Source organism: Pleurodeles waltl, chromosome 12 (genome assembly GCF_031143425.1).
Source record: "Pleurodeles waltl isolate 20211129_DDA chromosome 12, aPleWal1.hap1.20221129, whole genome shotgun sequence".
In the NCBI taxonomy this organism is placed as follows: Eukaryota; Metazoa; Chordata; class Amphibia; order Caudata; family Salamandridae; genus Pleurodeles; species Pleurodeles waltl.
The window spans coordinates 432,993,802-433,137,980 of NC_090451.1; the positions used below are offsets into that span (position 1 = coordinate 432,993,802).

The following is a 144,179-nucleotide window of genomic DNA, read 5'->3' on the forward strand; positions in this document are numbered from 1 at the left end:
TCGGCGGGCCACCATGAGTCGTTCCAGGCCGAAGGAGAGCGCCCGAGGATTTCCGTATTGTCGGAGTTGAGTTTCAGGCGACTGTTGTTCATCCATTCGGCGATGGATTTTAGTCCTTCGTGGAGGTTTGTTTTGGCGGTGAGTGGGTCTTTGGTCAGGGAGAGGACGAGCTGGGTGTCGTCGGCATAGGAGATGATGCTGAGGTGATGCTGGCGGGCCAGTTTTGCGAGGGGGGCCATGTAGACGTTGAACAAAGTAGGGCTGAGGGAGGATCCTTGGGGGACGCCGCAGATGAGGTTGGTGGCTTTGGAGCGAAAGGGGGAGAGTCGGACTCTCTGAGTTCTGTCGGAGAGAAAGGATGAGATCCAGTGGAGGGCTTTGTCTTGGATGCCGGCTTCCTGGAGGCGGGTCAGTAGGGTGCGGTGGCAGACTGTGTCAAAAGCGGCTGATAGGTTGAGGAGGATGAGGGCCGAGGTTTCGCCGTTGTCCATTTGATGTCTGATGTCATCTGTGGCGGCGAGGAGAGCAGTCTCTGTGCTGTGGTTTCGTCTGAATCCGGATTGTGAGGGGTCCAGGATGGAGTTGTCTTCGAGGAAGTGGGTGAGTTGTGTGTTGACGATCTTCTCGATGACTTTTGCTGGAAAAGGGAGGAGAGAGATCGGACGGAAGTTTTTGAGATCGTTGGGGTCGGCCTTGGGTTTCTTGAGGAGGGGTTGGATTTCAGCGTGTTTCCAGCTGTCCGGGAAGGTGGCGGAAGTGAAGGAGAGGTTGATGATCTTGCGGAGTTTGGGGGCGATGGTGGCGTTGGCTGTGTTGAAAACATGATGAGGGCATGGGTCCGTGGGGGAGCCTGAGTGGATGGTGTTCATGGTTGCCATGGTTTCTGCGTCGTCCACGTGGGTCCAGGCGGTGAGGCGGCAGTCGCGGTTGGAGACGTCGGGGGGGGGATCTGGCGGTGGGTTGGTGTTGAAGCTGTTGTGGATGGTAGCGATTTTCTGGTGGAAGAAGGTGGAGAGGTCGTCGCAGAGTTTCTGGGAGGGCGGGATGTCGTTGGCGTTGGCTTTTGGATTTGAGAGTTCTTTCACGATGCCGAAGAGTTCTTTGCAGTCGTGGGCGTTGTTGTTGATGCGTTCGGTGAAGTGGGCGCGCTTGGCGACACAAATGTAATATTACAAAAACTAGCAGTAGTAACATCTAAGCAATGTGCAGTTAGTATTTCATTTATTAAAACTAAAATTTTGAAATCCTCAAGTCAGGAGAAGGTTAAGCATTGTAAGCTACACAAGACATGATTGTTACACTTTCGGTGTTAGTTTACTCTGGTGGTGTACGTTTACAACTAATATACTTTCCATCAGTAATTTTAAGAGTAGTACCTTTGTGAATAGTAAGTAATCCCTATCACTTTAAAAGGAGTTACTATTGCTTAGTACTAGTTAGGTACTACTAAGGTTACATACTACTCAAAATGTTGTTGGTAGTACAGGTAAACTGAAAAAGGGAACTTACACTAAAAGTTTAACTTACCTTTGTGAATCAGGCTACATAGTGTACACTAGCACTACCCATCATGGGGACAAACATTGTTCAACCAAGACTCTGCCCAATGATGATGTTGTTGTCCCTTCCATGTGTGGGTGGGTAAGTGGGGCTGGCGTGGGCAATTGTATTGTTCAGGTAAGAAGATCCTGCAATGATTTGGTATCACTTTCACAACGTAAGTCATATATATCACACAACCTGTGTAAAGAGGGTTAGGTGTTTGATGAATGGATAGGAAAGGGAAATTAGGCAAAGGTGTGTCAAAGACAAACAAACAACAATATTCGCCAGGTCAATGAGCGGCAAATCAGCAAATCTGTTGTGGGAGGAAATGAAGGAATGACACAGTTCAGCTAATGAATACATTGGCAACAGCCCTTCAGCCCCAGACACCCAAGTTATCATCTAATTGTTCTGTCACCTAAGTTTGAAAAACTCTAGCTCAGGAGGAGGGGACCCACACAGGTCTAAAAATTATGATTAAGAAAAGAAAACTGATAGTGTAGATAAATTAAGAAATGAGCTGTGCATTTGCATTTTTTTTATCAGAATATTCGTCTTGGGTGCATGGCTGAACAGGTCCGGTAAGGAAAGCAGTAGTGTTATGAGGCTTTTGTGCAGAAGAAGAGAAGGCCTGTGGATTGCAAAACAGTAAGGGCCAGATGTAGGAATCCTTTTGCGCGTCGCAACCTGCGAAAAACGCAGTTTGCGACGCGCAAAAGGCTTAACGCGATGCACAACCTCAAATTGCGAGTCGGTACAGACTCGCAATTTGAGGCTGCGACTCGCAAACAGGAAGGGGTGTTCCCTTCCTATTTGCGACCACATCGCCATGCTGAGTTGGTTTGTGACCGCGAATGCGGTCGCAAACCAACTCGCAGTTACCATCCACTTGTAGTGGATGGTAACACATTCGCAAAAGAGAAGGGGTCCCCATGGGACCCCTTCCCCTTTGTGAATGCCCCCCAAAAATATTTTTCAGAGCAGGCAGTGGTCCTATGGACCACTGACTACTCTGAAAAAAACGAAACTAAATGGTTTCGGAAGTTTTTCGTTTTGCAGCTTGTTTTCCTTTAAGGAAAACGGGCTGCAAAAAGAAAAGAAAAAAAACTGCTTTATTTAAAAGCAGTCACAGACATGGTGGTCTGCTGTCTCCAGCAGGCCACCATCCCTGTAAGTGCTTTGACTCGCTATGGGGTCGCAAACTGTGACCCACCTCATTAATATTCATGAGGTGGGTCTTTGCGACCCCATAGCGAGTCGCAGAAGGTGTCTGAGACACCTTTCTGCATAATATTTTGCGAGTTGCAAATTGCGAGTGTAGGAGGCTGGACTGGCTTGTAGTGAGTACCAAGGGGTACTTGCACCTTGCACCAGGCCCAGTTATCCCTTATTAGTGTATAGGGTGTCTAGCAGCATAGGCTGATAGATATTGGTAGCTTAGCAGAGCAGCTTAGGCTGAACTAGGAGACGAGTGAAGCTCCTACAGTACCACTTAGTGTCATATGCACAATATCATAAGAAAACACAATACACAGATATACTAAAAATAAAGGTACTTTATTTTTATGACAATATGCCAAAGTATCTCAGAGTGTACCCTCAGTATGATGATAGCAAATATACACAAGATATATATACACAACACCAAAATATGCAGTAATAGTATTAGAAAACAGTGCAAACAATGTATAGTTACAATAGGATGCAATGGAGACACATAGGGATAGGGGCAACACAAACCATATACTCCAAAAGTGGAATGCGAACCACCAATGGACCCCAAACCTATGTGACCTTGTAGAGGGTCGCTGGGACTAATAGAAAATAGTAAGGGTTAGAAAAATAGCCCACCCCAAGACCCTGAAAAGTGAGTGCAAAGTGCACTAAAGTTCCCCAAAGGACATAGAAGTCGTGATAGGGGAATTCTGCAGGAAAGACACAAACCAGCAATGCAACAACGATGGATTTCCAGTCGAGGGTACCTGTGGAACAAGGGGACCAAGTCCAAAAGTCACAAGCAAGTCGGAGATGGGCAGATGCCCAGGAAATGCCAGCTGCGGGTGCAAAGAAGCTGCTACTGGACTGTAGAAGCTTAGGTTTCTGCAGGAACGACAAGGGCTAGAGACTTCCCCTTTGGAGGACGGATCCCTCACGCCGTGGAGAGTCGTGCAGAAGTATTTTCCCGCCGAAAGACCGCCAACAAGCCTTGCTAGCTGCAAATCGTGCAGTAAGGGTTTTTGGACGCTGCTGTGGCTCAGGAGGGACCAGGATGTTGCAAATTGCGTCAGGAGACAGAGGGGACGTCGAGCAAGACAAGGAGCCCTCTCAGCAGCAGGTAGCACCCGGAGAAGTGCCAGAAACAGGCACTACGAGGATGCGTGAAACGGTGCTCACCCGAAGTCGCACAAAGGAGTCCCACGTCGCCGGAGGACAACTTAGGAGGTCGTGCAATGCAGGTTAGAGTGCCGTGGACCCAGGCTGGACTGCACACAAAGGATTTCCGCCGGAAGTGCACGGAGGCCGGAGTAGCTGCAAAAGTCGCAGTTCCCAGCAATGCAGTCTGGCGTGGGGAGGCAAGGACTTACCTCCACCAAACTTGGACTGAAGAGTCACTGGACTGTGGGAGTCACTTGGACAGAGTTGCTGGATTCAAGGGACCTCGCTCGTCATGCTGAAAGGAGACCCAGGGTACTGGTGATGCAGTTCTTTGGTGCCTGCGGTTGCAGGGGGACGATTCCGTCGACCCACAGGAGATTTCTTCGGAGCTTCTAGTGCAGAGAGGAGGCAGACTACCCCCACAGCATGCACCACCAGGAAAGCAGTCGAGAAGGCGGCTGGATCAGCGTTACAGAGTTGCAGTAGTCGTCTTTGCTACTATGTTGCAGTTTTGCAGGCTTCCAGCGCGGTCAGCAGTCGATTCCTTGGCAGAAGGTGAAGAGAGAGATGCAGAGGAACTCGGATGATCTCTTGCATTCGTTATCTAAGGAATCCCAAGAGACAGAGACCCTAAATAGCCAGAAAAGAGGGTTTGGCTACCTAGGAGAGAGGATAGGCTAGCAACACCTGAAGGAGCCTATCAGAAGGAGTCTCTGACGTCACCTGGTGGCACTGGCCACTCAGAGCAGTCCAGTGTGCCAGCAGCACCTCTGTTTCCAAGATGGCAGAGGTCTGGAGCACACTGGAGGAGCTCTGGACACCTCCCAGGGGAGGTGCAGGTCAGGGGAGTGGTCACTCCCCTTTCCTTTGTCCAGTTTCACGCCAGAGCAGGGCTAAGGGGTCCCTGAACCGGTGTAGACTGGCTTATGCAGAAATGGGCACCAAATGTGCCCATGAAAGCATTTCCAGAGGCTGGGGGAGGCTACTCCTCCCCTGCCTTCACACCATTTTCCAAAGGGAGAGGGTGTAACACCCTCTCTCAGAGGAAGTCCTTTGTTCTGCCATCCTGGGCCAGGCCTGGCTGGACCCCAGGAGGGCAGAAGCCTGTCTGAGGGGTTGGCAGCAGCTGCAGTGAAACCCCGGGAAAGGCAGTTTGGCAGTACCAGGGTCTGTGCTACAGACCACTGGGATCATGGGATTGTGCCAACTATGCCAGGATGGTATAGAGGGGGCAATTCCATGATCATAGACATATTACATGGCCATATTCGGAGTTACCATTGTGAAGCTACATATAGGTAGTGACCTATATGTAGTGCACGCGTGTAATGGTGTCCCCGCACTCACAAAGTCCGGGGAATTGGCCCTGAACAATGTGGGGGCACCTTGGCTAGTGCCAGGGTGCCCTCACACTAAGTAACTTTGCACCTAACCTTTACCAGGTAAAGGTTAGACATATAGGTGACTTATAAGTTACTTAAGTGCAGTGTAAAATGGCTGTGAAATAACGTGGACGTTATTTCACTCAGGCTCCAGTGGCAGGCCTGTGTAAGAATTGTCAGAGCTCCCTATGGGTGGCAAAAGAAATGCTGCAGCCCATAGGGATCTCCTGGAACCCCAATACCCTGGGTACTTCAGTACCATATACTAGGGAATTATAAGGGTGTTCCAGTAAGCCAATGTAAATTGGTAAAATTGGTCACTAGCCTGTTAGTGACAATTTGGAAAGAAATGAGAGAGCATAACCACTGAGGTTCTGATTAGCAGAGCCTCAGTGAGACAGTTAGTCACTACACAGGTAACACATTCAGGCACACATATGAGCACTGGGGCCCTGGATGACAGGGTCCCAGTGACACATACAACTAAAACAACATATATACAGTGAAAAATGGGGGTAACATGCCAGGCAAGATGGTACTTTCCTACAGCGAGTCGCTGTGACTCGCAATTTGCAACTCGCAAAATATTTTTTTGCTACATCTGGCCCTAAATGTTTATATTGTAGAATCAAGAAGGTACATTTCTTGGCGGCTGAGGGCCAACAGGCAAAGAAAGAGCAAGTGCTGGTGAAGTCATGACTCGTGCGCGACTAACTGAGACGTGAGAACAATTTTATAACCAATACTAAACAAGTAGCTACATGTACCTGGCTGATTGATCTCTCAACCATCATAACATTTACCTTAATGCATCCATCATGTGACATGTCTCCAGTTACAGTCCCCCCAACCGCAGCCACTTAATTAGAGGAGTTTAACATTTCACAAAACTCAGCATTTCCCAAATAAATGGACCTCTCCAATCCACAGGGCTAAGTAGGCCTCTCTGAGTCATGTTGGTTTCCCTTTGAAGTAGAGAGACATTGTTCATAACTTCCTTCTTCTGTCTGTTGAGGTAGTCCTGCCACGAGTCCTACTCCAAATCCTGGCTCCCAACCCATAGGAGATTGAGAGTGATAGACCTGTAGTGCACTCTTATTGATGAGCAAGAATAGCAAAAGAATTTGAGCATTTTAAGTAGTTTTGTTAAATAAAATGACTGGTCTGGACTCTGAAGAAGCCGAAAAAAAGTCCAGCAAGAAGTGGACCATGTAAATCAATTTAGCTAAGCATGAAAGGTGAAATCAAATTCAGGGACACCCATCAGGCTCCAAACATTGCAAACTGAAGTCAAGTTTACAAATGAGTTGAACAATACCCTCACTGCCTGCCGGGACATGAATCATCATCACTCACTCACACTAACTCAATATATATCACTCATTGGTGCAATAGTTACCTGTTCCAAGCATAGAGGTACACATTTGTCTATTGTATGTCCTCTTTTACTATGGAAGCAACAAACAATGGCAGTCTTGTAAATTAATTATCTTTATTGGGGCTGCCCAGCTAGGAATTGAAAAAAAGGATAGGAATGGGAGGCATTGTCTTCATGTCCTTTAAGCTTATGGGGAGGCTTCTTCTGTGCACAAACATCCAACTGCAATCAAGTCCATACATGTGAATAAATGGTGGGGCTGTATAAGTCATACAACAAATATATAAATGTTTTTCAAGGGAATTCGACAATAATGTAAATTTTATTTTTTGGCCTACTCAGGGAAGTAGAGTTCATCCTCAAACGTAGGGGGTTCACCCATAAGTTGGTCATCTAACGCACACTTCGCTCTGACTAATCACCCTCATCCTCCTGTGCTGTTTCAGAATAGGTGTAATCTTGTGGTATGAAGTGTTGGTTCACTTTAATCATGGTGAATTTCTCCACATTTTGAGGCAAGAGACTATTCTTTCTGACTGTGACAACGGTGTCAGAGGCACTGAACACATGCTCAGAAAAAGCCAGAGATGCAGTACCTTTGGAAATCCATGAAACAAAGTTGTTGCATGGAGTCGGAGACGTGAGGCGTTGCTGGAGCCAGTGTGGGGTTGGTTCTTTATTGCTACCGGGGAGGTGAGGCGTTGGTTCCTTACTGCTATATAGGGGACATGAGGTTATGGTTGCAGGGGAGAAGATCCGGAGTCAGTGGCGAGGCATTGGTTCCTTATGATCCGGCAGGGTCGATGAATCCAGCAGGTCAGGACACAAGGCATCTACTTTGTGGTGTTGCGATCACACCACGGAGCCACAGGTGCTGCAGCGGAGTCAGGTGTCACTGACGTCCGTGACACGGTACTCGGGACTCACCTTGTGGCAAGACATCAGAGGCGCTGGGGCAGTATCGAGCCTGCGCTGTCAGTCACAATCATTGCACTTAGCAAAGTCCAGCCCTTTCACTCCCAGGACAGAAGCAGCAAGCAGCAGGCAAGCACAACAAAGCAACATGAAACGTGGCAGTCCCTGCTACAGCATCTAGCTCTTCTTCCTGGCAGAATATTCGCAGTCCAGAGTGTTCTAAAGTTGTGGTCTCAGAGGTCCAGTACATATGCTTATTTCTGCCTTGGAAGTATACAAACTTCAAAGGAAAGTCTTTGTAGTGCACAAGACCCTGCCTTTCATGTTCTGGTCCCAGACACACTCCAAGGGGTTGGAGACTACTTTGTGTAAGGACAGGCACAACCCTATTCAGGTGCAAGTGTCAGCTCCTCTCACCACTCTAGCTCAGGACGGTCCATTAGGATATGCAGGGCACACCTCAGCTGTCATCCTGACCCAGACATGTATTCAACAGACAGGCAGAGGCACAGAATGGTTCAGCAAGAAAATATCCACTTTCTGAAAGTGGCATATTCAAATTTACAATTTAAAAAAAAACTTCACCAAAAGATGTATTTTTAAATTGTGAGCTCAGAGATCCCAAACTCCATATATCTTTGAGCTCCCAATGGGAAATTACACTTGAAAGATAATTCAAGGCAATCCCCTTGTTACTCTATGGGAGAGAGTCCTTGCAATAGTGAAAATGGAATTTAGCAGTATTTCACTATCAGGACATGTAAAACACACCAGTAGATGCCCTACCTTTTGAATACACTGCACCCTACCCATAGGCTGCTATGGGCCTACCGTAGGGGTGACTTACATGTAGTAAAAGGGAAGGTTTGGGCCTGGCAAGTGGGTTTAGAACTGCATACACAGACACTGTAATGGAAGGTCTGAGACATGTTCACAGGGTTACTCATGTGGGTGGCTCAATCAGTGCTGCAGGCCGACTAGTAGCATTTGATGCACAGGCCCAGGGCACACCTCGTGAACTATACTAGGGACTTACTGATAAATCAAATATGCCAATGATGGATAAACCAATTACCAGTACCATTTAGACAGAGAGCACTTTTACTTTTATACTGGTCAGCAGTGGTAAAGTGCCTAAAGTCCTAAAACCAGCAAAACAAAATGCAGCACACAGTCAAATATACGTTTTGGGATAACCCTGCAAATGGGCCATTTCTATCAATGACCTTACCAACGCTTATAGGCCTATTGTCCTCTGCTTCAATCCCAATGTCTTAACCCAATCTGTCTATGTCTGCAAGACAACAGTAACAATTTGGCTCCAGGGGCACCTGGGCACATCCAGTCGTTCCACTTCACCACCCTGTCTTTCCTTAATTTCACCAATCAATTGTGATGTACTAGGCTGTGGGGCGTCTTCACCTTTTCCGCTACTTCCTGTTATGCCCTGTTCCGGCATTGTAGCCACCTTACAAAAGAGCCTAAGCAAGGGGGTTATCTTTACTTGCAGGTTAATAGGTGCCTAGTTTTTAGGTCTCCCTATCTTCTTGTATACTGGGTCTGAAGTTCCAAGCTCCACACCAGCTGATTGTTCTGAAGAAAATACTTCATTACGAGGTTCAGCAATGCCTTTTTTCCTTCCCTTGAAAGCCTTTACTTGAGAATTGTTATAATTGTTAGACACCGTGCATTTATCTAGGGAAGCCTTATTGCAGTACTGACTGGTTTCATAGCAAGGCTGGGGAAGTGCACCCCGTTAGTACCTTTAAGACTAGCTCTTGGGTTAAATAAGATTGTAGACAATGTAAACCTGAAACCACTTTTATACTCTATCCGCCTTTGGAAGATGTAGGAACTGGAGCCTTTTAGGGAGGGAATTAGAGATTTGCTTAGGAGCTTGAGTTGCCTAGATAGGGTCAAATAGCTGCGGGAAATGAAATCGGATTGGACCGATTTAAATTTCCCCTAGTTTTGGGGGGACCCTGAGTCAATCTCAGCTAACACAGCCACGCTTATTAAACAAAGTTACTGGACGAGGGTAAACGATCAGATCTCTCAGAGCAGCATGTTGGGTCGCGTGATCTGAACTTTTTATCTGTCAAACAGGAGCTATTGGCTGAACATTTCTTTGACCTGACCATATCTGCCCATGTCTGTTCCCTATTTCTTCAGTTCAGATACGCCACCCTGCCAGTTAATGCTTTTACTGCTTGATGGTCGACAAACAGCCCTGACGATAACAAATGCAAACTGTGCCAGTCAATTGAACATTTCCTCTTTTTTGACCCAAATATAAGATTCCCAGGAAAAAATTGATTATTCCTCTCTGCAAAACGTTGCTTTTACATGACCGTGCTAATGCATATAGAATTTGCAAAAGTGATACATCCGTAGTGGTAGTAAGTACAGTTTCAAAGTATCTGTTGGCTGCCTGGTCTACCCGCTGCAGAGCCCTTAAAGCACTTGGATGGGATAGCTCAAACAAGAACCCCTTGGCCGCGATGGATTAGAGCCCCTATAATACTTGGTGGGGGCGGCAAAGAAAAAAGGGCTCATATGGCATATTTTACACAAAGCATTCAGCCTAGCTTTAAAGTGTGGAATATTAAAGTATATGGCAGAGGTGATTCCTAACATTACGAACTGTTGTATTCGCAAAGTTTTGCGCATGGTTATTAGTCCAGCTTTGAATAGGGATGTTTTTTATTTGGTTCCTGATTAAATTGTATTTTTAGATCTTAATATTTATAGCATACACTAAATGCTGAGTATTTAAATGTATATTGATTTTATAGGGTTGCGTACTATAGCTTTTTTGCTTTTATTACTGTAGTTTTTAACTTATTAGGATCTTAAACCTGAGAAGCTACTAAAGGAGCATGTATAATATTTTTAAGATGTATTTCATGTTGGGACCCTTTCAATGTTGTCTTTTCTTGTTATGATTCTTCCTTGATTATGAGATTTTATGTTTTGATACATCAATAAACAATACAATACAATACAATAATAATGACTGGTTTCACTACTTACTCCCATCATGCTCCTCAGTGCATATCTGTTTGAGTTACGTGCTTTCCCCTTCATTAGCCAAACCCAGCCTGCCCACAGACCTCCTACCTTCACCAGGGAGCATATTACCCTGTTCTTCCTCACCTGCAGCTTTCGTTCCTGTCAACACTCTCGCCATTTCCCCTTCAGCACTCTGTCATGCTCTCTCAGTCCTCAGAAGTGCTTCCCAATGTTGCTTTCTGCCCCACACTGTGAAAGCTTGAGAGACGTTCTTCTCTGAAGCTCGGCAGTTGCTGTCTATGCTGTAGATACTCCTCCCACTTAGCACGACCTTGGAAGTGTGCACACAGGCTCTCCTCACTTCCTGAGCAGTTCTATACCAATGCTCTCCCTCCACGGCTTTGGCAACTGATCGCCACTTGCCTCTGTCGCCGACCGCACTAGACTGTTGTCTGTCAGCCGGACTGCCACACTCCACTTCCACAGCACCTCCCAGGCTCACATGCAGGCTCATCGCCCTCCAGCCACATCCATGGCCCTGTCCGGAGCCACAGTGAGTTAAGCCTTTCGTCTCCTTCCTCTGTGTACTTTTCAGTTCTCTGGGCCACCTCACCCATTGCTAGATTCCTTCACACTCCTCCATAATCCCCCTACTCCTGGTGCCTCCGCGACCCACCATTAGCTGGCCACCATGTTCACTTTTACCATAGGCTTGCATGTGTTCTTTGTTTTCCATGCCTCCTTGCTCGCTGTTGTTTTTTGACCATGTGGCTAGCGGGCATTTTGTGCAGCCATCCAGTGTGCTTTTTCCATAGGCTTGCACATGGTCTTTGTTCTCTATGCTTCCTTCCTTGCTGTTGTAAGTTTGACCATGTAGCTGGAGACCATTTTGTATAGCCAGCCACTGTGCTTTTGCCATAGGCTACCATGTGTTCTTTGCTCTCTAAGCCTCCTTGCTCACTGTTGATATTTGACCATGTGTCCGGCAGCCATTTTGTGCAGCCAGCCAGTTCTTCAGGTATTGGCACTGGCACACTAAGAAAGTTCTCCTTCCCAATTTTTGACCTTTTTTCGATAAGAAGCAAGAAGGAAGATATCATTGCAATATGTTTCATTTTCCACAAGAGTGTTCAACAAGGTACGCCTGGTTCACACTATCGTACTGGAGGCCAAATGATAAATACGAACATCATCACACAAGCTGGTGGGTAGAGCACCTTAACACAATTGCTGTGCATGATGGTGGTGAAGATGAGGATAGCGAGGAATCATCAGCTCCAATCACAGTGGGAGGTCATGAGGAAGAAGATGGTGACATCTTTACGGAAAGCAAACTTGTCCCCAGCAGTGCACCAGCACCACCCACCTCAGCAACATCGAAATGGCATGAGTCGGATGGAGACACCACAGCATACAGTGACTGCCTCAAGAAGCACAATGCGTCTACTATCTCCTACTTCGTAGAAGTCAGCTACGTCAGTGGCCCCAGAAAAAAAGAAAATCCAGGCTACTATTACAGGATTGTTTAGGCAGGACGAATCATATGACTGCGAACACCCAATGGCACGTTTGTACAATGGGAAGCTGACAAATGTTAGTGCTGGCCTTCTCCCTTTTTTGGGGGGGGGGGAGACTGTGATTTTTAGAATTTGTGGCAGCCAGCTGCCTGAAATGGAAGGTTCCAAGTCAGACCTACTTTGCCAGAGTTGCTGTTTCAGCGCTCCATCATGATGTGCTTCAATTGGCTGGAGAAGCTTTGCAGCAAAGTACTGTTTACACTATCCACCTAATGACAGACATGTTGACTAGTTGTCAAGCAACTGATGACATGTGTATCACTGCACACTGAATCTCTTTTGGAGGGGGCTAGGCAAAAGCTATCTACAGGTCTTAGCACTGAGGATACTTTTAAGACCATTCAGCGGCATGCAACAGTAACCATGTTTGCCATGGAGAAATCCCATACAGCTGCCAACAGCTTGGAAGACTCTAATAGCAATGTGTTTAAATGGTTGTGGCCTAGAGGTCTCTAAATTTGTTTTTTTGTCACAGACAATGGCAATAATGTAGTCAAGGCCATGTCGGATGGTGGCTATTTCAGGATCCTGTGTTTGGCGCATTGCATCAACCTGGTTGTGCAGAACTTTCTCAAAAAAGAAGGCATAGTCAGCAACATACTGATTACCTTCAGAAGAATCTGCACTCATTTCAGCCATTTGTTTAAAATCTGGAAGCAGTTGGGGATTATTTAGTGTGCTATCAGAGTACCACTTAAAGTCCTCATACATGCGGTGTCAACATGATGGAACTCGAATTGTTAGATGTTGCAACATCTGTTTGAGCAGTACAGACAGATCAATGACCATAGAACAATTATTACCATGGATTCTGACAAATGGGGCCTAGTCAAATGCCTGACGCAGATGCTACTCCCTTTTGAGGTTTTCACACAGGACGTTAGCAAGGAGGACAGTACAATGGGCCAAGCTCAGTTAAAATAGGTGTCTGAAAGGTTCGGCATTGCAGATGTGAATGAAAACGCAGATGTTCATGCCTTTCTTGAAAGCTTAATTCTTCACTTGGCTGTTAATACAAGGCTGCAAAATGACATCATGTTGTCCAAAGGGTACATCTGTGGCACATTTCTTGATCCATGGAACAAAAAAAATTCTTCCCATTTTCAATTCTTTTTCTGAAGGGTATGTTTCAAAATAAAAGAGGTAGATTGTTAAGCAAGCCAGAGACCTTGAAGGAGAATGGCTGGAAATGATTAAGCTCCCACTCACAGACAGACGTTATGGGGTGCCACATTCAACTTCCAAAGAGAACAGTCTGGTCTCACAGCAGCCAACACCAGCAAGAAGAACATAGACAACAACCACAAGTACAGGCACAGAAGAATTGGCACCAGCCTCTGCATTGGCTTGGTTCCAAGTCATAGGTATTAAGTCCAGTGCAGAGGCAAAGACATAAGAGGTTTAGTAACTGGCAGCAATAATTACCATTGAGTGGATGTTCCAGGAGTATCTAGATGACCAAAAAGAGGTCAATGTGGATCAATCCCCATTGGTATATTGATGTGCAAAAATGCGCCAATGGCTAGTGCTTAGCAGGCTGACAATTAACTATCTGGCATGTCCAATAGCCAGTGTGTCTGCTGAGCATGGGTTCAGTGGAGCTGGTGCACTTGTCACAGTGAAAAGTACCAGCTTCTCGCCTCACAACATGGAGAGATTGACTATGACCAAAATGAACCAACATTTCATACTACACAATTACAGTGTTCCTGAAACCGCATAGGATGAGGAAGAGGATGATTGGTCAGAATCAAATGTGTTAGCTAACCAGCATCTGGGTGAGCCACCTGAGTTTGAGGACAAACTCTACTTCCTTGACTGAGTATGCCACGATAGTACTTTTTAATTATTTATTGTAGATTTTTTTTTTTTGCCAAAAAACATAAACAAATATATTTAGCTAGTGGAAAATACTTTGTGTCTGATTTATGTTGCCCCACCATTTTTAGTCACATGTATGGCCGGATTGGAGGTGGACCAGTGTTCAGTGAAGAAGCCTCCCCTTTCCCCTAAGGACATTAGAGACAATGCCTGCCTCCCTATGATGCCTATCCTTTTTTTTATCACCCAGCAGGGCTGCCCCAGAAAATCATTGATTAAAAAGACTGCCAAATTCAGATGTGTTGCTTGCATGAAAGAGGAGCTACAATTGTGGACCTACCATCATGCTTGATTGGAAAAGGTAGCTACTAACTATTGTACCAATAAGAGATGACATATTTTTGAGTGATTATGAGTGATAGTTGATGATTTATGTGGTGGCAGACAGTGAGGCAGGATGTTCAACTAATTAGAAAACTTGATTTTGATGATTTGCAATGTTTGGGTCTGATGGGTGATCATTTTTCCTGAAGTTGATTGACCCATTGAAACTTAGCAAAATTTACCTGCAGGGTCCAAAACGTTTTTTCTGGTTCTTCAGAGACCAGGCCATTCACTTTAGTTATCAAACACAAATCTACACAAAGTACTCCAATTCTGTTTCTCTACTTGTTCAACAACAGCAGTGTACTAGAGGTCTATGTCGCTTGGGTAAGGGCTGGACAGAGTTACTCAGAGGCAGGAGGAGGATGAAAGGACTTATGGCAGGACTACCACGAAAGCCAGAAGAAGGAAATTATCAACTTCGAAGGGAAAACATGATGATGATGATGGCGAGGCTTAGTACTCAGCTCTGTGGAATGGAGAAAGGTGTGTTGATTTAAGAAATGCTGCTGAATGTGTGTGCTGCACTGCTGGCAAACGTGAAACTCCTCTTGTTTTTGCTCTGCCTCTGAGTCTTCTTGGTACACTCCTCATGAAGCTTAACTTCCTTCTGTCCTTCTCCTTGTCTCTACAATACAGTTTCTGTTTTACAATCTACAGGCCTTCTCTTCTCTTGCATGAACAAAAGACAAAAGCTGAGTTCAACAGTCCTGCTTACCTACTGGACCGCTTCAGCCAGGAACCCAAGAGTGATGGACATTCCAAAAAGAATGCTGATGCACCACCCAATTTGGCAATACAGTATCATTTTTCTTTTAACAATCCTATGTTTTAGAACTGGGTGGGTTAACTTCACTCCTCCATAGTTTGTATTTTTCAAAACTAGATGACAGTACATTTAGTGCCTGATTTAGAGTTTGGTGGAGGAGGCTACTGTGTCACAAACGTGATGGATATCCTGCCTGCCGTATTATGATTCCATTATAGCCTATGGAAATTGTAATACGGTGGACAGGATATCCGTCACCTTTGTGACGGAGTAACTCCTCGACCAAAATGTAAATCAGGCCCTTAGATATCTAATAGTAACTTGGGTTTTGGGGCAGAAGGACTGTTTGCAATGTATTTACCTGAACTGTGTCATGCTCATTCCTTCATTTCCTTCCAGAACACATTGATGAGGATGTGCTGCCTATTGTCCCAATGAATATTGTTGTTGTAGTATGTACTGTTTGTCTTTGTCACACCTTTCCCTAAATCCCCTTTCCTATCCATTCATCAAACCCCTAACCCTGTTCCCCTTGGGCTCCGTGATTTATTGAGGTATGAGTTAATTTACACCAAATTAATCACACACTTGGTAGGGTGTACGTCGTTAAATGTGACATCAACTCACTGTGGGATCTTCTATTACCTGGGAAATAGCCCACACCAGCCCCACTTACCCAACACACATGAAAGAACATAATTCATAAACCTCAACATCATCATTCAGACCTTTGTTATGCGTAAACACTTAATCTTGTTCTCTCCAGACTTTGAGTACACTTTTCCTGACTCCAGGATTTCATAACTTGTTCTGCATTAAATGTAATGCTCCCATTGCTCAGAATAATATACTATTAACAGTTTTTTTTATAATATCTAGTATTCTTTATTGTGTTGTGCTAGTAGTAGTCTGGTCTCTGTCTTCCTAAAGCTATGATATAAATGTATAACCCACTAATTCTGTGTTTTCTTTCAATTTAGTTGCCTGTGATGGATAATCTTTTGATTAATCCTACAGCTGGAGCTCATCTAGGTGGGAGTGGGACCTCGCTTTTGATTCTTTCCCTGTTAGCACTCTACCACTACCATTAAGAAGGCACCTTGGGAAACCTTAGAGCAAGGTTTTGGAAGACTGAGAGAGGTAGTAGTCAGAACTATGGAGTGAACTGAAGTAGTTTATGTAGTATGTAACTAACTTCTACTCCAAATAAGTAATTGTTTATCTAGGTTGCTGTAGGCAATATAGGAAATGGCAGCATACTCCCCTAATTGTCAGAGGGTAGTAGGAGAAGGGTATAACTAACTGTAACTAAGTGGACTACACTTTGAGATGTGGTTTAAAAAACAGGCTGCACAGAAAGGCATCAGTACGAAATTCAAGGAAAACACTAAAACACTACTTCAGGCACACAGTATAATAGAAAATTGTCCTTTTGCTTAAAAACATTCCAACAAAAGTAAACCCACCATCTCCACCCACAATAGGCCCACCCCCTACCAAAATAATCTCCACAACAAGTGTCCAAATGTAAATGTTGAAGTAAAAGTCCAAAACAAAATCCAAAAGAAATTGACCTGCCCATTTCCCACCCTCTCCACCCACAACCCTTCCTCCCACCAAAACAAAAAGGGGGCGTTCTCTAGGAGGGTCTGCCGTTCTTGAAGCTGGGCCTCAAGGCATGCCATCCGATGGTTCAAGTGCGCCAGCTCACGCAACACACAACAATGTAATAGGCAGTCCAAGGTAGGGCAACAATGGTGGTATAGGCACAGGTGGCTGCCAGCTGGCAGCAGTGCTAGTATTGATGTGGCCTGGAGGCTAGAGGTACAGGCGGCTGACTGGAGGAACTGGGGTCAAGTGCAAGGGCATGTGCACCCCATCCTCCTCCACCAGCCGTTGATACTCCACGTTGGTGGCCTCCAACCTCTTCCACTGCAGCTGGGCTGCTATCCCCTACTGGGTCGGTGGTGGTGGTAGACAAGCAAGAGTAGATATATCCAGAAAGAAAGAAAAGGTAAATTGTAAACAATGCTCTGTGCAAATGTGTTTAAAAGTATATAGTGGCACATTAGCAGTACATTGTTGGTCCCCTAGAGGCACTGGAATTTTTTATGTGATTAGGAGAGTCACAGGGACATCATTTTAACCACACATGCCTCACATAAAAACACTGACTGGCTGAAAGGAATTAAGGCAAAATAACCCTTGATTAAAACAACAGAGTGATATTTTTCCTGCACACGGACACTTTGGGTAGAAAAATAAAACTAACTGTTATTAATGAGTAAGGCATCGTCCACTATGGAGTACAAATATTCTATTATTGTGGTGCTAAATGAATGGAGGCATGCTAGCTGGTGTATCAGTTACTCTCTGCAGTATGCAGCCGGGGCAGCCGAAATGGGCAATTACCATACCTTGATTCCAATGGCCCTGCTCTTCTCCAAATGCCTTTAAATTCTACCCTGACTCTAAAGAGGCACATGAATAATATATGTCCCAAGCATCATGTATAAAATCCTGGGTCATGATACGGTCTGTGGCGGTCTACTTGCATGGCGCTGCTGCTGGCAGCAGTGCCACATTACCGCCATCTGCCGGCAGGACCACAGCTGGATTTCTGCCATCCTTCTAGTGGAAATCCAGCTATGGTCATAATCTGGCTGACAGCTGGTAGCCACGGCGACGGTCTTTTGGTGGCTGTCGCCGCAGCAGTAGGCGGTATATACCGCCAATGTTATAATGAGGGCCTATATTTGAAAACTGTCCTTAAAGGCAAACCAGCTTTGTTCTATTTAAAGACGTTAGGGGGCATATTTATAAGTCCCTAGTGCCACCATGCGCCACATTAGCATTATTGTTCTTGACGCTAATGTGGCACAACAAAGCCAAAATCCTTGTTCCATATTTACAAAGTGGCGCAATGCATGCATGCGCCAGGCATAATGTATGCATAGGGGAGTTCCCCCATTAGGGGGGGCGAAAACAAGGCGCACGGAAATCTAACAGATTTCCTTGCGTTATTTTTTACGGCACTTTTAACACCTGCTCAGAGTGGGCGTTAAAAGGGGGCTTCCATCATTTATAATGGGCCCCTATGTACTCTGCAGGAGTAGCATGAATATTTTGGTGCTACTCCTGCAGAGTACAACAATAGCATCATGAAAAATGACAATATTGCCCCCTAACCTGCGCCATGGAGCGCTGTATCTAAGATACTGCGCATACATGGTGGCAGTAGGGGGCGCAAGGAAAGTGCAGCTGCACTGCCCCTAGGTTCCCCAAGCTTCTAACAATTATCTATAAGACATTATAAATACTTGCTTTTTAATCTGGCTTTGTTGCTATACACTCAAGATTGTGCTTCTTTGACCAATTCATTTGTATTTTTATTTCTATCTGTCTTTTCCATAGTAGAACAGTGTTGCCATTGTTGTACTTTTATGACTTTGTTTTTAATAATCCAATAAAGATTTGTCTGTCAGTCTCTCTACTGTGTTCTGACATCTAGGGACAGTATTTATCAAAATGTTGACAAACTAAACAAAAATACAAATACATTGCTTCGGTGAGATTCTATTTGTGGGTTTTGGATGCACTCTGTGCTATAAACCAGTGATTTAAATAAAAACAATAATGGCTGCAAGTTCACAATTTGAGTAATTCATTCTTTGTCAATCAGAGGGGTGACAATCTTCTACTAGAAATCAGTTGGGACATTTATGCCTTTCATCAAGGATTTACTAAAATAGTCTGTGATGTCAGAGTGGTTGGTCATTTATTAATGAGACAAAATGTAAGCTTTGAGAAAAAAGATTGTGAAGCTCCCAGATGCAACATGGCTTTATATGCTCCATCAGTTGTCGCTGGCTAGAACTTTGAGACCATGTCTACAGAACGATATACCCTTTGGATGGTTGGTGAGACTCTAATGAGAGGAAACTGTACTTGGAAAATGGTTACTACTCTGAGTAAAGTGAGTGAGCAGTGTCTGGCACTAGGCACTACTGTGCATCCTAAGTGTGTTCTCGAAGTGTTTTTTCATGAGGTAGTCAACTGCTCAACCTGCCTTGGTGAAGTGTTAATCTTGACCATTATAAATGCCCTTTCTAGGCTCTTTACTGTATGCTAATCTATTCATCTCCATTCTGAAGGTCATATATTATTTTATATTAAGCAGCTGTTTCTTACATAAATGATGTGTTGCCTATTTCTTATATGAACCTACCCACATGTTAATATAGTTATCAAAATATGAATAACCCAACATTCAAAACCCTCTGTCGTTTCCTCAGAATCATCTTTCTTTTTTGAATCACTGATATGCAATGGGCCAGGGACCACCCCATAGTGAACGAACCAGACCAGTATCATTTTCAGACTCTTTGAGGAGTTAATGAATTTAAATAAAATACCATTTTGCTTCCTGCTTTCTACAATGCACACTTTAGCAGAATATATGATATTATTTCTTCTAATTTGAAATCACAAAAATTAGACATTTTTGGATAAGGTGCATCTTCATGAAGTTAAAAAAGAGCCTCTAAGAAGCAATAGTCTCTTCAATGTTACTGTTCAGTGTATGAGCAGGATATTTGTATCCATGATAGTCTGTAGGTCAATTAGACTATGCAAATACATTTCTACAGAATAAACTTTGTTCTACTCTTTTAATGATGATGTCTTCAAAGTATAATCACCTTTTCTGTCTGTTTGGGCTTTGTGCAACTTCTCCAATTGAATATATCCTAAAGTCTAAGACATTTGTGATGTTTTCAAATGGCAAATGCATTGCTAAACACTCAACTTAACATTAGATTTCTTCCATACCTGGAAACAAACTAAAACCATAACAAATTGGCATTGGTTATTGAGCTCATGTTCTAAAACCCAACAAAAGTTCACTAAGACTAACATGAATTTGTCAAAAGTTCTCAATTCTGTGCATTGTTCTTCATTTTCCAGATGTACAATTAATCACAAAGTCAACTTTTTAAGTCCATACCTTTAGAACTATCTCTGACTGGCTCTTACTCCTATCATACATTTGAACAATTGAAGTGAACGGAGCTTGTTAGGATATGTCTGCATGGTGTATACTTGTGACCACTACAATGCATGTCCGGCTAAAAGTATCTGGAAGTCTGGTAAAATATTTAAATGTTTGCACCTGCTTCACACTAATTTAGTGTGGGTTCAAAGGCTTATGCCTACCCTTGACTTACGACTGGTCCTTGACCTGTCCTGGACCTAGGGGGGCATTCCAAGTAGAACCTCTGCAGTGACAACAGGGCTTCTGTTCCTATCATACATTCATGCATGTAGTATGGTGGTGGCAGCATACCATGTATTATAGTGATTAAAGTGTTGCAATGCCTTGTGAAAGAGACCCCCAGTCACTGCTGACAAGAAACCAGGGATCCTAGCTCTGAGATTCTGTGTGCCAGGATGAGTTAATGTACGCTAGTGAAGCTTGGTATGCATTGTATAAGAACCTGCGTAAACAAGAGTGGCAGAGACCTGCCAAATCCATTTTGGAAGTGCTTGGCTCCTTCATGTGCAGAAGATGGAGGTGAGGTGGCTGTGCCAGGCAGTGGATTCCTTAGAATGGAATGAGGGAAAGAAGAGACATGCAGACAGGCTCCCCCATAGAAATTAGAGTACGTTCTTTCTGAGACAGAGGACTACTAATTAGTCTCCCTGAGCAAGCCAAATAGTACATGGTTTGAGAAAGGGGTGTGACTGCAGCTTCTGTTGGCAGGGTGTGAATATCCCTTAGAGGGGGAGCAGCCATTTCTCTCTCTTCCTAATCACTATCAAGTCTGGCTGTTGATAGGTGAAGACTACTCACACTTCTTTGCATGTCTTTTCTGGGTCCTTTAATCTGGAGATGTCCCTGCTGTGAAGAGCATCACGCACAACAAAAGCTGAGGCTGGAGGACAGCTTGAAAAGGAAAGATGAAAGGGGAACCAACCAAAATCAGGTCTGCAATGAGAGAGAGTACACATCCCCGGTCTGCCACCTCTGTATAAATGTGGGAGCTGCTGACCAGTTGTTGTTCCGATTCCAAGTTCTCTTTAACCAAGAAGGAGGTACTCCACTGAGTCTCAGAGGGCTACTGCGCCAACCGGTTTTGTGTCTACTTAGCAGCCAGCTTCCCAGAGGTGAGGGGACATGATCTGTAATCCTATCTGGAGGAACAACTGCCTCACTTATCCTTGGTAAACAAGGAGTCCTGCATAAGTGAAGAGAGAGTTAAGCTTGCAGTAGCAGCTGACCATTGTAAGGGGCTAGAAGCTGTTGACCCAGGTGAAGGGGTTTATCCACCAGAAACTCACAGACAGGGAGAATGACATAACTGAAGTTGCCAACCAGTACAGGGCATCCTTGGCAGAACTTCAGCAACTATAAGTATGCCGCAGTGGAACCATGTGTCATCACCATGGTTGCCACTTTGACACTTGAGGAAGTGTACCAAAACGGTCAGCCCAACTGAAACCCGAATAGACAATTTCCCTGTGGCACCCTCACTATGACTCCAGACGTTGTGACCACAGCACTGCTAACTCTCAGAAACTGAAGACTACAAACCTGAGCTGCCCACCCAGATTACTCCCGTTTGTGAGTAACTCAGCACTGACTATGTAGGGTGCCAAGTGGACCACATTGCTCTGAAGAACAAGGTTATCACTTTGAGGTACATCATGCAGAATTACAGTCTGGCAACTGAGGTGTGTAAGCCCCCCACCAGACAGAGCTGCTGCCATTGTCCCCAAACAGAAATTAGAAGTATGTGTTGTCATTGGAGTCCACATCTGGAGAAGAGGACTGCTGAACAACTTCCTCTCATGAGGCTCCAGTGCTACTGACACTGCACTCACCTGAGAATTTTGGTCTGCTAAGCCTGCGAGGCCCGTCTTTGCTGACAGTCCATAGGATCCTGGAAGAGGAACACCACCAGAAGCTGCCACTTCCCTGCTGCCCTTTGAAGAATCGCAACAGAGAATGCAGCCAACCTAACCCACCTAAGCAGAACTAATAATGGCCATGCACTTGGTCCTGTGCAGTGCTGATGAACCCACCTGCAAGAGGCCTATTGCAGTTTTATACCACCAAAAGAGGGACTGATGAGAGATCACATAGATTGTCTAGCCCAATGAAGTGCCTGTTTCCTAAGAAAGGGGAGGAAGTGCTCTACCTGATCTCTAAGCTATTCCACTGGAACCCCACACCCAGAGAGTGGAGGGGATGGTAAAACGCCTAGGAAGGGCCCCATCTTAATGGCAACTGGACTCACACCCAAACACTGGGTCTCTAACAGATTGTTGTAGTGTGTAGCATGGTGTCTTGGTGTAAAATAATGTACTAATCTTTTTCAAGAGAGAACCCCTGGGCTGAACAATATTATTGAGCTACTGGATGTGGTGTTGAATGTAGAACCTAGGTACCCACACTAATCTCCCAGAGAAGCCTGTGACTGCTCGCTATTGCTACCACTAAGATTCAAGTGCTGAAAGGGTTGTACTTCAGTCTGTTTGTCGCCCTTAATAGGACTGACCTGGTACAGTGGATGCAAATGATCACAGCTCTCATGAATATGGTGCACTAGACTCTGCCTAACCTATGCCCACCCGATCAGAGTCTTACAGGGTTTGACAAATTTCATAAATCAGTAGGTCACAAGCTAGAACTCCTTTGTTATCTGCATATGTATATTCTGAAAGTTACTTTTGATCTCATAATAAGAGACAAAGCTGATAAATTGGCTTCCACCTGACCAAGAAAAATAAGCCTGTGAACATAGATCAATGGCGCAGTATGAAAATGACCAAAATGGCATTCAATGCTCTAGCCGGGAATGGAAGTGCGAGTCCTCACTGTTAAAAGTAGATAAGGCTAGATATAAGAATCAGAGATGATAACACAAGACAAAAGAATACAGAGGAGATCTCCTCCTCACAGTTAAAATCAGAAATCAGCCTTTATTCTCCTGAACCGCTCAATCTGTAACAGGTGTGTGAGGAATGGGCAGCAGTCTCAGGTTCAGGACATTGATTAGATCTCATCATTTCTCCATAATCAGAGTCAGCAAATGTGGTTAATATTTTCTGATTCGTTGTCTTGCAAAGTACTTTGGAGTGCACCATAGGCCTCCCTCTTCTCCACACTTTTCTTCAATATCTACATGCTCCCCCCAACACAACTAGTAGATCAACCTCAGGTACAAATCCCATTGCACCCAATGGATCCACATTTATGTCTTCAGAGCAGCACTGTGGAGCACATGGACATAGTGGCTTGCCTAGATCAAAACAATCACAAGCTGAAGAAGAGCTTACTATGGTTAAATAGAACAAAGACTGAAGTCTTAATAGCAGGAGGTGTCACCCTTAACTTGCCTCCATTAGACTGTCCTTTCTAGAATGATTGCTTAGTCTTAGCCCCAAGTATCTCCATATAACTTACAAGAGATAGAAACCTGGTGATCATTTTCAATTCAGAGATCAACTTCATATCTGAAATCAATTGAGTTATCAAGGGAATTAACTTTCAACCATCTCTCCTCTAAAAAAATCATCTTGCTTTTCCCTACAAATAATTGAATTGAGCTTACTGGAGCTCTGATATTGGCACACTAGTGTGCAATGTAGTCTACATCTGCTTTTGCTAAAACTCATCACTAGGCTTCAATGAGTGAAAAATCAGGCAGCCAGAATGTGTGTACACTGTAATACATGCAACCATATCAAGCTAAACTTGAAAACACACTACTGAACTATGGTGGAATTCAGACTAAAGTAACACTAAATCACGCACAGAGTATACTGGGGCCTAGGGCTGGGCTGATACTTCGTACCAGCCAGGAACTTGTTGTCATTTGACTCTCATATGACCCAGCAATGCTCCTTCATGAGATTTAAACTCAGCGAAAGAACCTTGGGAAACCAAGACCTAGAACATTACAAAATGCTCATCTGGTGTTTCTGACCTAAATGCAACTACCTTCAATTGACCAAAGTTTTTTAACCTTGTTCAGATTGAACCAAAAGCATAAATGGGTGCACTTGAAGAATATCAGGTCTAGTCTTTCATGTAGATAGATTTTAAGGGGCCCGAGTGGAATTATAATTCCACTCACAGAATTGTTGGGATTTGGTAATTCTGAGTTATGCTTGTAACACAGAGTTCCTGCTATATTGCACCAGTTGGTGTGTGGCGAAATTATTCTACTGCTCAAGCAGTGTGATGTTCATGGGAACAACTCAAGGCTCCATCATCGATCACAAGTGAGATTTGTTGACCCTGGTGCTATTTCTGGTCACTACAGAACCTTTCATTGCCATTTTGTAAAGTCAATGGTCGCGAGCTGTCAGGGCTGTTTTTAGAGTAGATTTTCTACTTGACAAGCAGCTATATCAACTCAAAAATATAATTTTGAGTGACTATTCTGCTCAAATGAATCGTTTAGGTAGTTTTTATGTGCAAAGTGCACTTTTTAAAAAATGTCCTTAACTCTTTTAGCAGGAAGGAAGTGCCACAGCAACTCCAACTTCCTCTTCCAGTCCAGAAGGCTCCTCACAGTGCTTTCTCCATCTCCTGGTCACATTCTATTTGGAATTTGAGGTGAAAGGATCACTCTCTTGGTCTGCAATTCCTGCTGCATATTCCATTGGATTTTAAGGATAATGATTTAAATTGTGACATCACAATAAGTAAGTTAAAAATCCTTGGGATAAGGGTGTTGTTTGATACAGGATCATGCATCAGTATGTATGTATACTTTTTATTCAATTTTTACATTTGATTGAGGTTGTGGCGAGTGGCCTTGAGTTTCAGCATGGCCATTTTTTTAGTCAACTTTTTACCTTTCATAAGGAAAAAAGTTTGCACAGTTAAGTACTTCTTCTCCATGTTTGTGAAATTTGTACTGTGTATTTATTTTACAATGCAACCTTATCTGCCCATGGCCAATACAGCCACTACTACGTATAATGAAACAACTGTTTCTGTGGTATATGTTGTTTTAAACCATCTATGATTGAAGAATGGCGTTGGTTTAAATACGAAATGTGTGTTTTCTTTGTATTTCATGTTTTTTTCTGCAAAACGTGCATTTTGGTGGGGTAATATTTTGGTGCCTTGGGAGGATGTGTGTTATTTAAAGCTGACTTAATTTTTGTTTTTGGCATTGCTGAATCAATCGTAGTGTTTTCTTCTTTGTTTTGTTTTTGCTCTTTATACCATGTGGCCAATGGTCATTTTGTGTAGTCAGTGTCCATAGGACTCCAAGCATTCTTTGTTGTCAATGCCTCGTTGCTTGCTGTCCATGCCTCCTTGCTTGTTATTGTTTGAACTTGTGGCCAGCGGTCATTTTGTGTAGTAGTCAGTGTGATTTTGCCATATGCCTGCATGTGTTCTTTGTGGTCCATGCCTTCTTGATTGTTGTTGTTTGAACATGTAGCTGGCACCCTTTTTTTTTATAGTAGTCAGTGTGCTTTTGCCATAAGTCTGCATGTGTTCGTTGTTGTCCATACCTTCTTGTTTGTTATTGTTTGAACATGTGGCCATTTTGTGTAGCCAGCAGTGTGCTTCTACCATATGCCTGCATGTGGTTACTTTGTTGTCCATGCCTTCTTGCTTATAGTTGTTTGAACATGTGGCTGGTGTCCATTTTGTGTAGTCAGCCAGTGTACCCTTTGCCTGCATGTGTTATTTGTTGACCATGCCTTCTTGCTTGCTGCTTGAACATGTGGCCGATGGCCAATTTTTGTAGCCAGCCAGTGTGCTTTTGCCATAAGCCTGCATGTGTTCTTTGTTGCCCATATCTCCTTGCTTGTTGTTGTTTAAACACGTGGGAGGAGGCCATTTTCTGTAGCCAGCCAGTGTGTTAAAACCTTTTTTCCAGTTTTCAAAGACATTTTGTAGAGAATTTGCTAGCAGATGGCTATGCCTTTTTGTTTTTTTGTTCACTTTTCACTTTTATCCTCAGTTTTCAGTTTAACGTGCTTGAGAATGATTGTAGTATGCATGTACTATGTTTATATGATATAATATGCTTTGTTCCATTTTCCCCTGCACCTACTTTCCTCCCAAAAGATATCTCATAGTCCCTAGTGAGACACCTACAACTATTTTGTAGTAGTCAGTGTGCTTTTGCCATTAGTCTGCATGTGTTCGTTGTTGTCCATGCCTTCTTGTTTGTTATTGTTTGAACATGTGGCCATTTTGTGTAGCCAGCCAGTGTGCTTTTGCCATAAGCATGCATGTGTTCTTTGTTGCCCATATCTCCTTGCTTGTTGTTGTTTGAACACGTGGGTGGAGGCCATTTTCTGTAGCCAGCCAATGTGTTAAAACCTTTTTTTCCAGTTTTCAAATACATTTTGTAGAGAATTTGCTAGCAGATGGCTATGCCTTTTTGTTTTTTTGTTCACTTTTCACTTTTATCCTCTGCTTTCAGTTTAACATGCTTGAGAACGATTGTAGTATGCATGTACAGTGTTTATATAATATTATATGCTTTGTTCCATTTTCCCCTGCACCTACTTCCTTCCCAAAAGATTTCTCATAGTCCCTAGTGAGACACCTACAACTATTCTGTTTTACATTATTTGATTTTCCCTCCACCTCCTGCATGCCATAGGTCTCTTAGGCTATAGGCTCACAACAGCATTCATTGTTTAAGGATTATTAAATTTTTTCCTGCACCCCCATGTCTGCCTTAGGTGCACACCAGCATCCACTTTTTAAGGATTATTCTATTTCCACTGCCCCCTGCCTGCCACTGGTGTCTCAAAGGCCGTATAGGCACATAAAGTAAACGTTTAAATCTGTATATTGTTATTGAAATATTATGTCATAGTTTGGATTACAATGAATAGACTTATTTGGGATAACTTAATTAAATTATATTCTCTAGATGAATAATTCAGACTGCAAAAATGCCATGTTTCACTGAATGTGTTCTTGTTTACTTGCATTTAGGTGCACAAGAGACATCACCCACAGTACTGCCAGACAGAAGGCTGGCACAAAGTGGCACAACACAACTTGAGCCCTCCTCTGCTTCTGCCTGTGCAGCTGAGTGCCAAATAATACAGCTTGACAATGATCCCAAAGAAAGGTGTTCCTGCCAAGAAAGTAGCCAGTCAGGATGAAAAGAAGAAGAAGCAGATTGCCTACACTGGTGTGCTTCCCTCTACCCTCTTCAGGAAATGTGGTGTGCTGGCCACACCATCCTTCAGGCAGCAAAAGGCTTGGAGCAGCACTCCTGCTTCAACAACACCACTCGAACTTAAGCCCAAGCCCATGTCTCTCAGTGAGGTAGCCACTGCAGTCATGGCGATGAGCAGTGAGTGTAAAATGGATTTGTCTCAGCCACAAAGTACCCAATTGTCACAGGAAACTGAGCAAACATGTGTGCTAGCCAGCAATATTTCAACCTAATGTATGAGCAGAATAGGAGTTTGAACTTCCTACTGAGCAAGATGTAGCTCTTGAACCATTGGATCAGAATAACCAGCAGGAAAAAGAAAGGTTACTATACCATCTCTCCAAGCCCTACTGCTGATGTTTTGGGCATGGACTGGAACCCAGTGGAGTCTGAGACCCCTATGAGTGTCAAGGGAAAAGGAAAATTCCTGACAGCCTTAGATTTATGCACAGTCACAGTGATGAGGATGAGCAAGTGATTGTCAGTATAGAGAGCGGCTCAGAGGACACCTAGATGACCCCTCCTATTCAATCTGCTCAGAATGATGTCACACTTGTTCCACCACCACCAGTTTCTTTGTTTGTGAGGCCCTCACTGAGAACTACATCCACCACTACCTCAATCGAAGTATGCACTGCAGAGAGGCAAGCAACACAGCCACCTACCTACAGTTATTTAGGCATTGGCAATGGCAAATAAAAAATGCTCTCCTTCCTAGTTTGGGACTTCTTTATGATTAGCAAACAGGAGGATAAAATTGCAATATGCTCCACTTGCCCACGCTGAGGTAAGCCTGACTTACACTTTGGGGCTGGAGGCCAAAAGTCCCATATGAAAAAACATCATGCCATCTGGTGGGAGGAGCACCTTAAAAGGTATCTGCTGGTGGTAGGAGTGATGAGAGAGCAGAAGCAGCTTTGATCAAGGTGAAAGAAGGAGTTGATGAGGAAGAAGAGGATGACAGCTTTACAAAAAGCAGTCCTGTACCCTGCAGCCTGCAGTGTGCCAGCATCACTTGCATCAGTAACCTCCAAATGGCACAATACTCTTATGCAGACACCACTGCTTTTCAGTGATTCCCCTAAGTCACACATTGAGTCTACCACCTCCTGGTTCCCTCAAGAAGTTGGCTGTGTCAGTGGCAGCTCAAAAGAAAAAAAATCCAAGCTACTACTACGGACACGTTTAGGCATGACGGGCAATATGAACACAACCACCTATTGGCATTGTTTATACAATGGAAAGCTGGCTAAAATGTTAGCACAGGACCTCCTCCCTTTTTGGTTTGAGGAAGGCCTGGGAGTTTTAGAAGTTGTGGCAGCCATCTGCCTCAAATGTAACGTTCCCAGCCAGACCTATTTTGCCGGAGTTTCTGTTCAAGTGCTTTGTCATGATGTGCTGCATTAGGTTGGCCAAGCTATGCAGCACAGTGCTGTTCACACTATCCACCTGGTGACAGGCACTGGACCTCTTTTGTGGGGATTCGGCAACAGCTATCTGCAGGTCTCAGCACTGAAGAAAGTTTTAAGGGCATTCGGCAGCATGCAGCAGTAACAATGTTCACGATGGAAAACAGCAAGGTGTTTGAGTGGCTTTGACCCAGAGCACTCAGAATTGCATTTGGTGAGATGTACAATGGAAGTAAAATACTCAAGGCAGATGGTGGATATTTCAGGGCCCTGTGCTTGGTCCATTTCATCAACCTGACTGTGCAGGGCTTTCTCAAAAAAGAAGACATCGGCAGCAACATACTGGCCACCTGCAGAAGAGTCTGCACTAATTTCAATCATTCTTTTAAAGCCTATAAGCAGTCGAGGATGATTCAGCGTGCTAATAGAGTACTAGTTAAAGCACTCATACAGAAGGTGCCAAAACATTGGAGCTCGACCTACTACATGTTGTTTGAGCAGTACAGACCCATAATGACTATGTCCTTCAAAGAGGAGGGAATGCAACCGAGAAAAGCATGACCATGGGGATAGACAAATAGGGGCTAGACAAATGTCTGGCACAAATGCTACTTCGTTTTGAGGTTTTCACATGGGAAGTCAGCCAGGAAGACAGTATGGTGAGCCAAGCAATCCCTTTGTTCAATCTGCTACAGGACTAGTTTAAAATGTGTTGCAAAGGTTCACCTGTGTAAATGAAGACGCATATGAGTTGGTTCACAACTGAATCCTTTGCTTGGCTATTAATACAAGGCTACAAAGAGAGATTTTGTCCTCCAAAGACTACATCTGTGACACAATACTTAATCCATTGTACAAATAAATACTGCCCACTTCCGTTCCTTTCTTAGAAGTGGATGTTTCACAATACAAGAGTTGGATTGTTGACCAAGCAAGAGACCTGGAAGAATAACGGATGGAAGTTCCAGTCCCAGGCAGAAGTTCTGTCATGCAGCCTTCAATCTCCAGAGAGGGTAGTGCTGCTGTCTCACAGCAGCCAACACCAGCAACAACACCAGCCACGGAAGAATCAGACCCGACTTCTCCAATGGCTTGGTTTCAAGTGTCAGGTTTTAAGTCAAGTGCATAGGCAACAGAGGTTGAGGAACTGGCAGCTCCCATGACCATTCAGAAGATGGTGCAAGACTATCTGGTCAAAACCCGTATGTCTATTGATATGGGAAGATGCACCAATGCACAGAGCTCAGGATCTGGCAATAAAGTATGGGGTCTTTGCAACTCCATGACCAGCCTGTACTCCCTCGGAAGTAGTGTCAAACTGTTGGGAACGACTCCGTCAAGATGTCATGATACCCTAGTTGGAGCTATTGTGTTTCTAAGCGTTTTACTGAAATTTAGTCTTTAAAAATAATTGCTTGTGAATGTTGTTTGTTTGTCATTTTGGTCATGTTTTACTCAGTTCCATATTGGCTATTTTTCTAAACTGACGTGGAGTACCTTTGTGATGTCTTCACTTCACTGTGATACTGTGTGTGTGTACCTGTGTACAAATACTTTACACATTGCCTCTGAGATAAGCATGACTGCTTGTGCCAAGGAGGGGAGAAGGGGTTATCTTAGATGTGTGAATCTTTTACACAGATTAAGTGTGACAGTCCCTACTTGGACATGGTGCAAACCAGTGCCAACTAGAGACCCCATACATGAACGGTATTTTGCTTCTACAGAAGAGAAGAATCCCCCGGCACAAGCACTAGCTAATTTTGATACCCCGCTCCCCCCACACCTATGCATGATTTCATTAGAAGATTTATTGAAGTTTCTAGCCAATGAGATCAGAAACGGGCTCTCTAGCTCTCAAGACCAGAGACATACAGGGTATCTGTGACAGGTTGACTGAAAAGCTAGACTTGCTGTCACAGAGAACACAAGTGTTGGAAGAGTCGGTGTCCGTTAAAAGAGAGTGCTGCTGTAGATTGACAAGAAATGAACAAGATGAATACAAGGTTGAAGGAGAGTCAAGAGAAGCTGGAAGCGTAGGCAAATAGTGCAAGAAGAGACAACTTAAGGTTGATAAATGTTCCAGAAGGAAGTGAAGGAGAGGACAGTAAGGCTGTTGTAGGGTCACTGCTGAGATTCTGCAGTGCTTGGGAAGGCTCGGAGGAAACTCTATTGAAGGATAATCAGAGGGTCCACCTAGACCCCTTTAAAAAGATGATAGGTAAAACGAGGCCACACAAAAGTATGATTAATTTCCTCACATATTCCGTTAAGGAAAGTATTTTGACTAGGGAGTTGAAAGACTTCTCTTTTTAAATTAAGTTCGACATCTCCTAAAAGACTCTAAATAAACAGTGGGAACAGAGAAAAAGAATGGAAGAATTCAGACATTTGTGAGCTACGGCTCAGCTAAGATTCCTGGCCACTCTTAGGGTGATGTTTAAAATTAAGATGTACTATGTCAATGATAATGAGGAGGTTCACAACTTGCTGGGGAAGATTAGAGTCCAAGATAGTTAGAGTTGTGCAGGCTTGCTGCAGTGCTTGAAACAGCAAAAGGGTTTTTTCTTTTCTATGGCTCATGTTTCTCCTTTTTCTTTTTTTCTCCATCTTTAAGGTTTTTTATCAATTTTGATTTGGTAATGTAATTCATTCCTTCACTCATTTTGTTCTTTTTAAGATTATTCACCCCTACTACAGGGTGCATATCCAAAATGGCTACTTTTCCCAAGCAAATTCAGGGGTTGGTTCTCCTGGGAGGGGTAGCGGTGAGTGGTAGGGTTAGGGTGCACAAGGTGGGGAGCATAGTGGGAAACAATAAAATAAAATTAGGTCCTCAAAAACTACGGGATCTCCAGAGAAGTGAAGGGTGTAGTGCAAAGTCAGCATGTAGAGATAAAAATGGGAGTAGAAGGTAAAAGTGGGATAATTTTATCCTAGAAAGTTAACAGGCTCTGGGGGAGGAATATAAGAGCAAGAATTTGGCAATATGTTAGAGGATTTTGCAAGAGACACAAAAGACTAGATCCAAGTGCTTGGAAATTAAACAAAGATCTCAAGAAAGTTGTGTCTGAATTGGAGCAGGAATTGGTTTCCTTCCAAAGGAATCTTAGGGCTCAGTATCACACAGAGGGCTCAGAGGAAGCATATCTAGAAGAGATTCAGGAGTGGAAGTCCTGATTGTCCACAGCACTCAAATCTAGTGTGAGGGCCCGCTGGGAGACAAGTAAGATAGCACATTTTTATTACAGTGAGAGAGTAAGAAAATTAAATTGGCCTGGAAAGCTACATCTAACGTGGTGTGGAACAAGGTGGAGGAGATAAAATACAGATGTACTGGTAAAATCCTGAGGGAAACCAGAGAGTTTGAATTGTTTTGGTTCCCTTTATACAGAAAATTTGAGGGTGTTGGAAGGTTTGGTTAAGGAGTGGTTGAAGGAAGTCCAACAAGTGCTAATCAAAAGCAAGAGAGGAAAAGTGGCCGGATCTGATGGGCTCATGAATATATTTTATGTGGTGCTGGGGGATGCAATAACTCCTTTAATGACCCATTTGTTTAGGGGGATTCTGGAAGAAGGGGCCTGTTTATGAATGATTTGAACCATGTGGTAATAGGCTCAATTGATCTGGGTCTTGCAAATAAGGTTTCCCTGGCTACCATAAATTTGTATGCTATTAAGGCATTTGATAGGGTAAACTGGTAATACTTGAATACCTTGGCTTGGATACTACAACCTGGGTAGTGAATTGTGTACAGTTACACAGGAGATTTATAAAACACCCCCTGCAAGGATCCTGTTAAATAACAGTCTAACAGCAAATTTTAACATCACAGGCCTGGCCCACTTTCTCCAATATTATTTAAATTATAAAATAAGCTCTTTGCAAGTAAGATTAGAAAGGAGAGGGAAATGAAACCCTTTAAGTAGGGCACATGGGAAAAAAGATAGCTATGTGCACCAATGATGTGATGATCTACAGAGTGAATTTAGACCCCACATTATGCATCCTAGATCGCCAGATAGCAGAGGTTGGGAAAGTGCCTGGATACAAACCTAATCCATCTAAAACAGAAATAATGGTGTGGAATATGGAGGAGAGCAACAGCCTGATTGGGGAGAAATAAAATCCTTGAGTGTTAGAATAAGCAGATCATTGGAAAAGATTATGAAGATAAACTTTACTAAGATTTTAGCAGAGACGAATCGACTACTAATGAATTACCTTTCACAACCCATGGGAGATCTAATCTAGTAAAGGTGTCCATCTTTCTGAAATTCACTTTCCTATTTAATGCCCTCCAATTGCACTTCAAGAGCATCTGCTTCTAAATAATTCATGGAATAAGTAACTCTTTTATATGGGCCTCCAAGGGTGTTAGAATAGAGAAGAAAATATTATTTAGGAAATATTATAAGGGAGTTATAGTGTTGACCAATTTTCAGTTGTGTGCAAGGGCCTTTCAGCTTAAAAACTTCAGGTCTTTATTGATGGACAGGAGTGGTATAGGGAGAAATCACTAATCAACACGATGTTAAAAGAGGTGGCAGGTGGAGGAACTAAGTTTATGTACAAGTACGGTGACACAACGTACAGTTATGGATACAGAGGAGATCAAAAATCTCTCGTATTACAGCAGGTACACCCCAGTTCAGGATTCCCCAGGTATCCCAGAGCAGTTAAAAGACAGGTTGGCCACTGGATTGAGGAAAGTAGGAATTGAGGAATAGGGACAGGAGCTCCAGGACTGGAAACTTTCTTCTTGAGAGGAGTTCCAAGAAATGATGAAGGAGACCATTTCACACTTTAAAAACTAACAGATACACAGTTGGGTTCGGCCTCTGGGAAACGAGAACAGCAGCAGGAATGATTTAGAAGAGGGATTGTTTAAGGGGACACCATGGAAGAAGGAGGTATCAGTTTGGTATGGGTTATTGATGTATATTCTGGATGGACAATTGTGCTTTCCTGAAACACTGTAGGAAGACCTGTTTCTGAAGCCACAGATAAATCAGTTATGGCAAGTGTATTTGCACATTTTATATTCAGTGGTAAAACCAGCCTATCTGAGAGGAAACCATCTATTCTCCCTCCACAGAACGTTCTGGTCACTCAGGTCAAATATTACCCCCCATATCCACTTTTTGCAGAAAAAACACGTGAAATACAAATAATAACCAAAATTTTTTATTTAGTCCAATGCCATCCCTGCCCTAAAAGTTTTTTAATGAAAACAACATATACCACAGAAACAGTTCTTTCATGCACTGATGACTACTACTGGGCCTACTGGCTGGATGGCCCACTGACAGACTAGACCGCATAGAAAACTAAATGAATATTGCAAATGAGCAAACATGGAGAAAATTTACTGAACAGTGCAACATTTTTCCTTTACAAAAGGTGAAAAATGAAATGCCAAAAATAACCAGGCCCCTATTGAAACTCCAGACCACCTACCAAAATGAAAGTTAAAAATTAAATAAAAGTACAAAGAAATACTGGTGCATGTCCTATCAAACAAACAACACACTCATACAATATATTTTAACTTACTTGTGTGACATCACAAAAACAAAGTGCTTAAATCCAAAGGTATATAGTCAGCAAACAAAGAGAGTGATCCTTCCACCTCGAAATCCAAGTGAAAAGTGACAAGGAGATGGACAAAGCACTGGGAGGAGGCTGATGGACAGGAACAGGAAGTTGGAGTCTCTGTGGCACTTCCTTCCTGTTGGAAAAAAAGTAAAAGAAAGGCTTCTCGCACTAAAAAACAACTTGAACGGTTTGTTGGAGTAGAAAATCCCACTGAAAACTCCTTTTTGAGTAGATTTAGCTGCTTTTCGAGTGCAAAATCTGTGTGAGGTGCACCCGTGGTCACTTGTGAGGAGCACTATAATGGTGCCATTGTGGCCAGAAGCTGCAGTAGAATGTGCAAAGTCTCAGACATGTTCGCAAGCCACCTGAGACTATTGTGGCACTCACAAGGGCACGCCAAAAACAATCTTCACGTGGGCTAACGGAAAAAAAAATTCCACCACACACTGGATGGCATAATTTGGGAACTCCACATTACCCCGCAAAGCGCGGAGTGCCTGAATTCCACAAACTCCATGAGTGGAGTGAATCTTCCTGCCCAGGCCTCGTTAATAGATTTCCAGCAAGGAATCAACATTTTTTCCCCAGGTTGTGTTTGTAAATTGCACAAGCAAGCAAATGATTGTTAGGATTTCTGGTGGTAGATCCCGGTGTTTGTTTTCCATAAATAACTACTATAAAAACACCTACATATGGAAAATTAAAAACCTTGACAAGGGAATTATTCTCAATACAAAAGGTAAGCAGATTTGAGCGCTCTGGACCAAATGACATAACCTGCAACTTAGCAAAATCTATTTTTTGGGTCCAATCTAGACATAAATTCAGTGAAAGAAGCAACTAAATTGCGTAAACCCTTTGTGTACATGCCAGTAGCACAAAGTCGCCACTTTATAGCATATAGCGCGATGGGGACGGGGGTACCCCTAGTCATAGGTATATCAAGGCAATAATTCAATAAATAGGAATTAGCATTGTTGATATATAAAATGAACAATAAGGGGGCTAGGATACAGCCTTGACACACTCCGCTTTGAAGCTGGAAAGCTGTAACTTCCCTGTTAGGCTCAAATCACACTTTGGCAGCAAGATTGCTTTGCGCATTTGCCAGAAAAGTGAGTGCTACCTCAATCCCCATGTCCAATAGTAGGTGCCAAAGTATGGAGCGATTATCCCAATCAAAGGTCCTTAAAAGCTCAAAACAGAGCACTGTGTTTTGCTACAGTACTTACCAACTATGAGATTTACAAAATACAGTACTATCGTTAAAAATAACATCCTCGTTAAAACTGTACATAGATTGAAAAATCTAAACATGAGATACCCAAACTGTTTCCTGTATATGTGCATACATAGCAGTTAGACCTTTGGCACAAGTTTTCATGTCATCCCAAAAAATGTAGATGCACAATTAGTCACAGCCTCAAGACGTTTATCCCACTGTGCAGTTAATATCTCACCTTTTCTCTTGTTCACGATGTACTTATGCCATTTTCTACATCCTCATCGGCTAAGCGTGGTGACATGGCCACAGCTTTTCCTAGCGCCTGTTAGCTAATGAACAAGGTGAATCAAAACAGTGTGACAATAATTCAGACGTATTTGTAATGGGCTTTAGTAAGGAGCTGTAGATACCATTACAAAGATTGTCCAAATACTCTAAAATAGTTCAGGTGCAAAGACTTTCTGACAATTATGCCATACAACATTCCGGTTCGTTTTGATCATAGAGGTCATAAATTGAGGGGCACTGGCTAAATGCCATGCCAATCTCAAATGTTTACTTGGATAATCGGCAGTAAGGCATATAGGTCATGGTTACAACCTGAAGAGTGAGTAGGCATTATAGGCTAGGTTAATGGAGTGTGATCTCCGAAATTTGCAGTCATAACATTGTTGCATGGAAGATACTTAAAAAAACTCTGTGTCATAAAAAGATAATCGATGGTTGAAGTACAAGCACATTCTATAAAAGCAGGCGGTAAATTAAGGGTCAGAGACTCGTACCTGTGCTTTTAACAGGTCATATTTAAAAATAAGGCCGCCTAAATTTTTTCTCCTTAGGTCCTCACGCATACTAGATACTAGATAGAGTACCCTGAGGATGCCCATGGAGGATGCTTAAATCAAAAGAACTATTAGTTAGTTTAGCATTGAAATTTCTGCATACACCAGATGGGGGAGAATCCCTTTGATTTTAGCAGATTTCACAGACATGTGGCTGCCCTTTATGCCAGACACTCCAGGCAGCTCGCAGATCACCACCCCTGGTGACTTCAAGCATGGATAGGCCAGAGTTATCGAGGTGGAGGATGTTTGATCATGCTCTGAGAGCGGCATGGCGCTGTTCCTCTCCTGGACATATGAAGTCTTTAGTAAGCTCTCCACAGTGGACTTAGCACACATATAACAATGCATTACCTATAGTTCGAGTTCTCCATCATGTTTTTCTTCTTTTAGTTCAGAAATACTGAATGTCTCTACTTATGTGTAGAATTCCAGACCACTGAACAAGGGAGATTAACTCTTTAACCTCAGAATGGTTAAAGTTATAGACGCTTTCCTTCTTTCTTATTAAGACAATGGTCTGTTGAAAGTCATTGTTTGAAAATAAATAAGCAATTGATAAACTTCCTTATCATCACCCTTTCACAGAAATAAAGGAAAAAGAGGAGATGAAAAAACTGAATAGATAGTTATGTCTACGTCTTAGTGAGAGTGAATACTACACAGTCCCCCTAAGGTAGCCAAGGAGTCTGGCAAGCCTCAAATCCCATTCAAGAATCCTTAGAGATAATTTATTTTTTGTTAGCTCACCCCCTATAAGATACCTTAATTATTACTCTTTGATCACATTGAATTCCTTAGGGCATGAGGGAGTTGTTTATAATTTTAAACAAAACACTCATCATGTAGCACTAGGACTACAAGTAAATAACATTTATTTTTCTGGATATGACCTTCTTTGATATTCATAAACACTGAATGGAATAGCAAGAATATCCCCTGCTCACAAAGTGTAATTGCTTCTATTCATAAAATGTAAATACAGACGAAAAAAGTATAGAAGTGCCTGAAGAACATAACATAAGCCCAAAAAACTACTTTACATCTCAACCAGTACAATCTGGGGAATATATATGAGCTTCTTGCACCACTGGAGCATCACTTTTTGTGCTGTTCCGGAGGCACATACTACAAAATCATTTCTATGAGGCCACACAAAACCACTTTGTGTGGCTTTGGATGGCCTCATAGATATGGAGTAAGGCAAAGCAGAGCAAATCGCTGCGTTGTCTTACTCTGCATTCTGGAAGCATTCTATGGGCATTGCAATGGCTGTTCACGTGCAACACCCATGGATTTTGACGCTTCCCCAGATTAAAAAAACCCTGTAAATCTGGGGATGCTTCAAAACCTTACGCCTCTCGAGGTGAGGCGGATTGAGGAGAATTCACTTTATTTCTCCTTTTCGTCCTTGTTTTTCCTCTTTCCATATGTGCTGCATTCTGCAGCACACATAGATAGAGCAAAACACCTCTCAGGATTGTTTTTGTGCAACAAGGTGACCCTTCCTGCACAAAACCAATTCTTCCGACAACACAGACAACCTTGCACTATGGTGTAAGGGTGCCTGCATTGGCGCTAGGCTGCCGAAATGGCCCCAGTGCAGCAGGGGGAAAGGACAGGAATGCACTGTATTGCATCATCAATACAGTGCAATCCTGCACTTTGGCATAGGGCAGCGCAGCAAGGTGGCTTTCCTTTCGCCGTAATGAGGACCTGAGTTTACTGAGGGGATACTGTGCATCATGAATCATACATAGCACACCGATCCTCATAGCATTGATTCTTGCCCCCAAACCAGGGGGAGAAAACCTGAGTCGATCTGGGGGTTCTAGTGTGGAGCATAAAACACGTTCGATTTTTGGATGGGAAAGGACTCTATGTGACTGTATGAATAGTACCACAAATTTACAACTCAACTTGCTTGTTATTGAAGTTCAATATGCACATATTTTCCGAATAAAAGTTACAGTACCTTTGTCTACGGCCTTATAGAAATATAATGAGAATTTATTCATCAAAGATTTTGCTGTAAGTAAGTCTTTCTTGGACTGAAGGCAGGTCTTAACACATGCAGAACGAAAAGGGTTAACTTCTATTTCCAGAGAGGATCTTGATGCAGAAGAAAATATATCAAAGTGTGATCATACCCTATATCTTTAGGTCCACTCTGTCAACTGAAGCAGTCAAGTTGTTTGAAGAAAGAATGTCATCTGAAAGCTTCTTATTTTCGAATCACCATAAAAATTGATAAATTTTGAGGGATGGCTGAGATCCATAAAATTATTCTTGTACACATCTAAGCTTAGACTATGTATAAGGCAGTTAATTGTGGATGGTGATTCTCTGTTTCTTGAAACAATGCTTTGTTTTGTTTCTGCCTATACTTATGAGATAGTGTAGAACATTTAAGTGCTTCTAAGTTATCTAATTATGCCTTGAAAATATCTACTTTTCACAAGAAATACCTGTTTTCAATCTGGTAAACTTACTAAATAGAGTTGGAAAAATCATTTCTCAAGTTAAATAAGGTTGGATGGGAAAATTGGTTTCTCCCTAATACTGCACCCACCTATAGAATGTTTATATGTCAGTGGTTGTTCCCACAAACATCGTTTATTAGTCTCCAGTTTACTGGGGACTTTATCTGGTCATCCTTTCTTCTGGAAGCTTGAAGAAGCATCAATCAATCAATCAATTTTTGTAAAGTGCGGCTACTCACCCGTGAGGATCTCAAAGCGCTTGGGGGGAGGGGCCTCATCCGAAGAGCCACGTCTTGAGGTTCTTCCTGAAGATGGTGTGTGGCGGGCTTTGTCGGAGGTGCAGGGGGAGGTTGTGCCAGCTCTTTGCTGCAGTGTAGGTGAAGGATCGTCCGCCGGCGGTGGTTTTGTGGATGCGAGGGATGGTGGCATCCATCATGATGTTAAGCTTGAGAGCTATTCACTATGATTACTTACTGTCCTTTCAAAAAGAATGAAAAGCAAAAACAATTACAATGATTTTGGTGGTCTGGTACAACCATATCATAACCAAAATATTGTCTGAGAGAAACAAAGGGCCTGATTTAGATCTTGGCAGCAGGGATACTGCATCACAAACGTGACGTTATCCTGCCTGACGTATTACGATCCCACAATATGCTATGGAGATCGTAATACGGTGGACAGCATACCTGTCACATTTGTGATGGAGTAATCCCACTTTCAGTATCTAAATCAGGCCCTTAGTGTCCAAACATATTATTCTATTAGAATTAATAATAAAATATTTACACCTAAAGGGACAACCTTTTCATAAACAATTTGTAGGACACAATATTTCTATCAGAAAATAGCTTTTCTTACTATATTCTGAGATACAACCCTTCTAGTGAATGGAAGAAAGAAATACTTGCAGAGAAAATGATATATCGCTTAAAATAAATAAAAACTTGGCCTTGCCAGATGCTTGACAGACTTGAAAACTTCTTAAATCATCTACACCTTAATAAGAAACACTTCAACTTGCATTTAATGCTATTCCATCAACCTCACTGCATAGGAAAAACTGTTTTACAGTGTGAGGTTTACTTCTTTGTATCATGATTGACATGACTACTATTATTACACTACGGTTGTTCAGTCCTAGGTAATGGATCCCTACTCTCCCTGAAGCAGCAAAGATATCTATGATGAAAACATGCAAGTCTGCATTTGGTGTGATGCATTTTACTTCAGATTGCTCTGGCAGTACATGTCTAAGTACATGCTTTAAACAAATTTCACTCTACATAGAGGTCAAAATGACTCATTTGACTTAGTTAAACACGTGTCACTGACGCCTGTGTTGATCTTTTTTATTACCTGTGATGACGCAACCTTAGGGCTTGATTTAGAGTTGGGATATTCCATCACAATGTGGCATATATCCTGTCAGCTGTATCACAAGTGAATAGGATATAATGCATTTGTCATAAGAAGGATGGGATATGTGTCACATTTATGACAGAGTATCCCATCTGCCAAACTCTAAATCATTAACATAGTCTTTGCTGGAGATGGTCACCCCCAGTTTTTGTGAACTGATGCTGCTGTTTTATTTATTTTATGCACTGGGACAATGTTAACTAGACCCCAGTGAATGAGGTCTGACCCATAAAACAAGTTGAATTTGCTAAAACCGAATTGGCATATTTAGCTTTCATGTAGCATTTGGTATCCAAAGTACAACCATGGCATGGAAAATTATATATCACCTATGAACTAAAGCACTAATGTGCCATCCACTAGTAGACTAGTTTGCCAGGCAAACCTGACTTCTAAACAGTCACAGCAGCCTGACAGCTGCAGTTTAAAACAAATGAATCTCTTTCAACAGGAGGAATCATTCCTTTTAAATACTAATAAATCACCCTTGTGTAGGCCCTGCAGCCCACAAAGCAGAGGGTATTGTATTTAAAAGAAAGACGTGTAAAAGCTTAAAAATTACATGTATTTGCAATGACTAGCACCTAAAAGCTTTTTCCACTGTAGCAAGGCTATCAGTTCCATAAATAAACACTAGAGTGCACTATTAAATTTAACAAGGCTATCTGTTTTTAGGGAACACCTAGAAATACCATTGTTCGGCTTGTTGTAATATTTAATAAAATCTCAATTCACCAATGAAGTTGGATTTTTAATAAATATTAGGAGAAGGTATTTAAAAAAGGTATATTGTCACTGCCTAAATCCTCTTGATGCCAATTTGCACTGGCCTCCAGCCACCACCCTCTAAGTGCTCAAGCCCTGAATGATGTGTGGAAAGTGTTCCCAGAGCAGAGGCAAAGGCCTGGTTGTTGAGGGGCTGTTTCTGTTCTTCTTGCAAGATGACCAACAGGGCAGTGCCCAGGAACTTGATTAACTTCAAAGGGGCCTCCTCTGTCACAGACATATGTCAAATCACACCTGCACTGGTCCCTTCTTTGTTCCTCCAGTCAAGCAGGCTCCAATCCCAGCAGAGAGTAAACTGCTCCTAGAACTGGTTTAAATTAACCACAGAGGAGGGGTTGAATATTTACCAGGCCGCACCCTCAGGGGTGGACACACAGACTCAGCATAAAGGGATAAGAATTTTATCATTTTGGACTTAGGCAGAGGGGAGCACTGGGGGAACTTTTACAGTAGGGCACACAGAAATGTTTATGTGCATAATGGGCATGATTATTCCTGGGAACATTTTCCCTGTTGGTTAGTAAGGGACCAGGAGTCACCCCCGCGCACAAGCTAGTGCCAGGGTTAAATGTGGCATCCCCAAGCACCCTCCTCAGAACGCTTTGGACCTGTGGAAGAACAAAATTACTGTACCTGTTGTTTAAGGCCTGTGAGGAGAGCAGGACCTGCTACCACTTGTCCCTGGGACAAAGAAGTAAACTACAAGTGTTAGCTGACCTCCTGTGTAAGCTATAGGGTCACAACAAGCTGCTACAGGCCTTTTCCCTGAAGAGCCCAGATTCCCAGGACCAACCTGACGTGACATGGAATTTATGGCCTCTGCTGGAGCATATCTGGACCCTAAAGTGCTGTTTTTTATGGCCTGGGATCCTTGGCAGTGTTAAAGTGTGTTCCTCCTAACTTCTCCAAAAACCCTGGGGCTTACAACATTTTTTGACTAAAGACCTCTAGAGATCTGGGACAAACCTGCCAAACTGACCCACCTGAGGTGTGCTGCTGTTGGGCTGAAGAAAAAGATTTGCCATGCTCAGAGCTTCTGAGCCGTAAATTCAATTCAGTGAGACCGTACTGAGAAGGTAGCCAGCATCGTGGAGCCATCTTTAGATAGCGCCCATAGCATTGCCGCAATGGAGGATTCCAAGCTCTGAAAAAGAAACTAAGGACCTGATTTAGATTCTGGCAGAGGGGTTACTCTGTCACAACGGCAGCAGATATCCCGTCGTCTGAACTCTAAATCCATTGTTTCCTATGGGATTTAGATTTCAGCGGACGGAATCTCTGCCACTGTTGTGTCAGAGTAACCCCTCCACCATAATCTAAATCAGGCCCTAAGTCCGAAGGTATAAATGTATACTGGGTCAAGACACCAAAAGTATTCAGCTAATGAGAACACTTGCCTGGTTGCAAAATTTAAATTTCTCCTGTTATTAACCTTTCCCACCAAAACCAACAGCTTTACTGGGACCTCCTCCGACCCCATGTGACATTCTGGAGCCCTCTTCGGATACTGCTGATTTGCCCCACTGAAGGTTTTTGACTACAGAAAAAAGACTAAGGGCCTGATTACAACCTTGGTGGAGGGTATTACTCTGTCACATACATTACGGATAGCCTGCACGCTGTATTACAAGTTCCACTATGGAACTTGTAATACAGCAGATGGCATATCCTTCACATTTGCGACAGAGTAATCCCCTCCTCCAAGGTCATAATCAGGCCCTAAGTCACAAGGTACGGCCTCCGACCGGGTCAAACCTGGTTGGTGTATCCAATTCACCCTCCATCGCTGTTTGGCTGAAATCGCACCTAGGTCCTCATCCTTTGTGGCCATTACTATCATTGGCGTTTTTCTTTTCTTGGTGCTATTTTTACTTAACAATTTCAAAATTCATATTTCTTATTGTATTTTTGTTGTTTTCGTGTCATTTTGTTCTTTAAAGTATTCTCTATTTTTGTAAAGTAAAGTGGGGTATTTATTGTTATGGGCTTTTAACTTTTTAACTTTTTTGATACTTCTAAATTCTGTGCACATTTTCTTAAGTCAAGTCAGTCTGTTCTGTGCCATTTCTATCAGGACTTAAGCTCAGGTTTAAATTACTTACAACTTTAACTACACCTAACAAGATAGTGACCTTATCACTTGTTGTGGATTACCGTCCACCCCAATTAGTAATTCATTTTCTCACAGGCCATTACATTTTTCTCATGTAAATAAACAGTTTTGATGCTGCTGGATTCAACTGCACGTTAGAAGTCAGTATCAGTATATTTGAGGATAGATGAATTCTGATTCACAAAATTGATAATTGGTACATCTATAATTTCTGTTTCCATGGCCAAAACCTGAATGTAAATAATTATTTCATTAAAGGGGAACAACCTGTTTGGTGAGGCGAGTGGAGCAATTTTGTCATGTGAGTGAACCACTTCCTTTTATTGAAGCATTGTGACTTTCAGTGTACCTACTTGTCAGTTCAGGAATCTAAAGTAGTTCATAAAAAAGCTTTTAGCAACTTTGAGGGACTAGCGGCTTGCATATTCTTCCCACAAACACTCAATTTTTGTTGGTGATTGGTGTCTTGCATTTGACAATGAAACAATGATGGTTCTCTCACTGACATCCTCCACCAAAGTTCTCTATGATGCTTAAATGTTTTTGTTGTAAATGTATATTTGAAGGTCTCTTATTTCTTTGAAGATGATGCATCTTTCATGTCACGCCTTCAGCATTGTTGGATCTTTTGATGTTTCTGGCTTTGAGACTGATTGATCTTTTGGCATAGAACATCTACAGAACATATTGTTGAAATGTTCACTGAAGATTACTTGGCAGTGGCGTGCTTGCCGATCATTAAACACCTTTAGACAGGAATACATGTATTCACATTAAGGAGTTATCTAGCATTGGAAATGCTTCCAGTCTTCAAGGTATAAATTGTAGGGTTAGTAGAGAGGCAATCAGCTCTGTAGAGGACTTTGAAATTAATATTTGTAGAAACGTCTGTGATGTGAGTGCTTCTCTTTACGTCTCTACTGTAGGAAAGTGAAACATTATGCAGGGATGGTGGTTAAGCTTCACTATGTAACACTCTCACAAAACCCCAAAGATGGATCTTTGGATTCACAATAATAAATACTTAGCACAATCCTGGTATGTGGCAAAGAGCAGTTAGGCTTTACTAAAGGAACATGTGTTCAGCATTTCAAAGAACCATCATGGATGATCAGAATATAAAACAACGCCCTCAAATGGATCGCCTCCTTCCTGACAGGATGCACCCAGAGTGTCTGAATACCCCCTGTCACCTCCGCACCCAAGAGCATCATTTGTGGGGTACCTCAGGGTTCATCCCTCAGCCCCACATTGTTCAACACCTACATGACCTGCCTGGCTGATATCGTCAGATCCAATGGACTCAACATCATCTCCTACACAGACTATACTCAACTCATCCTCTCGCTTACTGAAGACCCCTCCACCTCCAGAACAAACATCTGCAACACCATGACCAACAGGCCCAACTGGATGAAAACAAACTGCCTCAAGCTCAACTCAGACAAGACAGAAATTCTGATTTTTGGAAAAAACACTCAAGACCTCGTTCATTGACAGAGACATCGCACCCCAGTGCCCAGATACCCTGAGGGGTGACAGCACCGCACTCTATAAATTACTGATTGATTCATTGACAATAAGTAATTGACACAACTCAAAAGAAATCCGATAATCATTTATAAAAATAAAGCAGATTTTATATTAACTTAGACACCAAAACAAAGTAAATCAGATATGTATAGCCAGAGTTATGGATTTTCAAAGAAAAAAATGTTCAATGCAATTTAAACCGTCAAACTTTCACGATTGAGTTCAATGGGGAAAGTCAGTAGTGACACTCAGTCACTTGTGGGGTGAGTTCAAAGGAACCCACTTGTATTTAAGGTTGTGTGGCTCCCAAGATAAAGCTGCTCCAGCCAGGCTAATTTTACCTGGTACATGGGCCCGGGTGCAGAGGTCTCCTGGCTGTCCTTGGTGCTGAACGCAGGAGCTGCGGTTGCTGAAAAGGTCATTTGCAGGTCGAGTGCAGGGAGCCCACTTGGGTTTAGGCTTGTGTGCACCCTGGACCAGGATTCACTAGGCAAGACAACTCCACCTAACTTGGGCATCTTGGGTACAGAGGTGTGTTTAGCTATCCGTGGCACTGAACAAGAGCTGTGATTGCTGGTTTTATCACTGTGACGGGTCAGGCGAGGAACCAGATGCAAAAACTCGACAACGTAGCCACTGGTGATGACAGATGCAGGTGTTGCGGTGTGCCCTCGGGTTGCAGCATCGAGTAAAGGTGGTGGTGACTAGATAGCCACCAACAAGCCTTGGCAGTAGTAAGGTGGAGGAGAAGCTGTCTCCCCTTCTGGAGGTCCTGGAGAAAACAATAGGTGACTCTAACTTGGTGGAGAGTTGGACTACACTTCCCACAATGCACTGGACTGCCTGCTTTTGGGTGATTCTTTGGAAGGCCAGCTAGTTAGTACTTTCTCTGTTCCGGTAGGTGCTTTTTACCTGCTCTGGGCAGAGGACTAGGTCCACTAGTCCAAGGGAGTCTGGTTTTGCCTTTAGCTCACAAAGGGTTCCCGCTTGCTGGGGATATTGGTCTTTGGTTCAGGACAAGCCGTAATCAAGCAGTTCCAGGAAGGTTGCCACAGGTTCAAGGTGTCACGCCTTTGGTTTGTGCACGTTCCTGTGGTCGTCAATAAGGGGCTTCTCTTGTCCTTTCTTCATAAGTTGTTGCAGATCTGATGTTCTGGTGCTAAGGGTGCCACTTAAATCCAAGATTTAGGGTGTGGGTGCAAGTAGCCAATGGGCTACTAGTTCCTGCAGCTAATCTGCCCCTGATGTGACCATTTCCAGAGGGTTGTGGCTCCTTTTCTACCCAGAACACTTTATTTTGCCACTTTTCAAGATAGCAGGTACAAATGTGCCTAGAGCAGGGGAGTGGCTTTGTCCTCCACTGGGAGACAGCCTCCTTGCATATCAGAGGCATGGTGCCCTTTGAAGCTCACTGCCTTGATGTGCCACTTCACTAGCCTTCCTGGGAGGGTGGGAGGTTTGACTTCCTTTCCCTCCAGGCCTTTGTCCTGACTCCTGAGAGTGTTCACACTTCTGCATAGGGGGTCCGAATCCTGTCTTGGTGGCAGAAGCTGTGAGCTGGCAGCCAGAACACAGGAAAACTGGAAGAACTCGATGGGCAAACTAAGGTTGCTCTCTGGGTCCATGGCACATCACCCTCGACACAAGATCCATGTCAGGGGTGAGAAGGCACGCTGTTTGATACCAAACATGATCCATTTCAGCAGTACCATATTGTAACTTGTGACCTCTGGATTTGCCAGGGTGCCAGCCCATGTTATCCTACAGACTATGATTTATTTATTGTAGTCTTTAATGGAAAATGCAACCATAGGGACTGAAGGAGGCTGGCTCTCTATGTAGGGTGCAAAGCTGAGCACACTGTGCAGAGAGTCCAGGCAGCCACATGTTGGTTTTCAGAGGTAAAACTAGCTCACCTAATCCTCTAATTTTTATGGTAGCTTGGTCAAGCAGTTAGGCCAATGTTGGAGAAGTGCAAAGCATGTGTTGTACTGACAGTATCAATAAAGTACAACACAAACTCAAAGGAACAACTTGAGACCAATTTACAAAAATACTTCAGGTTTATATAAAAATGTTAATACCAAGATCATCGAAATTGGGAAAGTACTTTTTAAGTTATGTTGAAGTTAAGCAAAAATAGTCGCACCATAGAAATCAAAGGGAGAAAACTTTAAAAATGCATATAAAACGAGGCAATGCATTTACCAGTGTGACCTTTTGGTTTTAGGTCAAGAAGTCCTGTGGACCAGCCTGAGGAGTTGGGGGCAGTTCCTGATTTTGGTGGCAAGAGCTGATGAAAAGTCTTTGGAGCTGGTGCAGGACCTCTGGGGGGACCACTTGGAAAAACAATGCACAGATGAACTTCAAGGTGCGTCCGGTGGGTCCCCTTGGAATGTAGTGGTCACAAGAGGTGGGGATCCTTAGAGCACAGCTGGTTCTCTGGTGCAGGGCCCAGGGAGGCCGGATATAGAGTAGATAGATGAGCTAGGAGCTGTGCACAAAAGTACCTTTGGAAGCAGGAGGTAGGTCACTTTGAGGGTTGCCTGCAGGCCAGCGGGGCCAATCTGGCTTGTGGTTTTGGTGGTTTTTGAAGTCCCTCAACTTGGGCTTCCCCCTGGTCCTTTTAAAGTCTGGAGTGGACTTTCCTTTCTGGTGTCCGACATTGAGTGACCAGTACCTTGGGCTGTTGCATGGCTACACCCACTATGTGACCACTTCCTGTGGGCAGAGATCACTTCCCTATCCCTGATAGGCTGATAGGTTAATCTCCTACCATGCAAGATGGAGGTAATGAAATGGAGGGGGTCACCTGGCATGCAACACCTCAGGGATGGTGCAAGCTGGGGATAGCCACTCCTCCTGTCCTTTGTGTGTCTTCCTGTTGTTGCTCCCCAAATGTGGGGATTTGCAATGGGGTGGCCATCTCTGGCCAGCAGCAGAGCTGGAGGTTGAGTTTCAAGGGCGGTAATCCGTTTGAAGCTCATAGACAGGGCTGTGCACATTCATGGGGGAGGAGGTGTAACACCCCTGCCCAGAAAGGAATTTGTTCTTTCGACTCAGAGACCCCAGGCTCTCTCCCCAGGGTTCCAGAATGCAGTCTGGATGTGACAGGCCAGTTGTAACTGGCCAGCAACCATGCCAGGGTAGTTAGCTTTTTCGGGGGGCAATTCTAAGGTGACCCCTGGGTAAATTTTGCAATAATTTCAATAATGGTACCAGTTTGGATTTAGCAATCTGAGGTGTTTGATACCAAACAAACCAGGGCGCAGAGTGGCCATTGTGTAGTTGTGAAACTCGTACTGACCAGAGTCCAGCACATGCATGTAAAATGGCTGCTCTGTTCACTTACTACGCTCCAGGTTTGGCAAGGACGTAGTAGGGGTGTGTTGCTCATGCACCTATGCCCACACATGCAGTATAGTGCACCCTGCCTTAGGGTTGGAAGGCCTGCCAGAGGGTGCCTATATTGCATGCAGTGTATAGTGGACGGGGAACACAGGCTATGTGCCATGTCAATTTTGAATTTTAGGATTGCACCAGGCCACTAAGCCTGCAATAGCAGTGCTGTGTGACTTGGATGCATGGTCCTTGTGGGTGCCACTACCTATGCTTCTGCCCTCAGGGGCCTACCCTTAGTACCTAATGCCATGGGTACCTTAGTACCATTTACTAGGGACTTAAAGGGGCACCTAAAGGTGTTTCGAATTGTGCCAATGCATCACAACAGTTTTGGGAAAGATCTGGCCCAGGGACCCTGGTTAGCAGGGGCCCGAGCACTAACAATTATGAAACCACATCAAATATCAGGCAAAAAGTAGGGCCTAACCATGTCAAAAGAGGCCCTTTCGCACACTACCCTCACCCAAATGAAAGAGGATGAGATTACCCTTTCCCTAGTGAGTCTTCATCATCTAAGTAGAAGAACCTGGAAAGGCCATCTACATTGGCATGGTCAGTCCCAGGTCTGTGTTCCACGTGAAAGTCCATGCCCTGTAGGGATATAGACCACCTAAGCAGCTTGGGGTTTTCACCTTTCATTTATTGAAACCATCTTAGAAGCCTGTGGTCTGTTTGAACAATGAAGTGAGAGTCAAACAGGTACTGCCTCAGCTTCTTCAAGGCCCAGACCACAGGAAAGGCTTCCCTCTTTTTGGCACTCCATTTTTGTTCCCTAGGGAGAAGTCTTCTGCTTATAAAAGCAGCAGGCTGGTCATGTCCCACATCATTTTCCTGGGCTAGGACCACTCGTACCCCCAGTTCTGAGACATCTGTTTAGACAATAAACTGCCTGGAGTAGTCTGGAGCTTGTAGGACTGGAGCAGAGCAGTGTCAAAGACCTCTGGCAACTCACTGCCTAGTTAACCTTTTTGGGCATTTTCTTGGAGGTCCATTCTCTGAGGAGGCCAATATGGTAACATAATCATTCACAAATCTCCTATACTATCCAGTCAAGCCAAGGAATGCCCTGACCCGTGTCTGGGTTGTATGAGCTTCCCAAGCCAGAATAGTCCGGATCTTGAGTTGGAGGGGTTGGACTTGGTCTCCCTCCAACTACCAGGTGGCCCAAGTAAACAACTTTAACCTGCCCTATCTGGCACTTACTGGCCTTGATAGTGAGGCCTGCCTTTTACAGAGTCTCAAGGACCTTTCCAAAGTGGATCAGGTAACCCAGCCAGGTGGAGCTGCAGACATCTATGTCATCCCAATAAGCTGCACTAAAGGAGTCCAGCCCAGCAAGGACTTGGTTTACCATCCTTTAGAATGTGTCACGTGTATTCTTCAATCCAAAAGGCATAATAGTGAACTGATAATGCCCACTTAGAGTGGAAAATGCAGACCTCTCTTTTGCTCCTGGGGTCAGGCTAATCTGCCATTACCCGGATGTTAAAAGAAAAGTACTCATATATCTGACTATCCCTAGTCTGTCAATGAGCTCATCAGCTCTTGAGATTGCATGTGCATCAGTTTTGGTTACAGAACTGAGGCCCGTGTAATCCACACAGAACCTTATTTCCTTTTTCTGTCCTTTGGGGTGAGGTTTGGGGACTAAAACTGCTGGGCTAGCCCAGGGACTTTCTGAGGGTTCAATGACACCCAAATCCAACATATTTTTGACTTCTTCTTGTATACTCTCCCTGACATGGTCTGACTGTCTGTAAATGTTTGTTTTGGACAAGCATGCTGTCACCAGTGTCCACATTATGGGTACACCAATCAGTCATCCCAGGGGTCAGGGAGAATATCTCAGCATATAACGCAGCACACTGGTCGAGGACTTGCCTGCAATCAGCCTGCTGTTGCTCTGTGAGGGTGTCTGACAAGTCCACTTCATCCACAGAGCCATCTTGTAGGTTGCTGGAGAGGAGATCAGAGAGAGGCTTACTCTCTTCTTCCTGTCCCTCATCTGTAACCATGAGCATGACCACATCAGCTCTGTCATAATAGGGTTTTAGGCGGTTGACATGGATAATTCTCTTGGGGTTTTGCAATTGCCTAAGTCAACCAAGTAGGTGATTTACCCTTTCTTTTAAAGAATGGGATAGGTCCCAGACCACGTGTCTTGGAGAGTCCTTGGAGCTATAGGCTCCAACACCCAAACTTTCTGCTCTGATTAGAACTCCCCCATAGCGGCTTTTTGTTCAGACCAATGCTTTTGCAGCTCCTGGCTGGCCTGAAGGTTTTGGCTTGCTTTCTCCATGTACTCTGCCATCCTTGAACATACGCCTTGTACACAGTCCACTATGTCTTGGTTGGGCTCTTTAAGAGGTCTCTCCCAGCCTTCCCTTACAAGGGTTAGTAGTCCACTAACAGGATGCCCAAGCAAAAGTTCAAATGGAGAGAATCATACTCCCTTTTGTGGCACTTTCCTGTAGGCAAAAAGCAGACATGAAAGTAAGACATCCCATCTCCTTTTGAGTTTTTCAGGGAGTCCTCAAATCATGTTTTTAGGCAGTGTGTGTCACTGCATTTTGAGTAACTTTTGAACCGTTTGAACCGAGCTAGAAACAATTTTATTTTGTTAAAATTTGCAGATTATGTGGCATGCGGATTATGTAGCAAATGTGACAAATCTATAAGCATGTGAAAATCACTACAGCCTCACAATTGCATAATTCCAGGGGCCCTGAATATAATGCACCATGCCTTCTGGGCTCAGGAGGCTTACCTTAGGGTTGATTGACATATATTAAAGATAGTGTTTGGACTCTGCCACACATGGTGTGGGCACAGTAAAATTTGAGCAGGTTACACTGCTCCTGCAGTCTGCAATGACAGGCCTGATGTCAGTAGTTTACATAGGTCACTCAGGGTGGCACATACAGTGCTTCAGGCCCTGGCGACCCCTTTAACATTCATGCCTTGGGTACCACTGGTACCATATACTAAGAACTTGTAAGGGAGGGTTAAAGTACTTGCCAATTGGGGATACCAATTCATAATTACCAATTTAGTGAGAAAGCACTAGCAGGCACCAGTGCATTTTCAGAGTCATAGAGTCATAACCAACAGCACCTAGAGCAAAACATATAGGGGTGACCATCCAAAAAGGCACTTTCCTATATGACCTCTCCCTCACAAGTGAAAAAGGATGAGCAGCTAACCTCCCTCTTGGTAGTTCTCATCATCTAAGTTGAAGAAGCTGAAAAGGTCATATGCACTGGTATGGTCAGAACCAGGTCTGTGTTCCTCTGTAAAGTCCATACCCTGTAGGGAAATATATCACCATAACAGTTTGGGGTTCTCTCCTCTCATCTACATCAGCCACCTGAAAGGCCTGTGGTCAGTTTGAAATGGGTCCACAACAGGTAAGGTCTCAGCATCTTCAGGGACTAAATCACAGCAAATGATTCCCTCTCAATGGCACTCCAACACTGCTCTCTAGGGAGAAGTCGCCTGCTGATATAGGCAACTGATTGATCCTGGTCCTCATTATTTGTTTGTCACAACTCTGCCCCAACCCCCATGTTCAGAAGCATCTGTTTGAACCATTACCTCTTTCCCATAATCTGGTGTTTTAAGGCAGGTGCATAGCACATGGCTGTTTTTAGGGTGTCAAAGACCTTTTGACATCCAGTGGTCCAAATGACATTCTTAGGCTGCTTCTTGAAGGTGAGGTCAGTGAGGGGGGGGGGCACAGTGGTACCATACCCCTTCACAAACCTCCTGCAGTACCCAGACAAGCCAAGGAATGTCCTGACTTGAGTATGACACCTAGGAACCTCTCAATCCAGAATGGTCTAGTTTTTGGGTATGGGTGTGACTATTCAAAATGGGCACTTTCCTACATCTACCTACTCTTGCAATAAGAGTCAGAGTGGTTCAGCACTAGCTCTAAGGTGATGTACAGACCCCCATCTAAATGATTCATGGAGTTGCAACCCCAATTGTGTCTTATTCTCCAAGAATAAAACGTCCCATTCATTCCAATGCATTCCATGACTATGCATTTGTCATTGCATTACTATAGGCCAGGGTTGCCTGTAAAAACAAGGATAGCGTTTGCTAAAGACCGCAAAACCTCTGAGTGCAGTGTAATGTTGTGAAATAAAACTGTTGTTGTGAAATCAACTCTTTGCAGGACATCCTTCCATGTTTGTGGACTTCCTTGGTTGTTAAATACTAGCATTGCAGTTTTTTTTCGCTAGTACGTGGGCCAGCCTGTCTAATTATCTGAAGGTGTGGCAGTGAGATGGCTTTACGCTCTCCAAGCCATTTTAACTCTGCGACTGAGGAGGGTGTTAATGTAAAAGTGAAGCACAAACTCAGAATTTACATTTGTCGAGACCCCAAAATCGCTCCTTGTATCAAGTCCTCAAGTTGTCCCTAATTAGAGTACCATGTCGGTAGACTATTAAATTGAACTTAATGGCTTCTATAATCAAAAGCAACAGCTAGAACCGGAACAACCAGACAAAAGAGCTTCTTTTGTAACTAGTTACTAGGAGTATCTTATCTATCTTGAATAGTAGCAAGGTGTCCATCTGGGACAGTAGAAGGAAAGGTGCATGTCTAGGTGGCACCAACATTAGGAAGGTGAGTGAGTGAGAAGGAGTGAGTATTTTTAGTCTTTACACTTGTATAGAAATTCTAATTAGCTAAATAGATGCTGGCGAAGTATAAGGTACCCTGGCATAATTCCATAATTTGGGGAATTTCACTTTACAAAATTCTAAAACGATTTAGTGCTAAAACAGCGCTAAGTGACGAGTTTGCATTTCACTTAATTACACATAATTCTCCATAATTTTCTGATTTTTCATGTAGTTACACCAAAACAATTTAAGTGATTTTCATAAACCCCTATGTAGCCTTCTTTATGTTGCCTTCTAAATTGTAACAAATTAATGCTGGTAATGCTAAAAGCTGGTAAATAGCCCGGGGTTTGAGATACTCTGCATATTGTTTTTAATGGCGATCTTTACATGAGAAAGGAATCTGCTGAGCGTGGTAATAAAAGCTAGACCACTCTCATTCACATCACAGGCATAAGCAACATATGTTCAGGAGCAGAAGGACGGTCTTAAGCCAAACTGAAATGAAGCCATTACTGTTTCTGGGATTCTGCGCGAGCAAGGCTAGTTCCCTGCTGAACTGGTTTGATCTGATTGTGAAGCCTGGCCTGGCCTGGCTTGGCCTGGTGTTTCGTCTGGGTTTTAGTCGCCAACTGAAAAGACGGTGGTAGGGATTGACAAGTTCTTAGTGTTGTCTTTGCAGTTGTCGGGAAGTGTGCTTTGACGTGCTCTATTCACGTCCGCAAGGAAATATTTAACAACGTTTGTGATTAGAACTAACATCACCTGGTACCTTCAGATAAGATTCATTGATATTTAGTCACCTGTCTTGTCCTTAGCTCGTCCTATCAGTTAATTGTGCAACTGCTTACAGATGAACCGAGTTCCCTACATTCGTGTGAAAATGTCCTCCTTACCCCACCTACTCAACTAACCTTTCAACTGTTTCATCCAATCAGAACCGTAAAACACAGATACAATTTTCCTCTAGGAGGCAAAGTGCAAATTCATATGACTTATATCACTTTGTATATTCTAGCAAGAATGATTAGCACACAAACCATTAGTGCATTACATTCTAGGTTCATATAACCTTAGAAGTGGAGTAACCACATGGACTTAACCAGTCACTAAGTTAATTTCAGTTTCTACAACCCATAACATATCCAAACACTGAATGTGGTTACATCCACTGAAAACATCTATATTGCATAAAAGTTCCAATAGAAATCATTATCAAGTCAACTTTATTCAAATTTCTATCACCCTGCAGCAATCATAATTTGCATTTAACAAGTTACTGCAGTTAAATTAAAAGACTGGCCGAATAATCGACTAAACGTTTCGATATTTCTTTAGCTCAAAACTACTACAAATGAATTATAATGTCCTTAGCTAATCAAATGAAGTTGTGTTAAAAAATAGTTTTTGACCGCAAAAGAAGAATAACTTTCTCATAAAATAGCAACGAAATAACACAAAATTATTTTTAGCTGAGGGTGTCACCAATCGCAGGACTTTTCTAATTCCTTAACTACCCATCAGATTTGAAAAATTGGTATTGCTCTTATAAACCCAGGCATTAACTAGTTGTCAAATTTGTCTCTTTCAACTAATTAATGCATCCATAAACCCTCTAGGACTGGGGAAAATGTGAATGGGATATTACTGGGTGGCAGTGTCTCTTTTGGTTTGATTTTCCCACCGAGAGATGTCTATTGCTGTTATGGCATGACAATTTTGCATTTAGTGTTTTCTTCTAAATGGACATTTGTACCTAAAAGTGTCTCCAAAATGTTATTGCTCTTGCAGCACAATGATCTTGAACCTTAATGTAGATTTTGCACTGCTTTTGATGCTGCATATAAGCAAGTGTGCACCTAAACGGAGTTTTTCTCTCTAAATGGGGCTGGGCTTTTAAATGAGTTTTTGCACTCCTGTTGCTTCTGTACCAAGGGGGATTTTAGCACGTGAACTTCTGTTTTTCTCCTAAATGTGATAAATGCTTCTCAAAGTGTTTCAGCTCTTGTGCTGATAATGCAGCAAGGGATATTTTGCACTATGGTGTGCATTTGCACCTAGTGAGATACCACAGTGCTGCTTACTTTTAACTAAGGGTGACTGTGCCTTTAAAGTGGTTTTGCACAAAATGAGATAGGTGCTCATGCTCATACTGTTGTTGAATCAAGGGTGATTTTGCACTGCAATGTGTTGTCAAATGAATGTGGTATCATATCAATGTGCACTAATGTAACATCTTACTATCACATTCTTTTCTATGTACAGAGTGATTTTGCACTTTAATTTGACCCCGCACTCCAAGGTACTTTGCACCGAGTATGATTTTCCATCTACATGTGCTTTTACTTCTAAGTGTGTTTTGTGCTATAGCAATTAACCTCATAGAGAGAGAACTCACTAAGCCAGGAGCATCAAAAAGTCCAGAGAGCCCGTCCCTTCTGCTAACGCAGGGCCCAAAAACCGTGAATTAAATCGCTACACCTCCCCATGCCAAAATCTCCCTCCGTAGAGACAATGCAATAATAATTTATTAGAATGATCAATGCTAAAAATGATTGATGCCACTGAGTTGCACATACCTCTCCTGCGCTGCAGCATATCCCTCCCCCAGACACTCAAATAAACAAAGGGTTGCCTCATACGGTCGAAAAAAAACATGGCATGAGTTTTAATAGTGGAGGTTAGCAAATATCTCTCTCCCTCAGCTTTCGGTAGCCGCAAAACTCCCAATCACCCCAGCCACCCCTCACGGATAAGGTGCCCCACGTTTACAAAACAAATCTTTTGAATTGAACATTAGCAAATATAGCCAGAGTTCTTATCTCCAAGCGCGGTGCATTTAGGGACGAGGTGAAAGAAACGCTGAGCCCTAAGATGTGGTAAATACGGCCATCGTTGAGGGTGCAGTGCCAGGTGACGTACACTCACATTAAGTAGGTAAAAATGTTTTTTACCAGTTAGAAAACGGACAACTCCAGCACAGTGGCTCTACAACAGCAGGCAAACGCAAAGAACAAACCTTAGCAAGTGCAATGCCCCCAAAGTTGCTCATATCATGTTTCTGCCTGTGAACAAAATGTCAGTACAATAAGCTATTGTGCCTGGGATAGCCTGTGAAGGTAGTGTTCAATGCAGAGATGTGGCATAGCAGTGTAGGCTGGAGATGCACCACTAGTCTTGCAGTAGAGACTGAGGAAGGCTTCTTGTAGCAATGTGGCATCACAAGAGGATATGCACGGTCACGAGCCACCTTTCTAGCCACATGTTTGAAGTAATACACTGTAATGCCATTGTAATAAGGCAGATGGGATATACGTCACGTTTGTGCTACAGTACCAATCTGCTAAACACTAAATCAGACTCTAAGTGTGGTGACAAGGAATAATGGATAACATCTTTTGGTAAAACTACATTATGGCAAGACAAGACACACAGGATATAAATACAAACGCACAATGGCAGCCGCCAATATTTTGAGCAGGTGCAGCACGGAGGCTGAGATTACAAAGCTCCTGTATACGTACATTCAAACCTTTACGGAAAGCTTGACTGCTTTTCAATATGTGAAAAACAAAAGAATCAACACAAACAACAAGTTTTCAAGTGACAGCAATAGGTCTTTCAGGATACTGATGTGAAATAGAATGCTGTAAAAACTTACATTTTCACTCCCTCGTCCACCTATACATTCTTCTGAATTAATCACCGGTTCTAGAGATCTGTCTCTAGAGCTTAACTTGAGCCAGTGGTTGCATGAGGGACCCAGTGGCATTCATTTTTGGGGACTGGCAATTATCAATCCTCATCAAACTTTCCCTGCAGCAAGAACGTGCAAACATACAAGGAAGAAGAAAGGAAGAAGACAAAGATAGGAAAATCATGACAAAGGAAGAATGCAGGAGCCTTGAAGTGAGCCAAATGGTCAGGAAGTGTCTGGTGAGTGGATCAAACATGCATGAGGTGGGTCCAAGACTACACAGCCTTGGTATTTGTCCCTTTCAATGAATATTGACAGTCTCGGGCTTCAGAGCAAAACTTTGGGCACCTGCACTCATTCTTATACAAATTAAGCTATATTTGTAAACTACGTCACACACAACTAAAATTCAGTATTTTCTGTGAGCAATGAAAGCTTGCACTAGACTGCTCTGCTGAATATGTTTCACAGGGAATGTAACTTTGCGCTGGCTGCCTTCTGTGACAGAAGGAAGCGCTTGCATCGCTGCTGTCTGATTTTACATGTACTGTGACGGGGAAAGGTTGTGCTGCTGCGTCCCTAGATTTACCAGGGATGTATGATGGAATCCTGAATGCATTACATCAAATGGCTTTATAATGTAAGGGTTATAACGAAAATACCTTTCCAACGAAAGGCTTTTCCAATTAAATTTATTACAACAATTCTGCCTTTACAATGAACGCCTTTACCACGGAAATGTAAGAATTTAAGAAGTAAGGATAAACCCTTTTTACATATCCAATATAAATGCATATTAATTTTTAATTTTAATATATAATATATATATATATATATATATATATAAAACCTAGGTAGTTTAGTTAGGACTGAGATTCCATAGGAAGAGCTATTTTTTGTTATCTCTACCACTTCATCGCCACTTGATAAATCTTCACGAAATTTTCAAAACCTATACTTTGCTCAGTTCAGCTTCTGTCTAAGAAGTTTTGGGATGATTCATCAAGCAGGGCTGAGAATCAATGGAGTCCAAAACGCGTTATCCCAATTCATTTTTCCATAGGCCTTTAGACATGCCTCCAGTCCAAACCACTGAAAGGAATTACACCAAATTTGACATAAAGATAGATTCTGTTGCACAGATAATGCTTTTTGTGGTGTGGTGCAAATCTGTTTAGTAATTTAAAGCCAAATAATACAGATATATAGGGACGCCGATCCTCTGCAGATTCACCACGGATAGATCTGTGGATCCACGGACAACAAGAAGAATCTGATTTGCGGCCCACAACCTTAAAAAATGTTGCATCCGCCATTTTCTTTTGTTGGTAAACTGTCCCAGGAGCTGAAATGTGGGGAGCAGTGGAGCTGATGGGGCCAGAGCAAGCATTCATATGGATGTGTGTTTCTTAATATGATAAAAAAATAATTTCTGAAATACCCCATGGATCCCCAGATCCACCCGTGAATTTACACTCTGGGCGCCACAGTGGATCCTCAAAACACCTACCATATTGGCTAACTTTTGAGAAGTACTGCTAAGGTTTAGCTACAGAAACTAGTCAGAAGTTGTAGAACATAATTTTAACATGAAAGGGGAAGCTTGTAATTGGTTTAGTGATTGATTAACCTTGAAACCAAAGTTGAAGAGGTTGTCATTTCTGGTTGCGGATCCGAACTGTAGATTCATTCTGATCACATGATCGGAACGTAAACCACAGAGCTTCGCCCTTCTACATTTGGTGGAACCACCGATGGCATAGTGGATCTGAAATTAATTAAAACAAATATTATATAACACTACCACTTGACACGTATTTAAATACTCAGTAAACTATAAAACAGTATCACCAACACCATTTTAAAAATAAATGGGCCTTTTCCATTCTACTTTCAATGAACAGTGTTGGTATATTTATCGGACACAGCTTAGAGATATTTTAAGTAACTATAACCTGCACCCTCACCATGCACAGCTAATTGCTCCACATATTATATCATTGATAACATCTTCTATGGCATCTTTGCTATTATCACTGCAACATTTGCAATAAAATTACTGATAAGAAAACTGTGCATGGTGAGGGTGCAAGTTATGGTTACCTTAGGGCGTGAGTTATAGTTACTTGAAATAACTAACTATAACTGCAGAATTTCTATGGTTTTGTACGAGTATATTCAGAACCAGCTATAACGTCCGTGTAACCTTTGTTTTTTCCAGTGAAAAAAAAAATATATATATATATCCACACACCTTTTAACCAAGAACCTCTGAACCCTAAACAAAAAAAATCCTTCCCACCCACCCTAAAAATGTTCTTACACCCTTAAACCCATACCCACCCTAAAACCCCAAAATTCCTTTACCACCCAAGAACCCATACCTACCTTAAACCCTAAAAATTCCCTTACCACCTTAAACCTATATCCACCCTAAATCCTAAAAAAAAACCTTACCACCCAAAAACCCATACCCACCCTAAACCCTAAAAATTCCCTTAACACCCCAAAACTCATGCCAACCCTAAAACCTAAAAATTCTACTACCATCCCATACCCCCTACCCACCCTAAATCCTAAAAAATCCCTTACCACCCAAACCCATACCCACCCTAAAATCTAAAAAATCCCTTACCAGGCAAAAACCTGTAACCACTCTAAATCCTAAAAAATCTCTTACGAGACAAAAACCTATACCCACCATAAAACCTAAAAAGTCCCTCACCAGCCAAAACCCCACTCTAAACCCTGAAAATGTCCTTACCAGCCAAAATCCATACACCCTTACTACCCAAAAACCCATACCCAACAAGGCATTTTCATTATAAGGCCTTCATTGTAAAGGCCTCCCATTGTTCGGTGATCGTTATAAATGCTGTTTCCCATTTACCAGTCCTCTGAGGGAGGGCGGTTTAAAAGGTTTCTGCCCAAGGTGTATCTGTTCTGTGAGTAAGGGGTGTTTCCATTGCTTTTGTACCATCTTATGAGAAAGCAAAGCATATATTGAATGCATTTGCGTTACATGCTCTATGACTCAGAAAATGTTTCACAACATTTTGTGAGAGATGCAGATGTCTATAATCCTGTGGACGGCGCCTGACCCATTGGCAGTGTTCGTGAACCAAAACATGTCAAAGGAACAGGGAAGCACAGTCCATTGCTCAACACTTCTGTTTTTTCTTGTAAACACACTGGTAAAAAAGGCATTTTTAGCTCACCCACAAATAATTTGTGTCCATATTTTGTATCTTTTTTCTGTTGTTTTACATCGGAAACATTAAAAAAAAACATAGTAACCCCACAGTCCCGTTCCTCCCTGAAAGCGAGAGAAGCTTCTGCACTCATCTTTCTAATTCATGAGACCGTTAACTCCCCTTCTGAATGCAAAGGGTCTCGGATTCTTCCCTCTTTCTTCTCGCTGGACAGTCTCACTCACTATATTTTACAAGCGTGTTAGTGTTCTTGGGCATGTAAAATACGTAGAGGTGACCATATTTCTGTGAATTGTCTCTGCGCACTCTCTCTATGGTGTGTGGTTTTATCCACTGTGAGTACACACCAGAGATTTTGGGACTTGTCCATGATCGCTGGGGGAGGGGGTCTACGTAGCTCCATTTTGACAAAACTGTTTGTTTATCCTGTAAGGAAAGAGTCAATGCCAGGCTAGTGGTCCCTTTTCTCCTTCCCTCTTTGTCATCAGGCAGAATCTCAAAAGTATGCTCACTGGTTCCTTGGGGAACAGGTTATCCATGATTCGACATATATGTCCTTAAGGACTGTAGACTAGAATTTCTCAGTCTTGGAACAATGCCATAAGATAAGATGCCAATGAAGGTCCTCCAATGTTGACTGCCTCTAGCACATGTCCCGTCTTCTTGGACTGAATGTGTTAGCTGTAACTGGGTTATAGTGTCACTTACATAAGATTTTTCAGTTTTTCCTATCTCTTTCATTATGTGTCCCTGTTCCTAGGGTGAAATTGTTAAACCTGGCTTTTTTTCCCCACGCTATCAGTGTGTTTTTTCCTTTGCTCGTCTTTTCATCTGAGGTGTACTTTAGATGTGTGCGTCATTATCAGATTTCTGTAATAACTTTTCAAACTCAATAGGAGTTCTTGTTGCCCCTGTCTTCATACGATTATGCGGGTATATCTAAATGTCTCTCCCTCCTCCAGCCTAAATTCGGATTTAGCACCGCCTTAGTGTTTTTTCCCCCGCCAAATTTACAAAGTGTCGCAATACATGCATTGCACCCCGTTGTAACCCTTTGCACAACATTCCAGGACTAGGAGGCCCGCATAAGTGGAGCAGTGAAATTTAACAGATTTATTTGCACAATTTGTGGCATAATGTTTGATGCCTGCTCAGAACAGGCGCTAAAATGAAGCAATTAGAGAAACCTATGGGCCTGATTGCACTTTGCTACACTAGAGTCAAAGTTTTTGATGTTAGTGTAGTAAAGCGTCACAATAGCGTAAACAATGTTGACTCTATTGGATTAACGACCACCATGGTGTGCCATATTATAAATACAACGCAACCATGGTGTTATTAGGTGCCTAATGGGGGTGCAGAAAAAGTGGTGCATCAGCACTGATGCACCACTTTTTCATTAGTATGGGCCTTCATTTTTAGGAAGGATTTTACTTTCAAACTTCTCAAAGAGGTGTGTTACACCAACTGTCTTCCCAATTGTTAAAGGTTTCTTTGATTCATCATGGGCCAAAATCTGAGTTGCCCAAAAACAGGGTGAACAGAGAGCGGAAGCTCCACAGGCCTTTTGTGCTCATTACAGTGTTCCACATTTGTGGCGTGGCAATCACCGCCATAGAGGCCTGATCCTTCAGGCTCCTATCGTTTTTACTAATCCTGGGCTATTCACAAAGAGACCATCTTGCATGCGTGTAATCCAATGCGCACCAACACGCTTTGGTATTGATTCCACTCCAGTGCCATATAAAGTGGCTGTGAGGCCATGTTATAAAATAGCAGGATCTTTAACTATTTTGTGCTTTTTAGGATTGAATCCGAGAGTGCATGCACTAGTGCATGCATCTCGCTTGCAAGACTCTCTTGTTTACGAAAAAAGGGCTCGGAGCCTGCCCTTGCTAACAGTTTGTTGGCATTAGTACCCTTCTTCTTTACAGCCTTCAATTTGACAAGTGCACTGCAATCATCATATCAATTCTGTACATTAGAGCAGGGACCAAGCACAGGTGAATTCAACTTAATCTGTGCCCATCCGCTGCTCCTGACGTGAATGAGGTACTATTTCTTTCCCCCTACCACTCCCCTACCTGCTACTTCCTCCAAAGCGCTTGCACTTAGAACTTCAAATAACAGTGGCGTCATACAGGCTCTATCACACATGCGGTTGATAAATCTCTCCCTCTACATAATGTTCACCACAATTCATCTCCTACAGGAGAATGAGGCAAAATTACATACTTTGCTGGCAGCCTGCGAATCGATGCATTAATTGGGAGGTCATTAAAAATTGATAATGTGATTTGTTTTTTGATATTATATAGTGGTAACTTGATGGTATTGGAGTGCTGTACATGAGCACCACTTACATTTCACATGACAATTTAATTTTCATGTTTTTTTGTCACAGGGAGATTAAGTGATGTGCCCAGAATCACAGGCATGTTGTAGGAAAATGGCTCCCTGTTGCAATTACCCCCCACATTTTGCTTGATATTGATGCTGACTTGACTGAGAAGTGTGCTGGGACCCTACTAACCAGGCCCCAGCACAAGTCTTCTTTCACTAAAAATGTACCATTGTTTCCACAAATGGCACACCCCTGGCACACAGATAAGTCCCTTGTAAAAGGTACTAGTGGTACCAAGGGCCCTGTGACCTGTGACGCCATTGCAGATTGTGTGTGTTGGTGGGGAGAAAAAGGCAAAGTCCACATGGCATCCCCGTAGCAGTGAGCCTCAAAGGCTCAGGCTTCGTGTTACAATGCCCCAGGGCACTCCAGCTAGTGGAGATGCCCGCCCCCTGGACACAGCCCCCACTTTTGACAGCAAGTCCAGGGGAGATAATGAGAAAAACAAGGTGGAGTCACCCACCAGTCAGGACAGCCCCTAAGGTGCCCTGAGGTGAGGTGACCCCTGTCTTTAGAGATCCTCCATCTTAGTTTTGGAGGATTCCCCCAATAGGATTAGGGATGTGCCCCCCTCTCCACAGGAAGGAGGCACAAAGAGGGTGTAGCCACCCTCCAGGACAGTAGCCATTGGCTACTGCCCTCTCAGACCTAAAAGCACCCCTAAATATAGTATTTAGGGCACCCCAGAACCCAGGAAATCAGATACCTGCAACCTGAACTAAAAAGAAGGACTGCTGTCCTACAAGCCTGTAGGGATGACAGAAGACAACAACTGCCTTGGGCCCAGCCCTACCGGCCTGTCTCCTGACCCGAAAAACCTGCAACCAGCGACGCATCCAACAGGGACCAGTGGCCTCAGAGGACTGCCCTGAATCCCAGGGCCAAGAAACTCCCGTGAGCAGCAGCTCTGCTCAACAACCAGCAACAAACTTGCAACTTTTCTACAACTTCAAAGACCTCACTCTTCCCGCCGGAAGCGTGAGACTTCACACTCTGCACCCAACGCCCCCGGCTCGAGATCCAGAGAACCAACACCACAGGGAGGACTCCCCGGCAACTGTGACACTGTGAGTAGCCCGAAAGGACAATCCTGGGCCCCCACAGCGACGCCTGGAGAGAGAATCCAGAGGCTTCCCCTAACTCCGACTGCCTGTAACAAGGCAGCCCCTAGGACCAGAAGGAACCGAACTTCAGTGCAGAAGTGACACCCAGGCGACCCTCTGCCTAGCCCAGGTGGTGGCTGGCCCGAGAAGCCCCCCTGTGCCCCTCCTGCACCACTAGAGTGACCCCCTCGGTTCCCTCCATTGAAACCAATACAAAACCCGACGCACCTGCTTTGCACACTGCACCCGGCCACCCCTGTGCAGCTTAGGGTGTGTTTTGTGTGCCTACTTGTCCCTCCCCAGTGCTCTACAAACATCCCCGTCTACCCCCCCCCCGAGGACGCGGGTACTTATCTGCTGGCAGACTGGAACCAAAGCACCCCTGTTTTCCATAGGCACCTATGTGTTTTGGGCACCTTTTTGACCTCTGCACCTGACCGGCCCTGAGCTGCTGGTGTGGTAACTTTGGGGTTGCCTTGAACCCCCAACGGTGGGCTGCTAATGCCCAGGAACTGAGACTTGGAAGTGTCTTACTTATCTCACAATCTAACCAAACTTACCTCCCCCAGGAACTGTTGATTGTTGCACTGTGTCTACTTTTAAAATATCTTATTGCCATTTTAACAAAAACTGTATATGTTATTGCTCTAATTCAAAGTTCCTAACTTACCTGTGTACAGATAATAAGATCCAAAGTAGACTCTACAGAAAGACTACGGCTTGTAACTCAATTTTACATGCGGGGAGCGCACACCCACGACATCAAATCGCGTCTATTCCTTATGGTGAAATGGTAAGGGCACGATGAAACTGTAGTGTTGACAATGAATTTTTGTTTCAGATTAATGACATGGGTAAAAGATTTAGAGCACGGGGTTACTCCAATAAAGTGATTAAAAAGGCACAATTAAGAAGCAAAAAAATCAATAGGGAAGACACCCTAAAAACTAAAGACTCCAAGAAATTGGCAGATGAATCTAACAAGGTGCGTTTAATAACAGATTTCAATGATGCATCTCTAATTATGGAAAAAATTGTTGCCAAACACTGGCACTTGTTAACACATGATGAATCAATCAGTAAACTAGTACCAGCAAGAGTGCCCACCACTTATCGAAGAGGTATTACTTTACGGAACATATTGAGTCCTAGCTTCACTACTGTGTCTCCTGTTAAAACCTGGCTATCTGCAAAGATCAGTGGTTTCTTTAAATGCGGCTACTGTGGAGTTTGTCGGTGGGCTCGCCATAAGATCAAAGAATTCTCCTTTGAAGGGAAAGTCTACAAAATTTGTACTATGATAAATTGTAACACTACTCATGTCATTTACGTAATACAATGCAAATGTGCTGACATCTATGTGGGGAGTACAATACGCCCACTAAAGGCAAGGATTGGAGAACATATTCGTTCGCTCAAAAACGGGGATGTAAGATATCCATTAGTTGCTCATATTTTATCATGCAATTCGCAATCAATGTAGAAGAACTTTGAATTTTTTGGACTGGAACATGTTCCCCGTGACCCAAGGGGGGGTAATCGTGAACTAATGCTACGTAGAAAAGAGGCAATGTGGATAATGAGGCTAAAAGCTGTTGAAACAGGCCTCAACTCTGAAAGAGAGTTAGAGTTCTTCTTGGGAGATCACTGAAAAATGAACATGTCAACCATTGATGAAACTCAAGACACGTAGATTTGTGTATAGTTCTAAATCCATTGATGTCTAGCTTGTCACTATAAACCATGTTTCCCACACCATTATTTCTCCATTAGATAAGTTATGGTACATTTTAGGATTATAATGTCAAAGATATTTTTGGGTTCTTTTCACTGTTTCAAAATTTTTTCATGTTTAATTATGTCATTTCAAACCAAAATTCTCATACCATTGTTTCTATAGTGTGGAAGTTTTGATAAACCTCTGGTTAAATTCAATTCGTTAAATTAATAATTTTTCTTTTCTTTATGTCTTATACATCATCAGAATATCTTTATCATTTCTCCTCTATATTTGGACAGGCATTTCAAAAATAAGTTCCATTCACTAACCTGGACGCGTGCTTAATAGTGCAACGTTATTAGCAAATTAAGTGATGTTTGTGATTTAGCCTGTATATGCATGAATTGGTTGTGTGGCCCCTGCGATTTGTTTAAATCTCTGATTTATGTAGTTTGTGACGCTTGGAATTGTTTGATATACTCGTTTGCTAACATCGTTATTGTTTTCCACGTAGTTTCAAACATTAGCTTTTAGTCCGTTTTCTATGTTAACATGCGCGTTGAACTCGCGCTCCGGAAACACTTCGCATCACTGCGGACATGAGACGCGTATTCACGTACTCATGCCGTAACATGCTCTATTGTTTACAACGTTTCAGGTTCGTTCGTCAACAAGAACGCCGGTAATGTATTTATACGACTGTTGAAGCGAGACGCGTCCTCGCGCACTCGCTGGAAAGCGTTCCCTTAATATGGGAACACCTTGTTTGATTCGTGTACAATTGTAGAAGGTAAGGGCTCTGCAGAGATTTTATTTGGACTATTTAAATTGGAAATCATGAACTTGGATTAATGGTTGTTTTTGGGGACCACAATAAATAAATACCTATATTTCTTTTTAGCCTTGAAATATACGGACATCAAAAAATTCATGAACTATTAAGATTCGAGGTCAGTAAATGTAAGACTCAAGTTTGGAACTAAATTTGGACTTTTAATTCGGGCGTTGGTTTACTTATATAGTCATGTTGGGTGTTATTTATTGATTCATTAGGTATACCGATCTGATGTACTTCATAGTCAAAATAAGGACACTTTAAAATAACTCAAGATTATTTGAGATAGTAAGTATATATGGTCTAATTAACTTTACTATACATAGACTATTAGGTTATACCTTTGTTAAATACCCATAAATATCTTGCTTGTAGATTTTTAATCATACTGCACCTACTTAGATTATCCTGTGTGGGGAATTGGAAGTGGTTGTTGTCATCATATACATAGGTTCTCCGTTTGTTTCTATTGTAGGTTCTGACTCTTTCTGGTGATTGGAAGCACTGTGACCACTGGTACGGGTTAAACTGGTAGAGCACCAATGAGGGTGTGCGTTAGGTGATGGTTTTTTAGGTTTTTGGTTATTTGGCATGGGGTTATAAGGCTTGATAATTAGGTGAATCACTATTCCTCTCACACCATTTGGTGTACACTGTCCTTTTTTTCTCTAAAGGACATTTTAAATTTGACACTAAGTATTATATGGTTTGAGCATTTTGGTTTCTAATACAAACTATGTATTCATAATTTAGAGCCCTGAAGAAGTCGTTGGGGACAAAAGGATTATCCCAAGACGAAACACGTGTTGGCTCAATGTGTATGGCTCAAGATGTATCTTCATGAAATTTATTGATTATCAGAAGATGTGATCCAATAAATCCTGGATGGAATTGGACTTTATAAAGACTGGCGTGATATCTATGATTGCGTTCACTTGAACTTTACTCACTTGAATTTTGACCTGATTGACCGCTAAAATTGATAAACTGTGTTAAAATTGTTATATAAGAAAGAAGAACGAGGGGGGACCTCACATTGTGTTTACCTGTGTGGAGTACCTTGCATTTTATGTATTTACTTCAAATCTTGAACTTGTGGTTCTAAAAATAAATTAAGAAAATATATTTTTCTATATAAAAACTATTGACCTGGAGTTAAGTTTTTTGAGTGTGTGTTCCTCATTTATTGCCTGTGTGTGTACAACAAATGCTTAACACTACCCTCTGATAAGCCTACTGCGTGACCACATTACCACAAAATAGAGCATTAGAGTTGTCTAATTTTGCCACTATCTTACCTCTAAGGGGAACCCTTGGACTCTGTGCACACTATCTCTTACTTTGAGATAGTATATACAGAGCCAACTTCCTACACATGTTGAGGCGATGCCAAGACTCGAACCCGATTCCGCTCTTTCAGAGACTGCAGCTCTGGCCAATAGCCCAAATCCTCTCTCCTGTTGTTATGAATGTGTTTTAAGTGCATCATGTGCGATCACAGAGGCCAGTGTGCTGTCTGCGTCTCATTGCAAACACAATGAAACCTGTGTTCTCAAGGCCAACTTGACAGAAAGTTCTCCCTCCAGGAGCATGAAGTGTCCAGTCTGAAGGCAGTCTGGCTGTAGTCATGCAAAAAAACACTTTCAAGCTATCCAAATTTTTTTTTTTTTATTAGCACACTTTTTTTTATTTACTGATCCAAATTGTCTCTGCCGTTTTCTTTTTCTCAGCTGAGACTTTCGGCCAAATTCCAGCTCTTGACGCTCTGTGCCATAACTACAATGGGAAATTACTGTAAAGATGGTTATATTTTATGAAGTATTGTTTTGTTTGAGATTGTTTTATTGATTTTTTTTCTTTCACAAGTATAAGCATGAGTTTATATCTAAACGGCTGTCAGATTAGTCATTATGACGTTGAGACATGCAGTTCTCAGTGGTCTTGAGTAGAATCCCTCTGCAATATACAGTAGGCATTAAGGAGTGATGTCACACATACAAATACCATCTACTACATGAACTCCATAGTATTTCAGACAGGTTCACCTGTACCATCTTGTGTGCTTACATTGTTATACATTTCTCTCCATTTCAGCTCCCAATCTGGGTCAGTTCATATCTCAGTCATGCATATTTGTTCTTCCAGCATGCACTCAATTATACCTTTAGACCATAGTTCTAATATTGAGCCAATTATATGTTTCCAGTGGATTGCTATATGTCGTTTGGACAGATGTGCCCCAGTGCTGTCGGTGGGATTGCTCTTCTTTGGACAAGGGTGTACATTTTTTTGCACAATAATGTAACTATCCTACACAATCTATCATATGAAGTAAGTCAGCTTCATCAGAGTTCCATGTAGACATAGCTGGTTGTATTTTGCAGCATGACAGGAGTTAATCTATACAATGGAGGTATTTAAAATATATGAGGCAGAATTGGGGATTTTTTACATCATTTGAACGTATGACATTAACCTATTCCAGCTGGCATCCATTAGCAGTGCTCTACAGTCTCAGGCCCATTAGAGTTGATCTATAACTCTTGCCTCTCCACATGATGGCTTGTATAAAGTGTAGAAGGGTCAATCCCTCTGAATCAACAGTGGTAGGTCTAGTAGGGTGCTTGATTCTGGCAACCTTTCTGAGAAACCTTCCCACGTGGTGGGCATCGATCTAGACACTCTGGCTATCGTAGTAAATGTCCTGCCTGTAAAAGTGTAGAAGTGTGACACTTGTCAGGAAGTGGAATTTAGGAGACTTATCGAGAGAGGGACAATCCCTTCTCCTCAGAGACCCCTCAATGAAAGGGCCAGATGGAGAAATGCCTCCACCTTGGAACCTCATTCTAAAACATCTAACAGTCTCTTAGTGCGAAGGTGCCTCATATGCTGTTTAAGATAGGTTTGCATGTGCATATTTATGTTGTTTATTCAATGGATGTCATGCTTCAAATTCACAGCCTACCAGACAGCTGTGTTGCTAAAGACATCTTCGGGACATTCAGAAAGCTGACCTATGAATGTATTATGCCAGTTGCTTACCATTGGCTTTGTAGTTTGTTACATTTTCTGGCTTTCTATTTGCTGGCTTTATTTGTTTCAGGCTGCCCAGCTCCAATTTGTCCATACCGTTGCCCAAACCTTATTTACAGTATCCTTCTGAGTGCTCCTCTTCCATAAACAGGCCTTTAACTTTAGTTCTTCTCTTGTCACATTTGTTGTACATTCAAAGACAGAGGCCAATTGTGAGGCTCAGCCTTCAAGGGAGCTTGGTGTTTACCTTTCTTTCTCTGACTTCAAAGTGAGAGGATCTATGTGACAATCATGCTGGCTAGGGGGGGGGTAATTCTGAAGTGCGGTGGAAAGATATTTTTAAACCATCAAAACAAATCAATACACTAGGTGATTACACTTCCACACATTATACTTTGTATGCTGCATACTTTTATGTCTGTACAAATGTAATGGTCATTACAATTCAAGATGTGTTGTCTATAATGGCAGTGTGCTACCACACCATGCTTACTCAACTTTACCCCACTCCACACTACTTTGCACCACTCCACACCACTGCTCTTTACTCTGCACTACTAACCCACTCCACTCCTTGCCACTCCACATGGCATCACTGCACTCTAAACCATTCCACTCCATGGCACTTCAGTCTACACCTCTCAACTCTACACCACTCTGCATCAATGCACTGTACCCCACTTTACTGTACTATGCACCCCTGCACCCTCTAGTACTAAATTCTACACTACTCCACTCTATGCCCCTCTTCTATGCCACTACACTCTATGCCGCCACTCTGTAACCATGCACTCTATGCCACTGCACTCTATGGTAATGTACTCTACTCTGTATCACTTCACTCTAGGCCAGTGCACTCTATGCCATCTGCACTATGCCACTCAAATTTACTCTGCACAACTGCACTCTACACCACTGTACTATATGTCATGCACTCTACCATGCACCACTCCATTCTACCATGCACCATTCCACTATACACCACTTCACTCTACTCTACAACAAACTACTCAGCTTCACTCCACTCTACACCACTGCAAACTACATTGCACCACTCCACTGTTCCACTCTACTCTATGCCAGTGCACTCTACTCTAACCACTGCACTCTATGCCAATGCATTCTACATCATTTTACTCAAAAGCAATACACTCTGTTGTACTGACCTCAACACCATTTTACTCTACACCACTGCATTCTATACTACTGTGCCCCAATGTACTCTACGCCACTGCTCTCTTCACCACTCTACTCTACACCATTACACTCTGTGCCAATGTACTCTACGCCAATCTAATATACACCACTGCACTCTTTGACAGTCTACTCTGCAACAGGGCACTTTCTACCATTAAACTTTACTCCACTCTATGACACTGCACTCTATGCCACTGCAGCCTACACTGCACCACTCTATGCCAAAGCACTCTATGCCACTACATTCTATACCACTCTATTCTGCATCACTCCACTGTACGCAACTGCACTCTACCCTGCACCACTCCACTCCGCACTGCTCCATTTATTTCCCATATACTCTTCGTCAATCCACTCTAAGCCACTCTTACCTACTCTGCACTCTATGATACTGCACTGTAATCTATGCTACTACATTCTACACTGCTTTACTCTACTCTGAAACAATCTACTCTATGCCACTGCACTCTACTCTACTGTAGTTCACTCTGCACTTATCCACTCTGTGCTACACCTCTCCATGCCACTGCACTCTACACCACTGCACACAAAACCAATATACTCTATGCCACTGTACGCCACTATATACTACTCAGCAACACTCTATGCCATTGCAATTTACACTATTGCACTCTATGCCACTTCACTCTAAGCCACTGCACTCTAAGTCACTGAAATCTATGTCCCTCTATTCTACTCTGCACCACTGTACTCTATGCCACTACTCTCAATGCCACTTTACTCAGCACCACCATATCACACACCACCACATTCTGTGCCACTGCACTCTAAGCCACTCTACTCTACGCCATCACACTCTACTACACTCTACTCTGCAACACTGCACTCTCTGCCACTGAACTCTGTGCCACTCTACTCTGCACCACTCTACACCACTTTATGCCTCACTTATCTACTGTGCACCACTGCACTCTATGTCACAGCACTCTACACCGTTCCAGTCTAGGCCACTCCACTACACTCTGCACCATTCCACTCTACACCAGTGCATTCTACACCACTTTTTCTATATCACTCCACTCTACCCTGCAGCACTCCAGTCTACGCAACTGCTACAATATGCTGCACCATTCTATACTACTCTACTCTACACCAGTGTGCTCTACTCCATTCTACTCTAAAGCACTGCACTTTACCTAACATGGTCTATACCACTTTACTCAAAACCAGTGCACTCTACACCACTGTACTCTACGCCAACTACTCTGCATCACTGCACTTAATGCACTATACTTTACTCTGCAACCCTCTATGCCACTGCAATGTTCATCACACTATTCTACTCAGCACCATTATACTCCATGCCTCTGCTCTCTACAGTACTTTACTGTGCAACACACTACTCTATGCCACTACAGTCATCTCCAATGCACTCTACACCACTGCACAATAAGACACTACTCTGCAGGATTTCACTCTACACCACTGAACTCTACGCTACTGCATGCTTCTCCACTCTACACCATTGCACTCCATGCCACTGTATTCTATTCTGCACCGCTGTTCCTTTATGGCACAGGGGTCTAAAGCAATCTACGCCAATGCACTCTACACCATTGCACTCTAAGACACTCTACTCTGCAAGACTGTACTCTCCACCACTGAACTCTATGCTACTCTGCACCACTGCACTCTACTCTGCACTACTCATCTCTGTGCCAATGCACTCTATGCCACTACACTCTACACACTCCAATCTACTCTGCACCACTGCACTCCATGCCACTACACTCTATGCAGCTACCCCAATGCAATCTGTGTGACTCTACTCTACACCTTTGAACTCTATCCTGCACCATTCCACTTTACCCTGTACCACTTCACTCTACTCTGAAACAATCTAGACTATGCCACAGCACTACGCTGCTGCACTTTACACCACTCTACTCCACCTTGTGCCACTCCACTCTATGCAATTGCACTCTACACCAATACACTCTATACAACTTTACACTAAAACAATGCACTTTAAGCTACTGAACTCTATGCCAATCTACTCTGCACCACTGTGCTTTATGCTACTTCACTGTATGCCACTTTACTCCACTCTGCAACACTCTATTCTATGATGCTCTATTCCATTAAACCCTACTCCACACTACTCCCCTCTATGACTCTCCACTTTATAATAGTGTACTCAACTCTATGCCACTCTATGACATTACTCCACTCTATGACACTCTACGCAACCCACTCTATGACACTTTACTCCACTCTATTCTATGACACAATACTCAACTCTACTGCACTCCTCCACTTCTCACCACTCCAGTACTCCATTCTACACACTTCACTCTAACAGCCTATGCCACTCCACACCAGTCCATGCCATTCCACTCTTCTACACTATTCCACTCTATGCCACTCCACACTACGACAATCTACTCCACTCTGTGCAACTCCCTCTATGCCACTCCGTGCCACTTTACTCCACTCTATTCTATGACACAATACTCATCTCTACTCCACCCCCACTCCACTCCAGTACTGCATTCTATGCCACTCCACTCAATGCCATTCACTGACACTCTATGCCAATCCACACTATGCCACTCTATGCCATTCCACTCTACTCCACTCTATGACAAACCTCTCCGCTCTACACCACAACACTCTACTCCAGTCTATGCCACACCCTCTATGCCACTCCACTTTGCTCCACACCACTCTATGCCACTCCATTCTTTAATGATGTACTCCACTCTGACACTCTACTACACTCTACCCCACCTGCTCTCCCTTCCTCCCTATGACACTCTAATCCCTCCATGACACTCTTCAACACAATGCATCACCACTCTACTCTATGCTACTCAACTTCACTCCACTCTATCTCTATTTTACACCACCCCATGCCACTCCACAACTCTCTATGCCACTCCATAAAACCCCACTTTACTTCACGACATTCTACTTTATGACACTCTACTCCATGCAACTCTCCTTTCCGCCACTAACTTTTAGCAATGCTGACCAGCTACCAAGCTAGTGTGCTACATGGCTAAAACATATTGGCAATGCCAATAGCTCTTGTATAGGCGAGACCTATAGGCTTTGCCAATGCTTGTTGCCTGTTATGGGAACTATGCAGTATTCTTGGCGTCAGTGGAGGCGTGACACTATAGGTTTTATGTTTTAGGGCCCCTTAGAGATGGCCTTGTGTGCCTTGTGTGCAATTGTGTAATTGTTTTCTTCCCACTAAAGACCAAGGGTCGTGGGGGGATCTGTCTGACTGTCCAAAGCACCTTTCTAAATTCTTTAATCCTACTTCCTGGCAGTCTGTTGCCAATGTTTGCTTAAAGGTGAGGAATTCCCTTTCTGCCTTGAATGGTATGCCCATCAGATGAGCTCATTTGGCATTTCTCAACAACAGGAGCCAGTTAGGAGTTGTTGGGGCCTAGGTGTCAAAGCAGGCCCAAGTGGCCTCTAAAGGTTGTCAATTTGTGTCCTTATTTCAATGATATCCCAGACTGGAGTAAATTTCTTCTCGGTGTAGCTGTAAGCAACAAGCACTTTTTGTGCATGCACATCTGCACACGGACACTGTTATAGAGGCTGCCCCTTTTTACATGGGATCAGGGCAGTTCATGGAGGAAGGTGAAATGTTGTTGTCCCCATGCTGTTACTGTATTGGCACCAGCATCTTGTGAACTGGGACTCATCCATAGGCCCTACCTCCCTTCTTTGTTTATCTAGCTCTTATGACACCGGCAGGGCCAGCGTTCACATTTACCATATAGTCCTCTCATTTTAGCACAGCCAGCACCAGCTCCATCCTCAGTGCTCTTCTTGGGTTGGGGGCTTTGTGCTGTTCTATTCCATTGCTGGAGTTTTGCGGCTTCCTTCTAGGACTGTAGCCCATCTATGTTCAGGTGGCTGTCTTTACTAGGCTGCAGTTTCCCTAATCATGCTTCTTCATAGAATCTCATTCAGCTAGGAGTCTTTTACACAGAGCCCTGGAGATACACTGTTCACTTGCCCTCCTGGCTACCAGGAAGCAGCTGTACAGTACTAATGAATGTGGATGGCGGCCGCGGACCAGAAGGCAGTGGGAGCTCAGAGATATAAGCCCTCTATCTTGCTCATCACTGCACACATCCCACGCCTTCTGCCACCTGCACGTATTCTTTGTGTTAGGGAAGATTGTGCTTCTGCTGTCCATGCTTGCGTTGTCAAGCTCGGTATAGGGATTAGTTCTGGTTTGGGGGACCATGAGATGGAGTGCTATTTCCCAGGATTATATTTTTCATTGTTCTTTTTCATGAAGATTTTGGTATCAAGAAAGAGGTTTTCTGAGTTCTAGGGTAGCAGGGCCGACCTGAGTGGGTCAGTTTCTATGTCAACTAAATTGGAGTTTACAAACAAAGTTTTTTATATATTATACAGGCGAATTTAACCCCATCACTGCCAGGCCTTTTCCCCCTCAGTTGCCAGGCCTTTTACTGGCTATTTGGGGCAGTTCGCGCTTAGGCCCTCATAACTTTTTGTCCACATAAGCTACCCATGCCAAATTTGGATCCCTTTATCAACATCCTAGGGATTCTAGAGGTACCCAGAGTTTGTTGGTGCCCCAGAAAGAGACCAAGAAATTAGCCAAAATACTGCGAAAATGTAGTTTTAAAAATAATTGGAAATAACTGCTGCAGAAGAGAGCTTGTGTTTTTTTTCCCTGAAATTGGCATCAACAAATAGTTTGCAGTGCTAAAATCACAATGTTCTCAGCTTTCAGGAACAGGCAGACTTCAATCAGAAAACACAATTTTTCAACACAATATTGGCAGTTTACTGGGCCATACCCCGATTTTACTATTTTTGTGCTTTCAGCCTTCTTCCAGTTAGTGACAGAAATGGGTGTAAAACCAATAGTGGATCCTGAACAGCTAAACATTTCTGAAAAGTAGATAAAACTCTGAATTCAGCAAAGGGGTCATTTGTGTAGATCCTTCAAAGTTTTCCTACAGACAGTAACAGCTAAAATAACAAAATATTGAAATTGAAGTGAAAAAAGAGCCTTTTCTGTCCACGTTTCTTCTATAACTTTTTCCAGCCATGGCAGATTTTTTAAAGCAATATACCATTATGTCTGTTGGACTCTTCTGGTTGCGGGGACGTATAGGGCTTGTAGGTTTATCAAGAACTTGAGGTACCCAGACCCAATAAAGGAGCTGCATCTTGCAATGGGTTTTCATTGCATACGGGTATACAGCAATTCATTTGGTGAAATATAAAGAGTGAAAAATAGGTATCAAGGAAACCTTTGTATTTCCAAAATGGGCACAAGATAAGGTGTTGAGAAGTAGTGGTTATTTGCACATCGCTGAATTCTGGGGTCCCCATACTAGCAAGTGAATTACAAGGCATTTCTCAAGTAGATGTTTTTCTTACACACTGGCTTGCATTTGGAAGGAAAAAATGTAGAGAAAGACAGGGGACAAAAAAACTTGTTGTTCTAGTCTGCGTTCACCCAAGTCTCCCGATAAAAATGGTACCTCACCTGTGTGGGTAGGCCTAATGCCCGCAACAGGAAATGCAACATGGACACATCACATTTTTACATTGAAATCTGCTGTGTTTTTTAGAAAGTGCCTAGCTGTGGATTCTGGCCTCTAGCTCAACCGGCACCTAGGGAAATATAGCAAACCGGCGCATTTTTCAAAACTAGACACCTAGAGAAACCCAGGATGGGGTGACTTGTGGGGCGATCACCAGGTTCTGTTACCCAGAAACGTTTGCAAACCTCAAAATTTGTCCAACCCCCCTCCCCCACTTTGTCCTCATATTTCGGTGATGGAGAGTTCTGGAATCTGAGAGGAGCCACACATTTCCTTCTACCCAGCATTCCTCCATGTCTCCCGATAAAAATGGCACCTCACTTGTGTGGGTAGGACTAGTGCCGCAACAGGAAATGCCCCAAAACACAGCGTGGACACATCACATTTTCCCAAGGAAAACTGACCTATTTTTTGTAAAGTGCCTAGCTGTGGATTTTGGCCTATATCTCAGCCGGCACCTAGGGAAACCTACCAAGCCTGTGCATTTTTCAAAACTAGACACCTAGGGAAATCCAGGATGGGGTGACTTGTGGGGTTCGCACCAGGTTCTGTTGCCCTTAAAATATGGCAAAAAAACAATTTTGCCTCATATTTCGGTAATAGAAAATTTTGGAATCAGAGAGGAGCCACAAATTTCCTTCCACCCAGCATTCCCCCATGTCTCCCGATAAAAATGGTAGCTCACTTGTGTGGGTAGGCCTAGTGCCCATGACAGAAAATGCCCCAAAACACTATGTGGACACAGCAAAATTATCAAAATCAAAACTACCTGTTTTTGTGGGAGGGGAACCTGTGTTTTTGGTCCTGGGCTCAGCAGCCATCTAGGAAACCTACCAAACCCATACATTTCAGAAAACTAGACACCTGAGGGAGTCCAGAGAGGTGTGATCCCCCAATGTTTTCTTATCCAGAAATTTAGCAAAAAAATCACAATTTTCCCACATTTCTGTGTGGGATCACAGCACCGGCACAAATTCCTACCAACCAATGTTCCCCTCAGTCTCCTGATAAAAATGATACCTCACTTGTGTAGGTGGGTCAAGTGCCTATGATAGGGAAGAGCCAAAAACATGTCGAAAATGAGGGGGAACCAAAGTGGGTTCAAAACAGCAGTTTTAAAAAAAAAAAGTGTTTAGGATGACAAGTGGGGCAGAATTTTTATCAGTATAGATGTGACAATTCTGGGTGGTGGAAATGTTGTGGTTTCCTGCAGATTCTGGAAGGCTCCATCACAAAAATGTGGAAAAGGTGTGATTTAAAGCAAAGTTGGAGGTTTGCAGGGCACTGAGAGTAAGAAAATGGTGCAGGGTTCATGTGAAGCACCCCACCCTGGACTCACCCAGATGGTTAGTTTTCAGATGTGTCTAGGTTGCGTAGATTTTTCTAAATGGCTGCGCTCAAAGTTCATATAGTGCAGCCTTCACCATTCCAAGTGGGACGGTTTTGAGAGCTAGACAAGCTCTCATGCCCCAAATATAAAACCAAAACTCAAAATAATCAAATGTCCTCTTGTTTGCCGTAGGATAGATGTTTTAGTGTGCAGGGGGAGATCTGAAAGACTGTTACCCTCTTCAGTTGGGGTGGGGGCATAACCATGCCCATTCTGGTTGGTAGCCACCACCCCAGTATTTTTATTTTTTTAATTCCCTGGTATCTAGTAGGCTTTCTGCCCCCCCCCCCGGGTAGTGGATCGGGGGTAATTGTCCCATCTGCCTATCAGTAGGCAGAACAACTCTGTCCCCATTTTTTGGGGTGGAGGTATGCCGTGTCCCCAACCTCTTTTTTTTTTTTTAAACAAAATCTTCCCTGGGCTGAGGTGGGCTTTCTGTCTCCCTTGGGGGCAGATGAGCCTTACAAAAATAGACCGATCTGCCCCCAAGGGGGGCAGAAATGGCCAACAGTATTGTGCCCCCACGGGGAGCAACCCTTGCTCAAGGGGCTGCCCCCCCCCCCAACAAACCACACACACACACACCAATCCCTGGTGCCTAAGTTGTTTCTGCCACCCTGGGAGCAGATCGGCCTAAAAGAAATAGGCCGATCTGCCCCCAAGGTGGGCAGAACTGGCCTAAAATAAAATTGCCCCCCATGGGAGTGACTCTTGCCTAAGGGGTCACTCCCTGTCTATAAAAAAAGAAATACCTGGTGCCTAGTGGTTTCTGACTCCCTGGGGGGCAGATTGGTCTAAGAAAAATAGGCTGATATGCCCCCAAGGAGGGCAGAAATGGCCTAAAACCAATTTGCCCTCAGGGGAGCGACCCTTGCCTAAGCGGTCACTCCGCACATGTAAAAAAAAAAAAAAAAAAAGATCCCTGGTGTCTAGTGGGCTCTGCCCCCCTACTGAGGGCAGATTGGCTGAATTAAAATAGGCCCTTTCTGTCCCCAGGGGGGCCAGAAAAGGCCTAATAATAAAATAATAAATTGCCCCCCTGGGGAGCGGCCCTTGCCAATGGGGCTGCTCCCCTTATACATAAATAGAAAAAAAAAACAATAAACAAAATCCCTTTTGCCTAGTGGGCATTTCTGCAGCCCGATCGCTTTATGATCGGGCTACAGAAATGCTCTACGAGACATGACAGGAAAGGAAAGGCCTTACATTTAATACATGATAACTTTCAATTGGGAACAGGTAGAAATGTTGAGTTTGGTGTCTTAAGAATTGTAATTTAAAACTCTCTTTAATGGTAAGTCAGATTTTAAGTCAAAATTTCGAAAATGCCTTCTGGTCAGAGAGGTCAGGAGAGAAAAGGCTCTGACCACATTGAACCCAGTACCTGGTCTCTGTCTGCCTGTCTGGTGTGAATCTTGCCCCCAAGTGGTTCCACCCCAGTCCTGCACCCTTGGAAGTGGGTTCTCAGCAACAATGCAGGATCTTGCATCTCAAGCCCCACTGGTGGTTTCATCTAACCCACCGCTGCACGATGCACCTCCGATGAGCACCTTGCATTACAAGCCCTGATTATGACTTAATCAGACCCGCTGCTGCAGGATGTATCTCTAATGCAGGCCTCGATTGCAGTCTGCAGCTTCTGAGAAATGCCGTTGCATGACATATCCTCAACGCAGAAACTTGCAATGTTCCACAACCAGGATTTAAGGTACTTTGTCACGATCTGCATGATGCTTCTCACCTTTGGATGAAGAATTTAAAAGAGCATCCAGTCTTCTGCTGGTTCTGGACTGACCAAGATAAGGGTGACCCTATCTAGTAGCCACGGTGCTGATTGACAGGAAACACCTATGCAGACCGTACCCCACAGAAGGAGTCCCAGAGGAAAAAAAAAATGTGGGAAAAACCTCAACACAGGAACTCCTAAAAAAGAGGAAAAAACAAGAGTGAAAAAAGGAAAAAATTGGAAAAAATCTCACTCAGAGCAACAGGAACTGGAGAAAAAGCAACAAACAGGAGCGAGGATCACTACCAAGAGGAAGTGTTTGCAACGCAAAGAAGATCAGAACTGAAAGGCTTATATACCATGAGGCAGGAAGTGACAAACAGGAAGAAAGAGCAACACCATCTTGGATTGGGAAAGCCACATAGGAAAGAATAGGAAAAAAGTAGTAGTATAAAAGAAAAAAGGAAGAAGGCATGCTGGGAAAAAGGAACACCAAGAAGAAGACAACATGGACACCAGAACAAAAAAAGAAGTAAAGGTGGAAAACAAGAAGAAGAAAAAAGAAAGAAAGAATAGGGTTCCCACCAGGTAAGGAAGGGGAAGTGTATCAGGTAGGTAGGCTGGAAGAGCGGTGCGACCGGGAACATGAAATGTGCTTAATCGGCCGCACTATGAAAAAAGACAGGCAGAAACGCTGGCCACAGCAATGCCGGCGCTCCGATACTCGGAGCGGTGAGCCGACTGTGGTGCGCAGAAGGGACACCGCGGTAGAGTGCAGCATCACAGTAGGACCCCTCCCCATGGCCCCAGGTTTGTCAGGAAAACGAGAATAAAAGAGGCAAATCAAACGGGGTGCATGGACTGATGAGGCATCCTCCCAAGAGCAGTCACTGAGAGTATAACCCTTCCAGTGGATCAAAAACTGCAGTCTATTCCGAACAAATCGAGAATCACAGATCTCTTGCACATCATATTCAGGATGGCCATCCACAGAGAGGAGAGGAGGTCGTTGAAAACGTCGGTTGTACAGATCAGGAATGAAGGGCTTTAATTGGGACACATGAAAAACAGGATGAACTCTCCAAGTATGAGACAACTTTAGCCTAACAGCAACAGGATTCAATACTTCAAGTAACCGAAAGGGCCCAGAAAAGCAAGGTTTGAATTTGTTTTGAGAGAAACATGAGGGCAGAAATCTGGATGAAATCCATACTTTGGGTCTTCCTTGATATGAAGGTGCCTCCTGATGTTGACGATCCGCCTTCTTTTAAATTGCTTGTTTAGAAGCCAAAAGAGTGGTATGGATTAGGCTCTAGATATGGCAGATTCGTCGTGCAAATGAAGTGACTGCAGGAACAGACAAAGTTTTAGGAGGAATAGTGGAACAGGCCCTAGGATGGAAACCATAGGTGCAATAGAAAGGTGTTGCTCCAGTTGCACTATGTACAGTATTGTTAGAAGAAAATTCAGCAAGAGCAAGAAAGTCTGACCAGTTACTTTGAGTGGCATTACAGTAGCATCAAAAGCATTGTTGAAGTTCTTGATTCACACGTTCAGTGTAACCATTGGATTGTGGATGAAACCCTGATGACAAGGACACATCTATGTTTAATAAAGCACCAAAGGCTCTCCAAAATCGTGACACATATTGTGGACCTCTATCAGAAATAAGCTCTTGTAGAAGTGCAGTGAGGTGAAAAATATCTTGCATGAATATACGACTCATTTCAGGGGCTATGGGTAATTTCATTATGGCTGTGAAATGCACCATTTTGGTAAAGGAATCAACAGTTACATGGTAACTGACATGGTAACCAGAAGAAGACGGGAGGGAACATATGAAATCCCTGGAAAGGGTGCACCATGGGGCTGAAGGAACAGGTAAGGGCATCAATAAACCTGCTGATTTGGTGGGGTATCTTGGTTTGGGCGCATACAGGACATGCTGATACATAGGTTTCAGTATCGTTCGTAAGGGAAGGCCACCAAAAGAAACGTTGAAGCAGCTCCTGGGTCTTCTTGACTCCACGATGCACAGGTATAGGAGAATCATGACACATCTGTAAATCCTCGGTTTGTACCTTTTTAGTAGGTAAGAAAAGGGTGTCTTGATGATAAAAGTAATCGTGTTCCTTTTGTAAGACAGGTGTCAATTTATTCCACTCTTCAAGTGGAAGCAACTGGTATTCAGATTTAAGGCAATCCAGAAAAGATTGAGTAACCCCGATGATTCAACTGGACTCAATGATGTTTGGAGAGGAGGTATTGCCGCTTTCAGGATATCGACGGGATAATGCATCTGCTATGAAATTCTGGGACCTGGGAATATAGGTTATCACAAACTCATATTGACTAAAAAAGAAAACCCATCTTGCTTGACGGCTTTTAAGGCATTGGAAGCTTCGGAGACATTGTAAATTACGATGGTCAGTCCTGGCTTCAAAAGGTTCTCTAGTGCCCATTAAGAAGTGTCTCCATTCTTTACATGCTACCTTGAGAGCAAGTAATTCTCGTTCTAATACTGAGTAATTGCGTTCTGCTTCTGTCGGTATGTGAGAGAGATAGAATATAGGATGTTCCAATCCATCGTCATCTTGTCTTTGAAGTAAATCCGCCCCTATGGCTCTCTCCGAAGCATCAGTCACTACTATGAATCTCTTAGTAGTATCAGCATGTCGCAAAATAGGTGCTTGAGTGAAGGACCTCTTTAGATTTTGAAAGGCCCGTTCTGCACTATCGGTCCGTACAAATCCCTTGTGCAGATTTTCTTTTTCAATAGTATGGGTGAAATAACTTTGTTGATGGGCAAAGTCCTGAATAAATTGTCGATAGAACTTCGAAAGCCCAAGGAAACACTGAGTTTCTTTTACAGAAGAGGGGGAGGGCCAGTCTAGGATGGCTCATACTTTGTCTGGGTCCATGGCTATTCCCGTCTGATTGATGCAGAACCCTAGATACATTACTTCAGTCTTGTTGAATTCACACTTCTCTTGTTTACAATATAACTGATTCTGTTTGAGTCTTTCCAGAACCTGCAATATAAGTTCAGTATGTTGTTCAGTGTTACAGGAATATATTAGGATATCATCCAGCTAGATCACCACACCTTGATTCAATAAGTCAGAAAACGCAGAATCCATGAATCGTTGTAAAACAGAAGGTGCATTGGTTAAGCCAAAGGGCATGACTCGATATTCATAGTGACCAAATGGAGTATGGAAAGCTGTTTTCCATTCATCTCCTTCCTTGATACGCTAAAGATGATAGGCACCTCTTAGATCTAATTTAGTGAACATCTTTGCTCCTTTGATGGCGTCTAATATATCCTTTATTAATGGTAAGGGATAACGATCTTTGATTGTTATCTTATTAAGTCTGCAAAAATCCACACAGGGACGCAAATCTTTTGTCTTCTTAGGAACGAAGAAAAGAGAAGCCCCACAGGAGATGAAGAAGGAACAATTAACCCATTCTTTAAGTTGTCATCTAAGTATTCTTTGAGTGCCTTTTTTTCTTGGTCAGTCAAGGAATACATCCAACCAAATAGAACCACTTCATCGGGAACTAATGGAATGGCGCAGTCATAGATACGATGAGGAGGTAAGATGGGGTTGCAAGGCTTCTGAAAGACGTCAGAGTATTCCTGATAACAATTAGGTACTCCCTGAATCGTATTAATAGCGATATCAGAATGCTTGGGAGAATGAGAGAACCCTTTGGGAGACCAATACTAGTAGGTAGCATAAAACTTTTGTTGACAAAAATGAGATGTCAAGGACATTGTTCTCATTTCCCAATTGACATATGGGTTCTGCCTGGTTAACCAAGGTATTCCTAGAATCATTGTGTGGTTAAGCGAGGATATGAGATCAAAAACATATGTTCTTGGTGTCTCCCAAAATGCAAACAGGGAGTAGGAGTAGACTCCACCACAGGCCTTGAGGTTAAAGGGGAGGCATCTACAGTGTGTACTCGCTCTGGCGTTTCCTTTGGAACACATGGAATACCTTTATCCTTGGCCCAAGTCCCGTCCAAATAGATACCACTGGCTCCACAGTCCACAAGAGCAAAGAGCTGTTCTTCCTGGCTTTGTGAACATTGTAATGTAACCGATAAGATAAACAAGGTGGACATATTTCCTCTGGAGGAACATATTGACAATACTTCAGCTCCTCCTGTCCCGTTCCTCCTCACAGGGGGCGGGAGTTGGCGTTTACCAAAGGTCTGGAAGGACGGACAGGGCAACTATGAATCAGATGACCAGCCTTGCCACAATAAAGGCAAAGACCCTTTTGCCTTCTATCCTCCTTTTCAGAATCAGACAGAGGACCACAGACAGGATCAATCTGCATGGGTTCTTCCACAGTGGATTGAGATGCTTCAGAATGGACTTCGTCAGATTGCCGGCTTATGGTACGCTGTGTTCCAGACTGATATGGTACTCGAGTTCTTCTTCTTTTCATCTTGCGTTCTCGTAATCTATATTCTATGTTCATTGCTTGGTCCATTAGTTCTTTCAAAGATCAAGTTGGAATGGAATGTACCAATTCATCCTTGATTTCTTCCCAAAGTCCTCGACGGAACAAGGTTACAAAGGTGCGTTCCACCCAAGTGGTTTCAGCTGCCAACTGTTTGAAGGGAATTATATATTGTAAAACGTCCTGATTGCCTTTCTGTATATCACATAAGGCCTCCTCCGCAGCTGCTTCCAATTCAGGTCGTTCGAACATCTGCTTGAAGAGTTTCAAAAGAGCAGGGTAATTATTCAGGACAGGATCTTCTGCGGATACCAAGGGAGTCGCCCAAGCTAGTGCGGGGCCAGACAAGGCATTGCTTAGATAACTCACCTTGGCCTTATCAGAGGAAAATTGTATCAGGCGGAAGGCAAAGAAGACCGTTATGGCTTTCAAAAATTATTTTATCTTATGCGCATCCCCAGAATATCGAGGTGTTGGAGTGGTCAAGGGTGGTACATCCATGGGCCAGGAAGACAAGACTTGTTTTAGTGCGGTATACTCAGCCCACAATTGCTGTAATTCTTGAGATTGTTGTTGGACTGTCTGCAGCATGGCTTGTGCAGTTTCTACGACATCGCCCTGTGGTCCTTCCCTGGTTGCCTCACAATGCAATGCAAGGCAAAGAAGATCAGAACTGAAAGGCTTATATACCAGAAGACAGGAAGTGACAAACAGGAAGAAAGAGCGACACCATCTTGGATTGGGAAAGCCACATAGGAAAGAATAGGAAAAAAGTAGTAGTAAAAAAGGAAAAGGAAGAAGGCATGCTGGGAAAAAGGAACATCAAGAAGAAGACAAAATGGACACCAGTACAAAAAAAGAAGTAAAGGTGGAAAACAAGAACAAGAAAAAAGGAAGAAAGAATAGGGTTCCCAACAGGTAAGGAACGGAAAGTGTATCAGGTAGGCAGGCTGGAAGAGCGGCGCAACCGGGAGCACGAAATATGTTTACCAGGCCACGCCGTGAAAAAAGACAGGCAGAAACGTGGGCCGCGGCAATGCCGGCGCTCTGATACTCGGAGCGGCGGCCCGACCGAGGTGCGCAGAAGGGATGCCGCAGTACAGCGCGGCATCACACACTTTGTTCAACAGGTCTAAATTGGTCCCTGAATTCAGCCCACACTCCTTCATGGTAGGCCTAAACTTGTAACTTTGTCCTGGTCCAGCGCAACCAGATAACCACAATTGGCTCTTTTTTGCTTTTAAGCACTATTTTCACTTTAATATTTAAAACTGCACATCTCTGGTTCTATTAATTCAATTTCTGTAATATAATTTATTCCGTTTTCCTCTATTTTTCTGAATTGGTGTGAGATATTTCTTGTGTTATGTTTTCACTTTATTACTGTTTGCATAAATACTTTACACTTTGCCTCTAAAGTAAGCCTGACTCCTTTTTGCCAAGCTACCAAAAGGTTAAGCACAGGTTAATTTAGTGACTTATTGTGTTTCGCCCTGAAAGAGCTTGAGGTTTTGGCTTGAGAAATGCTCACAGCACCCTCTCAACCAATGACCCAATTTCTAACATATACATTTCACACTCATTGCAGTATAATGTTGGATTCTGTGGTTCCTTTGCTGAGCAACGGACCACAGAACTAAAGCTGAATTTACAGAGTAATATTTCTTTATTTTGGCTAAAAGCCATAAAAGCATTCGAAGAAAATAAATAAATACATGTAAACGCTTGTCTTGACGAATAAGACTTAACTTAAAAAGTAATCTAAAATGTCACACAGTTAATACGCTATCCAGAGCCCTAAAACATTTACAAGATAATAAATACATATATATATATATATATATATATATATTAAATCTTAAAAAGATAAAACTAGTTAAGATCAATCTATAATGTCACACAATTAATGACCTATTGGTCTATGGGTTCTTGACAGATCAGTAGGCAACCAGACCTCTCTGCGGGGTTCCAAGTCAATCAATTATGGACTCTCTGGATCTTGCTGCCCAAGCACATTGGAGATACCTCGCTACTGCAAACACTACCTTATCACTTGTGTCGCTTCTCAATATACGAAGAGATTCTCTATAATTCCTTATTCCAAGCAGTCTGCACAGGGGAATAATCCACTTCCTCCTAGGGATCGAATATCTAGGACAGAAGAAAACAAAATGGGCCAAGGTCTGCATCAGGACCATCTCCCAGAAATATCCCTTATGCGTGGTGTCACCTTCTTTGTTAAATCGCGAGGAGCTTTCCACACTTCCTCCATTCTAATGAGATAACACATATCTCTAATATATTTGAACCAAGGAATTGACACCACGCAATCAAAAGCTAAAAGCTCTGCTATGGCTGCTTGGTAAGGAGCCAAGTGGGCGGAAGCCCAGAGTCGCACCCAATAAGTGAGCGGTCTTAAAGCAATTTCATTGTGAATCCGAGTAAGCGCTAATTCAAATCTAAGAGGAATGAGAGGTGTGCTCATCGGTAGGTGCAACAAAAACCGTAGGAACCTGTTTTCAACCAGGGTCAATTTCTTAGAGCTACAATGGCCCCAGAGCTCAGTGCCATAAGTAGCAGCTGTCACTGCGGCGGCCTTATATACTGTGATAGCTGGTGTATTTGCCCTCCCAAGGAGTTTTTGATTTTCCTTCCGATCACCACTGACCGCTGTTGGAGGACAGTGACACTCTTCTCAATTTGTGCCGACCATTGGTGGGCATCTGTTAGTCTAATCCCTAGGTAGTCAAATTGGCTAACCTGCTCTATAGGTTGGCCACCAATGATCATTTTCCCCCTAAAGGTCTAATGAGGGTTTAGTACCATAAGCTTAATTTTCTCTGCGTTGATTTCAAGGCCCCTCTTCTCACAGAACACAGCAAATGTATCTAGTTCATTTTGGAGACCCAGTGGAGTTCTTGACATCAACAGAGTGTCATATGCAAACATAAGGCTCAGGACTGGTGATCCTGCTAGCTTGGGGTCATCATGGTTGCACCGCATCAGCCGTTCTACTGCCCCATTGATGTAGAGGCTAAACAAGGTGGGGGCCAGAACACACCCCTGTCTAACCCCTCTATCAATGGGGATGGCAGCTGTCAAGTCACCACCTCGGGTCCATCGGACCCGAGCATAAGTTCCCTCATGAAGATACTTTATCAGCCTCAGCAGTTCACTGTTGAGGTCGTAAAGTTCCAAGACGTTCCATAGCAAGTCGCGTGGGACCAAATCAAATGCAGTCTTTAGATCTATGAAGGCAACATACAAGTGGTCACTTTTTAGCCTCAGGTATTTCCAACAAAGGAGTTTAAATCTAAAGACCTGGTCAATTGTACTAACTCCTTTCCTAAATCCCGCCTGGAAATTTGAGAGGATCTGGGGGTCATTAATCCAGGAATGTAGTCTAGCCAGGACCTGCTTGCAGAATACCTTCTGGCTGACATCGATTTAGCTCTTAGGCCTGTAATTAGCTGGACACTCTCTTGCCCACTTTTTGTAGCTGGGGACTATTGTTGCTCCTCGCCACGTAGAGGAGAGGTCACATCCCCTCAAGATGGCATTACTAAGACTATTTAAATACAGCGACCAAGTTCCAGGTCGTGATAGATACAGATCGTCTGGAATGCCATCTGGGCCTGGCGCCTTCGCTCTACGCAGTGATTGGAGAGCCAGAGAGGTTTCTTTCAGGGAGAAGTGGGCTAAACTAAAGCTTTGCAGACTTACATTTCTAGGGAGTGAGTTGAAGGAGGTGGAGGTCTCTACGTGTGTTAGCTGAGATTCGGTGTCACAGCAGTTAGAGCCTACCCTGTAGAGGTTCTCAAAGTGTGCCACCCAGCTTGCTGGCTGGATCGCTGGAGCATTCTCGTCTTTCTGAGGGTCTTTCTTCTCAGCCACCATTTTCCAAAACAATTTTATATTGCCCTCTTGTAGAACGTAAACCAGGGAGTTCCATGTATTTTTTTCCCAATCATTTTTGGCATCTAAAAAAATATATTTATATAATTTCCTTGCCGCTTTTATCTCAGGGCGATTCCCTATTTGCAACGCTCTCAACAGTTGAAATTTGGCCTGGCAGCAGGAACTACAGAACCATCTCAACGGTCTACCTGCAGCTTTCTCTCACTAACAAAAAGAGTGGCCTCAACCGATTCATCAAGGAGCAGTGAAATTGGATGAAGTCCAATAATGAAAAATCAATATGCTTCAGGGGGAGTAAAACCATTTTGACTGCGTCATAGATTGCAACCTGTATCTTCTTGTCATTTTCCACCGCTGCACATCTGACATTTTTGTTGTCATTAGTCCCCATTACATTATTGCCCATCACCCATTGGGACAGGTTGCTACTTCTAAATATGGAGGGTGTAAAAACTGCAAAGAGGGCTTGGTGGTCACAGTCAGCCCTAGGGTTAACTGCCATATCACTGAGGGAATGCAAAAGGATATCGTCAACAAAAATGTAGTCAAGGCGGCTCGTGTAAGTTCCTTTTTTGTATGTAGGCATAGCCGGGGTATCCGACTTGGTGGTCACATTTACTTGCCTTAACCCCACATTGTTTAATAAGTTCTCTAGTAAGGCTATCACTCCCCCAGTTTGCTTTGTTATTTTCTGAACTGGGCCTGATCTATCCCAAGGGTCTGCATGCTGAATTCCTGATCGAGAAGAGCCATCCTTGGCACTTATTGCATATTGCAATCCCCTGCTACAATTAGGCCTGTTCCCCCAGGCAGCTGAATCAGAAGATCCGAGAGAAGGTTCAGCATAGCAATCTGTGCACTTTGTGGCCTAGATCTAATATAGGTATTTACAATCACTACGCCAGTGTAGCCCTTAGGATTCCTAATTCCCAACTCTACTGCCAATATGGTGCTAGTGGGGCAAGGAATTATTTTGCCTTCAGGAACAAGTCTTGTTTCAGCCAGATTGTTAGCCCCCCGAGGCTCTCCCAGATGGAGATGGAAAAGCAGCCTTCTGAAAAGACAAATAGCCTGGTCTATGGGTTGGTGAGAGTGCCCATGTTTCCTGCAGCAGGATGACTTGGTGCTGAGATAGAAAGTTACACCATTGAGGGTTATTTGTTTTGGATCTCAATCCTGCGACGTTCCAGGATAGAATTTTTATTTGAAAGTCATCATGGCCTCCCAGGTCCAACCTCTTCTTTGGGCCCCTGATGAGGGTGGTGATTACTTCCCTATCCCTCCCAACCTGGCGTCCGCTGGTTGTCTTTCGATGCACTGTATCCTTCGCTTCCACACGGCTAGATGTAAGGCTAGTTGGTTCACAGCACTGCACAGTTGTATTAGTCGACAGGCTCTTTCCCAATCCATTTGGGAGGGGGCCTTTTGTCAATCGATGTTTGAAATTTCATCCATTAGGGCTTGATCTAAGCTATGTGCATTTTGGGAAGATAAAGTACAACAAGAATTTGCAACTGGAAAGGGGATTGACCTGCTGAGGCTGACTTGGGACTGGGTACAGGGTTTTGGTCTTTGTTTGAGTGCTAGTAATCCTTTTACTAGAGACTGGTTGGTTAGTTTCAGGCCTATGAAGTCCATTCCAAGTCCTTCACCTAAATATCTCTGGGCATGAACTATATCTTCTCGTATGACTGATCTACATTTCTTTTTTCCCCTATTCCAATGTATTGCTTTATTTTTTAATGAGTCACCGGATTCTTTGTATCTATAGGTTAGGTTTGGGATGTTTGTCAGGTACAGATCATATCGGCTAGGACCATTAGGAACCTGGGGGAATTCCGTAGGGGTGTTTCTGTTCCTAGGTTTCAACCACTCTTGTTTGTGATGCACATCTTGTCTGTCCCCTCCCTATGCACTACTATCCCTTGGTCATATGTTAGCTGCATCGGGGGCTATACATACCTTCCCATTGTTGCTCAGTAGTGCCATGTTTGGTCTCTCTTCCTTACGCCGTCCAATGTAGTGGGCTCCACTTAACTGGGTTTGTGATTCAAGGCACTTAAGGTCAGGTACTGGGACGCTTTCCTTATGTTCCCAATTATAGCAGTTATGCCATCCAGCTTCTCGTGAATCGAGTTATTCAAGGTTATCACATACTTTCTTAGGGATACAATCTCACCTCTCAGTTTGATTAACTGGGACCCAACAGGATCTTCCCCCAAATTGCATTTCTGGTTTGATGTCTCCTCTTATTGTTGTCGTTTTTGTCGGGCAATGGGGGCGCAAGTGGTGCATAACGATTGGAGCACTCAATAGAGGGTACTATAGGCCCATGTAAGTGCAAGTGATCTGTGGGAGATACATAGGTTGTGGGGGTGATGGGCTCTAGAAGGATCCTCCTTGGGGAGTTTGCCTGGGACTCTCTACTTGTGGGGGCGAAGAATGACTTTATGTCCTTCATTGGAACGTCAGCCCCTCTCTTCACAAGCATTTTAGACTTTGGGGCTAGTAGGCTTTCCACTTCCTCTATAAGTTCATCAATTTGTTCCATGGTACAGTTCTCGGCCGAGTGTCTAAGTGATTTCCTGATCCTTCCCTGACCTGTGCAGTTTCCCCTTGCTTTCCTTTTCCCCATCCTGCTTATGGAAATAATCAAGACCCCAGAAAACGCTGAAGGGCAGGAGGGAGAACACAGGATGTTAGAGTTAAGAACTCACCAGAGGGTTCCTTTTGCAAAGCCAAGGGGGGGGGGGGGGGGCCTGCCCTGCCTCTTCCTGTCGCGTATTGCGATGCGGGGGCGGCGGTGCTTTATAGCAGTGGAGCAGGTGTCAGGCCCCGCCCCCTGGTCTCTTTGTTGTCTTCTGGGCCTAGCAGTCCCTTGCAGGGGCAAAACAAGTGTCCTGTGATGCTGGGCGCTGGCGGCGCTTTATGGGGCTGGAGCAGGTGTCAGGCCCCGCCCCCTGGTCTCCTTGTTGTCTTCTTCGACTAGCAGTCCCTTGCAGTGGCAAAACGAGCGTCCCCACAGAGTATGTAAGATTGCTGTGTGGCAGAAACCAAATAACTCCAGATGATCAACACATTCATATTCCATTAAACTATGGCTAACCAGCTCTACCGGAAGCAGCCTTCAGGAGATCCTAGATTAATTTATGCAGTCCCAGCAGATCAATGCTACAGAAGCCCTTCAAGTTCTTCTCCAGCTTGAGAAGGCGATAAACAGAGCACTGGCACAGAGTCAACTTTAGGGGGTCATTAAACACACACCGATTTTGTGATAACGTGTGGACATTTGTGCTAAATCATGTTGAGTTTCGAGTAGTCATCGAGATCATCAAGGTTGACAAAGTGAAATAGTAGCCTGTGATGGCAAAAATACTGTCTCCAATACAGCAGAATGAGCAGGGATGGAACACACCTTGTAAAGGAAAGTCATGAATAATATTTTTATGAGTTCACGGTTTACTAATTCAACAGAAATGCATGCAGCAGAGATTAGTACATTTTAATTGTGTATGTCATTGCAATTCCTTTTGAAGACCTACATCTGTTTAAAGTATTTCTGCGCTGGGCCTTAAAGCACATATGACAAGGGCAGAGTACCTGATTTTGTTTTGCATTGGTCACGTTATTGTAAATGAAGTTTTTCAATGCCTCGTATACTAAGGATGAAAAAAACAGAAACTTGAAATCCTGAAGCAAAAACAACGTAAATCAGCATCAGAGGAAGGAAAAAAACTGCAAGATATCGTGTCGGTTATTCAAGAAATCAATCCATTGCATCAAACCTACTTTTTATAAAGCAAAGAGCAGCGTAGTTGTGAATTCTCCACAAGAAATGTTTAGGGTCTGCCATGAACTAAGATTTAGACCAGAGATTGAGCCTCTTGGGCAGCCTTCACAAATGTTTTTCGATTCAACAGGATACCTTTCTACCAGCAAATAACAGTTTAAAAAAAAAATGAAATCGAGTTATTTGGATATAACAGTGTAAAGAAAAATAACTTCCCCAAACATATGATTTTCTAAATGTAAGATTACGGGCCAGATGTATCAAAACATTTTTGCATTCGCAAATGGTGCGCATCGCAAAAATAGGCTGCTTGCCAATGAAAAATCGCCTTTCCCAATGTAAAAAAAGCATTTGCTGTACAATTTTGCAAATTCAAAAAATTAGCAAATACCTAAAATTGTGACTCCAATTTGTGACTCACAATTTGCAAATTGCAAAATCAATGTATGAACCATTCGCAAATTGCGAATGGTTGCCAAATGGTGACTTTGCATGTGCAATTTACTACCAACTCAAATCAGGTGGTAATCAGGTGCAAACTATAAAAAGAGGCTGAGAGTACCTCAGCTTTTTCCACAATTGCTGTACTGCACATCATGATGAGGATCCTGAAAGGTTTGAGGAGGGGGAGGAGGAGACAGGAGCACACTTTCAGAGTGCCCATGACATTGTTTGATCAGAAAGAGGAGGAGATCTATGACAAGTATAGGTTAAATTCTGCCATGATACTGGACCTAATAGCAGGTCTGCAACCACAACTGCATCGACACACACACACAGAACCCAATCCATTCCCAATCATTTGCAGGTTTTATGTTCCCTGCACCTCTTAGCCTCTGGAACCCACCAGGGGGTCATAGCAGCAGGTTGGAGGTGTGTCTTAAAGTGCACTCAAGCTTCGTCAATGTATTCCTGCATGCAGAGCTCACCAAGATAAATGAGCACATAAAATGTTCTCAATACCCCACAGTACCGGCAGCTCACAAATTTACATTTCTATCAGATAACCCAATTCCCACACGTCATTGGCTGCATTGATGGGACACAAGTCACAACAATGAATACCTATACAGAATTAGGAAATGTAGCCATTCATGAACATACAGGTCATCTGCAATGCCTCACACATCATCACTCATTTAGTGGCCAGATTCCCAGAGAGTACACAGGACTCCTGTAAATTCAGGTATAATAGAATCGACAGAAGGCTACTTGGTGGAGAGTTTAGAGAAAGATGCCTACTTGGTAATTAATCACAGAACTATGGTAGCACACAGATGTGGAAATTGATGACAATGACTCAATATTTACTTGTGTCATTGTAGGAGACAGTACATATGCAGTGCGGTACTTCATCCTCAACCCACCTACTCCAAGTGAACAAAGCTACAATGCTGCACATAGGAGAACACATAGTGTGATCGAGAGAGCTTTTGGCATGCTGAAGACTCGCTTTCGATGCCAAAACAAAAGTGGCAAGGTACTACAATACTTTCCTGTGCAAGATAGTGGCACATGTGCTATGTTGCACAACATAACAACATTGCAAGGCATATCCCTGGAACCTTCAAATACGGAGTCTGATGAGCATGATGGCCTATTACCACCTTGTCACCCAGCAGATGGATCAAGAGCAGCAGAAGGCAGATAAAGACGTGCTGAAATCATGCAGAATCATTTTTAAAGTAAGTAATGATAAGGCCACGTATTCTCCCTTATTGCTACAGGTATCACATTTATTGCCTTAACATCAGGTAAAATATGTGGACACACAACACAGGGAGTTCATACGCACATTCTGTGCAGAAATCAAATGTGTCACCAAAAACTGCAACGTCTATTGTCCATCACTGGGGCAGTCACACTAGTGAGGCTTGAGAGCTCCTTACTATCCCCTCCACCTAAGTCACTGTTACCAACAACAGCGATCCAGGCTGTTTGAATGTTCTCCAGGGTATTAGTAACTTGCACCAATCCCCTTGCAACATCTCCACTGCAATGTGCCATCTCCACTTGCAAGCCCGAGGCACATCATGATAGTAATGCTGTATCATTGGTGAGAAGATGGACCGATCGGGTAAACCCATCCAGTCTGCCCATCAATTGGTGATGACGCCTACAGTGGGTGATGTGGTCCTGCCGTATCACTGTGCAGACTGCCTGTATGGTGTTGGGCATCTCCCTTAAGTTGTCTGCTGTTGCTTTCTGTCCTTCCAACACTGTTGCATTCAGCTGACACATGTTATTCAGTGTCACTAACTGTCTGTGCATTGATTTCATGTGCTTTCTTTGTAGGTGCTGCACCTTCAAGTTGAATGCCTCCAGATTTCCAAATAGGGATGAGCCCTCACCTTGCTCTGAGCTCTGCCTGACATTCACTCTACACTTCCTGAGGGTGTATTGGCGTTGGACAGGGACAGGGACAGGGACTGATGTCTGTGGGTGGGTCTATCCTTTGCAGGTGGTATATGCATGTCTTGTGACATGTCTAAAAAAGGGGTGTCAGTTAATTAAAACCATTACAAATAGGAGTATGAGAAAAAAAACACATGTGATTCAAATTATTTTTTAAACAAATAAAATTAAAACAATAAAATAGTCTCATTTGCGACAAGAGAAATGCTTACACGCGGTTAGCTCCCTCGTGAGCTCTGCTATCTATTCAGCTGCCTGGGCTGGCAGCCTCCTGAGAGCTGTCACATACTTTACGCATCTTGCCAGAGCCAAGGGCATGGAGTGTGAAAAGCAAAGGTTAGATACCTCCATACAGGAACGTGCAACCTGCGCCAGCACCAGAGTAATTATTAATTGTCTTCTTTTGTGTGCTGATTTGGTGTAGCCAGGTTTCTCGGTGGTAAGAGCAGAGCCTACAGGTGCTTTTTTGCCTATGTGCGGACTAAGAAGGATTAAAGTCCTTAAGTCGGAGGACTAATGTTCGCATGTAAAGGATTTGATGCCGGCTGCCTGTGTTTATTGCTGCTAGGAGGTATGGTTGAGGGGCTCTGACCAGATAGGAATTATTTAGCGCAGGCACTGTTGTGGGTGATTTAGTTAACAACAAATCAGACTCTAGTGAGGGTTCCTTTGCTCTTTTGTTAATCAATGTTTTACAAGCAGTGTAGGTCACTCTGTCTGATAGCTGGATGGAATAGCCCATTTCGAAAGTCTTCTGTGCCTTACGTAAATGCGTGTGCCACGGGTTGCAAGGAGTCTCAAATATCGTTCTCAGGTGATGTTTTAACGTAAGCGAGTTGGCCTTCCTGAGACTGATGTAATATTTCAAGGTTGCAGCTTGGCAGTCAATCTGTTGTGACTTTAAGCCCATTTCTAACCTGAGCCTGATGCAACAGGTATACTTTTGGTTGTTGTAGAATTTTTAAATATGCTCTGCAGTGGGCCTGTTCTATAGTGAATTCTAAGGGCCCTGGATAAGCCAGGTGACCATATTGTAGAGCAGGGAGTAATGCCACCTTTATTACTCTCAATATTGGTGCAGCCGAGGCGCTTCTGAGTTGATTGTTCAATTTAGAAAGCTTGTATGTGATAACAGCCAACTTGTGTCTAATTGCATTTTTCTGCGCCCCTACAGTGTTGTGGTCTGTGAGCCTCATCCCAAGTAGTTGTATCTCCTGGCTGCACAGATGATCTGACTTCCCAATTGCCAGGTTGTGAATTTTTTATTCTTGAACTTTCCAAATATAAGGACTTTAGTCTTTTCTCGATTAACCTGCAACTGATTGGCATTATTACAAATATTCAGGGCATTTAAAGCTCGCGTTAGTCCAGTTTTCGTACAGTTTATTATCACGATATTGTCCGCGAATTGGGTGATTTGGAGTCTTGAGGAGCCCAACTTCGGTAAAACCAAACTGCTGGCTTTCAATGTCTTGTGGCATGTCATCGGACTACAGGTTGAATTCAGTGAGTGGTGCCACTGTTGCCTTGCATCTGGGTTGTGCATGTGTCATGGTTGGTGTGGACACAATATTTTTGACATCTGTCAGTGGCAATTTTCCTCATTTACCCCAGTTTTTGATTCTGCTGTATGTTGGGCAGGTACATCTGCAACATCAATAAGAAATATTTCAGTAACTGAATACTTTTGTGTGTCTATGTTCTACGTTTGATTTTGTAATAAACATTTTAACTCATGTTACTGTTTGCCATTTGTATAGTGTATGTGTATGGGGGTGGGGATGTGCAATGCTGCAATGTTTGAAATAGGCTCACTGTTGGGGTACAGACAACCACCCCCATAGAGCATTGTTGGGTTGCATGGAATGTGTTGCAAGGACTTTTCTTAACTTTTGGGGTTGACACTGAGTTTTTTCAATGGTACACTTTTCCATGCAAATATGGCAATTGAAGCATTTGTATTCCTTAACTTTGCTGGTGCTGGGCTGAGGTGTTGATCTCTGTAACTCCAACAATGACTTCAGGCTGTAGAATGAACCTTACCATGTCCTCCAAGGGAGTGGATGGTCCTCCACCAGAACTCCATGCATTCCGATGCCTGGTTGCTACTTTCTCCCTCACCCGTGTATGTAAATTGTACCATTGCTTATGTATCTCCTCAATGGAGTGCTGCGTTACACCCACCACGCTAATCTTGGACTGGAGGTCTGTCCATATTTTCTGCTTCCCGCTCTCTGGGACATGGTGGGAGTTTTTACCAAAGAGTTTGTCACAGCTCTTTACGACCTCTTCTGTGGAAACTACATCTTACTGCTCACTGAACCTCCAGTTTCCTCCTCCCGTCTCCAGCATCCTTTGCATTACCGTCGGTGGCCATGGTGAGTATTGTGCCTGGAGAACACTGCAAACTGTCTTCCTAGCGTTCAACTGTCACACTCTGTCTCCCTCCTGTGGCTGAGGCTTCTGGAAACAGCATGGTCTGGCCCACTTCCTGGTTGTGAGGTCATTAAGCTGCTCCAAAATGCAAGATATGCAATTTGCGATGACCAAATAGCGATTCGCTACTTTACCTAATCGCTATTTGGTTATCACTTTTTGGAATTGTTCATTTTAGGTATCTTTAAAAACTGTGGGATTACTCTGTTACATCGCATTTTGAGATTACCAAACAGCAATTTGGTAAAAATTGTTATTTGGTAATCACAAAAGCAGAGCTTGATACATCTGGCCCATAGTCTTTTGCTGAAATAAGATTCACTGCCAATTTACGGTCAAGATTCATTGCCAATTTACGGTCATCAAAGACAAAGCTAGATATTTTGTAGACATTTTTGGCTGAAGAAATTGTGATATTTTGCCATGAAAATAGTTCTGATAAAGACGTTCTTCTTGCAGAGAATGAGCTAACCTAATGCCTTAAAGCAAACAACAGTGACTCTGCTTTTGAAAGGGTGGATTTAAATAACTAAACGTTAGTCTGCTGACACTTTTTATACTACTTTTTAATCTGCCATTTATGATCTAAGATCATTTTTTGCCACCATCCAGCTACATGAAAACCTGGAAACAAACTCTATGTTCCGGAATCTTGAGTCAGGTGTTAGGCATGGTTAAGGTATAAATAACACAATCATGCTCATTAGTAAACAGAGTTTGATAGAAGGCAGGCTGGGGCACATTTGACATTATTGACCATGGTCTCCAGACTACAATATCTTTTAAGAGAGCGATAAGGATTACACTGGCTACAATCATTTCTGACAAATGACCATCAGCCAGTTCACCTAGGTCAATTCACTTTGCAATGTATAAACCTGCTCGTGACATACACCTGGTGCCACCTTAGCATTACTCCGATTCCACATCTACATGGCACCCCTGGCAGTGAATATAGGATCTCATGGTCTGTGCTGTCTGATCTACACCAAAGATGCACAGATTTTCCATTTTGTTGATGACTCCAGTGATGTTAATATAATCTCCCCTTGCCTTTTCTCCATAACAGTGTGCATGGAAAAAAAGACCCTAAAGCAGTGGAAAAAAGAAATCCTGACAGTGGGTCTTACCACTCCTTCTGTGCCATGATTTTAGTGGCTAGAAGGATTGGGTACTATCCCTGAACTTAGGATATCTGTATATAACCTGGGGTATCATTCTAATGCATAATTAATATTAGCCCGCCACAGCTATTGTCAGAGTGATCTTTTGTCATCTCTAAAAGATGTCAAAGTGTCTTGGTTTGCAAAAAACAACTAGCCTAATTCAAGCCATTTTTTTCTCAAGACTTCTATTGTTCAGCATCTAATCTTAACATTTTATAGTTCCTTATATCTCAGTTTCAGGTTATTCAGATAGGTCAGTTGAGAAAGTATGATAATGTGTCTCATTTAAGAAAAGATTAAGACTTGTCACAGGTGGTAACACCGCTTAAAATACGAAGACCCTGCATAATATGGAAAGCCTCACATAGATTAACCAGAAAATAACTATCAAGCTATTGTATGTTCAGTCAACCCCAGAGATTCTCATATTTTGCAGCTGACCCCAAACTTTGTATGCCAAAATAGTGCAATATCAAGTCTGTGGTAAGGTGTTTGCCAGTTACTGGATATATGTTCCGGAATCAGCTATTGATCTTACGGCAAACTCACTCCACTTTTAGTGGTTTTAAGAGTGATCGTAAAAATCTTGTCTCAGCTTCCAATAAACTTAAACTGTTGTTTGCATTGTATGTTTTTTGCTACTCTGAATACACCTTTATGTGATTTACTGCTGTCTTCTGATTGCTGTTGGACTGAGAGCTAAGAAGCCAAGTAAAGTTCAGGCAACTTTTTGAGTAGGAAAAATACAAATAGTTTATGTTCTTGAGCAATTGTATTCATACCAATAAGGATAAAAGAAGCATTGTTTGAACAGTGAGTTCTAGTTGGCCAGTCACATTGGGCCACAAACAACAAAAATACCCGATTAGAAAGTGAGGCCGGGTAGGGAATAGAAATCAGGAATCAGTAGCGTAGCAAGGCTATCCTGGACCCTAATGCAATCAAGGGAAACTACCACCTTGCTGCTACTACTAAGGTAGTAAAGCAAAGCTATAATTAAGGTTCCGAGCAAATTTTGGGACCCTGGAGGCACACCATCCGCTATAATAATGATAGTTGCACCCCTTATCAGGAATGTCAGGGACCATCAGATGCAAAAAGGTGTGAACCCATAAATCCCTGCAGCAACGTTAGAAACTTTCCAGGTCGAAAAGTAATCCAGAATGATTCAAAACACTGGACCAGGATAAAAAGTTGGTTATGTGACCAAGAGGCAAGCTGCATGGGACTTCATGTGTGCCGTAGTCAGCACTGAGCAGTTATGTCGTACTTTACACATGCGGTAGCTTTCATGGTAGAGTCATGTTTCATGTTACACCTTCTTTAGACAATATTGAAAGTCATGTAGCACTTACTAGGTAATGTTGCCAACATTGGCAGTTCAGCAATTCATCTGTTATTTTGTGTATGGTGTACATGTCATTATAACATCATATAACATTTCAGGCATCCTATAACCTACATTGTTAATTTATGTAGCATGCCATGCAAGCAGCAAAGTACATTTCTCATGCATTGTTTGGACTACATTGTTAAATCATATAGCACTTTATACCTGCTGTAGACTATGTTACTTTAGTACTTCATGCATTTAAAAGCATACTGATTGTTTTATGCTGTGCTTTAATGTATGCTGCATATTAAATAGGAATGTTTCGCAGTACTTCTTGCATAATAGCACAAACACTGATAATTGATGCACTTCGCTTTGCATAATGTGGCCTTCATTGTTAAATCACATGGACCGTTATGCATGTTGTAGGTTATGTTCTTCAATCATGAAGCACTTTATGCATGCTGTTGACAGTATTATGGTATAAGAAGCACCTTGTGAATCTTGTGCCATGCAGTGCCAGTTCATGCTAGAACCTGCATGCGTTGCAACAGATATCAATTATGTAGCAGGTTAGAAACGGTGTGTACTAAAATGAAACAATCCTCTAGCGCTTCACGCATGCTGTACACTACAATGGCAATGATGACTACAATGTTAACCAGCACTTTGTAAATACCTCATCCTACTATAGGAGCGCATGTAGCACGCTGTACATGACGTAGGCTGCACTGAAAAAATCACGTAGTGTTTCATGCATGCTGTAGCCTACATGGCTGACTTTCGTAGTGTGTATGTTGCAGACTAGAGTGACACATGACGTATTCACTGTATCCTGTTTGGCCAGCTCCTGTAGTTCGTCATTCATGCTGTAGACTACATTGACAAATCACACAGTACTCCACGCATGGTGTCGACAACAGTACAAATCCCATAGCACCTCAGGAATGATGAATTATGCATGCCCGGGGTAGGCAGCACATCATGCATGAGACCTCCTAGACAAATCATGCAGCGCTTCTTGCTTGATGAAAACTGCACTGATGAGTTATAGAGTACTTTGTGCATGCTGTATCACCAGATCATAGAGCACGTCATTCATGCTGTGAACAACATTGACTAATCATGTAGTGCACCATGCATGGTGCAGACTGCAGCCATGCAGACTACTTAGCACACTATGAACGCTGCACCTGACATGGCTACCTCATGTATTACATCCTGTGGACATCATTGACAAATTATCTACCATTTCGTGTGTGGTTTAGGTTGCACGGACAAATCTCGTAGCATGTAATTCATGGTGCAAACAATACTGACAAATTACGCAGCATGTAATGCATGGTGCACTACACTGACAAATCCTGTAGCATGTAATGCATGGTGCAGACTACACTGACAAATCCTGTAACATGTAATGCATGGTGCAGACTACACTGCCAAATCCTGTAACATGTAATGAATGCATGATGCAGACTACACTGACAAATCTAGTAGCATGCAATGCATGGTGCAGACTACACTGACAAATCTAGTAGCACGTAATACACGGTGCAGACTACACTGACAAATCATGACACTCTTCCTAAAAGCCAGGTGTATATGAGGGATACGTGCCCGTGTTTCCTATTGAACTACTTCTGGCAAGGCTGGAGTTTAGAATGTTAGTGTTGTCTTTGCAACATTTGGCCTCAGAGGTGGCAAATATGTATGTATATATATATATATATATATATATATATATATATATATATGCACGCACCTAAACTAAATGTCGATTTTAATTAGTAAATAAAAAATGTAATTAACTTAAAAAAAATACAAATTACTATTTTATAACACTCCCCATCAAAAATCAATGTTAAACCAACATCCTGCAAAACGAATAACATTAAACTAAAAAAATATATGGTTTAAAATGCAATTACAAATATAAAACTAATAAAATATTTTTAAGAACTCAAAATAAATTTAATACGTTAAGTTACAATGCTCGTGAGGCAAATTCTGCCACTTAAGTGCTTGAGATGCGGATACTGACTCCCCAGTCCATGGATTTTTAGTACTCGAATGGGAATGCCACTTCTGATAAGTATGGAAGTCCTTTGAAACAATCAAGCCCTTGCATGTCTACTGTTTGCTCCTCCCAACACATACTGAAAACTGCCAGTTATTAATCTCATTGTAGGATTAAAAGTTCACAGCATTGCGTTCATGTGACAGCCTGCTCCTCATCAAATTTTGTAGCAGATAGAGTATATTTCCTATGTAGAGTCAGTGACAAGTTCTCTACATGATTTGAAATGTTTCTCACCAACAGAGTGCTTACCACTGTTTGGCGTCTGGGAACCCCCTCCCCCCACCAAAGTAATACTTTTTTTTTAATGTGAGTGGTTGCTGTCACCACATCCCTCCCATGCTAGATAGCACGTGAAGAACATTGTATACTGTTCCCTAAACTTTGATGAGGCAAGTCACCATGATTGAAATGCTGTCTCTCCCTAGACACCTATGTAACTCCAAACTTCCCCCTACTAATCCAGCAACATGTTTTTACACAAGTTAACTCAGTTGTGACAATGAATAACTCCATTAAATCCCTGTTTGAAGGACACATAGGTTTGGCAGACATACAATTCTATTAACAACCCTCTCAGCTGATTTTTTATATTTATAGTTGAATGGTGGTCCATAAGGGTCACACACTGAATACACTTTCTATACATACTGACATGTCATAACTCCAGCCACAGTGATCCATTTATGGAAGCACATCCTGAAAGCTATCAATTTCTATGTGTGTTCCAATCCCTTCTGCTTTTGTAAGTATGTGATGCTATTTTTATCTCCAGATTTGTAAATGTGGTGATATAGGAAACTAGGAACTTGTTCACAGATATCCATTTTGATTTTTATTTACATAGAATACAATTCTTCAGATACCTGCAACTTTGCTTGATTATTCCTATTTGAGAAGGTTAGACACTAGGGCTGATTTCAACTCCTTAAGGCTAAACTGTTGATGTATGAGGTAGACAGGCACTTAGACCCCTATTATGACATTGGCGGTAAGTACCACCATACTGACTGCCGCCAACATACCGCTGCCCTGCCGGATCACCGCTACCCATATTATGACACACACATAGCAATCCGTCACTATACAGCCACACACACAAGTACGCCAGCCCAAAGGTCGGTGATAAACTGGCGGTAGCAAAACCCACACCGTTACGCCAACAGAACCACGCCCACAGGATTATGACCCACGAATCACCACAGCGGACATTCAATGGCGGTAAACCATTGGCGGTACATACCGCCGTGCTCAAAATACACACACACATGCAAAACAACACCACATTGGACAATTCAAACTACACACACCTCACACCCATTCACACACCCACACCACTATAAAACACACACCCACAGTACCCGCAATCCTTTACGACTGCAAACAAGTGCCGCAGGAGAGATAGCAAGATCACAGACAAGACCACAGCCACACACCGCCATCACCTATACACCATTCACGCACCTTACATCACACACCCCAACACATCACCCTACACACTCACACTACACCCATGGCACCACAACGACACCTCAGGTTCTCAGAGGAGGAGCTAAGGGTCATGGTAGAGGAAATCATCCAGGTAGAGCCACAGCTATTTGTATCACAGGTGCAGCAGATATCCATTGCCAGGAAGATGGAGCTATGGCAGAAAATCGTGGACAGGGTCAACGCCATGGGACAGCACCCCAGAACAAGGGATGACATCCGAAAGATGTGGAATGACCTATGGGGGAAGGTGCATTCTGTGGCAGCAAGACACCAACTAGCTGTACACAGGACTGGTGGTGGACCCCCACCTCCTACCCCACAACTAACAACATGGACCCACCACCTCCCACACATACCACCATCACAACCCACCATGCCCAATACCAAGCCCTGCATGCAAAATCAATGCATGGACACCCACCACAGACCTGCATGGACACCGATCACTAAACCGTGCACACTAAAGGGAAACACCTAGCCCACGAAATAACAACTCACACAAAGGCAAAGCTGCCAGGGTAAAAACAACCTTAGAGGGCAACACACCCATGCACAAGATGTCATACGCAGAAACAATAACACTGCATTTACATCCCCACAGGTCCCCCTCCCACCCAGCGTCACTGGAGAGGAGGTGCCAGCAACATCCAGCCCCCCCCCCCGAATAAGTGTCCCACAGTGATGACAGCAGCTCTGGACGCCTGGATCTGGATGACCAACCTGGCCCATCAGGGATCTCCGGACAGTCGGTTACCCAAACACAGTCCCATACACCACAGAGCCTCCCCCCTCAGGAAACACCAGCCCAGCACCCACCTAGCAGGCCCATACCTCTTTCCACAGGACAGGTGAGTCAGCAGTGTGTCCAGCACTACAGAGACCCCAGGCCACCCCACGAACACAGGACGATCAGGGACCTGGGGTCAGTGGCAGTGGGCACACGGTTCAGGGGACAGAGGCACAGGACAACAGGGAAGCTTAGAAGAACGCTATGCGACAGACGGAGGACAGGCCCAGGGAACCGACTCTCCAGGAGACATTCACCAAGATCCTGGGAGCATACCACCATTCCCAGCAGACAATGGGCCAGATACTGGACAAAATGCAGGAGAACCAGCGGCTGCAGGAGGGACAGTACCTGGGGATCAGGGAGGACTTGAAGGACATAAACACTAACCTGGTCACTATTGCTGGGGTGCTGGCAGACCAGGCAGTGGCACACCACCGGGTCCCTACCACTAGCCGAACCGATTAACAGCCCTCCACCTCCGCTGCTGCTAGTGGACAGGAGGTCCCGCCATAGGACCAACAGGCCACCAGCACCCCTCCTCCTCCAGAAGGAGAACCACCCCGCAAACGGTCCCTACGATCCAGGCAGAAGCCAGAGACTATTGCCAAGACCCCCCCCCAGGAAATAGGACTCTCCTGAATGTCACCCTTGTGTCCCACCCTGTGACCCTGTCCACCTTGAACCGCCATTGCTCCCCTTCCTATGCCCCCTTGGACAATGCACCTGTGATCCACATAGACTGGACTCTATCCTGGACTTTCCTCCACCATCACTCCAGCAAATTGCACATCCCCCTCTACTTATTAGCACTTACATAAACACCCTTTGAAAAAAATACAAGTATGGAGTAGGTCAAATGATTTAACTATGTATTCGTTTACAAGATATAACCACTGCAATACAACTGTACAGAAATGTATATATAGGAATGACCTGTAGTTGGCTGCAGTCAACACACCAGGAGAGATAGTGGGGCACAAATATTTGCAAATAGAGATGCCAAAGGGTACAGTGAGTGGCCATAGAAGTGGGTAAATCAGCCTGCCAGTGATAATGTCAAACACAAAACTGTCAATTAAAAGTGAAGTTACACTGTCTTACCTGTGTGTCATTGGAAGTATTGACGAACTATTGCACTTCTGCTGTCCTCATCCTCTGCCTCCTCATCTTCACTGTCCACAGGGTCCACTGCTGGCCACACGCCCATCTCCAGCCTCATCCTCCTGCAGAAAAGGCACCTGGCGACGTAAGGCAAGGTTGTGCAACATACAGCATGACATGATGATCTAGCAGACCTTCTTCGGTAAGTAGCACAGGGAACCACTTGTGAGATGGAGGCAACGAAACCTAGCCTTCAGGAGGCCGAATGTCCTCTCTATAATTCTTCTTGCTCGCCCATGTGCCTCATTGTAACGTTCCTCTGCCCTTGTCCTGGGATTCCTCACAGGGGTTAGTAGCCATGGGAGGTTGGGGTAACCAGAGTCACCTGAAAAAATATCGAGAGACACCTGTTAGACCCACACTAACCCTTAGGGCCCACACCATACCCATACACCAACATCCACTGGGTGGGATCCAGGGCTCACGTATTAGCCGCACCCAGTGCCTCTGGAGTTGAGCCATTACATATGGGATGCTGCTATTCCTCAGGATAAAGGCATCATGCACAGAACCATGATACTTTGCATTGACATGGGAGATGTACTGTTCTGCCAGGCACACTCTCTGCACATTCATTGAGTTAAAGTTCTTTCGTTTCTGAACACCTGTTCATTTCTCCGGGGGGGGGGGGGGGGGACAAATGCAATATGTGTACCATCAATTGCCCCAATAATGTTGGGGATATGTCCCATTGCATAGAAATCCACTTTCACTGTGGTCAAATCCTCTACCTGGGGGAAACAATATAGCTGCGCATGTGTTTAATCAGGGCAGACAACACTCTGGTCAGCACTATTAAGAACATTGGCGGTGACATTCCTGCTGCCAAGCCCACTGTCTCTTGGAAGGAGCCAGTTGCCAGGAAATGGAGCACAGATAGCACTTGCACAAGAGGGGGGATCCCGGTGGGGTGACAGATAGCAGATATCAGGTTTGGCTCCAATTGGGCACACAGCTCTGTGACTGTGGCCCTGTCCAGTCTATAGGTGAGGATAATGTGCCTGTCCACCATTGTTGCCAAGTCCACCAGAGGTCTGTACACGGGGGGATGTCTCCATCTCCTATTCATCCGCAGCGGTTGCAATCTATGAGGCAAAACGTTGAGCAGCTGGTCAGTATCTCATATTTCCAAACACTACACTTCATTGCATGTTGTGATTGTAACAGTATCTAGCTGGATAGGTCCAAATGGTGCTTATGTGTACTGTGACGCAGTTAGGTGCCATGGCCTGCCCCCCCCCAATGAAATGGCGTCCGCCTGTCCTGTATGGAGGGACATGTGGAAATGAGGTAATTCCGCTGATGTTGTGCGCTGTTGCGGAAGGCGGTCGAGAACTACTGTGCAACTCCTCATTGGTTATCATTGGGCCCTATGGATTACAGTGACCAATGGTGAGGTACGCCCTGGTGACGGTACACACTGCCGTGGACGTGACTGCCATTTTCTATCGGTTTACTCACTTGCTACCTTACCTTCAACAGGAGATGAGATGTGCTGCCGTGACCTGTGTCTGGATTTGACCATGGCTCGTGTCACTGGGGAAAGGGTCTCTGCCTTCACCATGGCGGAATTGGAGAGACTGGCAGATGGGGTCCTACCCCAGTACCAAATGCAGTATGGGCCTCCAGACCAACAGGTGAATACACTGTGAGCACGATGCATGGGGCATGAATTCATGGAGTGCTTAGGGTGTGGGGGGGAAGGGTCCTGGGCAGTGTGCTGCATGTATGTTTGGCCATGTCTGTGCATAATGTGAAGGGCTATGGTGGGCCATGAGTGTAACAGGCAGGACGGTCTGACTGATACCTTTACCTATGTGTATTTCTCTGCAGGTCAGCGCTCATCAGAAAAAGGGTATATGGTGTGCCATCGCCAAGGACGTGCGGACCCTGGGGGTCTACGGCTGGCGGAGCACCCAGTGTCTGAAACGGTGGGAGGACCTGAGATGTTGGGCATGGAAGACGGCGGAGGCCCAGCTGGGGATGGCCTCCCAACAAGGAAGGGGTGCCCGTCGAACCCTGACCCCCACTGATGGCCCGCATACTGGCGGAAGCCTATCTGGAGCTGGATGGGCGCTTGGAGGCATCACTGCAGCCACAAAGGGGTGAGTACAGTGCCCCAATATACTACTTGCACATGGTGGGGTGGTATCCGGGTGGGGAATGTGGGCCTGTGGGTGCCCCTAGGCCAAGCCAGACATTGCAGGGTAGGTCCCATGTTGGGCAGGGTCTGATGTAAACTTCCTCCAACCAACATAGTAGGCATCCACTACTGGGCAGGGGTCTGTGGGTCTCAGGTATGCTGCAATTGGTGTTAGGTGTCCATGTCCATGGGGTGGTGACCTGCATTGTGACTGGTAGTGCATTGCCTAGTGCGTAGGGCTGTTCCCTGTGTGTGTATGTGTCATGTACGCCAATGGTGGTGGTGTTGCAGCCATTGACCAAGTGTATCCTTTGTCTCTCCCCCCCTTTCTGTCACCCTGTCCTTATGTGCATTAGCATCATCCGGTGGAGGAGTGGAGGCACCGGCGACAGAGGAAGCTGCATCCCACAGGGCCCAGGAGGCCCAATCCACCGACGGTGAGGGCTACAGTGGGACGGAGGGCGAGTGGAGCACCACGGCGGAGACTTGAGTGGACATTTCGGACAGTGATACCTCCTCTGATGGAAGCTCCCTGGTGGTGGCAGACACCTCTGTGCCCACCCCAACTACAGGTACAACACCACCCCCGTACCAGCACTGCCCTCCCAGCAGCCCCTCAGCATGTTTCCCGTGCCCGCTCACCCAGGAGGGTGGGCATCTCCTTCGCCCCAGGCACCTCAGGCCCTGCCCCAGTTAGCCCTGCTGCCCTGAGTGAGGAGGCTATTGACCTCCTGCGATCCATCTCTGTTGGGCAGTCAACCATTGTGAATGCTACCTAGGGGCTGGCAGCCCAAATGCAACAGACCAATGCATTCTTCGAGGGCATTCACACTGGCATGGGGGCCCAACAGAGGCTCTGACCTCCTCTCTGATGGCAGCCATTGTCCCTGTTTCTAGCCTCTACCCAATCCCATTCCCCTCAACCCCAACCTATACCAAGCACACAGGCAGACCAGCATGCACACAAGACAACACACAGGAGTGGTTCAGGCAAACACAAGCACTCCACATCATCCCACAGGCACTCACACAAACACCATCCAGATGCAGACATACCAACATCCACTGCCTCCATTGTGTCCCCCACCTCCTCCTCCTCTTCGTCCACCTCCCTCCCAGTTGTGTCTACACTCACACCAGCATGCACTACATCCTCATCCACTTCCACCATCACCTTCACCCCTATCACTGGCCCCCACTGGCAGTCACTACCCACACATCCATGCACATGTCCCCTGTGTCCTCTCCCACTGTGTCTGTGCCCCCTCCTCCCAAAGTACACAAACGCAAGCACTCAGACACCCAACAGCCATCCACCTCACAACAGCATCCAGCCCATGCACCTGCCCCCAAAATCAGCAGACAGGCACCTCCTACAACCACTTTCTCTTCCTCCACTCCCAAACCTTCACCCTCTTCCCACCCCAGTGTCCCTAAGAAGCTTTTCCTCTCCACCGTTGACCTCTTCCCTACCACTCCTCTCTCCGTCCTTCACGTTGGGCCAGGGTGGTCAGAACCCAGGCGAGCACCTCAGCCACCCAGTCCACGGTCACAGTAGTGTCGACAGGTACTCCAGGTGGGAGAGGATACTGGGCCCCAGGCAGTCACACTGAAAGGGTGCCTGCACCAGGTGCTGCAAGGAAGACTAAGGAGGCACCACCAGCTGTGCCAAGGAAGGGCAAGGAGGCACCCCAGCTGTGTCAAGGAAGGGCAAGGAGGCACCCCAGCTGCTTCAAGGAAGGGCCAGGAAGCACCCCCAGCTGCTTCAAGGAAGTGCAAGGAGGCACCCCCAGCTGCTACAGGGAAGGGCAAGGAGCAATCCCCGGCTGCTGACAGGAAGGGCAAGGGGCCTGCACCAGCTGTCAGGAAGGACAGGAGGCTTGGTGCTGGGACTCATTCGGAATCCCCACCACCAACCATGGTGGTTTAGCCGTCCGAGGCTGCAGGGGAAGGGCTGAAGCTTCCCTACACCACTGCCAGCACCCTCACCAGCACCACTGCCAGAAGCAGCAGCCCCAGTGGGCAGCAATCCGAGGCTGCAGGGGAAGGGCTGGAGCCTCTCCCCACCACTGCCAGCACCGCCACCAGTACCACCGCCACCACTGAGCAGCCATCACCGCCAGTGGACATTGTGTAGTCCTGCATCCATGGGCTTTTGTGCAGCCTGGCCTCTGCAAATCCTGTGGGTCTGACACCCAGGTGAGAGACTGTGCCCTTGCACTCCCCATGATCTGCATCACAGGGCACAATGCCCCCTCCAGAACCAGTGGAAGAAGCCATCCACTCACCCCATCCTCCACAGGATGAAGCTCACTGGGCACAATACCCCTACAGAACCAGTGGAAAAAGCCATCCACTCACCCCATCCTCCACAAGATGAAGCTCACTGGGCACAATGCCCCCTCCAGAACCAGTGGAGAAGCCATCCACTCACCCCATTCTCCACAGGGTGAAGCTCACTGTTCAGAATGCCCCCCCCCGAACCAGTGGAAGAAGCCATCCACTAGAGAGACTGTGGCCTTGCACTCCCCAGGACCAAGCAGTGGGCAAACCACCCACTTGAGAGACTGTAGCCTTGCACTCCCCAGGGCAGGGCACAGGGCATGTTGCCCCCTCCAGGTCCAGCAGTGTTGTACCATCTTCCAGCTGATGTGCCCCCCCCATTCCCCATCCCCCTGAGGTGCCTGGCTATTTTCGACCTGATGCCCCTGCAGTGTTCTCTACTTGTTGTTGCAGGAGTGAGGTGGGGCCTTGGCCTATGTGTTGTGTCCCTGTGGCCTATGGACTTTGAGGACTGGGCAGTGTCCCTACATTTTGTAAATATGTATATACATTTGGATTTTGATGCACTTATTCATAGTATTTTATCGTATTACACTCACTTTCTTCAAATCATTTTGTCCTTGCATTATTCCTGAGGGGTACGGGGTAGATATGTTATGTTGCTGCTTCTGGTTGTGTGTATGGTGTTGGGGGTGGAGGGGGTGTTGCGTGTGTGTGTCACTCTTTTTTTCCTCCTCATCCCTTGTGTGGTAGGCGGAAGTACTCACTGTGGTCGTCTTCGCCGGTGTTGGTGTTCATAATGAAGCAGAAGGTAGACGAGCATGGGGAAAACTTGTAGCTCGGGCTCCATGGCATCGTGGTGGTTCCCTGAGTCTCCACAGGTGAGTCCTTTGACTTCTGAGATCTGTTTCCGCCAGTCTTTTGATGTCATTGGTACCGCCCCAGAAAAGGTGGCGGATAGGCCGGTCATAATAGAGTGGGCAGTACATTGTCTTCCGCCTGGCTGTTGGCGGTTACCGCCGTGGTGCCTGTTGATTTCACCTTGGCGGTCTGTGTGTTAAAGTGGCTGTCTGTCTGAGCAGTTTCCGCTGTGGTCATAATTCATATTTCTTACTGCGGCCTGTTGGCAGTATTACCGCCGCTTTATCACCGATCGCCAGGGTTGTAATGAGGGCCATAATACTACTACTGTATTGCTGATTATTAATTAATAACCCAAACAACTTTCCTGCCACTAATTGAGGCATGGGGGTGAGAATCTACTCACTTCTGGAGGGAGGCTCAATTGATTGATCCAATTTAAATATCTCCATTGTGCATAACTAATACACAACAAACTTCAGAAATTCAGATGTAATATCTCCCTGTTATTCCTGAGATGTGGGAACTCAAATGGAGACTTCTTGCATACAATATGACCCTGCTTAGTGACACTGATCTTCTGGCAGTGAGTAACTCCCTCAATATCACAGGAAATTTGGTGACTGTAAGGAAATGCCTCTTTTTGCATGTTCACCCCCCACATTTTTGGACTGATGCTGCTGGGTTTCCAGCAAGAGTGTAGTGAGGTCTGCTAACCAGAACTTAAAGCCAGTGTTTTAACCCTTATAAAGTGTATGTCAAATTGACTATAACCAGTTGGTGAGTACTTACTTACTTATAAGCCCTAGTTTATGGTACTCAGGGTAACAAGGGCATGTAAGGTACCGTGGGCTGCAGCACTGATTGTGACACCTTGAGTGTGGCAAAGAACAAAATGGCTGACAACCTGACACTGCAGACTCGAAGGGTAGTGTTTGCACTGTCAGTCTGATTTTGCAATTCAAGCCAACAGCAAAGTCACCCCTTCCCTTAGCAATATATGTAAGTCTCCCCAAAGGAACGCCTACAGAGCCCTTTGACAGGGAGCTGTAGATGATTAAATGGGGCATATATTTTTGGTATGGCTTAGCAGCACCACTTCCAAATTGTCATTTTGCAGGGGTAAAGTTTGTAGTCCTACTGGCTAACACAGGGTTACCAGCTGGCACCCGAGCCTGGCTAATTTCTGAATAGGACTACCTAACTGGGTACTGTAAGGAATCAAATTAATCGTGGCATTAAACCCAATCTGATGTCCAGGTTAAATTTAATGTTACTATTAAAGTGATGCAACTTTTAGAAAGTTGCCACTCTGTGCCCCAGTTGGTCCAGTGGCCTTACATTCGCACCTGCCAACAGACAGCTTTCTGCCCACCTGGGAAGTTGTGTGAATGACTCCCAGGATTAAGAACAATAGCAGCCAATGGAAGGGTGAGGTGTTACCTCCCCTTATCAGGAAGTCACTCGGGGTGTCAGAGCAAAAGGCAAGCTTCAAAGGAAAAGCCATCTTTGGTAGGATAATGGTAATAACATTAGAGAGAGACTGCCCTTTGTTCAGGTAGACAAGCTGGAGACAGAGTGGTAAAGCATGTTAGGGCCTGCTTAGTACCTCCCTTTTAAATTGCACATTTTAACATAGCATTTCTTTTTTCCTTATAACCTTTTACATGGCTTTCACTTATGCAACAATCTGCTGATAAATCAGTTTACATGTTGCTTGTTTTTTGTAAGCGTTGATGCCATCTAGTCTGTACATTCTGTCCATGGCTGGGCACACAGAATGTGGTGCCCTAAGTATTCTGATTGTCAGGGGAGACAGCTCCACAATTGCAAGCCTGCACCTCTGACAAAGTATGCCACAAATGGTGCTTGTATTATAAAATCTGCCTCTATACCATATTCAGCAGATGAACACTTCTGCTGAGATTATCCTAGAACAAAGCACTTCCAAGATGCAGCTTGGCTGACTCTGATTCTAATCCTGATTCTGACCTCTACCCTGTACAGGACAAATAGCCTGCACTACACCAGACCGGCTTCTTGGCTTTCCAGTACATCCTACCCAGGTTTGAGAGGTTGGGATGTCCCAACAGATCTGGCAGGAGGTACTCACACTATGCTCCCAATAGTAACGGTAGTAGCAAATAGGAGTGTACCAACACAAGAACATTACCATTGTTGAATTGTTTATCTTTTTCTCCATTTTTTGCAACGCTTGTTACCATGCTTTGTCTTGTTTGCCTAATAATTGCAGCTCATGTTTTATATGCATATGCATGAATAAGATTGTTGCAATAAATGCTCTAAGTGTCATTTTCACATATTTCTGGTGTATCATTTTGAATACTCTCAGTGACAACAAAAGCTAGATCTCTTTTCATGATTTCCTTGGAAAAATGAGTAGTCTATGTTTGAGGTTGCAAAACCCATCAGGCACCCTGGTTTGTTTACGGGTTCGGATGTGGCACTGTGAACTGGGGAGTAATCATGTCAACATTTCCTTATGGTATTCGTGGACTTAATCCCTATACTCTGATGTTTATATTGACCAAATACACAGTCCTACTTGATTCATAGGAACTGTATAACATGGCACCACCAACAATCTAGGGCAGGTACTTATTTACTGGGTCTCCTGACCTAGTGGTCCCTTAAACCCTTTATACAGAGATGTCCGTGGTGTTAGAGATGAATGCTCCTCAGCTTAAAATGAAACCCCTATTTGAGTCTGTTGATTGTTCAAGCTTGAACCTTTAAAAGGATCATCCCACTATAGTGTTCCCTCTCTGAATCATATTCTTTAAAATGGTGAATGTAAGGGGGCATGGCTTGGCCAGGAATGGAGTAGGATGCAGACTATCTGTGCTCTCGGTTCCGGTGGGCCTGAAAGCTCCTTTCTGCCAATGGCAGTGGCCTCATCAGCACCCAGCTATGATGTGCTGACTTGTTCAGGCTTCCGACAAGAGCATAAGATCACAGCTAGCGCTCACCTGGAACGGGGAAGCCTTGGCCCGGCAGTCGCTGGCTCGGGCACAAATGGTACTATCTGCCGATCCGTTATGGCCTGCACAGTCTCCTGAGCTTAAGCGCAGTGCTCCAGCGCAGAAGAGGAGCACCCAGTGCTTGGGATGGCCGCCAAATGCCACCTGCTGATTTGGATGATGCCGGCAGTGCCTCATCAGCCATCTTGCCTGCTGATGGCTCTGCACCCTGGAGGCCACGAGTGGGTGCCAAATGCCAAATCGCTGTAGGGCCTCTTCAGCCACCCAATGCACCCCATCTGCAAGGTAAGACATCAGAAGGCTTGACCCCACTAAAGACTGGTTGATCTGGAGGACTACAGGAACTGCCATAGGAGTGTGATAACTCAGTCAAGAGGCGAAGAAAAAGTGAGCAGATAAAGACACCTCCGCATGGTAGAGTTGAGTTGCAGCTAAGCCCCTGGAGAAATGAAGAGCAACTGTGCTTGGCATCCTTTGGGGGGGGGCGGCTGATATGTCCTGCACCACTGTACCCCATGACCTAGGCAACAGTGAAGAGCGATAGAGCAAGTAATAATTACAGTCGGGCTGCAAATGAGTACTTGACAGCGGCCTGCACCACGCAGGCATGGGCCAATACCTTTCCTTGCCTCCTGACAACACAGAAGTCATCAATTGCAACACCCTTAATAAGGGTGACTTCTGGGGACTTCCCTGATCACCTTTTTGAGCTTCCTGACTGTGCTGGACCCATCCCTGGGGTTTCTCTGCTGAACAGCAGGGAGGTGCTGTTGGGTGATGACTCTGACACACTTCCTGGATGCCTTTACTGAGGGACAGATCTCTGGGGGTACCCATAGCTGTTGGCCGAGGCTTGAACTGACACTGAGGAGGATTTTTGAGGTGGGCTTTAGGGTCGGCCCCCAGTTGGGGAATCTATGCCGCTTGGACCTGACATGCCTCGTGCCCTTGCAACTGGACAGGGGCTCCACCCTGAGTGTTTGCACAGACTTGAGAGAACCAGTGCAGAGTGGGATCTAGATGCCCAGTGTGGAGCAGAGGAGGCTAAGACTTGAGTGACTGCACTATAGCACAACAGTTGGGAGCACCCTGCCTAACATCCCAGCATGCAGTCAGCCCCATTGCATCATGATAAATGTAGTTCAAGTTCAGTTTTACTTCGTTAAAATGTCGTTCTCCATTAACGTTTTTAATATTTCACCTCAAATAGGTGCAACCAATGCTGTGTGAATTCGTTCATCTCTGGAAACGTGTTTCTGGGGTAATCCCTTCTTGAGCAGAGAACAGTTAATCATTTCGGAGTGCTGGAAAAGCAGCCACAAATCATCTCGGTTTCAATACATCAGACCTGCCTGCCAGCAGATAACCTACCTCACCAGCACACTCACTCATTTTGTCTAGGAGTAAATCTGGTAAAGACAGCTCAGTCTTTTCCCTCTGGTCTAAATCGTGCCCAGCAGACAAGAGCGACAAGGACGATCCGCTGCTTCAGATGACCATGACCCCCCTTCCGACTCCCCATCACACAGGATTATGTAGAGAAGTTCCTGAATGACATGTGCCACAAGATTAGCTTGCTCAAAACTGATTTCAAAAGCTGCATCAACGGCCTCTGCAAAGATGTTACTGCTGTGGGTACATGAGCAGACAACCAGGAGAGAACTATGGACTCGCAAGCAGAGGACCAGGAGATTGCCTGGTGAAGGATGGTCACCCCAGAGTAACAGCAGATAAAACTCCAGACTAAACAGGAGGACTGCAACCACTGCAACAAAATCCGCATCAGGGGAGTGCTGCAGGGTGCAGAGGGAGAGGACATTGTGACATTTACTAGAGACATGCTGCAGGCAATCTGTGTGGGGGGGGAGAAAATCAACCTCTGATCCTTGCCACTTTGAGGGTGCTCCAAACATTCTTACCAGAGTCCACTTCTTCCAGGACAGGGAGGCCATCTTATGGGCAGCCAGGGGGAAAGGGCAGATCATCTTTCAAGGGCACACAGTTCAAATCTTCCAGGATCTCTCCCAATTGATGCTAAAAAAGAGACAAGACTTTAAGCCAATAATGGAAAAGCTACATGACCAGGGTCTGGGGTATCAAGTATCAATGGGCTCACCCCTTCGGGGCAAATTTTCCAGTAGAATGGAGGCAGAGAAAGGTGCGGGCCCTAGCAGATGCTAAATGAATGATGGGAATATGTATGGGGTCACCCGATCAGGACGCCTCACCCCTCCAACCGAGAGACCTGACAGATGGTTCCCAGTCTGGCAGACTGCTAGAGGACGAGGTGTAGAATACAATTCAAAAGCTAGAGCCCTTCACAAAGCTAAAGAGGATATTATCTCACATTTGCATAACATTTACTGAGAATCCTCGCAATCAGCCACTGACAACACCTGATCAGCACTTCGCATCACACACATTTGGGCATACAGAGCCATTGGAACATGTTGACTACACAAGTTTCCTTGCTCTTTAGGGCCTGTGAACCTGAGGCTGGACTTCTCTACTTTTGCTACCTCTTGAGCTCCACTTCTCTCTCACTTCTTTTTCCATTCCCATTTCCCCTGAAGGTTTTTACCCTTGCACCATCATCCCAGCTTCCCCTTCCCTTGTTGGCCTAAACCTCGTGGAGGGTGATACCTTTGTAGGGACTGATGCGCTTACTCATCCATCCAGTGAAGGCGTGGGCCTCTACATTGGTCTCTGTTTGCCCCCTTAGATACTGTAAGCTAGTGTAATTCTAGTTAAGTCTCCCAACTGTTCACCTCTTTGGGACTCAGGAACAGATGTGGAACCACAGGTTCCTTGCTAAATTGTACTGGGATTATTGGATTGGTACTGCCCCACTGCTGTGTTGCCCATTCCCACTGACTCATGGGATCCCTGACTAATGTGAAAATTCACTCCCTGCCTGAACGAAGATTGAACTCCCCTAGTAAGTGCAGGCAAATATGGTGCTATCTCCTGCACCAAGACTAAAAGAGACGCATTTGTTTGAGGAAGACTGCCACCGTATGGCTCATCCGAGATATCCCTGCCAACACTGAGCCTACACGTTCTTCAAAACATTGGAAGTAGCCATGTTATTCAAAAGGGATTCTACTCTAATTTGGCCCGAGACCCGAGGGTCCGTTTCTTGATTCTGATGGTAGACAGGGGGCAATCCACACTCATTTTCCTTAATTTAAATGCCCCATATCAAGCTCAAGATATATTTCTTCACCAGGTGCTCAAAGAACATCTTATCACCATAAGGGGGGTTTAATAGTGGGAGGCAATTTTGAGTTGGTATTGGACAGTAACATTTCACACTTCCAGGAAAGGGGAGCCATGTCTGACCTACTCAAGAGGGAACTGGTGGATGCTTGATTGGTAGATTCAATGTGCTATCCCTACCCACGTGCGAGGGAGTATTCTTTTTATTCACATGTGCACCTTTCCTACTCCTGAATCAATTGCATCTCTTTACACACTCCCTCCTAGGAGGACTAGACTCAGCCAAGATAACAAACATTTCTATTTCGAACCATGCTCACATTAAACTGAACTGGACTCAATGATTAGACCCTGCACGTAGCCCCGTGCTGGCACCTCTCCCAACAACTCGTGCACAACTCAGTGGATAAGGCCTCTATCAAAGAGGTAATTGCTGAATACTTCAAGCTGAATGCTCTCCCTGATACTACTCCTCCATATGCTCTAGGATGGTTTCAAGGCAACCATATGGCGGGTCATCTCCTCAAACTCCATATCTATAACTAGAGCTCAGGAAGCACGCCTGTTGAAAGCTAACCTCACAGCTGACATCCACACTAGAAAGTGCAAATAAACAGCACACAATATACGGGGCAAGCTGCAATTGGTGGTGCTGCAGGGTCAATTCCGAGTGCATCATGTCAACAAGGCTGAGTAGTCACTCATGGCACTTAAACAAAAATACTACAAAGGAGGGGGCAAAGTGAGGGCCCTCTTAGCCCATAGATTGTAGCATGCTTGTGCCCATATCTCCAAAATCAAAACAGGGACCCAGGCTGAGCTATCAGAGACCCGGTCAAATAAGAGGCCATTTGTGCCTTCTACCAGCACCTTTACACTAGCAGTAGAGAGGTTCAATCAGCTATCAAGTCTTATCCAAGAGACTACAGCTGGTCACTTATAGACCCCCAGTCGTCCCAAGACCTGGAAGCATTCATGGCAGCAGAGCTTTGGAGGGCTCTCAAGGAACTCCCTGCTTAGAAAACTCAGGGCCCAGTCAGCTTACCGGCCACTTCCTACAAGGTCTTCCTCCCCAAGCTCAAAGATCATCTGCTTGGACTTCACAATTCCTTCACACAGGCCAGTGGCCTCTCACCTATGATGTCTGCTGCTGAAATCACACTGATACCCAAGTCCGGAAAGGACCATACTCTCTGCTATGCCTATCGGCCGATAGCCTTTTTAAATACTGATGCCAAAATCTGCACAAAAATGCTGTCAAACTAGTCCTTTCTATCAGGCCGGATCGGCCCATACAAGGCTGGATTTATAAAGCATAGGCAAAGTCCCAATAATATCCAACATCTTGCCAACCTTGTGGAAAAGACTCAGAAGCACAATATCCCTGCCTGCCTCCTGTCCCTAGATGCCAAGAAGGCATTTGATAGGGTGAGCTTGACCTTTCTACACATGGTCCTCAATAAAATCATACTGGGTCCCAACATGATCAGCCAAATTATGCCTCCTATGCAGCACCTCCTATGCAACCATCCGAGTCAATGGGCAGGCCATGCAACCTTTTACATTCCACATGGGCACCCGCCAGGGATGTCCTTGTCCCCTTTGTTCTTTGCCCTTGGGGTGGAACCTCTGGCCATCAACCTACAACAGGGTCAGAATATTGCTGGCATCCCGTTTGAGGGGCAGGATCACAAAGTCCTGCTCATCACTAATAATCTGCTGTTTGCACTGACAGAGCCAGAGATCTCCCTCCCTGTGATAGTCCACAGTCTGTAGGCATTTGAGGAAGTGTCAAGTTACAGGATTAATATGGACAAATCGCAGGTTCTCAACCTTACTGTTCCACAGTGTTTACTCTCAACCCTGTAGGCACTAGCCCTCTTCCATTGGCTACCCATTCTATCCAATATCTTGGCCTTGTCATCACTAGTTCCCTTTAGGCATGGGGTTGGGCCAATTGGCTGCATTATTGCAGAGCCATTTAGAAGACCTCAAGCACTGGAAAGCCCTCCATGCCTCATGGTTAGGTCACATAAACGTAAAAACGAATATCCTTGTCGGATTGCTCAACCTATTTCACTCCCTTCCCATGTCAACACCCACAGAAGACATCAAGCTCATGCAGAGATCTTCGCATCTTCATTTGGAAAGGGAAACAACCACGTATCTCCAATGTCTTGCTCATGCTCACCAGAAACCGTGGGTGATTAGCGTGCCCAAACCTTCTGGATTATTATTGGGCAGCTCACTTACACTACATCTCAGAGTTGGTGGTCCAAGAGAGCGAAAAACACTGGTTCCATATGGATCAGGTAGTAGCCTGTCAGTCACTGTGGGGCCTGGCCTGGCTTCCAAAGCAGCATATCCCTGCAGCGCATACATAGTGACCCAGACCTAGATGGTCCTGGAAATATAGGACAAATCAGCACTCTACATCTCCTCCCCAAACACCCAAATGGTGCTCAACCCCAACATTACACCTGCACTCCCTGAGGGCACCTTCATGACCTAGGAAAGGAGAGAGTGTAGAACCCAGCAAGATCTATTTCAGGAACAGACAATAAATCCATTTGAACAATGCACATTTGATTTTAGCATCCCTGACACGCTCTGACACCAATACTTTCAATTGTGACACTGGGCACTATCCTCCCCCAACACTCTGGTACCAGTCTAACCCACACACTTTTTGAAAGCTTGGTTCACAACTTTGAAGTTTCCTGGGGCCTAATCTTCAAGACACATGTCATCTTGAACAATCATGCCTGATCCCTAGCTACCCATGCTAATCAAAGTGGGAGCCTTATTGTTCTCAGGGTATGTCACAGAAGCAGTGAGAAATCCTGTGGCGTGAAATTCCCAAAACCTATAAAACCATTTCCCAGCAAGAAACAGCATACAAGATTAAGCTGCAATGGTATTACACGCCTGTGCGAGTACACTCTATCTGCCCTGCAACCCTGACCACATGCTGGAGATGGGTTGGGAATTTCCAGCACTAATGGTGGTCTTGCCTTCCCATAGCCACCAGCCGAAATGAAATCCGGAGCCATACCAAAAGCACCATGAGATGATCGATCCAGGCAGTCTATCACATGGTTATTCTAGCTATACGTCCTATATAGCTCGAAGCTATGACTCATGCTATTTGGTAGCTCATAGGGCATATGACGGAAGCAGCTCATCGCTTTAGCTTGGAAAGATCCTTCCAATAGCAACTTGGTTTACACAGCTTTTACACATCCTGATTATGAAGCATACTTCTCACAAGCTCTCACTCACAGAAAATAAATTCACACGCCTTTGTCAGAGCTTAATTGATTATATGTCCCAGATAGAATATCTCTGCCTCCTCCCACCCAGACTTCGAGCCCTCCACCTATTTGAATGAATACCCTGTAAAGTGAGGTAAAACCAACTCGGTTACCACTGATCAGTGCTGAGGGGGACACCCTTGGCACTGGCAGTGAATGCCCCCTCCTGCACATGGTGTCACGGTCTGCACAATGCTTCTCACCTTTGACTGAAGAATTTGAAAGAGCACCCGGTCTTCTACTGGTTCTGGACTGACCAAGATAAGGGCGACCCTTTCTAGTAGCCACTGCTGCTTGAAAGGAAACGCCTAAGCAGACCGTACCCTCCAGAAGGAGTCCCAGAGGAAAAAAAAAAAAATGTGGGAAAAACTTCCGAATATGAACTCCTGAAAAAGAGGAAAAAACAAGGGTGAAAAAAGGAAAAAAATGGAAAAGTCTCAATCAGAGCCACAGGAACTGGAGAAAACACGACGAACAGGAGCGAGGTTCACCACCAAGACAAAGTGTTTGCAACACACAGAGGATCAGGACTGAATGACTTATATACTAGGAGACAGGAAGTGACAACACAGGAAAAGGAAGCATCAACATCCTGGATTGGGAAAGGCCCATAGCAAAGAATAAGGAAAAAGGTAACAGTATAAAAGAAAAAAGGATTTCGGGAAAACAGTGACATAAAGAAGACAACATGGAACCCAGAAGAAAGAAAAGGCGAAATGTACAGAGTAAAGAAGAAAAGAAGGAAAAAGAAAAGAAGAAGAGTCCCCTATCACCATGCAAGAAAAAATGTCAGAGAAACAGGTAAGGGCGACCCAACTGGGAGCACGAAATGTGCTTCCCGAGACCTGCCGTCACAGTAGTGAAAAAACGTGGAGGACGGCGGTAGAGCACAGCGTCACACATGCATGTGCTTATAAATTCAAAGTTTTCTATTTATGGGTTGATTTTACTGCAGTAGGCGCAAACACACAAACATTTCATACATACACTGAGGTAGCTGCAGCTAATCAATTCAGACCATATCACCATTTTTATATACAATTACCATATCAGGAACATCACAGTTGGTTACAAGGCTCCCTTCCAAATGTACTATTATAGTCATGACTGGGTCCCCTCAGCAATGATGGGGCGACCTGGCTTATCTTAGCCAGCTAAACACCATCCCCCAATATGGCAGCATTAAATGCTGGTGAACATCATACCCTATTTAATAGGTTGATCTGACTATATATACTTCTGACTCAGTTTGTAATGCAAATGAAAACAACTGTCCCAGCTAGCGCTGTCCAAGCTGTCTAGCCACAGTTAGCTATGCCTGCAATTAGTCCTGTCACTATAAATGCAATTATGGCTAAGGCTCCCACCAGACAGGAAGAGATTTTGTTCTGGATTGTTCAAAAAATAAATCAACTGGAAACAGTGTTTCCCCATACGGGACCCCAAGATAAACATAGGATTCTTCCTATCGGCCTACCACTTGATATAATTTCCTCTAATGAAGATTGTGCCAAATGGGGCACTGTCTTTGCTGCCGTATATACCGTAACACATGGTACACCATCAATAGCTACGTTTATGTGACTTAACCATGAGACATGGAGGGAGCACGGGATTTGTAGAGTGCGGCAAATCACCAGCGAGGGTCTCTAGGCGCAGCAGTTGCTAACTGCATTGATGTGGATTGTTCCTTCGCACAACCATGTCTTGAGTTTTTTTCTGAATTGTTGGAGAGATGAGGTGGTTCTGAGGTGCAGGGGTAGGTCGTTTCAAGCTGAGCCAGCCAAGTGTAAGAAGGAGTGTCCTCCACTGTTGCTTCAGTGGATCTCGGGGGTGTCTGTGGGGAAGAAGGAGGCGGATTGTAGGTGTCTGTCAGTTGGTGGAAGGTCATACGTTTGTTGATGTATACTGGTCTTTTCATGGTGCAGGGCTTTGTATGCATGCCTCAACACCTTGAACTTGCCTCTCTTTTGGATCAGGAACCAGTGAAGCTTCTTAAGGTAGGGTGTGATGTGGATTCGTCTGGGGAGGTTGAGGACAAGTCTGGCCACTGAGTTTTGTATTGTCTGTAGTCTCTTCATGAGGCATGTGGTGATTCTTACGTAGAGTGTGTTCCTGTAGTCCAGTCTGGGAGCCACCGGAAGATCTTGTGGAGCGTGCACAGTGTGTTGAAGCAGGTGGATGTGACTGCATGTACCTGTTTCTTTATGGATAGCTTGCTGTCCAAGATGATGCAGAGATTGCAGGAGTGGTTTGTCAAGGAGAGGGAAGGGCAGAGCTCAGCAGGCAGAAAAGGGGTCACGAGATCTTGAAAGTGGCTAGGATAGGGCACTCTGGGATATCCAGATGACACATTGCAGGACACACATCACCAGAAGGGAGGGGACCTACCACGTGGTCCCCTCAGAGCACTATCCTGGAATAAATATGGCACTCCTGGCACCCGGAACTTGAAACCTAACAAAAAGAGGCTGTACCATTTGCTGGGCTGCACCTGCTGCACTTTGGACTAGCAAAGTAGGGACTGTACCCGTGGCTTTTGGCATAGGGAAAAGGCATGTCCCTGTCCCATACCAAAGCAGTGATTCCAAGGATCAGTTGGCAGGTCACCTATGACCAGCTCCAAAGACAAAAGAGCTGAGAAAGCCCTAACCTGAAATTGGTAGCCACCTCAGAAGGTCAGCAGCTACCTACTGCTCAGTCCCCCAAGAGACCAATCCTCTTGCTGATCAGTGATAAAGTGCCTGTGCTTCTTCCCTAAACATGGTAACATTGGTGTATACACAACTGGCCTGTAAATTAAATGCTACTTTTGGGCCCGCAGCACCGATTGTGCCACACAATTAGGTAGCCCTGTAAACATGCCATTGCAGAGCCTATGTGTGCATTTTCACTCCCACGTCAACTTGGCATTTAAAACTTCTTGCTAAGCCTTAAACTCCCCTTTCTTTAAATATATGTACCCCCTAAGGTGGGCCCTAGGTAGCCCATATGTTAGGACGCCAGTAAGAAAAAGGCAGGACATGTACTTTTAAGTTTTATATATCCTGGTAGTGGAAAACTCCCAACATAGTTTTTCACTGCTAGGCCTACTCCCCTCAAAGGCCAGCATTGGGAATTCCTTAATATACTTTTAAGCTGTAATTCCTGATCAGAAAGAAGTAGCTCCATCCTGCTTCATATCTGTGGAATGGTAATGATAAATCCTCTTTACTAGTAAAGTCGGATTTAACATTACTATTTCAGAAATGCCACTTTTAGAAAAGGGGCATTTCTCTGCTCTTATTGCTCTTTGTGCTTTGCAGTCTGTCTCAATACGAGTCTGGGATGGTGACAGCTACACTTCCCTCTAGGCAATCACAAACACAAGAAGGCTGGGTGTGACAGAGGACTCATCTGCATTCATCTGCATTCTGATGGGCCTTCCTGGACAGGAAGGGTAGAGGAGAGGAGAGCTGACACACTTCAGTAGGGAAGTACCTGTCCCCTCACAAAGGGCTGATTACCCCCTACTGGTTGTCTGGAGCCAGGACTAGGAAGAAATGATCTCTGTGCACTTCAAAGACCCTTCTTTGAAGTCACTTCCACTTCAAAGGCACATTTCGGTATAAGAACTGGGTCTTTGACTCCACCAGATCTGAACACTACTGTATTTGGGAAGAACTCTGCTGGAGTAAAGACCGCTGTGCTTTACATATTGCCACTCTGCCTGAACTGACTATTCTGAGGAACTGTTTCTCTGCTCTTCTCAGCTGCCTTCCTGTTGATCTCTGCCCACTAAGGAAAAGGACTGCATACATTTCACTTGAAACCACAGTGACTCCAAGGGCTTGCTGGCTTGCCCCCTGAACTTCTGCAGTCTCAGGGACATCAAAGACTGCCCGCAACTCTCCTGGTGCTTCTGGACTCTGCCATCTGTGAGTTCTACCCATGACTGAGGTAACCCTCCATTCCTGGGTCTCACAAGTGGGCTCTGCAGCTGATTTCTGCAAAAACCAATGCATTGTCACCACTGTACCAGTCATAACTGACACATCGCCCCTTCAACACTGACGAAGAGGCTGTTTGACGACAGTGGATCCACAGCCTGCGCTCCTCAAAAATGTTGCCCTGCGCTGCTCGACAATGACCACTGCATTCATATCTACAGTGCTCGATGCCAACACTGGACCCAACTGCATGGAAAATATCACTGCATAGCCTTTGTATTTTCTTCTTGACGGTGACGCTTGCCCCTTACAAGATACTTCTTCAGCAGACCCTACATGGGTCCTGTAGCAGGCCTACCCCACATCGCAGTCGGCCTGAACTTTGGATTCGCTGCGGTCCTTCTTGATCTCAAGTGACCTTTTGACCACTAGTGACTTCTAAGTCCATTATTAGTTTTATCTCTAAAAGTTCATATCTCAACTTCGACTGATTGGATTTTTGTTGTTTTGGTCTTGATATACTCAGATAAATATTCCCTTTTGTTCTAACCCTCTGTGGAGTCTTTTTGTTGTGTTTTCATTGTGTTACTATGTATGTGTGTTGCATGAATACTTTACACATTCCCTCTTTAGATAAACCTGTCTGTTCTGTGCCAAGCTACCAGAGGGTGAGCACAGATTATCTCTAAGTGCATATCTAGCTTACCCTTACTAGAAGTGGTGGCTCCTGCTTGTACATGTTGCATACTCTGACAACCAGAAACCCCAGTTCTTACTGAGTGCCACCAGAGAACAGATTGGTCACCCGAGAGAGACTCCAACCTCCAAAAAGGTTTTTGCTCTAAGCAATGTGTTGGGAGACCAGTAGCCCAGCAACAGCTGTCCTTCTACTGTCCCAAAGAGGACTTAGTGGGACCCTGACCTCTGTGGCCAAAGTCATCCAACATCGCCTGTGGACCAAGGAATCACCATAAACGCATCCCCATCAACCACTCTGCAACCGAAGCATCCTTGAGCAGCTTTTCATCCTGCTCCCCCAGCTTCAGGACTACTCTGTTGCAATTTATGACGGTTATGTTGTAAAGTTTGGAACTGATGGAAAATGCTCTGGTGGGCAGGTAATTGTCCCAATCTGCCCCACTGCCCCCCCAGACCTTCATACTGTCGGATTTAGTCACCCAAACTGAGCCAGAGTAGCCAAACTAACTTTTACAGATTTTTTAAAGGTTCCCAAATTTTTTGTTGACCATTGCTTGTTTGCTGATGGATTAAAAAGTGATAACATCTTTAAAAATCTGTATCTCCAGAACCCTCTGGTAGATTTTACTCATCAAGGTCTCTAAAAATAATATAATATATAATACATAAATCTATTTATATAAGTTAGTGTCCTGGTTCTTTCATGTTGTGTGGCTTTCTTATTTCATTGTTTTGGTAAATGCTTTACACTAAGTTTCTTTGTTAAGCCTTGACTGCTCGAAGACCAAGCTATCCTGGGTTGAGCTCAAGGTTGTACAAATGAGCCTGACTGGACCCTAAGACCCAAGATAGTTTTTGCGAGTGCATACCATATTATACATCCAAATCCTCATATATATATATATATATCTATATATATATATATATATATATATATATACGTATTTGTATATGTATATGCTGCAGCACAGGCACAGAGATAACACTATAGCCCTGATGGTGGTGTTCAGATGTGCTTTTTGGATTGTATCCCTGAGTCCCCGAGCCTTGTTCACTGTGAACAAGGCTCAAGGCTATGAACCGAAACGCGTTGGGTCTTTGATATCCTGTTGAAATGTAATGAAATAAAGCACATCTGAACACACTATTTTTTCATACTGTAACAGAGTGGTGGAGGCCCTTTACAACAGATAGAAATGGTGTTAGAATATATATATATATATATATATATATATATATATATATATATATATATATATATATATATTACCTACTGGTGGTCCCCAGTAGGTAGTTATAGTTAGGACCATTTTTTCCAAAGACAGAGCATTTTTTGTTTTGCCAATAACTTTGGAGCAGCTTGACGAATCTTCACGAAATATTCAAAACTTATACCTTGATCAGTTCAGCTGCTGTGTTTGAAGTTTCGGAGTGATCCCACAAGTGAGGGCCAAGAAAAAGGGGGATCCCAAAACACTTCTTCCCCATTTTACATAAATGGGATTTTTCACATTTTTGAACACAATTACAGCCCGAATCACTGAACGGAATTACATCAGATTTGGCAGAAAGCTAGCTCTTGGTCCAAAGAGCATGCTTTTTGTGATTTGGTGTAAATCTGTTTAGTAGTTTTGAAGAAATTAGAGTTTAAATAATATAGATATATAGGGACATGGATCCTCTGCAGTTCCAACTGTTCAGGCTCCCCCACAGTCCACAATGCATACTAGCTGCCCTGTAGGAAACCCAAGATTGATGGCTGGGCTCCATGGATAGGGTCCCTTGGCTAAAACCTTCGGAGAAAAAAGTATTAATAAGAGGCGGGTCCCCAGGGAATGTAACTATATTGATCTATAACTAAATGTCAGGGGCGAGAATTATAGTTCTCATAGGGCATGAGTTATAGTCACTTGAAATAACTCAAACTATAACTAGGGAATTTCCATTATTTTTATGAGTAAATTCAGAACTCAACTATAACGTTTTTAAAGTGAATTTCTATGTTTTTTACTAATTCTATTTCCTAACTATAAAATCCCTGTAACCGTTGTATTTTCAGTGAAAATATTATATATATATATAAACTGTAAACTTTGCACTGGTATAGCGCACTACTCACCCGTTAGGGTCTCAAGGTGCTGTACGCATACCGCTGTGGAACCCCTCCTGGCTTTTCCCTGTGAGGCGCCCACTTCTGGGCAACCCCCAGGGTGAAGCCATGCATCTAAGCGCTGTCAGGGCCGTTGTAGAGATTAAGCAAGCTATTGCCCAGAGTTACCGAGTGGGACCCATTAATTAGATTAGGCACTGAGGCGAGAATTATCTGGTCCAAGGGAATTGAGCCCAAGACCCACCGAGGCGGGAATTGAACCCTGGTCCCAGGGCAGATCTCTGCATCAGGGTCTGTGGCTCTAACCATTGTGCTACACTTATAACACCCCCATTATTCACTTTTTGCTGGTGTTTTTCTGACTCTAATGGTGCCCTGGGTACTGCTAACCAGTCCCAGGGCCTGTGCAAATTAGACTAATTATAATTGGCTAGGTCAACCTACCTATAAGTCCCTAGTATGTGGTAGGGCATGTCGGTTTAGGAACCCCAGCACAGGTGGTGCCCCTATAGGTGCACTGCTGAGGTGCCCAGGGTCATTTTGAAGGCAGGCCTGCCTTGTTGGCTGCTTTAGAAATTAAAGTTACATGCAAATTCGACTTTGGAATTAAAAGTAGTTCCAAAGTCTTAAACTACCTTATTTTTACATATAAGTTACCCCTAAGGTGTGCCCTATGTGCTACTACGGCTGGGTGCCATGGAACAATAAGCAGGGACCTTATAAAAATAGTTTTATAAGCCCTGGTGAGGTAAAACAGCCAAATTCGTTTTTCCTTCATTGTAGTGAATGGCCTCCATAGGCTAGAATGGGGAGACTTTATTTTAATTTATGAAGTCCCCTTAAGAAACAGATACCTCAAGTTTGGTATCAAATTAATTGTTACAATATATCCCACAACTTCCAATTGTTAGATTTAATATAACTTGTACAGGTAAAGAGTTGTAAACGTTACCTGAAAAGTTGCCAACTTCAGCCTTGCAGTGTTTTCGTGCTTTGCTCTGATTGGCCAGCCTCTGGCAGCCTGGCCTGGCTGCCTTGATGAGGTGTGAAGTGGCCTGGCTCAACACAAAGAGATGTGCCTGGGGGAGGAGATCTTCCCTCAGCAGATGGGGAAGCAGGAAGGGGGAGGGCTGCCAACCTGGTCTTCAAAAGGAGGGGAAGGACATCTGTTGTAGCCCAGCACCTCCCTCATATCCTGCACAGCCAGACAATTAGGTGTCCCCCTGATTAGATTAGGAGAGGGCAGGAGAGGGGTGTGTTTAGGATTTTTAGCCACACCAGTGGGTGGGCTCAGCCAGATGTAACCTCCAAAAATCACTTTCAGCCATGATGGATTTTTGAGGAATGTTGCTCCCTGGGATTGATTTTTGCCACACTTCTCAGGAGGTGGTCATCACAGGGGGAAGGACCCTGGCCCTGATTGGAGAAACAGGACCCCCCTGTTTTTCACCCAGGAGCAAGGATAAAACTGGCACACCTGCACCCATACCTCAGATCACTACCAGGAAGAACTACAGGAGAAGGACTGCCCTGCTGGACCCCTGACCTGCACCTGGACACTGCGCTCTGGAGGACTGCACCAGCTGCACACTTGGGCTTCACCACAAGAAGGACTTTGCCTGGCTTCAACTGGTTCAAGGGGGGACTTCCTGTTTGCTACAGGTGACAACTTGGTGACCAGAGTCCCCTGCACCAACTCCTGTAGAAATTGACCAACTGACCACTGTCCAGTGGCCAAAAAGGAGTTTGTACCAGGTGCATTCTGGGAGTTGTAGTTCGCACCCTTAAGTAGCATCTCAGAGCTTCTGGAACCTTGGGGTGAGCTGTGGACCTAAAAAGAACCTTAAAGGAACAACTGGAAGAAGATCCAGAAGTTTGGAGAACTTTTGGAAAAAAGCTCCACAAAGGGACCGACCTGCCGTGGCATCTCTAGACGGCTTGCCTCAACCGCAACCCGTCCTGACTTGCAGGTTCATCCCGGTGAAGAAAATCTCAGAAAAAGTGATTACGTCTGAACGTAGAAAGTTGACCGGGACCTCCCAGGCAGTGTATCCAAAGAGGGCTCCAAGGAAGTCGGATCAAGATTCAGGTTTGCCCCGGTTGAAGGATTTTCACCTAAAAAAAATGACTAAGTCCTAAGGTAAAAATCTCCACCAAGGTTCAAGGAGGTCGGAATGGACTAGCGACTTGGTCCAGCTGAAGAGAATCTTCAAGAAAACGACTAAGTCCGAAGGTAAACTTTTGATGATGTCTCCTCCAAGCTATAGCCGAGCAGGGTTCTATCGCAGTCAGCCTCAAACTTTGACTTTGCCCCGGTCGAGGTGCGACCAGATGACCAGATTGGGGCTGTTCGTTTCTAAGCTCTAAAAAGCATTCATTTTTTAAAATTCCTATCGCTGGTTCCCTTTATCTGATTGTATTAGTTTTAGTGTCATTTTAAAGCTAAAAATGTTTCCTATTTTTATAAATTGGTTTTGGATTTTTAAACTGTTTCCTGTGTTTTATTTAATTACTGTTTTGTGATATTGGAATGCTTTGTACTTTGTCTCGTAAGTTAAGCCTTGTCGCTCGTTGCCAAGCTACCAAGGGTTGAGCTGGGTTTAATTTATTGAGACATAACTGGACCTAAGTGGAGGTTAGTGGCCTATTGCTAAGTGTAGGTACTTACCTGCCCTTACCAATAGCTAATTTTCCAAAATACATGCACAACCTGGAAATCAGAAAACCCAAACTCAAAAGTAGAGGAAATAATCATGCACACTCCCAACGAGTAGTGACATTCGGTGAAGTTTATTTAAGGAAATGCACAACACGTGTCTTGACCACAAGTGACTGTGAATAGTGAGAACAACCACAAGTAGAGTGGATTGGTACATAAAAATAAACAAAGGACTGTGGAGCAACAGTAACAGTAAGCACCATCTTGAAGTGTCATCCTCAATACAGAAAACAGCATAATAAATATTAACATTGTTACTGTGGACGTGCTGTCATTCTATGCTTCATACAATTTTCAAGATGAAAAAGGCAAAAACTAATAATAACAATAATAATTAAAATAAAAAGACCCGTACTACACCAAAAAGGTAATAATTGTGCTTATCATATGAAAACATCTCATATGGCAATCTAATAACCTATTACAGGGAATCAACACAGATGTAGTAAAAATACCACATGGTGTTGCCACTGAAAGCTTGAAAACAAGTATGAGCATGAAATATACAAGTCACAGACAGAGAAAATGGGGGATCGAGGTAAATACCTCATAACAAAAAACACCACCAATTGCGCCCCAGTGAGTAAAAAAGATATACTTATTGCCTAATGGCTTCTTTTCCATTGATGGAGCATTTTTTGTTTCCGAGTAACTTTGGCGCCGTTTGATGAATCTTCAAGAAATTTTCAAAATCTATGATTTGGTCAGTTCAGTTTCTGTCTTGAAAGTTTCGGGTGATCTGTCATATGGGGGCTGAGAAAAATGGCAGTCCCAAAACACTTTTTCCCCATTCCACATCAATGGGATTTTTCAAATGTTTGAACACGACTACAGCCCATACCACTGAACAGAATTACACCACATTTATCAGAAAGCTAGCTTTTGGTCAGAAAAGCACACTTTTGGAGATTTGGTGTAAATCCATTCAGTAGTTTCTAAAATATTAGTGTTAAAAAATATGGATTATAGGGACACGGATCGTCTGCGGATTTAGAACCCTGGATCCGGGGCCAGATTTGTGGCTCTAGGGGAGAAGTAAGGCTCTGATTGCCTGGCTGCAACCGGATAGGAAAGCTGCGGCCACCATTTTGTTTGCTGTATCGACTCGGGAGGGAAAATAACAGTGCAACAACACATAGGGGTCAGCATTCAGGTATCCTGACTCAATATGACACATGGCGGGAGGGCAAAAAATTGCCAAATTATTCATTTTTTTCATTCGATCCTCTGATCCACGGGTTGATCCACAGATCCATGGACCTGCGGATCCACGTGTGGATCTGAGAATCCAGAGAAAAATTGAAAAAAAAACATCCAACTTCTGTTTTGGTACATGATATTTGCAAAAGACATTGGGACATTACTATAATGGATAGCTGTCCGTTACTAAATGGGCACCAACAAACATGTTATCACAGTATCAGTTATTTGTGGTAAAACAAGGACTCTGGAAGTATGCTTACTTAATGGAGATTTTACGTTTGCATTTAAAGGTGATATGACATCAAGAACTTTGGTTAAAAGTGAGAGGACATTTTATATACAAATTGTTTGCCCATTTGAATATATATGTCATGCTTTGTTCCCATTGTGGGATAAAATACCTACAAAGGCAAAATGAATTGGAAAACTTATGTTTGAAATCGCTATCTGCACATGTCATAATGGCGGAGAAAAAAACAAGCTATGCACAAAGAATTAAAACAGTCCTCTTTTCTTAACCATGAATCATTGCAAGCAAGAGTGAATAAATCAGTGCTTAAATATGTGCAAGTGAAGTTTCTCCATGTAATTGGCCTTGAAAAAGGCAGAATTGCCGAAACGCATTGGTCACATGAACTTTAATTCCACAAGCCCTCCAAGTGCCACAACCGGCTCCTTCAGGTGTTCTTTGGGGAGCTTTCTGCGTTTGAAATAATTGTGTGGAATCCACAGCCATGATGGAGGCACCCTTTTAAGAGTTTGGCAGCAGTTCTGTGGCATTGGTTTGAGGATTGTTATTTGCTGCCAGTACCAACACACTGCATTGTTACGTGATATTCGCCAAGATATTAGGACATTACTATAATGGATAGTTGTCTGTTAATAAATGGGCACCTTCAAACATGTTTTAAAAAGAGCAGTTATTTGCAGTAAAACGAGGGCTATTGAAGTGCTAGCGCGCCTTGTCCTTAGTAAGTAAACTTACAAGGGGACGCATATAGGTCGATGAACCTTTTGAATCGCATGGAGTATCCTAGTCATGCAGTGACTACTGAATCGATAGCTAATCATCAATAATCAAGAAACATTCTATGGAAAACAGCTTTAAACCATAATACTCAAGAATAACCACTACTCAGGAAGGAGTTAACAATTTGTATTCCCTATTTGATTACAATTCTAGATCATCCGTTAGTTCAATCTTTATTCAAATCAATCTTTTTATTAATCCATCATAAAAAATCAGTTCCTAAAGAAAGCTTATGCGACAATACAATACCACAAACTAACAATACCAGCATTAATAGTGAAATTCAGCAATTACGTTTGTCAGTCATTTGTCACCGTCAACGTCACCCCTAACAGCCTATCTAACCAAGATCAGCATTAGCATGGGGGTCTTCATGCGAAAACAATTTAGAGAAAACATCAATTTGGAAAAATCTATCTAAGTGAGAATCTTTAAAACAGCGCAGTTGGTAAATAGAAGAAAAGGCACACAAATAGTCAGCCACATTTTCATAGCTACCTATCCAGAATGGATCAGCAACAAGTCAGTCTTCATCTTCAGGTCATCTATTAGTCAGCTACGGATCAGGGTCACAGACCATGAGCCCAATGTCAGCTCCTCAGACAGTGTCTCCTGACGTCATCAACTCTTCTCCTGCAACTCTGATTTCTTGCCCCTTGTCATTACTTTTTATTTGGGTCTCCCAGTCCATCCCCCTAATTGCTAATTGGTCAGTCAGTTGGCAGATATAACTTTAACCTAATTTTTGTTTACCAAATCTAATAATTTTCATATTTATTTGTTCACAAGATGTGTATTGGTTCTTCATGCGATGCCCTCATCATCCGGCTTATCAGCTATCGAAGTTGTTGCATATTCTTCTTCGGTCAGTGCTTCTATTGTTCAAGTCCTTTTTAAGTACATTTAGCCTGCTCTACACATAATTGTATCAAATATTTTTCATTACTTCATACAATTTCAGCCAATTTGGTACAAATGGTGATCATACCCCAAGTGCACATTTTCAAACGTGCACATTATTTTTCTGTAATTCATTTCTCTACGCGTTTTCTCATCAGCAATAACATATAAACCATTAATAATTTTCATAATTAGCATATCTGCTCCAACAGAAGTATCTTTATTTAATAGAGATTTTATGTTTGCATTGAAAGGTGATATAAGATCAAGAATTTGGGTTTGCCTCATTTGAATATATATATATATATATATATATATATATATATATATATATATATATATATATATATATATATATATATCCCATGCTTTGTTCCCATTGTGGGATAGAATACCTACGAAAGCAAAATGAAATGAAGCATGTGTTTGAAATGGCTGTCTGCACATGCAAGGAATTAAAACAGTCCTCTCTTCTTAACCATGAATCATTGCGAGTGGGAGTGAATAAATCAGTGCTTAAATATGTGCAACTGAAGTTTCTCCATGTAATTGACCTTGAGAAAGGTAGTCAGTCACATAAATTTTAATTCCACAAGCCCACTGAGTGACACAGCCGGCTCCTTGAGGTGTTCTTTTTGGAGCTTTTTGTGAGATATATATATATATATATATTTTAAACAAAAGCGTCCTCTCTGTGAAAGCGCACTCCCACCAGGTTAATTTAGGAAAATCGAAATTCAGCAACTCACAGTGAATTCCTTTCAGTCTTTTCAAAATTCAGGCCTATATCGAAAAAACATCTCTGGACACGTGTTTCGGGGTTGATCCCCTCATCAGCAGAGAAACTGAAAAATATATCACCCTCGCAGGTGCAGCCATTGCTGGATGTGTTCCAGACTCTCATTCCTTTTAAAGACCACATACCTGGCTCGTTCAGCAAATTCAATTGCAAGCACCTGATTAATATATTCAAGTACCAGCCCAAGTGCATGCTGGTTACGGTAGTCCTGCGCATTTGTAGTTGCACCCAAAGTGGGTTGCTGGAGCCAGACAAAATCATGAAAAGAATACAATTCCTTAGTAGGCGAATTTGACGTGAATTTTCAAATTAGCTGCATATATTCGAACCTGCTGCTCGAAGTGTGACAATCCATTTTAGTCACACCGACCTGCTCAGAACACAGTGGTGCTGCTTTCCCGGCTGGACCAGCCGGTGATTTATTTGAAACAAAAGCGTCCTCTCTGTGAAAGCGCACTCCCACCAGGTTAATTTAGGAAAATCGAAATTCAGCAACTCACAGCGAATTCCTTTCAGTCTTTTCAAAATTCAGGCCTACATCGAAAAAACATCTCTGGACACGTGTTTCGGGGTTGATCCCCTCATCAGCAGAGAAACTGAAAAATATATCACCCTCGTAGGTGCAGCCATTGCTGGATGTGTTCCAGACTCTCATTCCTTTTAAAGACCACATACCTGGCTCGTTCAGCAAATTCAATTGCAAGCACCTGATTAATATATTCAAGTACCAGCCCAAGTGCATAAATCACCGGCTGGTCCAGCCGGGAAAGCAGCACCACTGTGTTCTGAGCAGGTCGGTGTGACTAAAATGGATTGTCACACTTCGAGCAGCAGGTTGGAATATATGCAGCTAATTTTAAAATTCACGTCGAATTCGCCTACTAAGGAATTGTATTCTTTTCATGATTTTGTCTGGCTCCAGCAACCCACCTTTGTGCAAATACAAATGTGCAGGACTACCGTAACCAGCATGCACTTGGGCTGGTACTTGAATATATTAATCAGGTGCTTGCAATTGATTTTGCTGAACGAGCCAGGTATGTGGTCTTTAAAAGGAATGAGAGTCTGGAACACATCCAGCAATGGCTGCACCTACGAGGGTGATATATTTTTTAGTTTCTCTGCTGATGAGGGGATCAACCCCGAAACACGTGTCCAGAGATGTTTTTTCGATATAGGCCTGAATTTTGAAAAGACTGAAAGGAATTCGCTGTGAGTTGCTGAATTTCGATTTTCCTAAATTAACCTGGTGGGAGTGCGCTTTCGCTGAGAGGACGCTTTTGTTTAAAATAAATCACCGGCTGGTCCAGCCGGGAAAGCAGCACCACTGTGTTCTGAGCAGGTCGGTGTGACTAAAATGGATTGTCACACTTCGAGCAGCAGGTTGGAATATATGCAGCTAATTTTAAAATTCACGTCGAATTCGCCTACTAAGGAATTGTATTCTTTTCATGATTTTGTCTGGCTCCAGCAACCCACCTTTGTGCAATTACAAATGCGCAGGACTACCGGAACCAGCATGCACTTGGGCTGGTACTTGAATATATTAATCAGGTGCTTGCAATTGAATTTGCTGAACGAGACAGGTATGTGGTCTTTAAAAGGAATGAGAGTCTGGAACACATCCAGCAATGGCTGCACCTACGAGGGTGATATATTTTTTAGTTTCTCTGCTGATGAGGGGATCAACCCCGAAACACGTGTCCAGAGATGTTTTTTCGATATAGGCCTGAATTTTGAAAAGACTGAAAGGAATTCGCTGTGAGTTGCTGAATTTCGATTTTCCTAAATTAACCTGGTGGGAGTGCGCTTTCGCTGAGAGGACGCTTTTGTTTAAAATAAATCACCGGCTGGTCCAGCCGGGAAAGCAGCACCACTGTGTTCTGAGCAGGTCGGTGTGACTAAAATGGATTGTCACACTTCGAGCAGCAGGTTGGAATATATGCAGCTAATTTTAAAATTCAAGTCGAATTCGCATACTAAGGAATTGTATTCTTTTCATGATTTTGTCTGGCTCCAGCAACCCACCTTTGTGCAATTACAAATGCGCAGGACTACCGTAACCAGCATGCACTTGGGCTGGTACTTGAATATATTAATCTGGTGCTTGCAATTGAATTTGCTGAACGAGCCAGGTATGTGGTCTTTAAAAGGAATGAGAGTCTGGAACACATCCAGCAATGGCTGCACCTACGAGGGTGATATATTTTTTAGTTTCTCTGCTGATGAGGGCATCAACCCCGAAACACGTGTCCAGAGATGTTTTTTCGATATAGGCCTGAATTTTGAAAAGACTGAAAGGAATTCGCTGTGAGTTGCTGAATTTCGATTTTCCTAAATTAACCTGGTGGGAGTGCGCTTTCGCTGAGAGGACGCTTTTGTTTAAAATAAATCACCGGCTGGTCCAGCCGGGAAAGCAGCACCACTGTGTTCTGAGCAGGTCGGTGTGACTAAAAATGGATTGTCACACTTCGAGCAGCAGGTTGGAATATATGCAGCTCATTTTAAAATTCACGTCAAATTCGCCTACTAAGGAATTGTATTCTTTTCATGATTTTGTCTGGCTCCAGCAACCCACCTTTGTGCAATTACAAATGCGCAGGACTACCGTAACCAGCATGCACTTGGGCTGGTACTTGAATATATTAATCAGGTGCTTGCAATTGAATTTGCTGAACGAGCCAGGTATGTGCTCTTTAAAAGGAATGAGAGTCTGGAACACATCCAGCAATGGCTGCACCTACGAGGGTGATATATTTTTTAGTTTCTCTGCTGATGAGGGGATCAACCCCGAAACACGTGTCCAGAGATGTTTTTTCGATATAGGCCTGAATTTTGAAAAGACTGAAAGGAATTCGCTGTGAGTTGCTGAATTTCGATTTTCCTAAATTAACCTGGTGGGAGTGCGCTTTCGCTGAGAGGACGCTTTTGTTTAAAATAAATCACCGGCTGGTCCAGCCGGGAAAGCAGCACCACTGTGTTCTGAGCAGGTCGGTGTGACTAAAATGGATTGTCACACTTCGAGCAGCAGGTTGGAATATATGCAGCTAATTTTAAAATTCACGTCGAATTCGCCTACTAAGGAATTGTATTCTTTTCATGATTTTGTCTGGCTCCAGCAACCCACCTTTGTGCAATTACAAATGCGCAGGACTACCGTAACCAGCACGCACTTGGGCTGGTACTTGAATATATTAATCAGGTGCTTGCAATTGAATTTGCTGAACGAGCCAGGTATGTGGTCTTTAAAAGGAATGAGAGTCTGGAACACATCCAGCAATGGCTGCACCTACGAGGGTGATATATTTTTTAGTTTCTCTGCTGATGAGGGGATCAACCCCGAAACACGTGTCCAGAGATGTTTTTTCGATGTAGGCCTGAATTTTGAAAAGACTGAAAGGAATTCGCTGTGAGTTGCTGAATTTCGATTTTCCTAAATTAACCTGGTGGGAGTGCGCTTTCGCTGAGAGGACGCTTTTGTTTAAAATATATATATATATATATATATATATAATTGACAGAAAACGGTGCAACTGAATCAAACACCAAAAGGGCTGCACAATATCCAAAGCTTGTGGAATGTAGAGAGTGAAGTTGAAATTAAAAATCACTCACATGTACAAAATCGTGGGCTTCAATTTATTGAATAAGTTCATATAAAGGCAAAAAAATGATGAAAAACATATAATAAATGCGTGAAAAATGAGAACTTTCAAAAATAGTTCCTCAATATAAAAATCTTAAAGGTGCCTACAACAAACAAAACACACACTGTCCCAGCCAAATGTCGACGCGTTTCGGCAACAGCTTTCAACTGGACATTGGGAGACATTTTTACACTAGATTATTTAAATCCTGTAGTCCTTCTTTGTTTTTCACATTGCCAAAAAGAAGAAATGTGCAAAAGGGGCGGCCATTTTGTAACGTAACAATCTTAGACTGGAAATCTCAATTATTGTGCCCATGTGCTAGGATAAGATTCAAAGTTCCAAACATAGCAAGATTATATATGATATGGTTCCCTAAAATCTTATTCAAACATTTTCACCAATAAATAGTAAATACATTTTCAATTATTGATTGAAAATTCTATAAAAGAAAATAACCCACATATATAAACCATTTTACTCAGATCTACTAACAATTTTAACTTAGTTGTTTCAAAAACACAATATACGAATAGCAGATATACATAATAATCTAAACATCTTCAATTGATAGATATCATTAATATGTTCAAACTGTACATAATTTAATTAATAAATACATTAATTAAATTAATTGACCTATAAATATAAGAGAAGATAATAAATAGGAAGATTCTAAAAGAGACAATTGCTGAGTTAATATATATCAATAACCCAAGAAAATTAGATCATAATTGATACAAATATTTGAATATCTCAATTCATCCTAATAATGCTGCAAAATTCATATATATAAATGAATATATAAATAATAAAATGGTTCTATCAAAGGGTTAAAATTATATAGAAATAGATATTATATCAATACAGAAAATTGTTATATTCATGATCAAAAGAAGGGATCTTGACCAATGCAAGAATTGGAACGAAAAATAAATTTGATCCAAGGACATGGATGTATATATGAGAAGACGGCTAAATGTACCCCTAAAAATGCTAATTAAGTGAAAAACAGAGAATAAGGTGTAAAAACATTAAAATACTATATATAATATATATATGTTTCACAAAGAAACAGAGTCCTTGTCCGGAAATATTATGGTCAATATCATGTCCTATAAAACTTCTGATTGCAATTCAATTTGTTGTTTATAGTTAAAATAATCTTCTAGAATCTGATAAGAGACTGCAATGATAACTATATTTACAAATGTACATGAAGTTCTGCATCCAAATTATGGCCCCAGGGGTTTTCAGTGCCTAATGATAAAATCATTTTGGATTCAGTTTGTCTTAAATGGGCAGTTCTATTGCCCCCTCGGGGATGAGCAGCAATGGTTTTTATACCATAAAATGTTAAGGAGTTGCAGTTACCTTCATGTACCTCCCAGAAATGTTTAGCTACAGGGTAGGAAGGATCATGATTCTTGATAGCTCTAAGATGTTGTAAGAATCTCACTTTCAGTTTATGAATGGTGTTGCCTACATATTTTTTATGGCAGCCGCATTCAATGACATATACAACATATTCAGTTTCACAGGTAATTCGATCAGTTATTTCACAAATTTTCCCCTCAAATGTGGTATAAAAACTGGTATTTTGTGCATATAAACAAGATTTACAATGCCCACATTTCCAAAAACCCAAACTATTCTTCGATAGCCAGGATAGATTAGCTTTAGAACTGAACAGACTTCTAGTGAGGTGATCACCTAATGACTGAGTTTTTCGATATGTTATTTGTGGATGTAAACCTATGTTGTCCCTGATAGATGAATCATGTCTGAGAACATGCCAATTCTTTTGTATAATCTTATTCAATTGGGAATGTTGGGAATTAAATTCAAGAAAAAGTCTAGGCAATAATCTATCATCTTGGCCCTGATTGTTATTTTCTCCAGATTTGAAAATAAGTTTGTCTCTGGACATATTAAACACCCTCAACTCTGCATCCTTTAAAATCTTTAGAGGATAACCTCTTTCAAGAAATCTTTGTGTCATAATCGCAATCTCAGTATTGAAGCATTCATCATTAGAACAAATCCTACAAGCCCGTAAGAATTGACTGTATGGAATGCTCCACTTTAAAGCTTTGGGGTGACTGCTATTACCATGCAGAATAGAATTACAGGCTGTGGGTTTACGATGAATAGTTGTCTGTAAGCTGTCTTTTTGGACCGTGATCTGAACATCAAGAAATTCTATAGTCTGTGTGCTGTATTTTAAATCAAGATGGATGTTGAGCTCATTATTTTTTAATGAATTGACGTATTGTGCCAGGGAATGTTCATCACCATCCCAGATAAGGAAAAGCTCATCTATGTATCTGACCCATAGTATCACTTGTTCCATATGCTTGCTGTTAGAATCAGACCAGGCTATTTCCTTTTCCTACCAGCCCATGTATGGGTTAGCATACGTGGGGGCAAATGAAGCTCCCATTGCTGTCCCTTGTTTTTGTAAGTAATACTGGTTATCAAATACAAAGGCATTGTGGGTAAGACAAAATCTAAGCATACTCACAAGCATATTAGTATGTTGAAAGAATTCAATTTTCCGGGTGCCTAGAAAGTGACCACAAGCCTGAATACCATATTCCTGCATGATTGAGGTGTATAAAGTGGTCACATCCATGGTCACCAATAAATAATTGGATTGCCATGGAATAATATGAATCTTGTCTAGAAAATCATTGGTATCTCGTAAATATGAGGGCAATTCAGTTACGTAAGGACATAGAAAGAGGTCCAATAACGGGAAGTGTTTTCCAAGAGAGAGGAATTCATTCTCACAATAGGTCGACAGGGGGGATGTTGTGTGTTTTTATGAATTTTTGGTAAAAAAGTAAATACATGGAATTCTTGGAGATGTAACTTTCAAATAAAGATATTCATTTTGGTCTATAAGACCATTCGCGTGCCAAGTATTAAGCATCTACCAATAGATAGTTTCATATTCAATAGTGGGATTGGTGCTCAATTTTAGATAATGATGCTTGTTAGATAGTTGGTGGTTGGCTTCCCTCACATAACTTTCTGTATCCATAATAACAATATTGCCTCCTTTATCGGAGGGTTTAATGACAATAGTGTTATTGGATTTGAGTTCATTTAAATCTTTTCAGTCAACAGCTGAAAAATTAGTTCTCTTAGATTTTTTCACTTTAGTACTATTCCAGTTAGTGCGAAAAAGATCAATGTCATCAACCACCAATTCATAAAACATGTCAATCAAGTTACCAGTAGGTAACTGAGGATTGAATTTGCTCGAAGGTTTTAATGCACTTGAAATGGTCTGATCAGTTATAAATCCCATGTCATTCAAGGTTTCATTGTCCATGACTCACATATTGCTCGTATTAGAGGAACAGCTCAGGTTGCCAATCTCTACTAGATCAGGGACATCATTGATATGAAACCCAGAGGGTATATCCACATTGGTACAGGACTCTGATGTGGTGGCCCGAGTAGTATTGGAAAAATGTTTCATTAAACGTAGCTTGCGTGTAAATTTGTATAGTTCTATTCTAGTGTCAACATAATCCCAATAAATATCTGGACAGAAACTTAGCCCTAAGTTGAGAATGCGTTTTTGATTCAGAGTCAGTTGAACTTTGGAAATATTTACAATGATGTTAGAGTTGTCAAATTGAGAATTCCCTTCTAGTCTTGATGTTTGTAATTTATATATATATATATATATATATATATATATACACACACACACACATCAGAGCCTGTAGCCTCCAGTATTTCTAATTAGGGAGTGATAGTAAATTTACCGATTTTTGTCCCTTTATAACCTTGCACCTGTTTGACAAATGTGCAGGAAACTTTGCAGACATGCTGCCCCTGTTTCAGTTTGGGAGGATTGAAGGTTTGGCAGCCTTTCGTCAAGGGGGTGCAAAGAAAAAAGGCAGATCCAAAAAGGGCACCCAAATCCAAACCATGTTCCATAGACTTTTTTATTTCACATAATGCAAAAACTGTCAACTGGATTTTATGGAATTTGGCAGTATTACATATTAGGAGGCGCAGATGATTCTGAATAGCACTGCAGGTAAGTAGGGTAGGTAAATGTAAAGTTATATGGTTTTTCAGCTTAATGATATCTTGCACCACAATGTTACTAAAATAGCAAGAAAGCCAAAAAAATAAACTACACTGCATATGTAAAGTTTCAGATTTACTACATGAACAACTGAAAGACCCATTTATGGTCACATGCTTATGGAAATCTATAAACAAATACATAACAATCAGGAAACATCTTAATCGACATAAGTTTACTTTGCATGCTCTCTGGCTCACAAAATAAAACTGTGCCAACAAGGCAAATAAAAAACATCTTCCTTATATGCTCCTGTGCAGCAAAATGGAAAGGGTGACCTAGCAGGGAGTAACATAAACTACTATTTGGAGGACATGATAATTGGTGCTAGCAAAATAAATATTAATATACATTTTTATAACAATAACAACAATTGCCTTTCATTCAATTTTGGCTTAATATGTAGCACAATCCTACTAAAAGTAGCAAGAACGCCGATAAAATATACTAGACTATAAGTTTACTTTGCATGCTCTCTGGCTCACAAAATAAAACTGTGCCAACAAGGCAAATAAAAAACATCTTCCTTATATGCTCCTGTGCAGCAAAATGGAAAGGGTGACCTAGCAGGGAGTAACATAAACTACTATTTGGAGGACATGATAATTGGTGCTAGCAAAATAAATATTAATATACATTTTTATAACAATAACAACAATTGCCTTTCATTCAATTTTGGCTTAATATGTAGCACAATCCTACTAAAAGTAGCAAGAACGCCGATAAAATATACTAGACTACATATGTGATGTTTCACACATTTATGGTCACATGATTGTGCAAGCCAATAAACAAATACATAACAAATAAAAAGAAAGAAATCACATTAAATCTGATTGCCACTCTTTAGTTGTAGTTAATATTTCCAAAGATAGGAATTCCTCAGATATAACCTCCCTAATAACTGTCCACCCATTTGACAAATCACCACAAAACTTTCCAGACCGATAGCATTTTCTACATTTTGAGATGATGTAATTTTTTAGGTGAATCATTGTCTGAAAATATAAAAGGGGGTCTAAAAATGCTTTTTTTCACCAATTCATTTTCCATAAACTATTTTATTTGACGTGGCATACAAACGACTGAATGGATTTACCTGAAATGTGTCAGGATTATAAATGATAGTGCAGAGATGATGCTTTGTGGGTAATTCAGTTAAGTAGCAGAAGTATTGGGGGGTGGAGCCTGCCGTGCTCAAGAATGGCAGCATAGCCCATGCATTACTCCAGCCAGTTCACTATCCTGCATGATCCTGGCACCTAAGAAAGCCTAATAACCTGTACTTACACTCTGGAGCACAACCAACATACTTGGAGACACCCCTATCCCCAAAATCCTTGTGGAGACAGCAGCTGGAGCCCGAAGAAGAGGCAACCCTCTAGCTGGAGGTGACGTAGGAGGGCATGGCATGTCGCTGCAGCCCCATTGCTGATTGTTCGTCCACCAGTGGGGAGAGGAACTGTCCACCCCGGAGAACTGCTGCAGTGTGCTGGGGCTGAGACTCCGTAGAGCCTGACGCACAACAGGACCTTGCCCTGATGAGCCTGTGGTGCTCCTGGCTATGGCGGCCGGTTGGTAGAATGGGAGGGGCCTGAATTAACTTTGTGAGCCCCAGGGGGGGAACTAAGATAGCAAATCAGCACTTGAGACTGTGCCCCCACCATGGTTGGCTACCGGACCTCCCAGGACAGTGTGCTAACCTTGAGTGTCTTCCGGGTGTTGACTACTCTCCTACCTGGAGGCTTGCACTTGCTCTCAATCTTTGTGCTGGACTGATGATGCCGGGCTGTTGACCCCTCCTCCATCTGAGAGCACCGTCATGTGGAGGGGTGTACCCCTGGTGGCACAGTCAAACACTCCCTGGGGAGCTCACCGTAGATTAATGGCGCAACACTACATCTGGAGCTGGGTATCTGCAACTTGCCTGCAGTGATGCCATTGAAGGGGAAGGGGGTGCAAGAGTGCGTGGCAGAGAATCAGAATCTGGGCAGTGGGGTGGCAGCACAGGAGTACTGCCTCCTCAGGGTGCACCCCCCCTTCACTCTATTGAGATGCTGCTCCTGTAGCGGATTCTCCCCCCTTGCTGGAAATATTTTGGAGTTTCCTGTTGGTGGCTTTGAGTGGCCCTTGTGACACATGGGTTGGAGGATAGGGGGGTGGTGGAGGATCACAGTGCCCTGAAGTCATGGCTAAGGCTGACAGACAACAAAGCAAGCCCCCCTATGAGCAGCGGAAAGCACGCAAGACTCAGGAGGAAGGTGCAGTAAATAAATTCGGGGTATGCCCACATAACCACATGAAACCTGGGCCAGAAAGTATAAAAGAAAAAACTATGTGTAGATTGTACTACTTTTATCCAGAGCGCACTTTGCAAACAAAGAAAATTAGTTCAGGACTTTTCGTGAGTTTTTTTTTTACAAAGCAAAAGAAGACGTCCTCAGTTTTGAGCGCCATTCACAATTATTTATATCAAGAACAACACCATCTTGTGAACACATTTAGACACTGTATTCTCAACCATTAAAAAACATCATTGTCTTCTACTGATCAATTATTATAGGCTACATTCTTATTACAAAGACAGTCCCTTTGTGAAGTAGTCCTTTAGGGCTTATGACAAATCAATGCCCTCTCATAATTCAGGTCTTACCATTCCCTTGACCAATGTTCTAAACTCAAAATCAAGATTGAGTGGACTCCTCCAATAGTGTATGTCGGTGCGTTTCGGTCCTGAAACTTTTAGTCCTCTTCAGAACACGGGGGAAGACGTATCAATCTACGCTTCCAAAGGCCACCTTTATACGGAGGAAACCACTGCATTGACACCTACCATGCATCGGCCTGCCCGTTCGGGGTTACATAAATGTCTCCTGGTGTGCACAAATTCCAAAGTGCAGACTTTCACTTCGCTCCGCCACAACACAAAATCAGGTAAACCAGAAACCAGCAGATTGCTGTTCATCGTACAGGTCATTGTTGCTTTTGAATGTAGACGTGAAGTTGTATGTCAAAAATATTGGCTAATCGGCTCGCTCCCCTGCTGCCGTGGTGGTGGTGAGAAAGGAGCAGGCAGGGTTTGTGCCAGGAGGTAACTTGTCGTTCAATCTCAAAAGGTTGTTTAGTACAATACAATACACAAACCAGGAGACCAAGGTGGTGTTTCTTGAAGCCGATAAAGCTTTTGATTCCATAGAGTAAGGGTTTATGCAGGTAGGACCTGCCTTCCTCCAATTGGTTAGGGCACTCTACAGGTGCCCAGTGGCGTGAGTCATAGTGAATGGAGTTGTCACAGCTCCCCTTGTCATTAAAAGAGGCACTTGTCACGGCTGCCCTCTCTTCCCGTTGCTTTACGCAATGGTTGCTAAACTGCTCACCTGTGCACTCCTGGAGTATCAGTTGCATAGGGGTCTGCGCTTCTCCCACTACACCCTCATAATTTCAGCATACGTCGATGATACCTTGCTATTCAGGGGACATGCGGGTATTTGAGTGAATTGGGAGAAATCAGTGATATTTCCGCTCACTCCGCCACAAAATCTATAACACTAGACTATCCATTACAGTGGATGGATGACTCAGTGAGACATCTGAGGATCCAAGTACACACGGACCCAGCAGTAGTTATACGGGACAATTATGACAGGGTGGTGCCCAAATTTGTCGGTTGTTATGGACCACTGGATCAGGCTACCCTTATCATTGGCAGGGCGGGTGGCCATCATGAAAATGGTGATCCTCCCTCGATTCCTGTTTGTTTTTCTGAATATACTCGTCCCACTTACATGATCAGTGTAATCTGATGATGCGACTGGCATGGGCAGCTAAGCAGCCGAGGGTGGTATGGGTGACATTGACATTCCCCATGTGGTATGGGAGGGCTAAATGCACCTGCCATGGAAGCGTACTTCTGGGCTGCACAATCGCAGTTTGCCCACTATTGTGTACAAAGCCTGCGAGACTTACCACTTGTACAGGTGGACCTTGGGGTGGATGCTCTGGGCACACTCCCTCAACTACTGTTTTGGCAACCAATTCATCAATATGGGGTGCTGGATTCGCTCAATGCAACTCTTTGTGCATGGCACTGACTCCTTGAGAGGCTGGCAAGTCCGCTCCTTTACTCTCCCCTGATCTCCTTAGATTGGTCTACATGGTTCCCACTGGGCCAAGAGCAAGGTGCACTTCAGGCCTTCAGGGCCCTTTGCATTACCACCATGGGGAATCACTTCACAGACAGCAAAATGTCTGACTGGGAAACTATGAATGCTTGAGGCACCCAAATTACTCTGCTAATGCACTTCCACTACCTGAGCACACTACATACATTACAAGCCTTGCTAGGAGAGGAAACGATGGAACCACCAGATATGCTGGCTTTAACATCACTGTTGCAGACACCCCTGCCCCACCACATAGTGTCCAGATTATGTGTGCATGCACTGGA

General features: G+C 43.6%; 1 pseudogene; it reads left to right on the forward strand.

Annotated features, from left to right (window-relative positions):
* The first annotated feature begins 27,265 nt into the window (after window positions 1–27,265).
* On the forward strand, window positions 27,266–90,502 carry LOC138267137 (transcription initiation factor IIA subunit 2 pseudogene; annotated as a pseudogene).
* The last annotated feature ends 53,677 nt before the right edge of the window (window positions 90,503–144,179 follow it).